General features: G+C 39.6%; 3 protein-coding genes across 5 annotated transcripts in view; 2 read left to right on the top strand and 1 right to left on the bottom strand.

The window, feature by feature from the left end:
• The window catches only part of COMMD7 (COMM domain containing 7), a 25737-nt gene extending 25156 nt beyond the window's left edge, over positions 1-581 (bottom strand). Inside the window, exon 1 of the mRNA XM_027867778.1 lies at positions 435-581. Coding sequence (XP_027723579.1) covers positions 435-518 — 84 coding nt within the window. The 5' untranslated portion in view covers positions 519-581. The remainder of the gene's footprint in view (positions 1-434) is intronic.
• A 37069-nt stretch (positions 582-37650) lies between these two features.
• On the top strand, positions 37651-106156 carry DNMT3B (DNA methyltransferase 3 beta). The gene is made up of 22 exons (XM_027867889.1): positions 37651-37900; positions 69522-69657; positions 71087-71151; positions 72666-72752; positions 73920-74066; positions 75322-75519; positions 76509-76667; positions 79114-79221; positions 83366-83525; positions 84324-84452; positions 84720-84764; positions 88735-88814; positions 89122-89234; positions 91506-91689; positions 93700-93784; positions 95518-95663; positions 96884-96974; positions 98871-99019; positions 99835-99920; positions 102983-103052; positions 103662-103780; positions 105679-106156. The coding sequence occupies exons 2-22, from the start codon at positions 69528-69530 to the stop codon at positions 105818-105820; spliced, it is 2493 nt and encodes an 830-aa protein (XP_027723690.1). The 5' UTR covers positions 37651-37900; positions 69522-69527; the 3' UTR covers positions 105821-106156.
• A 13759-nt stretch (positions 106157-119915) lies between these two features.
• Positions 119916-131287, top strand: part of MAPRE1 (microtubule associated protein RP/EB family member 1) — a 29903-nt gene continuing 18531 nt past the window's right edge. The window contains exons 1-2 of one of the 3 annotated variants that reach the window (XM_027868100.1): positions 119916-119985; positions 125887-126010. In XM_027868100.1, coding sequence (XP_027723901.1) covers positions 125890-126010 — 121 coding nt within the window. In that variant the 5' untranslated portion in view covers positions 119916-119985; positions 125887-125889. The other 2 variants (XM_027868099.1, XM_027868101.1) reach the window with 2 other exon arrangements.

The raw sequence follows: 131287 nt of genomic DNA, 5'->3' as shown, positions 1-131287 counted from the left end.
GGTCTAACCTCTGGCTGCACTTCCCTGTCTCAGCAGTTCCCCCCCCCAGCCCCCACAACATCAACACGGGGGCCACCCCTTAGCCTGATCCTCTTCTCCCCACCCCTAAAATCTCCTTGGCTTTGGTTCTACGGGTTTTTTCTGGGGTTCACAGGATCAAAGATTCGGGGACGTAAGGACGCTAATTCACCCCATCTCATTTTAAGGATGAGGTCCCGAAGGCCCAGAGAGGGCAACGACTTGTCTAAGTCCACACACAGTGACGCACGGATGGGGACCCCCCAACCTCGGATGCCCGACCCCGGGCTCTTTACAAAACCAACGGAAGCACGCAGAAAAACGTAGCGCGCACCGAGAGCCAGGCCAGGCCCCGCCCCCCGGAGCCTCTAGGGACGCCCCTGCCCCTCCCCCACCCCACGCCGCGCCGCGCGCACCTCCGCGCCGAGCTGGTTCAAGTGCAGCATATCGCTCCCTGCGGACTCGGGGATGGGGTCCCGCGTGAAGTGAAAGCGCCCCATGGCCACACGCAAGCACGCACGCGCACCACCGTCCCGCCCTAGGTAGGTGCAGCCTCGCCCCGACCGCCGCCGCCGTCGCCAGCCTCGGTTTCGTCGCCGCCGCTGAACGTTGCGTGCGCACACCCGCGCGTGACCCGCCCCCTCCCCTACTCAGCTGGAGGAGCCTGACAACCTAGTGCCTGGGCGCATGCGCCACTCCACCCGGCCCCGCCCCACCCCACCCCACCCCACCCCAGCTGTGCACGAGCTTTACATTCTCTCAGTGGTTCCCAGTCATTGGCATGCGTTACGCGCCCTGCGTTTCCCCCAACTTGGAGCAGTCCAGGGTAGCAGGGAAGCAAACCAAAGCCGAAAGGGTGAGAAGTCCAGTCCAGTCAGCAAGCATTTATGTTTAAGTTCTTATTTTGTGCCAGGCACGGGGAATAGGAATACCAGGAGAAAGACGATCCCCGTCCTCAAGGAGCTTACATGTCTGACGATTTAAATGGGGAAGACAGCAAAAAGAAAAAGAAGCTGAATAGCAAGGGGGAAGGGGGAAAGGGGAAGGGGGCGGCAGGCATAGTAAATAAAGTCCAGAGAGTCACGTTTGCAGCCTAGAGAGAAATGAAGGCATGGCTCACCTGGGAAGAGTTTCTTCTGGCTTACTCCTCCCTGCTTTACGGGTTTCTGAAAATAATAGTAACAGCTTACATTCTACTTTTTTCTTGCTGTCTTCCCAGTAGTCTTTGTGTAGTGTAACAAATTATCATCCCCATTTTACAGATCAAAAAAAAAGTAAGGCTCTTAAAAAGGAAATGACTCTAAAATCAGACATTTAAGATATGTATTTGTGTGGATTCCTTTGTACTGGAACCCATGTATCCACACAAAAAGTCCAGTGTGCTTTCTGATTCACCAAAAGCCCTCAAAATAAGATCTGAGTTTCCATTCTTGGCTCAGCTATAGGAGCGTGGACCCTGAACAAATCATTTCCCTTCTTTAAATTTCTCAGTTTCCTTATCTGTAAAACAGGTATAGTAATTCTTGTACTCTTTTTCTCACAGGTTTGTTGTGCGAAAAATTTTCTGTATAAGGAAGGGAAGCTGCTGTCAATATTTCCAGGATAATTAACTATTTTCCAATTCAATTAAATTAATATTTATTAAGTACCTGTTATATACTAGGTGCTGGTGAGAGAGAGAGAGAAGGAAAAAAAGAAAGAAAGAAAGAATTCGTATCCTAAAGGAGATACTACATGTATACACACAAGTATTTAGGAGTAATAATAGTAATTACAAGTAGTATGTGTATAGCTCTAGGGCAGGGGTGGGGAACCTATGGCCTCTAGGCCACATGTGGCCCTCTGGGTCCTCAAGACCTTTTGACTAAATCTAAACTACAGGGCCACATGTGGCCTGGAGGCTGAAGGTTACCCACTCCTGCTCTAGGGTGTGCAAAATGTGTTGTGTGTTATGCCGTTTGATCAGAAATTGTACTAGACTTTAGGGGTTTTTAACCTGAAGTCCTTCAACATTTTTTTGAGGCAATTGAAGTTAAGTGACTTGTCCAGGGTCACACAGCTAGTAAGTGTCTGAAGTCAGATGTGAACTTAGGTCCTCCTGACTCCAGAGCCAGTCCTCTATCCATTGGGCCACCTAAATGCCCCTCCTTCAACTTTTAAAATAAATATTCTAACAACTGTATTTCAATATAATTGGTTTCCATTGTCATCTTACTTATTTTGTATGTTTAAAAACACTATTTTGAGAAAGAATACATAGGCTTTACCAGACTGCCAAAGAAACCCATTGACACAAAAAAAAATGTTAAAAACACCTCTTCTAGAAGAAATTACTTGTAAGATCTATGGATAGAGGAAGAATTTATAGCCAAACAGGAGATAAAAAGGTTAACAGGAGGAAAAATCAATAATTTTGATTATATAAAATTAGAAAGGTTTTGCACAAATAAAACCAATGCAGCTAAAATGAGAAGAAAAGCAGGAAACTGGGGGGGGGGGCAGGTTGCAGCAAGTTTTTCTGACAAAGGTCTTGTTTCTCAAATATATAGGGAACTGAGCCAAATTTATGAGAATAAGAGCCATTTCTTGATTGATGAATGGTCAAGGTTTATAAACAAGCTGTTTTCAGAGGAAGAAATCAAAGCTGTCAATAATCATATAAAAAATGCTCTAAATCACTATTGATTAAAGAGATGCAAATTAAAACAACTCTGAGATACTACCTTATAACTATCAGATTGGCTAAGATGACAAAAAAAGGAAAATGACAAATGCTAGAGGGGATGCAGAAAAATAGGTACACTAATGCTCTGTTGGTAGAGCTGTGAACTAGTCCAACCAGTTTGGGAAGCAATTTGAAACTATGCCCCAAAAGCTATAAAACTGTACATACCCTTTGACCCAGCAATACCGCTACTAGGTCTATACACCAAAGAGATCAAAGAAAAAGGAAAAGGACCCATCTGTATAAAAATATTTATATCACCTTTTCTTGTGATCACAAAGAATTGGAAACTGAGGGAATGCCCATCAGTTGTGGAATGGCTGAACTTGTAGTATATGGATGTGATAGAACATTTTTGTGCTGCCCAGAAATGATGAAGGGAGGGGCAGTTGAGTGGCAGAGTGGTTAGAGCACCTGCCATGGAGTCAGGAGGATCTGAGTTCAAATCTGGCCTCAGACACTTACTGTAAGCTGTGTGACCCTGAGCAAGTCACTTAAATCTGATTGCCTCCCCAAAAAAAGAAAGAAAGAAATGATGAAAGAGATGGTTTCAGAAAAACCTGGGAAGACTTACACGAACTACAAAGTAAAGTGAGCAGAACCAGGAGAACAATGTACATGCTCACAATGTGAAAGATTTAGTAACTGATCAACACAAAGGACTCATGATAAAACAACTATCCACTTTCAAATAGAGAAGCAATGGACTTTGCAGATTAAAGCATATTTTTTTCTCTTTCTTTTTTGTTTTTTGTTGTTTCAGAACATGGCTAATCTAGAAATGTGTTTTTCATGACTTCATATGTATAATAAATTTTGTAATTCTTGCCTTCTTAATGGGTGGGGGAGGGAGAGAATTTGGAACTGAAAATTGAATTAAAAATTTAAGAAATAAAAAAAGAACTTTCCTAGATCTTGATCCCCTATTGATGATGTCCTCTTGACATATGGACAATGATGATAATTGTTGATTGATGATTCCTTGCACCTGGGCCTGTATAGCTGAACGGCTCTTCTAGGGTGCAGATGTCAAACATAATGCCACGGGGCACTCCAGAACGCAGCCAGAACCAGATTAAAATGTAATTGGGAAACATCTAACAAAATAAATATATAATTAGACATAGATAATGTTAATATGTAATTTTCTAAGTTCATATGTGCCAGCAAGGATCCTTATGTACCTTTAAGTGGCCCTCTTTCTATTTGTTTGACACCACTGCTCTAGGGAACTATGTATAGAGGAATTGGTGTTAGATAAAAAGGACCAAGCTGAGAAATTCCTGGACCAGGAAGGAAATGAAAATGACAAGCATCCCTGTCTTGGGTATCTGTGGTCATTTTGACATCATTCAGAGCTAGGTCATACACTTGAGACATATACACACATACATATATATACACACATTTACATATATGTAATCAATTGATAAACATTTTTCATTTTTTCTTTATTAATTTATTTTGAATTATCAACAATCACTTCCATAAGCTTTTGAGTTTTAAATTTTTCTACCCCTCCCTCCCTCCTCAAGATGGTGCACAATCTGATATAGGCTATACATATACATTCTTATTAAACATATTTTCACATTAGGGATGTTGTAAGTAAAAATTAGAACTAAAAGGAGGGACCACTAGAAAGAGGAAACAAAACACAACAGAAGAAAAAAAAATAGCAAATAGTATGCTTCGATCTGCATTCAAACTCCATAGTTCTTTCCCTGGATGTGGATAGCATTTTCCATCATGACGCCTTTGGAGATGTCTTAGATCCTTGCATTGCTGAGAAGGGTTAAATCTATCAGTATTAGTCATCGAACAACGTGACTGTTACTATGTACAACATTATCCTGGTTCTGCTCATTTCACTCAGCATCAGTTCATGTAAGTCTTTCCAGGTTTTTCTGAAATCTACCTGCTCATCATTTCTTATGGAACAACAGTATTCCATTACATTCATATACCATAACTTGTTCAGCCATTCCCCAATTAATGGGCATCCTCTCAATTTTCAATTCTTTGCCACCACAAAAAGAATTGCTATAAATATTTTTGTACATGCGGGTCCTTTTCCCTTTTTATGATCTGGCATACAGACCTAGTAGTGCTATTGCTGGATCAAAGGGTATGCACAGTTTTATAGCCCTTTGGGTATAGTTCCAAATTGCTCTCCAGAGTGGTTGGATCAGTTCACGACTCCACTAGCAATGCATTAGTGTTTCAATTTTCCCATATCTTCTCCAATATTTATCTTTTTCCTGTTTTGTCATGTTAGCCAATCTGATAGGTGTGATGTGGTACCTCAGAGTTGTTTTGATTTGCATTTCTCTAATCAATAGCGATTTAGAGCATTTTTTGTATGACTATAGATGGCTTTAATTTCTTCATCTGAGAACTGCCTGTTCATATCCTTTGACCATTTATCAATTGGGGAATGACTTGTATTCTTATAAATTTGACTTAATTCTCTATATATTTTAGAAATAAGGCACTTATCAGAGACACTGGTTGTAAAAATTCTTTCCCAATTTTCTACTTTCCTTCTAATCTTGGTTGCATTGGCTTTGTGTGTGCAAAAATTTTTCAATTTAATGTAATCAAAGTTATCCATTCTGAATTTTGTAATGTTCTCTATTTTCTGTTTAGTCATGAATTCTTCAGTTCTCCATAAATCTGACAGGTAAACTATTCCTTGCTCTCCCAGTTTGCTTACAGTATCAGCCTTTGTATCTAAATCATGAACCTATTATGACTTTATTTTGGTATATGGTGTGAGATTTTGGTCTCTGCCTAGTTTCTGCCATACTCTTTTCCAGTTTTCCTAGCAGTTTTTGTCAAATAGGGAGTTCTTATTCCAGAAGCTGGGATCTTTGGGTTTATCAAATAATAGATTATTATAGTCATTGACTACTGTGTCTTGCATACTTAACCTATTCCACTGATCCACCACTCTGTTTCTTAGCCAGTACCAAGCAGTTTTGATGATTGCTGCTTTATAATACAATTTAAGATCTGGAATGGCTAGGCCACCTTCCCCTGCATTTCTCTTCATTAATTCCCTTGATATTCTGGATCTTTTATTATTCCAAATGAATCTTGTTATTATTTTTTCTAACTCTATAAAATAATTTTTGGTAGTTTGATTGGTATGGCACTGCATAAGGAAATTAGCTTAGGTAGAATTGTCATTTTTATTATATTAGCTCGGCCTACCCATGAGCAAAAGAAGAAAACCAGATTACCAGTATCTAAAATGTAAAGGGTGAATCCACCACCAAGGAAGAGAAAATTAAAACAATAATTCGGAACTATTTTGCCCAACTATATGCCAATAAATTTGACAATCTTAGTGAAATGGATAAATATGTACAAAACTATAAATTGCCCAGATTAACAGGAGAGGAAGTAAAATACTTAAATAACCCCATCTCAGAAAAAGAAATTGAACATGCCATTGATGAACTCTCTAGAAAAAAATCTCCAGGGCCAGATGTATTTACAAGCAAATTCTATCAAACATTTAAAAAACAATTAATTCCAATACTATATAGACTATTTGGGAAAATAGATGAAGAAGGAGTCTTACCAAATTCTTTTTATGATACAAATATGGTGCTGATACCTAAACTGGGAAGAGTCAAAACAGAGAAAGAAAATTATAGACCAATTTTCCTAATGAAAATTTTATGAATTTATGAATGAAAATTTTAAATAAAATATTAGCAAATAGATTACAGCAACTTATCAGAAGAATAATACACTATGACCAGGTAGGATTTATACCAGGAATGCAGGGCTGGTTCAATATTAGGAAAACTATCAGCATAATTGATCATATCAACAACAAAACTTACAGAAACCACATGATTATCTCAATAGATGCATAAAAAGCTTTTGACAAAACACAACACCCATTTCTATTAAAAACACTAGAGAGCATAGGGATAAATGGAATCTTTCTTAAAATAATAAATAGCATCTACCTAAAACCTTCAGCAAGCGTCATATGTAATGGGGACAAGCTACAAGCATTTCCAGTAAGACAGTGGGTGAAACAAGGATGCCATTATCACCACTGCTGTTCAATATCATACTAGAAATGTTAGCTTTAGCAGTAAGAGAGGAAAAAGAAATTGAAGGTATTGGAATAGACAAAGAAGAAGCAAAGCTATCACTCTTTGCAGATGATATGATGATATACTTAGAGTATCCTAGAGAATCAAGTAAAAAACTACTTGAAATAATAAACAACTTTAGCAAAGTTGCAAGCTATAAAATAAACCCGCATAAATCATCAGCATTTCTGTATATTGCCAACAAGGCCCAACATCAAGAGATAGAAAGAGAAATTCCATTTAAAGTTACTGTAGACATTATAAAATATTTAGGAGTCTACCTACTGAAACAAACCCATGAACTATGTGAACACAATTACAAAACACTTTTCACACAGTCAGATCTAAATAATTGGGAAAACATCAGTTGCTCATGGATAAACATTTATTAAATGCCTACTATGTACCAGGTACTGTGCTAAGTGCTGTTGATACAAAAAGAAACAAAAGACAGTCCCTGCCCCTAATGGGGGAGAGGAAACAGCATGCAAAAAGAATATGTATGAAAAGCAGCCTATATGCAGGATTAATAGGAAACAATTTACAGAGGGAAGGCCCTAGAATTGAGAGGGGATCGGGGAAGACTTCCTGTATAAGGTGGGATTTTAGTTGTAATTTAAAGGAAACCAGGGAGACCAATAGTCAGAGAAAACTCAGGGGAGTGTTCCAGGCATAAAGGCCAGCCAAAGAGAAGGCATGGAGCTAAGAAATAAAGTGTTTTATTCATGGAACATATGTCTGTGTGTATGTACACACCCACATCCACATAGATATATATACACATGTATATATTTGTGTGTATGCCCATATACCCTTGGCCTTGGTCTTTTTAAAAATATTGAATTCAGTCTGGAAATGGAGATGGAGAAAACAAGAGGTTGGACACTCATGGACTCAGTTCTCTGAAGGGAAGCTTGTGCTGCCCGTGAGGAGCCATGAGGCCCCAAGGAAAGTACCAGACAGAAGAAATGGGGGAGCAACAAGGAATTCCTGGGCCAAACCAGCAGCTGCAGCTGTACTCTTACCTTGGCAGGGGTGAAGGCATCCTTGATGATGATGTATTGGTGATTCATAAATAGTTCTTGCACCTGGTTTATCCTCTTGGGGTTAGGCTTACAAGTGTGGGAGAGAATACAGAAGGTCTGCCCTGGGACATGCAGAGGACTTGTACCAAGCCCATAAATAATCTCCCTTCCCCAGGAGCCTATATTCCTTGAAGGGGTTATCATCTAGGTCAGAACAAAGGGTCACATCTGTGGAGTAGAGGAGACCTAAGATGATTCCTGGGAATACCAACTCCCATTCCATTCAAGGAGGGAGGGAATGCATCTTGAGGTGGAGGAGGACAGTGAAAGCTTCAAAGAGGCAACACCTGAACAAAAGCTTCAAAGAAGATAAGGTTTTTTAAGAGGGAGAGATGATTGTATTTCAGGCATAGGGGATAGATGCCCCTGTGTGAAAGCATGGAGGGTACAGATAGAATGTTTTGTTTGGTAGTTTGATTTGGCAGGAACATGATGTTCATAAAGGAGAGCGATATGGAAACCTCAGTTTCCTTCTCTGTAAATAAAAGATAATAATAGCACATAGTTTACAGGGTTGAGGTGAGGATTAAAGGAAATAATATTTGAAAACCACTTCGCTACATAAATTGTAAACTTAGAGTGCTACATAAATTATAAATGCTAGCTATTATTAGAATTGGAAGGCCCCTTAGAAATTCAACCCCTTCACTTTACAGAGGAGAAAACTGAGGTCCAGAAAGGTGGAGTGACTAACTCAAACTCATCTATTCACTTGTCAGTATCAACCCATAAACTTTTTTTAACCCATAAGATTTTATTATTATTGTGCCATGACGAAAAGACAAAAATAGAACAGGCTCAGCCCTCAAGGAGCCTGCACTCTGTCTGAGGGAGACAATACTTACACTTATAGGTATATACATTTTTTCCTGGATGTCTGACCTCATTGGTATAGGGAACTCTTTCTAAGGAAAATTTCTCTACCCATGCATATTCCATACCTGCAATTTTTAGTGTTAAAAGAGAGTTGCCTAGGGCACTGAGAAATTAAGTAATCTAGGGTCACACAGCCATTGTGTAGGAGATGGGACTTGAACTCAGGTCTTCTTGATTCTGAGGTCATCCTTTTATCTCCTAAATCAGACTCCCTCCCTGGGTCTCCTTAAGGGGTTGAACTTGATGCTTTGACAGTCTATGATAGATCCTGAGTAAGACCTACCATAACCACAAGATGAATACTAAATAACTAGATTTCTTTGACTAAGAGAGACCTCAATCAATCAAACAACCCACAGGTATTTGTGGAATACACACATTGTACCAAGAGCTTCTTTTTCTCTTCTCCTCTTCTCATTTCATATCACTCAGGTCCTCCTCCATCCCTATTTCATACGAAAAAAATGACCCTTTTCTTTGCCAAAGCTAACTAACCCTTCTACATACACAAATGATCCCATTCCATCCTATCTTCTCCAGCAGAATGCCCCTCACGTCATCCCCACTCTCTAATATTTAATCTTTTTACATCTGTTGGCTGCTTTCCTGTGGCCTACAAGTTCACATCTCCCCTATTTTTAAAAACAAAACAAAACAAAACAAAAAACAAAGAAACCAATCCTCAATTGATCTGACAATGCCCACTAGCTATTGTCCTATATCTCTTCTCCCTCTCCTGGCTATATTAGAGAAAGTCATTGCTCTTCTCTCACTCTTCTAAATCCTCTATAGTTTGTCTTTCCATCTCATTCAACTGACAGTGCTGTCTCCAAAATTATCCATGATCTTTTTAAAAAATTTAATATTTTATTTTTTCAGCAATTACATATAAAAGCAATTTTAACATTCTTTTTTTTTCCAAAATTTTGAGTTCCAAATTCTCCTCCTCCCTCCCTCCCTTTTTCCCTCATTGAGAAGGCAAACAATTTGATATAGGTTACACATGTGCAGTCATGTAAAACATGTTTCCTCACAATCTTTTAATTGTCAAATCCAATGGTCTCTTTTCAGTCTTCACCTTCTTAATATCTTTTTAATATCTTAATATCTCCTCTAAGGCTCTGTCCTTTGGCCTTCCCATCTTTTCCTTCTGTATTATCTTATGTCATTATCTAATCAGCTATCATGGATTCAATTATCATCTCTATAAAGATGATTCTCAGATCTATTTGTCCAGCCCTAGCCTCTCTCAAGACCTCTAATCTCAAATCAGTCAGTCAACAATCATTTATTAAGAGCTTGCTATATACCAGGCAGTGTGCTAAGTACTGGAGATACAAAGAAAGGCAAAAAAAAAATTCCTATTCCAAGGACCTAGGTCCTTGGGTGCAGTGCGACTGAGTCCAAGTTTTACAGAACAAATCCTTTTATTAAAGAGATTTGTTCTATGAAGTTTAAATTCAGTCACATGACTGCACTTGAGGACCTAGAGAGTCACATGTGGGTCACATGTGGCCTCAAGGCCACAGGTTTCCCACCCCAGAGCTAGATGTTCCATAGAAGTTTCAAACTCAACATATTCAAAACAGAACTCATTATTTTTCCCTCCAAACCTCTCCTCTTCCAAACTTCCTTATTACTATTGAGGGTACTACTATTCTTCCAGTCATCTAGCTATCATCTTCATCTCCTCACTTACACACTCCACATATCTAGTCTGTTGCCAAGCCCTATTGTTTCTGTCTTTGAAATATTTCTCATGCATGCCCCCCTTCCTTTTCTGACTCAGCCCTCACAATCTGCAATCAGTTCATGAAAGTGTTCTCAGGTTTCTCTCAGTCTACACCCTTGGCCATTTCTTATGGCACCATAACATTCCATTACATCCATTGTGCCATATTTGTTCAACCATTTTTCAATCGATGGGTACCCACTTTGTAACCAGCTTTCAAACACCACAAATTACTGCCATAATTTTTTTTCTACATATGGATCCTTTCCCTCTGACTTTGATCTCCTTGTGGTACATGCCCAGCAATAGTATTGCTAGGTTAAAGTCACAGTTCAGTGACTCTTGGGGCATTGCTCCAAATAACTCTCCAGAAGGGTCAGACCAATTCACAGCTCCACAAACAGTACACTAGCATGCCTAGCTTACAACACAGTTTCTCCAGCAATTATGATTTTTATTATTTGTCATCTTTACCAATCTGGTAGAGAAAGGTAACACATTCAGTGGATCTGTAATCTTATCAATGTGGATACTCTCTCCAACCTCTTTTCAAGCTTTATTTCAGTCATGTCCATCTCTTTGTGAATCCATTTGAGGTTTTCTTAGGCAAAGATACTGGAATGGTTTGCCATTTCCTTCTCCAGCTCATTTTACAGATGAAGAAACTGAGGCAAACAGGTTTAAGTGATTTGCCTAGGCTCACACATCCAGTAAGTGTCTGAGGTCAGATTTGAACTTAGGAAAAGAAGTCTTCTTGACTCCAGACTTGGCATTCTGTCTGCCCATTTCATGCTATTACTCTTGTCTATATCCGTTTGCAAATAATCCATGGAGCCCACTCAACACTCTGAGGACTTTACTTAAGGTCTCTTCATATTATATAGGCTGTCTATCTGTTAGATCTCACCTTTGCTGTGTATTTGGTCCACTCCCTTTTTTGGTTATATATTTCTTTGGTGACATATTTCTTTGGTGACATTATTCTTGTACAACAGATAAAAATGTTGCAGTCCATTGAAGTCCACTGTGTGTCTCTCCATTGCCTTTTTTTTTTTTAATTTTTAGGCAGTTGGGGTTAAGTGACTTGCCCAGGGTCACACAGCTAGTAAGTGTCAAATGTTTGGTCTGAGGCCGCATTTGAACTCAGGTTCTTCTGACTCCAGGGCCAGTGCGCTATCCACTGTGCCACCTAGCTGCCCCTCTCCATTGCCTTTTGTGTAACCACAATTTTGAATTCTTGGAAGCTGTGGTATGTTATGATTCATATCCATATAACATCAGTGGGAGAATATTGGTGTTTAATGTATTGGTTTTTCTTTCAGGGAAAGTTTGAGGATGCTGAAGTGTTGAACAATTTCCAAATACAATGCAGCCCACTCTCTTCTTCCTATTCAATTCTAGGTCTAGCTCATTGTTCTATGCAGTTTCCATCCAAAGATAGATGTATTGGTGAGCAGATGGTTTTTATAGTGTAATTTATTAGGTCACACTCATTAAAAATGTTTTATTGCTACATTTTGTCTTTACATCTCAGTCATTTCTGACAGAGGGAAAACCATCTCCCAACCCCTAGATTGAACTCTCCTTTGTGACAGAGTAATGATTAAGTAAAAATATCCAATACAATGACTATATCTAACAATGTATATATAGCATTGTGTCTAAATCTTTCTTCAAATCCCAGCTGAAATCGCACCTTCAATAGGAACTCCCAACTCCTCTTAACACTAGTGTCTTCCCTCTGCTGATTATCTCTAATTTATCATATATGTGAGATATATATATCAGGGTGTGTGTGTGTGTGTAAGCTAAGTGAGCTAAATGGCTCAGTAGATAGAGGGCTGGGTCTGGAGTCAGAATGACCTGAGTTCAAATCCAACCTCAGATACTTACTTAGCTGTGTGACCCTGGGCAAGTCACTTAATCCTATCTGCCTCAGTTCCCCATCTGTAAAATGAGCTGGAGAAGGAAATGGCAAGCCACTGTACTATCTTTGCCAAGAAAACCTCAAATGAGTTCACAAGGAGTCAGACACAACTGAAATGACTGAATAATAAGAACTCTCTCTCTCTCTCTCTCTCTCTCTCTCTCTCTCTCTCTCTCTCTCCCCCTATAGCTTGTTCATATGTAGTTGTCTTCCCCATTCCCCCATTAGACTGTGAGCTCTCTGAGGCCAGGGACTATCTTTTGCCCTTCTTTGTGTCCCCAGAACCTACCTCAGTGTCTAGCACATAGCAGGTGCTATATAAATACTTGTTATCTTTCCTTTCCCTTCCAGTGCCTGGCACATTGTAGGCACTTAATAAATAAATGCTACTAACTATCTGACTGTCTAGGAGTCCCTCATCTCTCTGCCATGAGGAGGAAGATATATTTCATTATCTATTCTCTGGGACCTTTACTGGTTTCTCATTAACTTTTCTATTACTGTTGATTGCACTACATCTTCCTAGTTACTCAGGCCCACCACCACAGAGTTATACTTAACTTAGTGATCTTTTATTTATCTTGTCTTCTTCATTAAGTATATTGTCATTTTGATTTGCTTATTTCACTGAGCACCAATTCATGAAAATCTTGCTATGTTTCCCTGAATTCCTCATATTTGTCATTCCTTATTGTACAATAACATTTCCTTACATACATTTAGCATAGCTTTTTCAATTATTCCCCAAATGATGTGTACTCACTTTGTTTCTAGTTCTTTGTTAACACAAAAAAGAATCACTATGAATATTTTTCTACATACTAGACTATTGTTCTTGTCTTTGACTTCTTAGAGTGAATCTTTGGGTCAAAGAACACAGACAGTTTAGTCACTTTTCTCGCATAATTCCAAATTGATATCTAAAAAGTTAGGCTAATTTGTAGCTCTTACCACCAGTTCTTATTGTCTCTGTCTTGTCCCATATAGGCCACATCTGGACTTTTGCAATAGCCTTTCAGCTGGTCTCCCTGCCTCTCATCTCTTTTCCCACCTGCCCCCAAATCCAGTCCATTCTCTGCTCTAATAGATTTTTTTAAAAAAGCATAGGTCTGACCATGTCACATCTCTATCCAACAGACTCTAATGGTTCTCTATTACTTCCAGGATAAAATTTAAATTCCTCTGTTTAGTTTTCAAAGCCCTTTGCAAGCTGAGCCCTTCCAGTCTTCTTACAGTTTACTCTCTTCCACAGACCCTATAATCCAATGACACTGACCTCCTTGCTGCTCCTCATGTAAGACGTTCCATTTTTCTGCTTTGTACATTTTCACTGCACAAAGTGCACAGAATGCTCTCCTTCTTTATCTCTGCCTTCTGGCTTTTCTGCCTTCCATCAAGTCTCAGCTAAGAGAAAGAAGCCTTTCCCAGTCTCTCAATTTTAGTGTCTTCCCTCTGTTGATTATCTCCAGCTTATCCTATATAGAGTTTGTTTGTACGTAGCTATTCACATAGTTTCCCCCATTGCATTGTGAACTTCTTGAAAGCAGGGTCTATCTTTTGCCTTTCTTTGTATCCCCTAGCACAGTGACAGCACGGGCGCCTAGTAGGTGCTTAATAAATGCTTGTTGACTTGGATTTGACTTGACACCCTTTAAAGGATTCTCCACCTCATTTGGAAGGTCTACAGTAGTTCAGGGTTTGAGGCAATTAGTATGATCCCAAATAAGAAAGTCTAGAAGACCTCACCATCTAGTGAGAATCTCTCCAATTTGGATCAAAAGTACAAGGTATGAGTCAGCAGTTTGTTAGGGAAGATAGCAAGGTAATCTTATCCATTTTCCTGCCCCTATATAAGACTATGCCAAAGTCAATTCTAAAGATTATTGGAGAAATGTATCTAATTATGTATTTGAGGCTTTTCCCATCCAATTATATAATAGAAATTAATTTTTTTCTTCTTGCCATATTCTCGAACTTCATTTCTTCAGTTGAGTGAACCCCTTTTGGAGGATTTTCAGGAGGACATCTACCAGAATCACATTGGATGAGGGCATAGATGTGTTATGATTTGCATCTTTGAAGGATTGTCCACAACATGGACACCCCAGATCCATTGGAGTGCCCAAATTCCTAAGATACAGCAGCCTAGCCGATACTACTGGCTTTTACTTCACTGTGGGGAACTAAAGATGGGGTCGCGTGATCCTTGTACTCTAATCACTTACCTCAAGGACCTTAATTACTCTTGAATAGATATAATAAACTCTTTAGATGGTGGGAATTGTAGCAGGTCAACATCATTTTCTGGATCACATAAAACAAAGAGTGGTTTTTCTCCCTGGAAATCTAGTTTTGTTCTTTCCAAGAATTATAATGAGTCATGTGGGGACATGGAAAGCTGCTTTGTTTTTGTTTAGGTTTTGTACTTTTTTAGTTACACTAGGAATACTCCTTTCTTGTCTCTGCTTCCTAACTTCCCTGGCTTCCTTCAAATTCCAGCGAAAATCCCATCTTCTAAAAGAAGCCTTTCTTGATTCCTCTTAATTCTGGTCCCTTTCCTCTATTGATTATCTCCCAGTTATCCAGAATTTTTCTTGTTTGTATATATTTGTTTTCAGGTGGTCTCCCTCACTAGATAGTGAGCTTATTGAGGGCAGGGACTCTCTTTTGCTTTTCTTTGTATCTTTAGCACTTCACCCAGTGTCTGGCACACAGCAGGTGCTTAATAAATGCTTATTGCCTGACTACTGAGAATAATATAATTATAGTGTGTGAGAAAGAACCTTAGAGCAGAGAACATCAGACCTGAGAGCATTAACAAAATGTTAGAATATAGATCATTGGAACATAAGATGTCAACTTTAAAGGGACCTTAGAACACAGAATGTCATAACTTGAAGGGCTATTAATAATTGCCTGGCTCAATGCCCTCATTTTATAAAATGTAAATAGATTATATTTCTTTTTACAGGAAGGGATGTTTCATTTTTGTATTTGTGTCCCCAGTTCTCAGCACTGTGCCTGGAATAAGTAGGTACTTAATAAATGTTTATTAATTGATTGATAGACAAGAAAACAGAGTTTCAGATAAATTATAAGTTGTATAATATAACTTGTCATTCCATCTCTATCAAGAAGAAAACTACAATTTTGCCACAGGTAATGACTAAGGATGACTCAAGGAAATAAGTTATGATTCATTTCCTAGAGAAAGATTAAAAGAAACTGTCACAGGTATGTAATTTTTACTATTTTTCTTATTCATACACCAAATCCTAATACTACCAGTCCTTCAAAGCTCACTTTGAATTCCACCCTTTTTTGCAAAGATTTTTCAGACCATTCTGATCCTCAATGATCTTTCTCTCTTCTGATTTCTGAGTCCTACCAATTTATGCATTTAATCCCTTTCTTTCCTCCATTTCTATCTGGTTGTTTGATAGAGGAAGAAAGGTATAGAAGAAAGAAGACTGAATATGAAGGTCAGTGAACTGTTTAGCTGCATTACCTTTTTTTTTTAAATTATACTTTATTTTTAACATTCTTTTTTTTTCTCATTTTTAGTTCCAAATTCTCTCCCTGCCCCTTCCAGCCCCTCCTTCACCTCTTAAGAAGGCAAGCAATATGATATTAATTACACAAGTGAAGTCATGCAAAACATATTTCCATATTGGCCATGTTGCAAAAAAAAAACAAAAGCAAAAACAAAAAACAGAAAAACCAAGTGAAAAAAGTATGCTTCAATCTGCACTCAGAATTCAATCAGTTTTCTCTTTGGAGGTAGATAACAGTTTTCATCATGAGGCCTTTGGCATTGTCTTGGATCATTGTATTGATTAGAGTCTAGTGGCACTACTTTGAGGAAGTTGCTTCCCCTCTCTGGCCCTCAGTTTCCTCAACTGTGAAATGGGGCTAATAATACCCATCCAGTCTCCTTCACTGGGCTTTTGTGAGGTGATAGAATGAATAAGAAAGCAGGGCTTTGTACTTGATAAATGTGACTGAGTGCACACAAATAGAAGTTTTTTTTATCATTATTCATGCCTCCCAAATAAGATTGTAATTTCTCCCTAGTCTTCTGGCTTGGTGCTGAGTAAGAATTATAGATCATTTACCTGTGGTACTTGATAGTTAACAAAACCCTTTTTTTCCTCTATGCACAGGTGAGACAGGTAATAGTGGTATTATTATTCCTGTTTCAAAGATGAAGAGGTAAATGACTTCCCCAAGGTCACACAACTATAGGCAGCATACCCAGCACTCCTACCCAGGTCTTCCTTCTTGCATTTTTTCCCCTAGTCCTCCATTCCCCTCATCAAAAGTGCTTTTTACATTTTTACTGAATTAAAATGTTAGAATAGGGTAAAGTGAAAGAGACAGAAAACTGCAAAGCTAAGAAGATCCTTGTCATAAATCTATGACACTGGACAAGCCATTTCCCTTCTGTAAACCTCAGTTTTCTACATGTATAAAAAGAAAGAAAGAGTAGATTAGAGGGTCTCAGGAAAGCTTGAATTCAAATCCTGGCTCAGACATTTATACCAGCTGTATCACCCAGGGCAAGTTACTTAACCTCCATTTACCTTAGTTTCCTCATCGTAAAATGGGGATAATAATAACACCTATTTCCCAAGGTTGTTGTGACGATCAAATGAAGTAGCATAGGTAAAGAGCTTTACAAACTTTAAATGAGCTAATTACTATTATCTAAGATCCTTCTGGCTCTGACATTCTATAATTTCTTATTCTCTGCTGATATCAATTGATAGAAACTGATAAAAGAAGATGAGATTTTTACCTTTAGATTAGAAGCTAAAAGTTGATCATTTCTAGGACTTCAATGTTTCTACATTGGGTAGTGGCTAAGATAATTTTAGCTAATTAACACAGATTTCAATGTGGAAAAACCTTAACAATTGGTGCTATCAGGAAGGAAAAAAAGAGTTTCCTCCTTAGGTCATGAGTTCCCTATCTCTAGAGGTCTTCAAGAGGTAGAATTTGGAAGAAGCTGGAGAGGAGTTTAATGCTTCAGGATGGACTAGGTGATTTCTGAGGTCCATTTCAATTCAGAGAATCTATGAGTCTATAACAAGGGATCTCTAAGGTTGTATAAGAAGAGTGGGAGATTAGAGAATAGTGTGGAATTGTGTGATGGACTGGGGTAAAATTGAGGAACAAAGAGTGAAGTAACAAGCATTTATTAAGTGCCTACCAAGTGCCAGGCATTGTGCTAAGCCTTTACAAATATTATCTCAAAGTAGATACAACAGCAGCAAGGAATAGGGAGAGATAGAAAGATAAGATTATGATCATGTAAAGGCAATTTAACATAATATTAACCTCATTTGATAAATAAGGAAATTGAAGCAATGGAGGCAATGTGGTGCAGTAGAAAGAGCTTTGGAATCAGAGAAGACAGAGGACCTGGGTTTGAATCCTTCCTCTGCTATTTACTATCTCTGTGACCTCAGGCAGTCAGCTAACAATCATGTATTGAACACATTGTTGTTGTTGTTGTTGCTATTGTTGAGTCCTTTCAGTGATGTCTGACTCTTTGTGACCCCATTTGGGGTTTTCTTAACAGAGACACTAGAGTGGTTTGCCATTTCCTTCTCCAGCTCATTTTACTGATGAGGAAACTGAGGCAGACAGGGTTAAGGGACTTGCCCAAGGTCACACAGCTAGGAAGTGTCTGAGGCCATATTTGAACTGAAGATGAATCTTTATGACTCCAAGTCTGGCACTCTGTCTACTGTGCCACCTAGCTGCCCCTATCAAGCATTTACCAGTGACTATTTTGTATCCTTGGATTTGAATTCCTAGCTCTTAGCACAGTGGCTGACACATAGATTGGGTAGACACAAAGAAAGGCAAAAACATCATCCCTGCTCCAGAGGAACTTGCACGCTAATGGTTGAGACAATGTGCAAATACTTATGTGTATACTAAATGTGTGTAGTGTAAATGAACTATAATTTCAGAGGGAAGAGACTTGGGGTGGAGCCGGTGAGTGGAGGAACCTGGAAAGACCTTCTGCAGAAACTGGGATTTGAACTGGGTCTTGGAGAAAGCCAGGAGACTTCATCTTTTGGGGCCTCAGTATCTGAGATCATCTGTAAAATAAGAGACTTGGAATAGATAACCTCTAAAGTCCCTCCTATCTCTCAATCTATGATCCTATGACACCCAGAGAGATTGCCAAGCATCATGGCTTAGAGCAGGATTTGAACCTAAGTCTTCATGGCTCCCAACCTAGCAACCTATTTTTAATCTTATACTTCCTCTCCCACTACAGTATACCAGTCACCACATATCAATTGGGCACCTGGAAGTCAAGAATCTGTGAAAAAGAGCTTAAAAGGAATGGAGCTGAGTCCCTGAAACACTTACCTAGTTAGTTAGATGGCAGAGTATGGAGGCAGAATGTTGCATACTCTTGTCCAATACAGTTAGATATTGTCACTGATAGTTTTCCATAGCTATTTTTCTTTGTTACAAGTCCTACGATGGGGAAGAGTGTGTATGGGAAGCAACTGGTATAAAGAAAACAAAAGGTATCAGTAAAAAAAAAAAAGTTTTAATTTTTAATTTTTTAAAAAAGAGCATTGGGCTAGAATTCAAAGACAGATTTATATTTCAGCTCAATTGATTCGCTACATGACTATGGAGGAATCATATCACCTCTCTGAGCTTCAGTTTTCTCATCTGTCAAATGGAGGTAATAATGCCTATGTTACCTATATTACAATGCTGCCTGTGATTATCTTTCTAATCCACTGCTATGATTACTATGATTATGGCAATGTCACTCTTCTACTCAAAAATTTCTGGTGACTTTCTACTCACAGCCTATGTAATAAGGCATAATCTCAAGACTCTGGCATTCAACCTATCTCTAAGCTAACTGTCCAGCCTTATCTTGTAGTACTCTCCTTCACATGGCCTATGATCTATCAAATTGGGCTGTTTCCTAATCCCAATTCTCCTTATGTCTTCTCTCCTCTCCATAGAAACTAAATCTCCATCTGTTCAATTCCATAAGTATTGCTTAAGCCCTTACTATAAGCCAAGTACTCTGCTAGGTGGTGGGGACACAAAGATAAAAACAAAATGGTACCTGCCCTCTGAGCTTAATGTCTCCTGGAGGGATAGGAGGAGGAAAGGTCTTATGTTGGCTGTGGCTTGAGCTAAGCCTTGAAGGAAAATCTCTTCCTTTAAAGCCCAACTCTGGGGCCTATCAATCAGTAAACATAATGCCTTTTGTATGCCAGGCTCAGTACTAGGAGTTTGGGTCTAAAGACAAAAAAAGGAAATAATCCTTGTGCTAAGGGAGCTGACATTCATGCCATGAGGTAAATTTAGAGTCACAGAGTATCAGGATTCAAATCCTGGCCCTGCCACTTATTACTTACATGACATTGAACAAGTCCCTTCTCTCTGGGCCTCCATTTCCTTTTCTGTAAAATGAAGGCTTTAAGAAACGGCAACAAGCATTTATTAAGCATTTACTGTGTGCCAGGCACTGGGCTAAGGTCTGAGGATACAAAGAAAGGCCAAAACAAGGTCCTTTCATTTTAACATTTATAATCCTAAGAAGTCTTTCTTGACCATTAGAGACTATAAAATGCCAACTTTTGTTATTTTTGTATCTTCCAAGTTTCATATTCTATGTTTCTAGGACTAGATAGATGTTTTTTGAGGTCAGGATACCATAAGCTATTCGAAAAAGAATAAGTGCAAAAAAAGAAAAGAAGAAAGAAAGAAAAAAGAAGGGTCTTTAGTTCCCAAACCATAAATGTTCTTTGCTGGAGGTATGCCTTCCTCAATTTGGGGCATGAGTTTGTTTCTTTCAAATTCTGGCCTCCTATTCCATTACCTTGAATATCTGCTTAACTGAATCCTTTCAGATGCACATGGTCCCCACTTCCTTCATTAAGGTGATTATAACTTGAATAGGTAGAAAAATGAATGATTATAATGTCTGTAATGCAAATTGATGGATGTTTGAAAAGCCTAGTCTTCAGCCAGGGTTTACCCACATCCTGCTTTGGTTGATATGATCAACAGATTTTGAAATTACCCCAAACAAGACCTGTCCTACATTGCTGGTGGCCATGCAATTTGGTACAAGCTTTCTGGAAGCAATTTGCCTATACTATCTACACCCAAAATGGGTCAAGATTTGGACCATTCACTCTGTTCTCAAATATCTTATCACTAAAAAACTGTGTGTACAAGGAAGATTCCATCTGTCTTCTATGTAGTCTGTATTATAGTTAGTTGTGTATGTGTAAAGGACCTATGGGATAGTGAAAAGAGTGTCAGGACCTGTGGTACAATGGTAAAAGTGTGGGATTTAGAGTTAGAGGATTTGTATTTAAATCCTGACTGCAACTTCCAAGCTCTGTGATCTGAAACAACTCATTTTAATTTTTCTGGGCTTTGATTTTCTCCTCTGTATAATGGGGAGGGGGTGGTGATGGAGTAAATGACCTCGAAGATTCCTTCTAATTTCAAGTCTATAATATCTATGAATCTCTCTGTTCAAAAATTTACTACCAAAAAAAAAAAAGAGAGAGAAGAAAAGAAAGAAAGATAAAATTGACTACCTTATGTTACTTGGATGGTCACTTTCTGTTTCTGAGCCCTGACTTGCTCATTGCAAAAATGGTGTAATATCTGTATGCCTACTTTAGAGGCCTATGGTGAATGCCAAATGAGAGAACTTTCGAAAAGCCACGTATAAACCTTGAAGTTCTATTATAAGTGAATGTGAGCAAAATTATTATAATGATTAAATATGCCATCTGGATTGTAAACAGCTTGGAGGGAAGGGATAGTATTTTACTTAATCACATCCTTAGTATTTGACCCGATTATTTACATAGAGTAGACATTTTAAGAAATATTTGTTGAATTAATTTCAAAGGAGTGGAATGTGAAAGAGAAGAAACCACTTGGTAAAGTAGAAATAACCTTGTACTTGGAGTCAAAAGGAACATCTCTGTGACTTTAGGCAGTTCATATCACTAAAGCTTAGTTTTTTCATCCATTTATAGAGGATTATACTATTTTTCACAGGCATATAGTGAGTAACAAATAAGACAACGTACATGAAAATGCTTTCAGATGGTAAATTGTCCAAAAAAAATTGTCAAAAGAAAGAAAAAGAACCAAAAGCAAGAAAATTGAATGTTGATGAGGTTGTAGAGAATCCTGTAATCTTTGCAAATTTGTAGAATCTTTTTGGAAAGCTGTCTGACACTATTCAGTCAGTTACAAATAGAATCATCCCCTTTGATCTAATAATCCCACTGTTTGAAATATACCCTGGAAGTTCTAGTCAAAACAACAAAAAAAAGAGTTATCTATTCAAAGGTTTGCAAGGCAGCGTTAATTGTAACTGAAAACACAATTGGATGCAAACTAAATGTCCAAGAATAAGACAAAATGAAGTGTGGCACATTAACCTAATGGAATATTGCAATGCAATTAAAATGAATAAATGTGAGGTTAAAGAAACCTGAAAGGAACTTTATGCAATAATGCAAAGTAGAGAGAGCACAAGGAACAGACCAGAGAACACAGTAACAAGATCAAGTAGAGGAAAAGTTATTGAGACTGATTGGACAAAGAATACTGATGAAGACAGAAAAGTTATACTATCTGAAAAGTCATAATATACCTGAAAAGTTATAATATTTCATGCATCAGAAAGAATTGATCGAAATGAAAATCGTTATCAAGCAAGCTTAGTTAAGTATATTGCTGTTTAACATTCAGTTTATAATAAATTGTCTAATCATAAAACTTTAAAATTAGTCCCAAACCAGAATAAAATGTCAAGCGCATGTGTTGGAGGTTTTTACTTATTATTCAAAACCAAATCAATCTTCAATAGAGCTGGATCTGCCTCCCTTAATGACTGCCATTCAAAAGAATATTCTGCAGGTTCTTAATGTTATGCTCAAAATGTCTTCCTCTGTACTTTAAGTCATCATCTTCCTTCCAGCTTTGACACTCTGCTATAAAGTCCCTTCCAGCCTTGATTTGTATGGTCTCAGAGCCCACTCTAGCCTTAACATTCCAAAGTGACTTCGGTGTTCTAATCAAGGTTCCTTCTAGAGATAACGTTCTATTGTTCTAAGGTCCTTTCCGGATCCAAATCGCAGGATCTCAGAATTGAAGGAATCTCAGAGGCCAGTTAGCCCCAACTGCCCTTGATTAAGAATCTCCTCTAATGGAAAATGCTATCCACATCCAGAGAAAGAACTGGTGGAGTCTGAATGTAGATCTAAGCATACTATTTTCACTTTCTTTCCTTTTTTTTGTGTTTTTTTTTCCTTTTGTTCTGTTTCTTCTTTCACAATATGCAAATATGTTTTGCATGATTGTACATATAAAACCTATATCAAATTGCTTACCATTTTAGGAAGCAGGGAGGGAAGAGAGGGAAAGAAAAATTTTGAAATCAAAATTTAAAAAAATGAATGTTTAAAATTGTGTTTACATGTAATTGGAAAAAACAAAATACTATTAAAAAAAAAAATAATCCCCTCTAAGACAAGCCTGATAAGTGGCTATCCATCCTGTATAGGAAGACCTAAATGAGGAAAAACCCACTACCTCCCAACTATAGGCCATTCTTCTTTTAAATTCCTCAGATTGTGTAGAAATTTTTAGTTATACCAAGCCTAAATCTGCCTTTTTATAACTTCTACCCATAGCTCCTAGTTTTGCCCTTTAGGGTCAGTCAGGACAAGTCTAATTCATATTCTACAGATAGCCCTTCAAATACTTGAAGATAGCTAACTATCCCAAATCTTGTTTTCTTTTCTCCAGATCAAATATTCCCAGTTCCTTCACTAGGCCTCATAGAAAAATTTTGTTTCCCTTTGCCATCCAACTTTTAACCTTTCCTGAATTTTTAATCTGCTTGAAATGTGGTCCCTTTCTTCGTTCTAAAGAATCTTCCAGTTCTAATGTTCTATGTTCTGAAAGGTCTATCCCAGATCTAAAATCCTGTATTCTAAGATTTCTCCTGGCTCTAACATTCCATGTTTCTTATTTAAGAGTCCAAATTTGTTATGAGAAGTGGTAGCCTAATTGTAACTGATTACACCATCATACCTCCACCCCCAACAGAAAAGTTCTGAAGAGGACTACAATTATTTGGATGGGTAAGTTTCGATCGATTAGCTAAAAATGGAATCACATCAATTCATAGTCAATTGCCATACCTGCCAAACAGATCAGATATTGTCAAATAGGCTGGACTCAGGTTAAATAGTATAGGAGATATACTGACAAATCCTTCCTCCTAAGATCTGCCTTTTTTTCTTTTTTAAACTTCTGCCAAGGTCATTACTATGTCTTCCCCTTAATTTCAAATAGACTTTCTAATCACAAAATTTCAGATTATATTCACTGATTACTTTAAATGCAGATGACTGGTTCTAGACTCTATCTGGAAGACATTTTAATCCCATCTGCTACCTATCTCTTAGATCTCTAGGTAGGTTGGTTTACTACTAGAAAGGGAGGCTTCCTAGTTTATCTCATCCATATTGAAGTATAGGAATTCTTTCTTCTGCACTTTCATTGACTGATATCCTCTCTTTCCTGATCTCACCTCTAAATCAGGAGTTCTCACTTAATCTGGGGTGATTGAGCTTTAAATATGTATATATATATATATATATATATATATATATATAAAACTTATTTCAGTATAATTGCTTTTTTTCTTTTTATTCTATGCATTTTATTTTATGCATTTAAAAACATTATTCTGAGAAAGGGACCTTAGGTTTCATTCAACATTCTGCCCAAGAGGTCCATTCCACTCAAAAAAAAGTAGGAAACTTGACCTAGATAGAAAAATAGAGCTACGCAGCTAGGCAAGATCTCGCTGAGTATGGCAGAGCTAGAGGGAGATTTAGAGCATAGGGTACAAATTGGGAGAATTCTTAGATCACCATCCTTAGATTCTTAGAATGCCAGAGCTCACTGGGAATGGTCTTATAATGAAGAATACAGAATGATAGAACTAGTATCACCTCTTCATTTAATAAAGGAGGATGAAGGCACAGACAAGGGAAGATGATGTGCCCCAGGGAATTCATGTGGCAAGTTGCAGATTTAGTATTCAAATGCAGGTCTCCCCATCTCCAATCCAATACTCTTTCTATTGGAACCGGAACTAGGGCTCAGGTAACTGAAAATTTTCCCCAGGGCGCCAAAATTTATTGAGTACAAAAATTAGCAACTGGATTTAGCACCTAATTAGTATGAATAAAAACAAGAAGTTACCAGATTCAGGGCATCTGAAAGCTACTGGAGTAACTAGTTGCCCCTCTAGCTCAGCTAAATTAAATATGTCTTAATTATTTATTGCAATTTTTAAAAACATCATTCATGACAAAGGTTGATTTGAGGCAACATTTCATGCTGCTTTCCCTAGGGCCTAAGTCTGCAAATCATGACTATGCTTTATACTTTAGGTTGACTGCCCCTGAGGGAGTTTGTCATATTTGGAACTTGTAGATCTCACCTTTTCCTTTATCACATTCATTTATAGTATCATAGAGCTGGAGCTGGAAAGGAGCTTAGAGAACATCTAGCCCGACCCCCTTATTTCAACTAAGGCATAGAAAGGTGAGGTGACCTGCTGAAGGTCACATAGCAAGCTCAGAACCAAGATTAATTAGAACTGAATGGGAATTAAATAAAGAACTCCTCTTCTTCCTCTAAAAACAAAAAGAGGGAGGTCTTACTAAATAATTTCTAAAGTCTCTTCCAACTTGGGTGGGGTGGTATGACTGTTACTTCAAAACCCATTCAGAATTGTCTCAGGAATAATTCCTTAGCCATGACCAAAACTATCCAAATTAAGAGTCCTAGACTCCTATATGAAAGAGTGTTCCAAATCATGAATAATATGAGAAATGCAAATCAAAACAGCCCTGAGGTTTTACCTCATACCCAGTAGATTGGCAAAGCTGGCAAAAGATGGTAATGATCAATGTTGGAGGGACTATGGAAAGATAGGCACACTAATACATTGCTGGTGGAGCTGTGAATTAGTATAGTCATTCTGGAAAACAATTTGTAATTATATAAATAAAGTAGCTAAAATATCCATGTACTTTGACAGGAGAGATTTCACCACTAGGCATTATAATTCCAAGGATGTCACTGGTAAAAAAAGAAAGTTTACATACACATCAAAATATTTATAGCAGTGCTTTTATTTTGTTTGTTTGTTTTTGTACTAAGGAACTGGGGGTAAAAAGTAGATAACCTTTTACTGGATAATTGTTAAACAAATTGTGATTGATGAACATAATGGAATATTCCTGTGCTACTAAAAGAAAGGAAGAACATTATAAATACAGATGAATAAAAAGATGGACATGAACTGATGAAAAGTGAAGTAAGCAGAGCCAAGAAAACAATATGTATATATATATATAATGACTACAACAAAGTAAATAGAAAGAACAACGTCCACAAAAGAATCAAGATTAAATGTTGTAAAATTACCAAAACAAGCTTGACCACAAAGAAGAGATATGAGAAGATACCTCTCCCCATTCCTTTGCAGGGGTGGTGTGGTTCTGTGGGTGTGGAAGATTGCATATATCAGATTTTTTAGATGTGTTGATCAATTTTGCTGAATTTTTTCTTTTTTTCCCTCCTTTTCTTTTACTTTTAAAAAAATTTCCTCTATTATACAGGATGGCTCTCTGAGAGGGGGTAGGAAAAAGATGCAGGATCTAGGTGATGTAAAAACTAAAGACATCAATAAAAATATGTTTTAAAAAAGATCTGTTGATCTCAAAACTTCAACCCCTTCTTTTAACCTTTTTTTTTTACAGGTGAAAAAGGGAGAGAGAATGCTATCCATTGTTAAGTTTAAATTTCCCCTAAAGCAGGGCTTCTTAAACTTTTTCCACTCAAGACCCCTTAAGTGCTTCTTCTTTTTCTTCTTGTTTTTGGTTGTTTTTTTTTTTTTAATAATTAATTAATTAATTTTTAGTTTTCAACATTCACTTCCATGAGATTTTGAGTTTTAAATTTTCTCTCTCTCCCACTTATCCCCTCCAATATGGTGTACAATCTGATATAGGCTCTACATATATATTTATGTTGAGCATATTTTCCCATTAGTCATGATGTAAAGAACAATTAAAACTAATGGGAGGAACCATGAGAATGAAGCAATAAAACAAAACAACAAAGGAAAAGAGGAGCAAATAGTATGCTTCCATCTGCATTCAGACTTCATATTTCTTTCTCTGGCTGTGGATAGCAATTTCCATTGTGAGTCTTTTGGAGTTGTCTTAGATTTTTACATTGTTGTGAAGAGCCAAGTCTATCAAAGTCAGTCATCCCATAATGTGGCTGTTACTATGTACAATGTTCTCCTGGTTTTGCTCATTTACTCTGTATCAGTTCATGTAAGTCTTTCCAGTTTTTTTTTTTTGATGTCTACATGCTCATCATTTCTTATAGCACAATAGTATTCCATTACATTCATATACCACAACTTGTTCAGTCATTCCCTAATTGATAGGCACCCCCCCAATTTCCAATTCTTTGCCACCACAAAAAGAACTGCTATAAATATTTTTGTACATGTGGGCCCTTTTCCCATTTTTATGATCTCTTTGGGATACAGCCCTAGCAGTGGTATTGCTAGGTCAAAGGGTCTTGAAGTAAGTTCAATCCTCTCTTTTATAGGTGGGCAGGTAGAACCTTAGAGAAGGAATATTACTTGCTGAAGTTCAGTTAGCAAGCAAGTGGCAGAGCTGGGATTTGAACTCAAATCTTTTGACTCCAGGTCTAGGAATTTCTGAAAGAATCCCTTTGCTCTTTTTGCTATAAATTTAAAAGATCTGGAGACTATCTCAAGTCTACTTCCCTTTGAGTACTCCAGCCTTCAATGATGTCCCTTTCCTGAAATCCTGTAACTCAGCTTGTACCACATAATTTAATGCTTCATAATTATATTTTCCCTTATATTATTAAGTGGTTTCATAATTATATACTGACATATTATTCTTCAATTATTTCCTGTGTGTTTATCCTTGCCCTTTTGCCCCAATTAGCAGAAGATCACAGAACATAAAATATCAGAGAAGGAAGGTGTCTTCCAGATAATTTAGGCAACACTCCCTCCCTTTTTTTTTTTTTCAGAAGAGGAAACTAAAGCTCAGAAATGTGAAATTGCTCCATCAACATCATATAGTTAGTAAGAGGTAGACTTGGGATGTAACCCCAGGTCTTTTGACTCCAGATCTACTCTAATAAGCTGCCTCTCAAGCTAGACTTCTAAGTAAGCTCTTTGAAGTCATGGAATCTATTCTACATGTTGCTAGTGCTTTCTACATCTTCAAAGTGACTTTGTGTGTGATGTATATATACCCACACACACTTTGTATTGACTTATTTCACAAAGCTTTTTCTGGTCTTCTCCCTCCATTTTCCCCCAACTCCCAGCTGTTTGTTCATTCCCCTCCAAGGTTGCTTGGAATCCTTAGTACTCTGATGACACTTAGTAGGAGCTTACTAAATGGTTGATTGAATTGTATACATATTGTATCTCCCCTCCCCCATACCCCCCTGCAGGGATTGTTTTGTTTTTGCCTTTCCAATCTCCAGTATTTAGGCAGTGCCTCATGCTTGATGGATGCTAGTTTAATGTTTATATATTCCTGAGCACACAGTGCATACTTAGAGAGTGTTGAGCTGAGTAGTTATTGTTCCATCAGCTGAAAGCATTTTAAGGACACATTTGAAGTAAAGTATAGTATAGGGCAGGGGTGGGGAACCTGCAGCTTCAAGGCCAATCTTCTAAGTCCTTGGGTGCAGCCTTTTGACTGAGTTTTAAAGATCTTTTTATTAAAGAGATTTGTTCTGTGAAGTTTGGATTCAGTCAAAGGGCCACACTTGAGGACCTATAGGGCTATATGTGACCTTGAGGGAGCAGGTTCACCACCCCTGGTATAGGGTTCCTACCCTAAGTTCTGGTGCTACAGAAAGCTTTGTGGATGCTATGGATACATTCTGGTTTCCATCATGTGTGGGCTCCTGCCTGTGACATGCCAGTCAGGTGACCCTAGGACCTGTGGATTAAATGGAAATGTCTTCAAGACAGGCCAGCCACAGGTCTGCTGCCTCCCAGTCTCTCTAGTGATCTCCATGTAATCCAAAATTGCATTGCCAGGGGTAGGTGGGTGGGGGGATGTCTGGAGGTGTTTGTTTTGCTCCCAAACAAAAAGGTCTGTGTGTGTACGAGAGAATTTCAAGGCCTAGATATGAGCCTTGGGCTCTGGTGTTTATGTTGAAGTTAAGTGCCTTCAACCATCCTTTACAGGACCGTAGAATTAAGAAGTAGGAGAGACCTTAGGGAACATCTAGTCTGAGCCTCTTATGTTACAGAGGAGGAAGAAGCTTGCCCAAAGTCATAGTACAAGAAAGTGGAAGCTGGGATTTAAACCCAAGTCTCCTTGCTACTTGAATTTAGTGGTATAAAAGACTTGAAGAGGAAAAAAAAAAAGGACCTGAAGATCATTTGACAGAGAAAGGAACCTGAGGCAGAGTAAAAGGAAAGGGAATGGCCCAAGATTACCACTATAGGTTAGCAATAGAACCATGAGGAGCCCAGCATGGGGCCAAAATTGTCTAGTCTACAATAAAAGAAACTGAGGTAGAGCCAAGAGCCAATAGCACTTCATTAAGGGGTCCATAACCTCTAATGAAGTAGACCTCATGTTCCCAGGGCTCTTCTTTTATAGGGCTTGATGCCCAGACACACAGAAGATACAGAATCTCATTGGTTGATAGACCTGATGCCTACCCTCCAGGAGGGCCAGAGATGATACATCAGCATGGGTGGTTACAGGATGGACAAGGCAGAGGTCATCTCTGATGACTAAGTAGTCGTAAGATGGGCCCCTCTTCATGTTGGGCAAGAAAGGTGGTTAGGAGGTGCAAAAATAAATTGGGGGACTTTTCCATATCACATCAAGACATCTCACCCTCCCTGGGCATGGTCATGGCATTAAGCAAAAGAGGGTGGAGGTCCCCTAGTCAGCATTCTTGTGGTTAGGCAAGTGAACCCCGGAACTTTTATAACAGGTTATTGAACAGTGAACTTATAGCTTGTTATTTACAGTTTGAGACCTTTTATAAGAAAGACTCTATCCTATCTAATTATCCCTAAGTATATGTAAAATATATATTAATATATGTAATTCTTATATATTAATATTATTTGACTAGAGTGACTAATATGTTAATAGATAAGCCTATCACTAATAATCATTCTCCCATGGAATCACACTAAACTAAATAATACTGATTGGAATAAAATAGGAGTACAATAAATCATTCCTCTAAGCTAAGAAGAGTGAGTTAGTCAATAAATATTTCTTAAGTACCTGCTATGTACCAGGTGCTTGTGCTAAGTGCTGAGGACACAAAGGAAGGTAAAAGAGAATTGTTTCCCATTTCCTGACTCCCTAGTTCAGTACTCTTTCTAGAACACTACAATGCTCTCCCAGTTTCTTTGGTCTTTCTCTACAAAGTAGCAGGATGGGTATTTAACTCCAACTCTTCTTCCTATCCAGCCACGAGAAGGTTGCAGGCTTCTGAAAGGCCTTTAGATCTAAGGTTCCTTCCAGCTAGGGAATTCTATGATTAGATGTTAGGAGGGAAGAGAGCCTGGGATCTTTGGAATTTTATCCACCCAATTCTCATTTTCAGTCTTGGTTGTAAATCAGAATAACTCAGTAACTTCTCCCATTTGGACCCTGACAATCCTTCCATTATAGTTATCAACTTCTCAGTACTCTGGGGTTTACAAAACCCTGAGAGAAAGGTTCCTGCCTCAGGGAAGATAAGGCCCTGATCCCAAGGCCAACACCCTATGCCCCAGACTAATAGCTACTAGTAGGGATGGCCCTAACCCTAAACAAAATCATAAATTAGAAACAAAGAATATTCTGGCTGGAATAGAGTTAGAATACAGAAAAATCAGAACAAGTAGGAAACTTAGAACATAGAATTTCAGAGCAGGAAGAAACCTTAGACTACAGAATGGTGGGAATGGAAGGGACACTAGAGATCTTTGAGTCCAGCTGCCTGATTTTACAGAGGAGGCAGCTGAGGCCCTAAGAGAAAGAAGGGCAGGGCAGGAATGACTCTGGACCCAGTGCTGTTTCTACATACCTCACTGCCTCAGGTTTCTGGCATGGATACAAATAAATAATAATTATAATGAGCATAGCAACTCATTTCTATAGTGCCTTAAGGTTTCCAAAGCAGTATTTTTTTTTCCAAAATAGCCTTAAGAGGTGGGGAATGCAAGTATTATTATATCCCCAGAAGAAGCTGAGGCTCTGAGCCCATTCAGGTTTACATAGCTAGTAAGTGTTGAAGATTTGAACCCTGGTCTCTAGAAATCCTGGGGCTCTCTTCTCTTCACCACTAAAAAAATGATGAGATTGAATGAGGAGATGAAGATTATGAGTCAGGTATCCATTTTATGAGACAGTTGGGGGTGCAGTAGATAGTGTGGGTCAGGACTGGAGTCAGGAAGACCTGAGTTCCAATCTGGCCTCAGACACTTAATCATTGTGTGACTCTGGGCAAATCACTTAACTCTGTTTGCCTCAGTTTCCTCATCTGTAAAATGAGCTAGAGAAGGAAATGGCATCATGAAGAATCAGACAGGACTGAACAACAACAATCCCCTTTTTATATCCAGGGTGTGGAGGAAAGGGGCATGAAAGAGAATGGTTCTCTTCCCATGCCAACTATGCAACTCTGGTCAAGACAGATGGTGAAATGGAGAGGATAGGTAGGGATAGGGAGGTGCTTTGGCTCCACTCAGTCTTGGGTTCTGCTACAAATGTCTGTAAGTTAGATGTTTGATTAGTGAAAAAGACCTTCTAACTCCTCAAAGAGATTCCTCTTTGGAATCTCTGTCATACCTGGGGAAACCTGGACCAAACACCTGCTCCTTGGAGATTGGCTCCAAAAGGGAGGTGGGTCTTATGGGGGGTGGGGGTGGGAAATGAGATGAGTTCTCGGGTAAGATAGGATTTTATGATTTTATGATTTTAGAGTCATAAGGGATCCTGCAGGCCATCTGATCCATCTTCCTCAATTTATGGATGAAGAGATTAAAGCCTTGTGGTATAAAAACAGGAGCCCTGGCTCAGGAGTCAGTCATTTATTTCTAGACTTAGTTCTGTCTTTAACTTGTTGTCAAGTCAACAAGTATATAATACAATATGATATGATGTAACAATACAATAACTAACATTTAGCTAGCACCCACTGTGTACCAGGCACTATGCTAGGCACTGTATCCAGATATTGTTGTTCAGTTGTTGCAATCATCTCTGAATCTTTGATTCTTCATGACCACATTTGGGGTATTCTTGGCAACAATGCTGGAATGGTTTGCCATTTCCTTCTCCAGCTCATTTTACCAATGAGGAAAGTGAGGCAAACAGGGTTTGAATTCAGGTCTTCCTGACTCCGGGCCCAGCACTCTATATACTGTGCTTCATCTACTAGCTGCCCCCAAAAGGGTAAAAATAGTCCCTGCCCTCAAGAAGGTCACAATCTTTGCCTATAAAATAAAGGAATTTGGACAAGATTATCTTAAGTTTCTTTTCAGCTCTTATATGATTATTGAGGTTAGTGACTCAGATTTTATTCCCAGGCATTTGGGGTTTGCCTTTGGGGAAGTTCTCTACCTGTGTTTTGTTTCAGTTTTTTCAGCTAAAGGACCCTAGACTTGGAAGTCAGAAGATGGGCCCAGCTCCAACACTTGTTAGCTGTGTGACTATAGGTAATGTACTTTATTTCTCTGAAATTAGTTTCCGCAGTTGTAAAATAAGAACAATCCATTCTGCTACCTACTTCCCTGCATAATTATGAGAAATTATGATAATAGTTGATATTTATGTAGCACATTCAAGTTGACAAGGTATTTTATATACACTACTTCATTTGAACCCTACAATTACCCTGTGAGGTAGGTACTTCAGATTCTGCTATCCCCATTTTATAGATGAGAAAACTGAGGTTTAGAGAAGTGAAATGAAATGTTTAGATTAGGTATCTGAAGTGGAATTTGAACAACGATATTCCTGACTATCTTAGCTGATATCTACTTTGTGCTAGACATAGCAGGTTGCCTCTCTGTGAAGAGGGAAACCTCTCATTGTTGGGTTGTCATGATGAAGCACACAGGGGCATTATACCAGGCTGAGGTAGTACACTTCTTCCTCCTCTGGGAAAGTAGTAAGAGGTAGCCTTCTTTTATTTAATCTGAGTGAGTGCCTCCTTCTCTTTCTGGGGCAGGGGTGGGCCTGAGATCTGAGGATACATTTCAAGAAAGTTCTGCAGAAGCTGGATGCTAAAAAGTCATTTGGTCTCCCTGCTTTGTGAAGAGGGATGCACTAGGATGATCATGGCCAACTTGATTGGATTCTTCAGCTGATTTGGTGACTAGATCCTGTTATGAATTGATTTTGTACCCTCTTTCCTTGTTAAGCTTTTTTTCTCTGAGTGGAAAACAAAAATCTTCTTAGTGGGGAAAGATGGATTGTGGTATGTGTGTGAATGCAGCCCTTGTCAAAGTAGGCAGGCCTGAAACATGACCTACCTTTCCCACCATTTCTTCCGATTGCTTGCAAAGTCTTTCTATGTCATTTTTAGTACAAAGCAAATGTTTCATATAGTCTCTGTTCCATTTTTGAAAGAGGAAGGAAGAGAAGAGAAGAGGAGGGAGAAAAAGAGAGAGGAGGGGTGGGGGCAGAAAGCAAAGGGACAAGGTCGAGCAATGAAATTCTGTTATTTAACGCATAAGAGGGAATTGGAGGGCATGCATCTTTGTGAATATATGTGCATAGTGGTACCCTACTATGTAGGGTCTTGAAATTCTATGTAGGTCTTGAAAAAAATGTACGTTATGTCAGTAAATGCAAGGTTCTCCTTGGGTAAGTTGCTTCCCCTCTGGGTCTTAGTTTCTTCTCCTGTAAAATGAGCTAAGGTCTTGTCTAGTTCTAACATTCTGTGGCTCTATGAATTACAAATGATTTCATAGTGTGGCTGAGAAATCCCTCGCTTCCTGACTCTTCTGGAGGTTCACTTTTCTTTTTAGGACCTATACCCTCTAAAAGTTTGTGTCCTGTTTCTTGGGACCATGAGCCTTAATAGGCAGATTTCATCCTTTTTTTTTTTTTTTTTTTTTTTAGATTTATAGATCTTGGGTTTAGAGTTTGGGAGATACTACTCTGTGTCTCTATGGGAGCAAAGGACTACCTTAGCAAGAGGCCAAGGACAGTGATAACTAAGGCTAACTGATAGTCCTCAGTAAGCATGGAAGGAAATCAGTTATTTTTGTATTCTGAGCTGCTAGCAGTTGCAGATTTGGAACAGAGGGTAAGGGGTTGGTGGATCTGCCTTTTTGAGGACAGATTAATAGTTCATTTACTGGACCTTTGGGAAGATGGAACCAACTGAAAAAGTAGCCAAGTTTATTGTTGCATTTGTCCTATAAAGAGTTATTGATCATCTTCTCTGTGTATAAAATTTAAATAGGCCACTGGGGATACCAAATAAACTAGACTAGACTTCATTTTCCACCCCCTATCTCTACTCTTACTCTTTCCCTACATCCTAGTTCCTATTGCCTTTCCAGGCCTTATCTCCTTTTTCTCTTCCTCCCTTATCCCCACTTCCTCATCTTTCCATTCACAAGAAAGTGGGAATAAGTTAATGAATCCAGGTCTCTAAAGCTATTATAATAATAATTCAGTTTCTGATTTGAACAGGTGGTTTTAGAAGATGAAGTGACTTTCTAAGTAGTAACTCATAAGTGTTTCCAGCATCCCTGAGCCCCCAGGTAGGAGCAAGGAAGATCTCTTCTCTGTTGCAAAACAATTTACAAAGAACTCCTTTTCTCTATCTCCCTCACTCCCCACCCCTCCTGCCTCCAACACTATGGGAGCCAGGTTAGCTGTGGATAGTTTTTCTTTTTTGTTTGAGATTTTTAAAAAATTAAGCAAATATTATTTTCAGTTTTTAAAACTCTCTTCCTCCTCTTCTCCTTGCCTTCATTAAGAAGGCAAGAAAAACAAAATCCTTTACAAATATGTACAGTATAGTCATTGAAAACAAAATTTCCATATTAACCATGTTTCTCCCCCCCCCAAAAAAAATAAAAGAAAAAAGAGGAAAATATGCTTCAGTCTGCACTCTTGCTCCATTAGCTCTCTGTCTAGATAGCATGGTGGATAGCATGTTTCATTGGGAGTCCTTTGGAATTATCCTTGGTGATTGTGTTGATTAGAGTTACTAGTCTTTCAAAGTTGATCATCTTTACAATATTGCTATTATTGTATAAATTGTTCTCCTGATTCTACTCACTTCACTTAGCATCAGTTCTTCTAAATCTTCCCAGGTTTTTCTGAAATCTTCCCCTTCATCATTTCTTTCAGCACAATAGTATTCTGTCATATTCATAAACTATAACTTGCTCAACCATTCACTAATTGATGGGCATCACCTCAGTTGCCAATTCTTTGCAACCAAAAAGAGCTGCTATAAATATTTTTGTACACATAGACCCTTTTCCTCTTTCTTTGATCTCTTTGGGATGTACTCCAGTAGCAGTATCACAAGTCAAAGAGTATATGCAGTTTAATAGCTTTTTAGGCATGGTTCCAAATTGCTTTCTAGAATGTCTGGACCATTTCACAGCTTGGGGAGAGTTTTCATCTTATGTATATATGATCCTGGGCAACCCACTTCCCCTCTCTGTTTCAATTTTTCCACCTACAAAATGATGTTGGACTAGATAACTTTTAATATCCACTCTGGCTGTTTGAGACATGACCTTTGTCTACTACCACATAGACCACGGAGACAAAGACTTATAAGGGTCATCATTCTGGGAGACCAGGTTTCCTGTGCCAAGGGACCAGCCTAATCACCCAACCCCTCCACCCCCACCCTCTTTGTGGTCTGTTCCACAAAGATAACTTCGTAAACCAATCTGAAAGAGACTTGTTAGAAAGCAACTGGGTAGGAAGTCAGGTCTGGGAGTTAGTTTCATCATGAACAAAACTGACAAGTTTGGTAGAAGAGGTTTTTCTCCCCTTTCCTCTTCTTCCCATTAGGTCATACCTCATACAGTCCTTTATTAGCCCCTAGCTCTGCTGTAGCCTGAGCAGGAGAGGGTGCTGACTGCTGATTTAACAAGTTTATGTTACCACTTTTACTTTTTGAGGTAATCCAGGGCTGTGATACAATTTAACAAATGGGAGAATTCTTGTTTCACAACTTACTGTCTCAGTTGGGGTGAAGAAGTTGGGCCTTTTAGGTAGGAGTTTTAAGACGGGGAGATTTAACCACTGGGTCAGCTCTAGGGAGGAGACCAAGATGTTTACTTCTCCAAGAAAGAGTAGGAAGAGTTGATCATATGCTATGGCATCCTGTGGGTAAGTGAGTTACATTTGTAAAGCACTTCTCTATCTTCCCATTTGCCATTTCTCCTGAGCTCCCCTCTCTCTCTTTTCTGAAGCAGATTTATATAATTACTCTTTTAGGGATTAGCACTTTTTCATGGACCCTTCATAGACGTGGATCTCAAGAAATAGAAGAGATCTTAGACCACAGAAGGGCCATAGCAAGATGGGCCTTTAGCATGTGAAAAACATAAAGAAATGAAAGGGACAGTAGAGACGGGATACTCCAGGGCCTTCTTTCTACAGAGGAAGAAACCAAGGCCCATAGAGGTGTGGCTTACTCAGGGTCACAAGGCAAAACAGTGAGAGAACTGGGACTAGAACCCAGGTCTTCTGATGACCATGCCAGGACTTTTACAACAACACCATGCTTCATCTTAAGCCCTGAGACCCATGCTTTGTCCTTAGAGCTTTGTGGTTGAAACCACAGAGGTGGGGTTTCTCTTCCATGTGACCCTTTGAATAAGAATCCTGTCAGGGGCCTTTTATGCTCTGCTGCATCATTTCTAGGTACTGTACTAGGTTTAACAATTATAGCGTACTCCCTCTTTAGAATATCATATTTTGTCATCAAGCTTTTCAAAGCATTTCATGTTTATTTTGTTCTAGGAAAAACTTTACAAGGGAGTAAAACAGGCAGTAGGCTATTGAAAAGGACCCGGGCTCTGGTTTTGTCTGTTCTGCAGCTAACTTGCTGTATGACCATAGGCAAGCCACTTCCCTTTTTTAAGCTCTCAGCTTCCCCATCTGTAAAATTAAGGGGTTGGATCTCATTTTTATAGGTGATTTAAGTTCCCTTTTCCACTCTGACAATTTACTTCCATAGGTGTTAAAATAATAATCTCCATTTAATAACTGAGTCCCAGAAGGCTTGCCTTGTCCAAGTACTAGTTAACTAGTTAACTGGGACTTGGGAATGCAGGCATCCTCCTTTTAAGATCCATGACAAAAACAGGAGGGCCTCGGGCAAGAGAATTTGGCAGGTAAGACTGTGGAAGTGTTGGGAGAGATGGTCATTCAGAGTCCAGGTGGTGACTATTTCTACCTGTCCAGGTGTGTGTGTTAGGGAATAATTTCTAAGTAGCAAGGAAAAGAGCTGAGCATTTAAGCTTTTTTGTTGGGGTTCTTTGCCCTGGCCTGCGGTGTGACTTTCCTGGAAACCGTTACCCTCTCTGTGCCTCAGGCTAATGATTTCATATTGCTCCTACTCTAGGATTTGGACGGTCGAGCCAACAAAGTTTCCTAGGCCAGGAGAAAGAGGTTTTGTGAACTCTGAAGAGTTCTAAAGAGTAGCTCTAAACACTCTAGAAAGTCCTCTATCCCTCTGTTCCAGGACTGGAAGATTTTTTCCGCAGGAATTTTCCTTGCTGGGGGGTGGGGAAAGTTTCAATGAACTATTTCAAATTTCCCTCTCTCCTTCCCCTCCAGCCTCCGCCCCATCAATTCTTGGGATGCTGAGTGGTTGGCATCTGGGGCTCCCCCCTCCCTCGGCTAGGGGCGGGGCTAGGCGGGGAAGGGCTTGTAAGGGCCTGGGACTCCGCCCCCTCCCCACCTACTTCAGCTGCCCCCTGCTCGCGGCTTCGGTCTCTGCGCACCGCCCACTGTGCTCCGAACTTCTTTACCGGAGCCCTCCTGTTGGAAGGGAAGGGAGGACTCCAGCACCTGGAGAGTTAACCTGCTGCCAAGTAAATATAGCTTCGAGGTCGTTGCTTTGAGATTCGAGACCCGGGAAAAGTCAAGCCTGAGGATCTTGCAAACACCACGCGCAGCTCAGTGCTCCGCAGTCCAGCCGGCCCAGCGGGCAGCACTGAACCGCACCGAACCTTGCACCACATTCCCATTCTCACTCCGACCAGTGGAGCAGGTGAGCACGCCCCCAACTTCCCTGGATCCCAGCATGGTGGGAGGGTGGGTGGGGCGGGCTGGTGGCATGTGGACTAACTTTTTCCTTGGGACCCAAATATTGAGGGGCAGTCTAATTGCCCTTCAGGGTGGGAGGGAGGTGAAGGGTACCTTCCCATGGGAAATAAAGGACATCCGCCTGCCCCCAACCCCCACCCCACTCAGAGGTGCCGGGGTTTCCGCCTAGAGGGTAGAGGGAGGGGGATATTGGTCTCTCCAGTAAGTGGTAATGAGAGAGAGTAAGGAGAAGCATCCATCCTGGTGAGAGAGGAGCTGAGGAAGAAGAGGGGGAAAGTGAGGTGGGTATGTCTACTTCCTTGCCACCTCCACCTCCAAGAGAAAAAGGGGGAAAAGTGGGGTGTTAGCTTTACCAACCCTGAGGGATAAAGACGGAAGAAGAAGGGTGCTTTCCCTGCCTCCCTCCCCCCACCCCTCCCTGGGAAAGATGAGCCATATCCATCCGGGGCGAGAAGGTAGAATAGAGAAAAGGGGATATCTGCCTGCTTTTTCTGCCACAGACAGAATGAAAATTCTTATTCGAAAAAAGGGCTTTTGCCCTAAGGGGCAAAGGGTACCTGTTGCAGAGGGGTGTCCATTCCCACACAAATAATGTCCTTTAGAGTGGGGGAAGGGAAATGAGAAAATGAAAAAAACTATATTTCATTGAGGGAGGTGGTGAGGGGACACCTCAATGTTGAGAGAAGAGGCCCATATTAACTTGGAAGAGAAAGGGGGCAATAGGGTATTGAGAGGGGAGAAGAGAGTCAGCCTTCTTTTGGTGTAGGAGCTCAGTTAATCAGGAAAAGGAAAGATGTTTGGGGGAAAGTTGCTCCAGGGAGCATCGTGGGAGGGAAGAAAAAAGGGTCTTTCTTTAGGCTCAAGACGGCAAGGGGCTTGGATAATAGACAGAAGCTGGATTCAGTAGATTGAAGATTCAAGATTGAATTCAAGATTCAATAGAGGACTATTTCCAGTCTCAGTCTTTCCTATTGGCTAATCCATTTCACTTCTCCTTTAGGCCCACCTGGGGCCTCCGATGGGGAGGGGAGGAGGTGGGGCTCCTGGGGCTTAAACATTCAGACCCTCTAAGAGTCCCAACTTGTGAATTCTGTAGCTCGAAAGACATTCCCAAACTAAGTCACTTATACTTCCTTGGGTTCTTAATGTAGTCCTGCCTATGTGCTCTGGGGTAGGGGAACAGATAGAACTCTTAAAACAGATTGGAAAAGGAAGGCAGAGATGTGAGGAGTGGAAGTGGCTGACAATAATAGAAATAATCATTTATAAGGAGCTTGAGGGTTTACAGGTCATTTTCACATGTGTCCATGAATTTGATCTTATAACTGCATGGGAGTACAAGCATTGTCCCCATTTTGCAGATGATCAAGGGCTGGGCAATTAGAACTTTTATTTCTATAGCACTTTTTAAAATTTATAGAATGGATTCCTCACAGTCCTTTGAGCTAGGCAATAATACTAGGATCATTTGTCCCCATTTGGAGATGAGGAAAATGAGACATAGAGGTGGAATGAGTTGCTGGACCCCACCTCAGGTGTTTGGCACCAGGGCCACTTTCCACTGTAGTGCTTCCCTTAGGCAGTCGGGGAAGACAGGATCACTCCTTGTTTGTGCTTGTTGCTTGGGGAAAGTTTTTGAGGAGAGGCTGGAAGAAGTTTGAGCAGTGCCCTTTTGGATGGGGAATGGAGGCAATTTGGGGGGCTAGTGGGTATCCAATCTTAACTTAGAGTTGAAGCAGCAGGTGTGTTGTGGGGAGAGGTTCCGGTTCCCAAGGAGCCTGTTTGGAGTGGAATCCTGACTTGGTCAACTGGAAACTGCCAGAGTTAGGTAGATAATGTAGTGAAAGGAACTGCTTTTTGAGCCAGGAGGGCCTGGGTTTCAATACTAGCTCTGCTCCTTACTAGGGTGACCATGGTAAGTCAGTCACTTAAGCTCTGGGCCTCAATTCTCTTTTGAGAATGAAGGACTTGGCCAGAAGATGGCTGTCTCCTTCCACTTCTAGCTCCCAAGATCTTAAATTTGTTACCTTTTTAATTTGGGAAGGCAAGTGGAATAGGAATTATTCCTGGAGGGAGAGAACATCCATTAAGAAAAAAATTTTGACTCATAAAGTTGTCACCACCCAGCCTGCTCCAGCATACTGCTAGGTGAGGGAAGAGAATCAAGAACTACAGGAGTGGTGGGTTGGGGGAAAATAAAAAGGGTAGAGGAAGAGACATCAAGTCTGGCAGGCTCAGTTCTTCCAGGGCTGGGGGAATTGAGGGGGTGGAGAGTAGGGACTGGATTGCCCTCTACCCCATGACCCACTGAGACCCCTGTCTTTCCCAATTAGCACAGCCTGGCCTTGTGCTGGGGAAGGCCAGGAGGGGGTCTAGTTAATATTCCCTTTGCCTCTAACAATAGAAAATATCCAGGGAATGGCTTCTAAGCAGACCTCTTTCTCTTCTAACTCCTCCTCTCTTGAAGTTTGAAAATTTCTCCCTCCTTGTCTCACCTTGGGATTCTTTTGTATCTCACCTCCTCCCCCTTTGCTCCGGGCTCACCTTTATTTTTGTCTGAGTTGGCTCTTGTTAATCTCAACCCCTCCCCCCAGGGTCTGGGCTGTGGGCTGCAGGCCAGGGCTGGTATAGAAGCTGCAGTGACAGGGCCCAGGACCCCTGGAGAGGCTTAGACCTTCCCCCCACCCCCACCTTTGTACTATAGCCTTAGGACTTGGAACTAGAAGGTACTTGAGAATGTGAAATTTTAAAGGCTGGGCTAAAAGGATCCAAATGACCATAGAGTTTTCCTCACACCTGGTCCACAAAGTAGGTAGTCCTAAGGATGGTCATTCCCATTTTACAGATTAGGAAATTTGTAGCAATGGAAGTGACTTGGTTGAGTCATGCTGTTAGTGCTGGTTCCTGTCACTCTCTCCCTCGAAGGCTGGGGAGGCCCCTGCATCTTAGGGAAAGAAGAATAAAAGCAGAGCTGAGCTGCTCCCTGACAAAAGCACCATTTTTTTAATAATGAATTTTTATTGGTATCTTTTTTACGTCACTTACATTTCCTTTCTACTGCATCTTTCTTGATTCCCACTTTCAAAGAGCCATGCCTTGTAACAAAACAGTTCAGGAAAAAAAAGTTAATAAGGAACTTCAAAAGGAAAAGCTGTAGGGAGAAGGGCCAACAGGATAGAGAGAAGGGAAGGGAAGGAGAAGGGAAGCATGATCTGAAGAGGACGAATTGTTACATAGAATCTGAGTGAGTCGTTCCTTGCTAGGTGGCCAGAGCAGAATAACAATATTAATTCCAGTCACCTTTTTCTTGTAGCCCTGGAATTCTAGACAAGGAGGGTGGTGATCTTAGTCCCATTTTACAATTAAGGAAACTGAAGCCCACCCAGACAAGTGAGTGAAATGCCTAGGTCCAAGGCCAAAAAAATAGAAAAAAAAAGAAAAAGGAAAAGTTGGACCCCCAGCCTGTATTGTGGGGCTTAGCAGCCAAGAAAATGATGTCTATAATGGTTAGGTGCTAGACGGGAAGCCCAATTCCTAGGTATGATTCTTAGGTTCCTATCCTTATTCCCAGTCTCACTAGATCTGGTAATGGGGAATGTGCTACAATACACCCAGCTTAGGCACTTTCATCTTTGTATCTCTAACACCTAGGGTACCCATAAATCGCTGCACTTGAGTGCTTATTAATAAAGTGTTTGAAGATGACAGAAGTTCTTTCACTCTTCTGGAGAAAGAATGAATGGAGGGTCTTGACTGGGAGCCAGTCACTTTCCTTTTTGTGGGTCTGTTTCCTCTACCCACAGAATGAAGTCAGACTTCTTGTTGTTGTTTAGTCATTTTCAGTCATGTGTGACTCTTCAGGATCCCCTTTGGAGTTTTCCTGGCAAAGATACTAGAGTGGTTTGCCATTTCCTTCTCTGGCTCATTTTACAATTGAGGAAACTGAGGCAAACAGGGTTAAGTGACCTGCCCAGGGTTACGCAGCTACTAAGTGTTTGAGGCCAGATTTAAACTCAGTAAGATGAATCTTCCTTACTTCAGACCCAGCACACTGTGCCTTCTAGCTGCCCCTAAGTCAGACTAAGTTGTTTACAAATGTTTTGGGCTTACCTTTAATTCCTAGTGACTGACTGTCCACATAATATCAGGGTCACTGATGCTAAAGGGGTAAGTGAGGAACCCAGGAGAAAGCTGTCTAGAGGATCCTGGATTGAAAGTAGGAAGAGGTGATAGACTTAAAAAATTGATGTTTTTCCCTTTACCCCATCCTTCTTCTGAAGAGTCATCCTTTATAAAGAAAAAAAAAAGTTCTACAGCAAATTGAAAATAGGAGGAGATTGCATCATCTCATATCTCTTCTTTGTAGCTAACGTTGGTCATTATAACTTGGAGTATTCAGATTTGATTATTTTGTTCTATTTGGGTACATTATAGTCAGAGACTCATCATTTTTAAGTCTCATTTTTATAGTGCTTTAAAGTTTATAAAAACAGCCCTATAAAGTAGGCGGTATACATAGCCATTAATATGCAGTTAATAAGAGAGCATCTGTGGATATGGAATTAGCAAACTGAAGCTCCAATCCCAGTTTTGTCTGGCATGTCATAACTACTCAGAGCCTCAGGTTTTCTCAGTCATGAAATGAGGATGGGAGCATGGTACAGTGTGGATAGGGGCTGGTTGTGGAATCAGCTCTACTAATTTTTTTAATCTGCCGCTTTGGACAAATCACTGACTCTCTAGGCCTCGGTATCCTCATCTCTAAATTCAGTTTGACTGGATGGCTCATCCTCCTGCAAACTACCTTACCAAGGTAAGAAAGTGATTTGTAAATTTTCAAGGCCTAGAGAAATAAGTGAATGTAATGGTTCTGATTTTATTGCATTGATTTCCCAGAGTAGCTGACTCTCTTTTTAATTTTCCAACTTTGGGCAGGAATATGGAGGTGAAGGACAGCTTGGGCAGAAATCTAGAACCAGAAAGGTTTGTAGCTCACCAAAAGAACCAACTTGATAGCTCCCCAGTGTCAAGTAATATTTTTCACTTCTAGGCCCTGGGGAGGTCATGTGCTACCAACCAGGAAATTTTTCTTGGTTTTAGCCATGTCCCCTGTCTGTCTGGGCAGGTTTGATCCTCTCTGTGTCCATTCTCTCCTCCATCCCCTCAATTCACACGTAGTTGCTGATGGCTTAACATTTGGCCTTTCAAGTATTGTACCCTTTTAAACAACTTTCAGTTGGTCTTTTTTTTTTTTCTAGCCTTTGAAGACCTTTGAAGCTGTCTTGCAATAACTGACATGTGGAAAAGGGATTAAGCTCTGAGTTTGCCCTACATGAGAGAACTGGGAAGGGGTGTGATGGTATTAGACAGAGAGGCAGGAACATTTCAGTTTTTGGGGAGAACTTAATGAAATAGACTGTCTTAAGGTAGCGAGTGACCTGGGTGAAATGGAGTGGAGATGGTTACCTTTTTGGAACTCTGAGAATATGATTTCTGCACTGGTTGTATGATCAAAATAGATAATATTTAGGGATTTTTTAAAACTCATCAGAATGGACCAGTAGAGAACTGGCGCTCTTGCTGCCATTCCCTTTCCTAAGGGAGAGGGGTGGTTAGCACACTCCATTTAAAAAAATGATTCAGAGGTGTTAAACACACCTGTACTCTAACCAGCACTTGAATCAGATTAAAATGTAATTGGGAAAAAATTAACAAAATAAAAATACATTAAAACATAGATAACATTATTTTTTCTTCCTTGATTTACAAGAGACCTGCTTCCCAACTTCCCCATCTACTCCTGTCTTTATTAAGCCCTGGTTTCTTCTGTATGGTGAGGGACATTAGTGTTCATAGGTTCTGATTGTAGAGATAGAAAGCATTTTAAAAATTAAACTGTCCCTTCCTCCAATTTTATATTTATAGGCAGAGAAATTGAGGTCAAGAAAGATTAAGCCCAAGGCCATAGTGACTGAGTTAGGGTGTGTAAACCCAGTTCCTCTGAATGTAGTACCTGCCACCTAACTCTTTGTGCTTTCAAAAATAATAGAGGCAGAAGGCCTGGATTTCAAATCTTGACTTTAATAACTCTTATCCTTACTGGCTGAGTGACTTTGGGATGATAAAAGTGGTTTGTCCTCTCCAAACCTCAGGTGTCCTCATCTGTAAAGTGGCAGGGATAATGCTTGTACCATATGCATCCCCCAAGGCTTGTGAGGAATGTTCTTGGCTAAATACAGTTGAAAGAACACTGGCTTTGAAGTCACAGGGCCATGGTTCAGAATTCAGCCTATGTGTGCAAGTCAGCCCATCTCCTTGGGTTGGGACTTCATCTGTAAAACAAAGGGCAGTGCTGGGGGGGGGGGAAGGGGCAGTTTGCAGTAGATAACACTAAATCTAACTCAAGTTCTGTGGTGTAAAGTGCCATAAAAATGTGGACTGGCTTGGATCTTTTTTTTTTTCTCCTGGTAATGTTACTGGGAAAGATCATCACAGGCCTCAGAGAAGAAATTTTGGAGATAATGGCATGTAAGGCCACTTGCATTTCTTGGCCATTTTCCAGATGAAGAGAGAATATCTATGGAAAGCTTCTGGACCTAGTGAAAATAGGGTGTAGGCTCACAAGTGGCAGGGGCAGGCCTCTTATCATGTTAAAGGTATTGGTAGAATTACTTTTAGGGTAGAGGTATTTGATCATAAATCTAAGCCTGGAAGGGACTTTTTTGTTCAGCTGTTTCAGTCATGTCTGAGTCTGCATGAGCCTAACTTCGATCTTCTTGGCACTGAAAGATGAGTCTTCTTGGCTGGCCGTATCCACCATATCCACATCGCCATCTAGCTGCTCAGGAAGGGACTTTAGAAGTCATCTAATCCAACTTCCTTTTTCAGTGCTTGGCACATAGTAGGCATTTAATAAATGTTCATAGACTGACAAGGAAATGGACTTGGACAAGAGAAAGGGACTTACTTGCCCAAGGTCATACCAGTGGTAAATGGAAAACCCTGGTTTTGATCCCAAGTCCTTTGCCTCTCCAGATGGAGAGCCATTTTAACTGTACCAATCATTTAAAAACCAGTTCTAAGGGGCAGCTAAGTGGCGCAGTGGATAGAATGCCGGCCCTGGATTCAGGAGAACCTGAGTTCAAATCCAGCCTCGGACACATAACACTTAACTAGCTGTGTGACTGGGCAAGTCACTTAACCCCATTGCCTAGCAAAAAAAAAAAAAAAAAAAAAAAGCCAGTTTTACTGACATCCAAATTAGTGCTCTCTTTTCCTGACTTTGATGCTAAGTCAATTTAACCTTGGACAGCTAAGTCAATTTAACCTTGGACAAATCTCCCTCTTTGACTATCTGAGCCTATTTCCTCTCTAAAATGCAACGTAAGGAATTACATGAACTCAAATGAATCCTCCCACCTTTGTTGACATGTGTTTCCATGTCCTTTACATAGGAAGACCATTTCTCCTTCCCTCTTTGAACCTAGCTCCTTGAGGGTAAGGATTCTTCTTTTTTTTGGTCTTTTTTCTTTTTTTTAAGGTAATTGGAGTAAAATGACTTGCGAAGGGTCACATAGCTAGGAAATATCTGAGGCCAGATTTGAATTCAGGTTCTCAACTGGTGCTCTATCCACTGTGCCACCTTTTTTAATATTTGCATTCTAGTAGTTCAGTTTGGTACCTGGAGTAAGCTCTTTAAATTTTTTCATTCATTCATGTATCTATCCAGCTTCACATTCTACTCCAATTTCTCTTTCATCTTCCCTGCTGCACTACAGTTATCCCTTCCACATTGCTACTTTCCCCATCAAGGTTTCAGTATGTTGAGGGTCAGCATAAGAAATTAAATGGGAATTTTTTGGAAACCACAGATGATAATTGAAGGCCAGCAGAAAAAGTTTAGAAACTTAGAAATGCATAAAAAATATGTATAGTATTATATAAACATTTTATCTTTTAATACCATACATATACACAATTTCTTTTTTCTTCACAATTTCTTTTTTAAAGTTAAGTAACAAGTTAAATTTTCGAAAAGAGCACGAAAGCCAGCATTGGTTTGGGGATTGTTTATAGCAATCTCACATGATATCAAGGTGATCTCAAAGTGACCTTTGCATCTTAACTCGTTTCTTGTGTCATTTAAACTCTGTAAATGCTACTAAAATCATGGGTCACAAGTGTATATTCCTAGTGGTTTGGAAAGTGCTCTCAGGAAACGGAGGAAAGTGATGAACCTGAAGGAAAAAGTAGAATTGTTAGATATGCTTCATTCAGGCAAAACAGCTGCTGAGGTTGGCCGCCATTATGACGTTAATGAGTCAACCATAAGGCATATTCAAGAAAAAAGAGAAGGAAATCCTTGAAGCAGTTTCTCCAGCTACACCGACAATTGCAAAGCATTTGCAGAAACCTAGAGAGCCACGTCTCTCTCTCATAGAAGGTGCAGCATTCTTTTGGGTGCAGAATTGTTTTAAAAAGGGCATTCTGGTAGAGACTGTGGCATCATATAAGAAAAGGCTAAGTTCTTATATGATGTTCTAAAGGAAAATGAAGGTGAATGGTCTATCCCTATGGATTTTCAGGCCAGCAAAGGCTGGTTTGAAAATTTTAAAAAAAAGGTTTAGCCTATGCAATGTGAAAGTAACAAGAGAGGTAGTGTCTTTGGATCAAGATGCAGTTAGGGAGTCTCCTGAAATCCTGAAGAAACTTATTGAAGAGAAAGATTACAAACCAGAACAGATATTCAATGCTGGCAAAACTCCCCTATGTTGAGGAGAAAAAAAAATGCCTCAGAGAAGATATATCAACCAAGAAGAGAACCGAGCCCCAAGTTTTAAAGCCGCAAGGGACAGGGTAGCCAATAAGGAACTGTAAAAACTCCATGAAAGAAAAAAGAAAAAATTCAGACTAATTCTCTGGTGCAAGGAGAGGAGTAACATTTTATGGGGATTTTACAGATTGAGAGGTGTTGTACCCGTAACCCCCATTGATGTAGAAGGAATAACTGTATTACGAGCACTACCCACTAACTTGTGCTCTGCCTGTAAGCAGACTAGACCCCCTCATTTTTTCTTTGCCTTTTCTCCATTAAGAGCTTCCTTTCACCATCCCCCACCCAGACTTTGAAAACCAACCCCCCCCCAGTCATCAGTCCCTTCTTGAATTGTTTTCCCCATTTGAATGTAAGCCCCTTGAGGGCAAGTACTTTTTGTTTTTTCATCCTCCACATTCCCATTGCTTTTTCATTCATTCTTCTGGGAGCTCAAATGTCCTGGGGCTTGTCTTTCCACCTAGCTAGCCCCCTCCTCCTTTATAGATACTGTAGTGAATTTGAAGTCCTTTTCATCTTGAATTGTGCTTTTTCTCCAAAACAACTACTACAACAACAAAAACAAACAACCCAACAAAGAATACCATACATTAGAGACAAGAGGTTTTGTTAGTATTTCCTTCTACGTATTGGTTAGTGGATCTCAAAGAGTTATTCAAGGTATTGGGGAGGTATGAAAGGGAGAAACTAGCCTCAAGGATGAGAAGGGTTAGAAGTCAGTGAGACTAGTAGAAAAGAGAATGGAAAGGATTAAGGCCTGTCTTTCCACTGGAAGGAAAGTTCCACCAGGTCTAGAGTTGCAGGTGGGGGTGGGCTTAGTCCCCTTTACCTTATACTAATAAGCTGACCCTAACTGGGCTGGCATATGGATTTGCAAATTAATCAACCTTAAGGTTGGAGGATTGATTGAAATAAGGGAGGGAGTAGGTTTATTGTTAATTATTGTTTTGGGGTTCATCTGTAGTGCACAAATATACTAGATCCACAGTGTGTAATAGCTCTGCTCTATACTTACTGTTCAGGTTAAGAGGTGTGCAGTGCCATCCTTTGAGTTTTCTAGTTGAATGTGTCGACTGTGCTGAACCCTAACACTTAGGGTACAGAAAGCTGCTGAAAATTTGAGGAAGGGTATAAGTGATCAGAATTGGGAAAAGGACCTTGAATCATCCTAGTTCATCCCAGTTTTGCAAATAATACTGAGTTGCAGAAAAGGGAAGTGCTCAAAGTCATCAATGTGACAGTGCTTGAAACAGCTAAATTAACAACTGGCTACTGACCTTTAATCATCTTTTTATTTTACCGGCAGGATTTAACCATTTCCCAGGTCAAAGGGCAGAAGGGAAAGTCTGTGTGTCAGGTAATGGTGCCCTCTGCCTTTATGATATGTGTGTAGGCTTTGGTTCAGGTATCATTGTGGGCTTTGTAAATATTTAAAGAAGGGTTTAGATGTGACCCATCCATTATCTGGAGGGAGTAAGTGGGATAATTTAGTAGGAAAACCCTGTATGACTTGGAATCTGGGGATTTAAGATCTTAAGCTTACTTAGCCATGGTATGGTAGATTAATTCAGTTCACTGTTTTTTTGTGTTTGCTTCTTTGTGACCCCATTTGGTGTTTTCTTGGCAGAGATACGGGAGTGGTTTGTCATTTCCTTCTCCAGGTCATTTTTACAGATAAAGAAACTGAGGCAAACAGGGTTAAGTAACTTGCCTGGGGTCACACAGCCAGTCAGTGAGGACAGATTTGAACTCGGGAATATGAGTCTTCCTGACTTCAGGCCTGGCTAGCCTAACTGCTCACTATGCTGGCAGGCACAATGTGAAGTGCTGAAGATAGAAATACAAGCTGGAGGGGGATGGAAGATGATACCTGTGTTGGGCCATGATGGAAGAATGGCTGATTTGAGTCCTTTCCCAAAATGAAGGTTCTGGGAAAAATTGACCATTTGGAGAGAAGGTCACAGGGGCAGAGGGAGAAGGCAACTGAAGCATGGTTCAAAGTGATATGGGTGTGGGAGAGGAAGCAAACTTTTATGAAGTGCCTACTATATGCCAGTCACCGTTTTTTAAGTTTTACAAGTCTTTACTCCAGTGTATCAGGAAGGCCTGCATTCAGAAGTGTCTCTGATAACCTGTCTTGTGATGGTGGACTCTTTTGTATTCCAGCCAATTTTTCATATCATCTTAGATGAGAAGCTGAGGGACCTTAGAGCCCATTGAATATAATCCCCTGACTTTGTAGATGAGAAAATTAAAGCACTGGATTAAAGTGACCTGTGGGTTAAGGAAATTCTAACCAATGTCTTCTAACTTCAAAGTGCAATACTTGATCTACTAGATCATACAGAAGCCCAGGTTCCAGTTCTAGCCTACGTGTTTCGGGCAAATTACTTCCCTTCTATGTGCCTCAGGTTCCTCATTTGTAAAAATGGAGTTAGATAAGATGTTCTCTTTTCCCTCTGAATTATGTTCTAAGCACCTGTCTAGCTCTTAAAAATGTGAAAAGAAATAAATTTTATATTTACATTAAGTTTTGGGGCTTCCTTAATCCACTTTCTATCCCATGACCATTCAGCCTTGCCAATTCTATAAATTTTTTGGTGTACTTAATTCTCACAAGGTCTTGTTCAGTGCTGTGGGGGTATGCATGATCAAGGAGTCATAGAATTCATCCAAGGTAGAAGAGTTGTAGAGGTTTGGAGGAGAGAGATCTTCACTGTGGACTCCATATGGTCAAGGAAGGTTTTGACTCAGTATTGAGAGATGAACTGAGCCCTGGACCATCAAGGATGGGTGTGATTCAGAGGGAGTGTATGTGTAAGTGTAAGCAAAGGGGCTAAATAATTATAAGAAGGCAACTAAATAGAAGTGGAAGAACTGGGGGAAGCCAATCTGGCTGGAACTGGTTCAGCAGTTAGATGTGACTTGAAGGAGTGAGTCTCTAAAAGCCAGAAAATGGAAGCCTGGAGAAAGGAAAAAAGTTGGCCATAGTTTCACTTACTTTGTACCAGTTCATATAAAATTCCCATGCATTTGGGTTTCCTGTTCAACGTCAGCAATATTTTTTAATCTTAAATTTTAACTTATTAATGCAATAAATGTGGTAAAAATACTTCTAGCTAACAGTATTTGTAAGGTACAGTAATCTCCCATTCCATACATGTATCAATAAATTTGGTACATTTGATTTGATTTACCTTTCCCCATTTAGTGGATATCTAGTTTGTTTCCAGCTCTTAAGGATTGCAAAATGTGCTGCTATTATGTAGATGAGGCCTTAAAAAAAAAGTCACTGATCTCCTTAGACTATCATTATTAGGATTTCTGAGCCAGAGCATATGGAGACTTTGTTAGCATTATTCCTAATTGCTTTCTTGCATGATTGGACCAATTCACTAGCACTACCAACAACATGGAGGTCTTTCTATGATCTCTACAATGTTTTCTTTTACCTTGCCATAGAGAAAGTTAAGGTAGCATTTGAACTAATGGTGATGGGAGGTGAGTTGAGGAAGAAAGTGCATTCTGGGCAGTAGAGACAGCCTGTGGGAAGGCACCTATGTAAGGTAGAACACTTAGAAGATTAATTAGTTTGCTTAAATGAGTGTACACTGGATACAGGGTCATAACACAAAATGAGTCTAGAAAGGTAGCCTGAAACCCGGACTATGCTGTATCTGAGAGCTTTAAATGTTTCATTTTGTGCTGGAGGCAGTGGGGAGCCACTGAAGAGCTTTCAGCAGAGTAGGGCATGGTTAGTCTCCCTGCCATGTCCTCCCCTCCCCCCAATTATTTTCTAATTTTAATATTTTATTTTTTCAAATTACATAGAAAAACAATTTTTTAAACATTTGTTTTTTTTTTTAATTTTGAGTTCCAAGTTATTTCCGTCACTCCCTTCCCTCTCCCCCCATTGAGAAGGTAAGCAATTTGATAAAGGTTATTATGTGTACAGTCATGCAAAACATATTTCTATATTAGTCATATTGTGAAAGAAAGCACAGACCACAAAAAAAAACCCATGAAAAAAGTAAGAGTAAAATAATAGTATGCTTCAATCTGCATTCAGACTCTATCGGTTCTTCTTCTGGAGGTAGATAACGTTTTCCATCATAAGTCCTGCAGAATTGTCTTGGATCATTGTGTTGCTGAGAATAGCCAAAAAGTCCAATCTGTAAGAAAAAACACCGAGGCAAAACTCTGAGCCAATAACCATTTATTAAAGGGACCTGGTCCTGTTTAATGAATAGGACCTCAGACCTTCCTCATGACCTGAGATGCCCCTGTACTCCAGGCCCTTATTTTTATAGTGCTTGCTACCTGGACAATACAGGTAGAACAGGCCAAAAATACAGGATCTGATTGGTGGATAAACCTCGCCCATGACCCTCCAGGAGGGTCTATACAAAATACAGAATCCCATTTGTTAACAGATGGATTTGCCAGAAAACCTTAACAGACCTATCTTGACTTTCCAGAAGATCCTGCCAAAATTGAGGAACAGGTTCATGGGGTTAGGTAGATGAATGGATGTCAAAACATCTGGGGCTAGTAGAAAGCAGGCCACAGCCTAGCAACCAGGGTCACTCATTGGCCAATTGCTCATAACTATCTCCTCATGTTGGGCAACAAGGAGATAATGAAGGGTGAAGGGGCATTGGAATGGCTAGGGGACTTTCCATGTAATTGAGTCCCATCTGTCACTCTGGGCTTGGTGCTCTGCTCAGCTGAAGGAAAGGGTGATGGTCCTCTATTTGGTTTCCTATGATCAGGCAACTGAACTTCTTAGTAAGTGACCTTTTGATGATGTGATATACAGTTTAGGGCCTTTCATAAAAGGTTTGAGGCTTTTTGTAAGAGTCTGGGGTCCTTTTATAAGGGAGAATCTATCCTATTTGTTTATTCCTGATTAGTTGATTATATGTTGATAAATTTAATATGTTAATTAGCTACATGTATATTGATAACAGACAATATATTAATTGATTAAAAGTAAATGTATATTGATTGGTTGGCTAATTTGATTGACTGAATGTATACTGATTATAGGTATGATATATTGATAGTTACTACCAATCAACACCTCTATAAAATCACTAACTGATTAATTTTTATTGGGGTAAAATAGGGGTCCAATCATCTATTTCATAAGTCATTCACAGTTGATTATTGTACAGCAGTGTGCACAATGTTCTGGTTCTTCTCACTTTACTTTGTATCAGTTCATGTAAGTCTTTCCAGGTTTTTCTGAAAGCATCCTGGTCCCCATTTCTCATAACACAATAGTATTCCATCACAACCATATACCACAACTTGTTCAGTCATTCCCCAGTTGATGGGCATCCCCTCAATTTCTAATTCTTTGCCACCACAAAAGAGCTGCTATAAATATTTTTGTACATATAAGTCCTTCCCCTGCCTTTTATAAAAAAAAAAAATCTTTGGAATACAGATGTAGTAGTGATATGGCTAGGTCAAAGGTTATACACAATTTTATAGCCCTTTGAGCATGGTTCCAAATGGGCATGGTTAGTCTTGTGTTAAGATGATTTTGAGAGTTCTGTGAAAGATAGATAGGAGATGGATGAGACTACCAAAGCAGGAAAAACCAATTAGGCAGTTGTAATAATGGTCCATAGAAGAGGGACGATGACATAGCAGGCTTGGCAACTGATTGGATGAGGATGAAGGAGACTAATAAGTCTTTAAAACTGGAACTCTAGATGGTGATGAGGCTGTAACAGAAGAGAAAGAATGCATCTTTAGGTCTAATGAGTTAGAGATACTGATGACACTCAGGAGGTATCGCAACACATAGTTGTAGAGACCTTCAGTCCAAGAATTTATAGGCTGAGGTACTCAATGGCTGAGTCAGGGAATGTAGTTGAATGACAGTTTTGTATTACTCTCCTCCCTAATTATCTTGTATTTTGTTTGTTTTGTATTATGAATATATGGAGGTTGCTAGGCAGCACAGTGAATAGAGAGCTGGACTTGGAGTGAGGAAGAACTGAAGACCTGAGTGTGACCCTGGACAATTAATTTAACCTCTGCCTCAATTTACATCTGTAAAATGGGATGATAATAGCACCTATCTCCCAGGGCTATTGTGAGGATCAAATAATTAATATTTATAAAGTGCTTTGTAAGCCTTAAAGTGCTATATAAATGCTAGTTATTAGTCATCATTATGTACAAGTTCTCTCTGTAGAAAATAAGTAGAATTGAACAAAAATTGCTTCCTTTTTTGACATCCCTCTTTTCTGCTAAGGGGACCCTTACATAGTAGGTGCTGAAAATGCTTATTATTGATTGAAAATAGAAAGACCACTGGATTTGGGGTTAGGAATCCTAGATTTTAATCTCAGTTCTGACACAACATGGGCTAATCTGAGTCTTAAATGATTGTGAGAATTCTTCAAATACTCCGGATATTTCAGTTCCATGATTTAATTGCGTATGTGTGTGTGCTTCTTAAACCAATGTAGACTGTAGTTCAATCTTGCCTTTTCATCTTGCTTAATTACTTAGGATGTTCTGCAAATCCTCCCTGAGATAGCACCATTGCACTGGAGACTTTATTTTAGTACCATCTGACACCCTCCCTATGCCACCATCCTTATCCTTGCTATATACATTCTCTCTCCCTACATATGATACCAAGATCATCTTTCCCCCAGTTCCCATTTAACTGGAGAACTGTAACTGTAAGGAATCATTGGCTTGAAATCATTTTACTGTAGAGAGCTGAAATAACTTGCTCACCCCTGCACATGCAAGCTGGTAATAGAATGGAATGAATGAAAAAAAGATTTCATTGGGCACTTCCTATGTTCTAGAGATAATGCTAAGCCCTTGAGGATACAAATACTAAAGCAAATAAACTCTCTGCACTGGAGGTTTCCTTCTAATAGGTGGTAGGTAATCAGAAAGACATAGTTTATTCTCAGAAATCACAAGCATGGTAAGTGGAGTTACTTGATTGGCACGCCCATTTCTTTGGGAATGATTTGATCTGTGGCTTCAAAGGTGGAAAATGGAGAGGTGGCTAAGGTCTTGTGATCTAGAGGGTAGAGCAGGAAGCAGGGTCAAGAAGATTGCTGGCAGGGGCAGCTAGGTGGTACAGTGGATAGAGTACTGGCCCTAGATTCAGGAGCACCTGAGTTCAAATGTGGCCTCAGACACACAACACTTACTAGCTGTGTGACCTTGGGGAAGTCACTTCCCCCCCCCCAAAAAAGAAGAAGAAGATTGCTGGCCATGTGACTTACCAGTCAGGACCCCAAGGTGGCATTTGTGGAGCTGGACGGATCAAGTCCCCCAGGAGGAATGGTGGAGGTCTAGTGTCATTCTTCCTCCAGCTGATGACTTATTTTACTTCTCTTACCCAGGTGATTTCTGATAATATGCTTTGGGGTCACTTTTGGATCTAGTTTCCATAGCTTTTTGGGTCAGTTAGAATTGTGATTTAATAAGAATATGAATAATCCTATTTTTTAAATTAGTTAATTTTAGGTTTCAACATTTACTTTTATAAGATTTTAAATTCCAAATTCTCTTTTCCCTCCCTTCTTTCCTTCCCTCCTCCTCAAGTCGGCAGGCAATCTGATGTAGGTTACGCATGTAAAATCATATTAAACATAAAATAATCCTATTTTTATAGTTCTTTAAGGTTTACAGAACATTTCCCAACAGCTGAGGTAGGGAGGTTACTCTTTTTTTGTCCTTTTATTGAGCCTTCAAATCTTTACATACAAGTTTCTTTTTTAATCCTGTGGGCTTGAGCCATTATTTTCCAGAAGGCATTGGTATCTTGGAAGGTAGATTGGGTTTGGTTTCCCTACTAGGAGTGGGTGGGGAGCTATTTACTTTAGATCTGGAGGGGGACAACTGTGGTGAAAGCAGCAAAATTAATCAATTTGAGCATGGTCTTTTAAAAAAATTTATTTTTGGGGCAGCTAGGTGGCGCAGTGGATAGAGCTTCAGCTTTGGAGTTGGGTGGACCTAAGTTCAAATGCCACCTCAGACACTTGACACTAGCTGTGTGACCCTGGGCAAGTCACTTAATCCCAATTTTCTCACCAAAAAGCAAAAAAAAAATACATATATATATATAATATATATATATATATATATGTATGTATTTTTTTGTTAAAAGACTGCTCAAAAGTTTTAATTTCTGTTGAATGCAAAGTAAACTAAGTTGTACTGAGGCTGCTGGAAAGCACATAGGTGAGTTGGATAGTGGGGGAGGTGGGAAATGTGGTTTCTTTCTTGTGTTCCTTTAGACAACACAACTACTTCTATACTTAACTTCTAAGTAGTAAGTTTCTAAGGGTCTTAGTAGGAAGGGGAAGGGAGGACAGGGGATAGAAGGGGTGGGAAGATGGGCTCGGATGTGCAGCTCACTTCAGAAGCAAGGAGCAGCAGGGGAGGGTGCTGGGGCTCCTCATGCAGAGGGCCCAGCATGCATTCCTGAGCTGGATCACAGGTGATGCCATGAGTAACCTGGAAAGTTCCTGAGTGCTGGGGATGGCAATATAGTTGTTATGGATGCATGACTCAACTTCCTAAAGAAGAAGTTTGTTTATCAGTGGCCTGGGTCTGATTTTGGAAGACCAAGGGATAACTTGCACAGGCATTGTTGGTTGAAAGGGAACCCAGGCACCTTTTATAGTGGACATAGTTTGCTACAAGTGAACCCCTGGACAGAGCTGCTGCCATATTGCTCGTTCCTTCTTCTTGTGAAGATTTTAAACCTTGGTGGTTGCTCCCAAGCAGCCTCTGTTAGTGGGTAAGCTGAATCAGATGATCACAGATGTCTTGGCTCTGAATGAGGGGGCTCTAAGCCACAGAAACACAGAGATCAACTGAAACATCCTCCATGGCCGTGAGTTGTTTGGATTTTCCTGAGTTTAGTTTTTTCCTCCATCTCCAATTGTTCTCTTTTGGCTAACTTTTTTGGGGATATAAAACTGGTTGAGTAGAATCACAGCAATGTCCTGGGAAGGGCTTTCTTTTAAAAAACACAACCATAATTGATTGGTCCCTGGTTTCCTCCAGGCCAAGATGCTGGGGGCCTGGGTTCTGTATGGGGAGAGTGTGCAAGAATTTTGGCCCTTCTCAGCACATAGGCAGTGTTATTCCTATGGCTCCATAGAATCTTCAGGGACTAAGGCAGCCTCTGGTAGCTGCCAGCCTCTTCAGACATGTCCTTTGGACCTCCTGCAGTGCTGTTCTTGCTGTGCTTTGGGGGATGGTGTATATGTGTGTGTGTGTGTGTGTGTGTGTGTGTGTGTGTGTTATATCTTATTGACTGGCCACTTTTCAGGCATTGTTCCTTAGCCTGGGAATGGATTGCTGCTGTCCCTCAGGATCTGTGAGGTTATTAGAAGCTGCTTGAGGAAGAGGGGTTGGTTTTTTTTTTTTCAGTTAAGGACTTATTTTCTTTTTGTATCTTTTATTTTAATATTTGTCAAGTTCTAAGGGTGTCAAGGGAAAGAGCAACAAATTTGTATTCGGAGGCTCTGTGTTCAAATCCTAAATCTAATTATTAGTTCTGGGAAGTTAGATGAGTGCTATCTCTTAGACCTCCGTTTCCATACCCATTAAAAAATCATCTTAAAGTAAACCAAATCATCCTATTGGCTGGGCATCTGGTAGAAAGAATGTCTTCTATCTGGTTAAGCCCAGTAACCCCATTTTGGGGGAAGAACTAGTTGTTTTTTAGAGAAAATCTCTGTCCTAAGAGAGGGGAACCACATTTCTGGATGGGAAATTCTCACATAGGAGTTATTCTTTCTGGACAATTTCTGTGGCACAGAGTTAATTTATCCTCTTCTTTTTGAACAAAACTCAACAACTGTCCATTCTCTGAATCACAAGGTTCTAATAATAACCATTTATGTTGCATTTTTAGAAGCTGACTTTCTATATACATGATTTCATGAGTTTGCTTTTACAAAGCCTAGAAACCTCAAATGATTTAGCCATGGTCACCTAGCTCTTAAGGGTCTGTCTTCCTGTCTTGGCTCATGATTTTATGAGAACCCAATTTATTATGGTGGAAATCACTACTGGATTTGGAATTGCAACCCAGGTCTAAATCCCATGACTTTAGTCTTCACTTCTGTCTTTCAAGGCTTTGGTTTTCTTATCTCCGCATGAGGGAGAGAGATTTATTCTACTTAAGCTAAAGACCCAACAATGAGAAGATGCATGCATCCCTTATGTAAGTACTTTTCATTCCAAAGTTCCATCCAGACCTATTTGAAGTCATTAACTTCTTCCTAAATATATATCCTTTGGCACATTGTCATTATGTGGGCCTTTTCCAACCTTTCAAACCTAGATCCTTAACTCTGCCAAGAAGCCTTCCTTGAAGAAAGCAGCCCTCCTGTTAGCTCCTTCTACCAAAATCAGCTTGTACTACTAAGGGCCTAACATGATATACTTCTTAATGCATCTGTTAACTTATTTGCATTTCACTTTATGGTCACAATATTTTCAATTAACACTTCAAATTACTTCTTAGAACTGGAAGGACTTTAAGACCATTTATCAATCTGGTTACATCCAGCTTGCCTTGAAGACACCTCTCTCCCCCTTACTGTGAGAAGAGAGCCAGCTGTCTCTTGAAATAACCCATTCCCCCATTTAAATAAGGAAGTTATTTTACTTTATGGAAATTTGTCATGATACTTTACCATTTTTTCTATTTTCCCTTCTTGAGCCAAGCAGAAGTGACATAGTTTCTGTTCTTTGGGTTAATCTACTTGTTATCAATGGCTACTATATGTTATCTTTTCTCAATGGTGCCCTCACTGACGAGGGACTAGATTTGTTCCACTTAGACCCAGGGAAGGCAGAACTAATGGGTGGAAGTTACAAAAGGAAAAGCTTAGGGTTATTCTGACAATATTCTTAATTATTAAATGACAATTTTCCTAATTATTCAAATTATCCCAAAGTGGAAAGAATAGGCTACCTTGCTAAGTATTAGGATTTCTCCCTCACTGAAGGTCCTCATTGAAACATTGACTTTCTCCTATATCCCTTGGCACATTGGATTGAATTATAGCATAATCTCATGGTCCTTCACTTTCCTTTCTGTACACCCTATATGTGTCCTTCCTCAAATGCTGTGTCAGCAACTGAACAGAGTAGTGCAATCAGGTCGTGGTATAGCAGGGCTATAACTTCAATACTTTTGGACACTAAGCCTCAATAGGCATCCTCTTTCTATAACTAGGAAAACTTGGACCAGAAGAGGGTAGTAAGTAGCAAAGCCAGCCCTAGAACCAAGATCTCCTAAGTCTGAATTTTAAGCATCTTTTTGATAACAACCTTATAGTCCAAGACATCTAGCTCTGATTATTCTTTGTACTCTAAAGTCCTGAGTGACCTTTGGTCCGCACATTTCAGTTTCATTATCATTCTGCACTGTCTTTAGGTTGCTCAATTAGCACATCAGGACCCCAGTCACTTGGATCTTGTTAACCAATCTCCACCCCTGCCTCTGTGGGGCTGATTTGGTGTCAGACCCTGGCCCATGCCTAACCCTCTTGGAGCAGGAAGTAATTGTCCTGATTCCATTTTAACCTCTCTAAAAAAGTCTTTCTCCCCCTTACCCCCAAGGAGAGAAACCCCCCATTTCTGTTGAGGATTGGGTGTGGGTTGGGTGGGCTTGCCATTGACCTTGCAGTTTCATTCCATTCCTTTCCCTCTCCCTTGTCATGCAAAGCTAGTAGGGGTGGGGGACAGGTCCTTTGTGGTCTCACCATGGAGTTCTGTGGTCTTGATGCGTTGTGATAGTTTGGTTTACTACGGATTCATTTGGTTACCATACTTTCCCCTACCTTGGGATGTATTCATTTAACCAGTACAAGCAGAGTGGTGTACCTTTAATGGATTTACAAACGTATTGTGTTGGAGTAGACATCATAGTATAGGGGGAAAGAGCATTGACCTTATCTTCAAGACATCCTGGAGTCCTGGCTCTTGTTTGCTGTACTGTGTCCTCTGGGTCAGTTACTTAACCTGAGGCCCGTATAATATTTACCCTACCTACTGGTATTTTTGGGAGGGGGAGGGGAGAAGGGAACAGTTTAAGCTAACTTGCTTTGGAAGTGGGAATTATTCTCAATGTTGTCTTCTAGATGCAGCACTTTATAGTGGAAAGGATGCTATACTTACTAGCTGTGGCCTTGGATAAGGTCTCTGAACCTGCTTGCTTATCTGTCAAAAGGGCATAATAATATTTGTACTGTCTATTTCATAGGGTCATTAACAAAATAGTTCATATAAACCTTAAATATTCCAAGAGGAGCTGGTATATTGTTGGAGCTCATGTTCCTTGGTGTCTTCTGCAATCCCTGATACAACAAGACTCCTTCCTTCTAGATGTCCATTTCACATTCTTCACACTCCCATCTTCTGGCCCTCTTTGGAAGTCTGTCCCTAGAAGATACTGCCTTGGGCCTGCAGGAAGAGTCAGCATACTCATGGTTCTTTGCTACTATTTCCTGAAGTTTCCTTCTTTGCAAAATGGGGACATTGACTTTGAGTACTTGACTTGATAGGGTTATTGTAATCATGAAACTATAAAATGCTATAAACCTTACATAGCTGAGACAGTGCTTTAACATACCACTGCTTGGTAGAACTAGGTACTTCCCTCCCTGCCCTGGATTCCTAGCAGGGACATCCTTAATAACCCCTCAAGAATTCTGGAAGCCTCATTCTCTGGGAGCAAAGAACAAAGCCTTTCTTTCCCTTTCCTCTTGGCTGCTTCCTTCTGAAGAGATAAAGTGGGCTGTCTCTGGGCAGCAGGTTGAGAAAGAGCTATGGATTGTTGGTTAGGAGACTTAGATGCTATTCCAGGTCACAGTCTTCCCCAGCTAAATTTGGACCTTGGAAGACTCACAGAGTAACAGAATCTTCCCTCTGAGTTGGGATCTTGGGCCATATAGAAGGCCATGGTATATTTTTATTGTACCAAGAATCACCTTTACCAGACAACCAGACAAGCTGTCATCCAGATTCTGTTTCAATGAGTACTTTCAATGAAGGAGAAATCCTATACTTAGCAAGGTAGCCTATTCTTTCTGCTTTGGGATAATTTTAATAAGTAGGAATGTTGTCATTAGAGTAAACCTAAGATTTTCCTTTTATCACTTCTACCCATTAGTTCTGTCTTCCCTGGGTCTAAATGGAACAAATCCAGTCCCTTATTTGTTTGGACCCAATTGAGAAAACATAACACGTAGTGGTCATAGTCTGCATTATTTGCTACCTAGAAAGCTCAGAATGTAGGAACTGAGAAAACAGGTGATATAGGCACCCAGAATTGAGGATTAGGAGGACATGAGAAACGAGGCAAGTGGGGTTAAAGGATCCAGAAGAGTTGAGGATAGCCTATTGTTAACTTAGGGTCAAGATTGCTAAGAGAAGTTAGGTAAGAGCAGGAGTAATTGGAAGAAAAGCAGTGTACTTGGAGAAGCATGCTCTGTAAATGTCTGCTATAGAAGGTTTATAGAGTGCTTTATGTTATTTCATCTTTTTCTCTATTTCTAATTTTTTATCTTTTCAGCTAACTAACATTTTCTCTCTTCATATCAGTTCCTCACCCCACCCCTTATGGGAAAAAACAAACCCTTCTATTTTTTTTTTTTTTTTTGGTGAGGCAATTGGGGTTAAGTGACTTGCCCAGAGTCACATAGCTAGTAAGTGTTATGTGTCTGAGCCTGGATTTGAACTCGGGTCGTCCTGACTTCAGGGCCAGTGCTCTATCCACTGTGCCATCTAGCTGCCCTACTTTTTTTTTTTTTGTGAGTCAATTGGGGTTAAGTGACTTGCCCAGAGTCACACAGCTAGTGAGTGTTATGTGTCTAAGGCCAGATTTAAACTCAGGTCCTCCTGATTCCAGGGTCAGTGCTCTATCCACTGCGCCACCTAGCTACCCCATTATTGTTATTTTTTTTAGGCAGTTGGGGTTAAGTGACATGCCCATGGTCTCACAGCTAGTAAGTGTAAAGTGTTTGGTCTGAGGCCAGATTTGAACTCAGGTCCTCCTGACTTCAGGGCTGGTGCTCTATCCACTGCACCACCTAGCTGCCCCTTTTTTTGCTCTTTTTGCTTTTGCTTTTTTGCTTTTTGGTGAGGCAATTGAGGGTGAACTGACTTGCCCAGGGTCACACAGCTAGTAAGTGTTAAGTGTCTGAGAAAACAAACCCTTCTAAAAGATGCATTGTTGAGCAAAACAAATCTCTCACATTGTTTATTTCCAAAAATATGACTTATTCTATGTTTAAGTGCATCACCTCTCTTTTAGGAGGTGGGTAGAAAGCATGCCTCATTTTCAGTTCTTTGGAATTTGTGGTTGGACAATACATTAATCAGAGTTCTTAAGGATTTCCAGATTGCCTGCACAATTATTGTTCATCATTCCATCATTAAAACAGTCCTGTGGATCTGAGTACAAGATTATTTGTTCCCATTTTATAAATGAGGAAACAGCATTGGAGGTTAAATAACTATCTTTCCCAGGAAGTAATATTTATATAAAACAATCTGATCTGCCCTGGATTTTAAATCTATATTGTGCTTGGGACAAGCAAGGCTGCGTTGTGTGATGAGGACCCAGTGGGGGTATAGATTGAATCAGGACTGTGGGTTCAGAGAAGATCACTCATTTCTTAAGCACTGAAGCTATCCCTTAAAAGATGGATATGATTTAGCTGTAGGAGTATCCTGGATGATGGCAGGTCAAGACTTTCCCTGAAAAGAGAATTGATGTTTAGTATGAAGACCAATCCAACTGCTGGGTTTTTTTGTTTTTTTTTTGGTGAGGCAGTCAGGGTTAAGTGAGTTGCCCAGGGTCACACAGCTAGTAAATGTCAAGTGTCTGAGGCCGGATTTGAACTCAGGTCTTTGTGACTCCAAGACCAGGGTTCTATCCATTGTGTCACCTAACTGCCCCTGCTGGATTTTTTAGAGGGGCAGTATCAGGAAAAGCTGGAAACCTGATTTTTTTTCTTTTTTTTTTATTGGGGATGGGGGAGGCTTTGAGTATTGGTTTAAGGAGTTTAGATCTGATCTTGTAAACTTTAGGGAGCCTTTGAAGGTCCTTATGCAAGGTGGCCAGCTTTAATAAAAGCTTCTTCTCACAGTGGTAGGTAATGCAATTAATAGTCCCTTCATATTAAACATGAAGAAACAATCTCAAGGCCTAGCCAGTTCTTGAACTGTTTCAGGGGCCTTTTGAGTTGATGGTGATCAGGGAACCTTGCTTAAGCGGTGTTGCCTTTTATACATTTTTATAAAAGAGAAACTGAGACTCAGAGATTGGCTGACTCACTCATGATCACGTGCCTGGAGTTAGAGTCTGCATTTGAACATATGTCACTTTGGCTCCAAATTCAGCATAAACTCAAACTGACTTTCAAGGAGGCTTCTTGGACTGGTCCTGGAAATGACCACAAATATGCCCTTAGATTGGAGCCACCTATAAAAACTTGAGAATTGAATGGACCTAATTCACTAGATCTGCTTCAGACTTTGAGGCCTAATTATTATAATTCACATTCATTTACTAGAATTTACATAATAGTTGGGTTGACTAGGATCTTCATCCCTGTGCATAGGAAGGTTAAGGATGGGTTTAGCACTAGCCTATTGAGATATTTCAGACATGGGAATAGATCTGGGTTTCTGTGTCTCAGGTCTTAGCCATTGAAGTCAGAGGCCTCGGGTGTCTTCTCTCTTGATTTCATTGGTTATCAATTGGTTAGACTTGGGAGTGTGGGGGGCGGGGAGGTCCTCCAGGACTTTGAGAGGTGTTTGTATTTGCAGAGGCAACCTTATTCTTACATCATACATCACTACCACTATCCCCTAACCTGCATAACTTGGCATTAGGTAGGGACCAAAATTAAAATAGGCTAAACTTCTTCGGGCAGCATATGGGTTAGACTACAGACAGACTGACAATAGTTGGTTGTCGTGGGTCACGTGACAAACAGGAGCGAGTAGTGGCAACTCTATATTTTTCACAGGCCACTTGAAATCCATTGGGCCAGTGGGCCATATCTTGTGCTGGCCTGTCCTAACCCATCTCTCCCCTGCAAATTCCTCAACCAAAATGTTGGCCTAGGTTTCCCTGCACCATTCCATTACCATTCCTGGTGTGCATCATCTTGTAGGGATGGGGTGGGGAAGCATAACTAAAGAGTGAGGAGACATTCAAAGTCCTTTTCCAAGCATAGGCCTTACATATTACAATAATAGTAGTAATAATAATAATAGCTAGCATTAATATAATGCCTATTATGTGCCAGGCACTCTGATAAGTGTTTTACAAATATTATCTCATTTTATCCTCAACAACCCTGCAAGGTAGGTACTATTATTATTCCCATTTTACAGTTGAGGAAACTGAGGAAACGGGTTAAGTGCCTTTAAGATTGCATAACTAGTGTCTGAGGCCAGATTTGAACTTAGGTCTTCTTTATTCGAGGCCTGGCCAGCTAGGTGCCACCTGGCTTCCTATTATTACTATTCTAGACCACAGTAGAAGAAGAGAATCTCATGGTTGGAAAGGGATCTCAGGCCATCTAGTCTAACCTGTATCTGAACCAGGATTCTTTCTTTCTATAGTGACAGCTTGCTATCTACAAAGACCAACTCATTTTAGTGGTTTGAGTCCTCTCTTGAAGTCACTTTCCAACTTAAATTATAAAGTATCATACTGTAGCTTAATGGGAAGAATTGGGCTTAGGAGATCTGCTGGCCACTTGAGTGACCTTGGCTAAGTCTCTACCCCTTTTTTATTTGCTGAGATGATTTAATCAAGGCCCATTTCACAGATAAGGAAACCAAGAGACCTTAGTGCTTTTATGTAGTAATTAATAAATTTCTTTGCATTTTTGTTTTTATTTTTGTAAAAGGTCTGTGAAAAGTATAGTTTTCTTATGTTATAATTTGAGAAGGTTGTAAGGAAAGTAAGGCAGGTGATACCCCATTATGAACTAAGTTTACCTAGGTCAACTAGCCAGTTAGATCTCCTGATTCCTAGTGCTGAAAACAGTTTGACCAATTACTGGAAGGCTTTCAGAAATCCCTTAACTTTTCAAAGGAGTTATTTGACAAGTGCTTAGCACTGTGCCTTGCACATAGTAGGCAGTAAATAAATGCTTGTTCTCCTCCCTTCCCCTTTCTGTTGTTGGAAACATATAGACATCAAGCTTGTGAGGGCCAGATTGTTGGGGGTATAGTCTCTATTCTGTGTCTGCTCAGAGGCAGGCAGGTGGGAAGAAAAGAGCAATAGATTTTGGAGTCAGGAGACCTGGATTCCAGTCTTGCTTCTGCTTGGTGTTACCTGTGTGACCAGACTTTTTGGGTAAGGAAATGTAGGTGAAGCTTTGAGGCCTGAGGTTAGCTGCAGAGGAATGTGAGATGTTATTTATTGCAGGTTGGTGGTTAATCATTGTCGGGTTTCAGGAGGAGCTGGGACAACCTGGGCCCCTGGTGTCAGGAATTAGAAAATGGAGGCTCTAATTCTGATTGCTTTGTGGTGGAGGGGTATGTGTGTGGTTTGATGGGGACCCAGTTTCAGTCGCCTTTAAAAGGTACATCAAGGATCAGGACTTCTGATACGTAACCCAAAGAAAGACACATGCCCCAGAGAAGATAACCAGAGCTTGGGGGTAATCAGAGCTCCTGTTTCTTCCTGAGTGTATGGCAAGAGGATGAGGCCTGCTTGGGGTGGGCTGAGGAGGAGGGGGATTTGGAGCTTCAGTGCCTATATTAAGCTGGGGCCAGCTACTACTATTCACTTTCCCTCCCTTCCCTCCCTCCTCTCCTTCCCCCGCCCCTCACAGGAGGAAAAGGCAAAGTGGCCATGCTTCCTTCCTGTTGTGGACAGAGAATTAAAGCTGAGAATGAAAGCCGCAGCCCTGGATCCAGGAGTTGCTGCTGCCCAGGGCTTGGGATGAACTGGGTTAGCTGGTTAGATAGCACAGGGACCAGGCAGGAGGGAACCTGGCATGAAATAAATGACTACTTCCAGCCCAGAAGGTAAGGCAGCTCTGAAATAGCCAAGGAGCTGAGGCATGTTGGTGAGCACAGGAGCTGGGTTGGAATCCTACTTCCAGCACTCTCTATTTTGGTGTGGTGACCTTAGGCAAGTTATATTTCTTCAGGCTTCTATTTCCTCCGTCTATAAAGGTGATGTCCTTCTGGCTGTAAATTCTACATGTCTCTGACTAGTCTTTTCTGTCTCTTAATTCAGGACCACCTTGGAGAGGCTGTTGGTCTGCTGGGTTTCCCTGTGTAAATGGCTTGTTTGGATGTATATGCAGGGAAGAGGGAGTCTCTCTAGGTAGGGGAGAGAAGTTGACAGTTTAGCAAATGCTTGGCTTGGGAGTAGGGTGGGGTGCTAGTAGTGAAATAAAGGTAAACCTCCTGTCCATGCAGTCCTGATCAGATGTATACCAGCTGTGTAATCTTAGCCAATGAAGTGGAGAAGCATGGTGATAGAAGCAATAAAGAATACTTAGGTCTTGACGTGAAGAGCCAGGTTCAAATTCTGCACATCTGATCCTTGTCAGCTCCAGGAAAGCTGACATTTATTAATTCACCCACATGTTTGGCTTGATCTAGGGGTGAGTGGCTTCATTTGTCTTGGTGGAAATGATATCTATGTAAATGTGCTTATCACCTATATGGACTTACTTGTAAAGAATTGCATCCCCTCAAATAAAAATTACAAAAATTATGCAAAGCATTCACTGTACTATGTGAGCAGTGAGAATCTGAGAAGCATCTCTAAGTTGGTTTCCCTGTGTCTGTAGACAGTAAGTGATGCTGCACCTCTCCTTGTGTTCAATAGTGATCTTTTTATTTTCACTCGTGGCTTTTCCACCATTTTTCATCATTTCACCATTTTCACCATGGTGGCAAACATGATCCTCAGGGGAAAAGTGAATCATCTTGTAAGCATAAGCCAATAGACTTGGAAATGAAAATGAAAATAATTAGAAAATAGGAAGGAGGACAAAAATTGTCATCACTAGCACGTGAACTTCATGAAGGATGCTGCCCTGATAAAGCAAAAGGCAGTATTTGAATGAAGTTGACTTATCTATTGAAACAAAGAGAAGATGCTATTCTAGAAATGGAGCTACTATTAATTATGTGGACAGAAGAACAGAGTCAAAAGAATATTTCTTTAAGCTTTTTGACAATTCAAGGCTTTTGAAGCCTCTTTGAAGATTTAAAGGTAAAGTACGCTGAAGGAACACAGGTATTTACAGCAAAGCAGTGATTGGTTTGCTCAGTTTCAAAATCATGCAGGATTTCATAATGTGCAAGTGTCAGGAGAGGCTGCTGGTGCAGATAATGAAGTAGCAAAGAAGTTGCCAGAGTTGCTGCAAAAAATAGTAGAAGTCCCTACTTGTGGGAGCAAATCTTCAATGTAGCTGAAACTGGTCTATTTTATCAAAAAATGCCATCTTGAACCTACAGTCTCCTTGGAGGAAAAAGCTATGCCAAGGCATAAAACTTTGAAAAATAGAGTTACTCTTCTGCTTGGAGGCCATGCATCTACATAGTAGACTTGCAAATTAAAACCTGTTCTTGTGCACCACTCACAAAACCCAGAGCATTGAAAGGAATCAGTAAGGTAATAATACTTGTGCATTATTTCCCTAATCCTAAAATATTATTTGTGTATGGCTTTGTTATATAGGCTAAGTGAAGTGGATGGGTAGGGGCAAATTTGCATTATGTAAAAATCTCTTTACTATAGAGGTCTGCTTATATAAAGCAAGAACTGTGTGAACTGTCTGTATTCTTGAATCCTAGGTGGGAATCAAAAAGGGGAGTAGGGTGGAGTGAAAGAGGACAGAAGCATCCACCTTGTGAATTTCCTACAGGTGGCGCTCTGGTACTCCTACTGCTGTGCTACACAGCGCCCCCTTGTGAACTTGACCGCTAATGCAACCTGATCATTTCCCTTCTCCCCACCCCCATCCCTTCTACCTTCTACCCTTAAGGCAGGGAGGGAAGGCGGCTCCCTAACTAAAGCTGGACTTTCTGTTGCTGGGGGGGTAGAACACCCTGGAAAGGTGGGTTGGATTAGGCTGACTCAGAGCCTCATTTTCATCCCTTTTCTCACTTTATCCTTTCCCCCAGGCTAGGAGGACAGATCTTTGGTGAACCGAAGGACCCTTAGACCCGTGGCTGGGGGCCAAGCCCAGGGAAGGGTGTGGCAGCCCCTTAACTCATGAATGTGATACCAACCCCTTAGGAAGGATTTCTACGACCTAGAAGGGGGACCCCAGATTAGGGACCCCAGATCGGATCTTACCGTCTCACTTTACAAATGAGGAAACTGAGGCCCAGAGAGGTGAAGTAATTGGGAATGCTTGTGTTAACTAACTGAACACAATTACCAAATTGAATTGAAGCTAATCTTTAGTGTAAAATGCAAGGAAATGGGGACTTTGAATATTACTAGTCTAACTTCCAGGGATTTTAAAGTTGGGAGTGTGGGGGGCAGGCACAGGCTGAGAGATAGATTAAAAAGAGTTTCCCTTTAGGTAAGCCTGGACAGGCAACAAAGAAACAAGTGATTTCTGTAAGAAAGAAGTACCCAAGGAGTGGTAAATGAATTAGATAAAGAAGTAGGCCAGGTAGAAAGAGCACCCTGCCCTGGGAGTCTGGACATCTGGGCATTGGGCAAAACCTACCTTTAGTTTTTTCAAATGGGGATAAGAATATTTTTAAGTTTGAAGTCTGTGCAGTACGGTCCTTTTGGGTAAAATTCAGGGTAAAACATAAGAGGTGAAGTATTACAGGGAAGTCAGGAGCAGAGAGAGAATGCAGATGATTATATCCTGGTATTGAAGAAAAGGTTTTCTGGGGTGTGACCTTTTCTTGGAAAGGGTGAATGGATGGTGATGTGGTTCAAGCTTCACTCAAGGAGAACTGCCTCTTAACTGCTCTCTATTTATTATATTTATACATTCATTAAACTCCTATATAATGGTCCCTGTGCTGCTAATATGGATATGAGAGAACCTTTTCTCATATACCATACCCTAATTTCTGGGAAAGGGAAGACATTAGTCATGGAACCTGTGGAATAGAGCATGAGATAAAGACAAAGGAGGGGAGCAGGCAAAGACATTTGAGGAGAGATTGCATTAAGATGTCTTTGTCACCTTAATTTCTGAGTATATTCTTCTTGTAACCATGTCTCACAGTGTGTGCAGTATGCCATATCTCGTGGTTCCTCCAACTCTGAAAGAAGGGAGGGAAGTACTTTTTTTTTTTTTAAACTTGAGTAGCCATCACTTTCTTCTTTGAATTGAGGAATGTCAGTAAAGGCTTCCTGAAGTACTGTACATAGTATTTGAATCATAGCCCTAAGAAAGAGGAAGTATTTAAAACAGAAAAAAAATAGTTGTGGGTGGGCTTATGCTCACAATTCATCCAGGCAGAGGAGATATGGAAAAAAAAGCAAAGCAAAGGAAAAACAGGAAGGAGAAAGGATTGGGCAGGTGGCAGAAACAAGATTGTGAAGGGCTTTGAATGCCATAAGAAGTTGTTTTTTTTTTTCTCTTTGATTTCTGGGAGCCACTGAAGTATTGAATAGTACCCTGGAGACTAGAAGATAGTTAAAGAGGCTATTATAGTAGTGGCTAGAGCTGTGAAGGCTCATGTTAATGTGACTGGGCCTGGAAAAGAGGGAACTAGTACTGTTGTCTATTCTGTTGGGGTCTTTGGGGGCAGGGGAAAGTAGAAGTCCTTCAGAGTTACTGAAGGGATGGTTGATAGTCTTAAGGGCTCTCCTTACCTCTCCTTCCCACTTTAAATTCGTCTTCCCCTGGCCACTTGCCTGTTGGTAACTCCCTCTTCCTTCTTGGAATCTGAATTCTTAGAGCCTCAGCTGGTGAAGACTGGTGAGGAAGGAGAGGGAAAATGATAGACAAAAATCTTAGCCAATTGGGTCCAGAATATTGGTGTAAGGCAGGGCTTCTTCCATGGAAAGGAGAGAAAGTGGTTCTTTGGGAGAAGAGAAGGGAGAGAAGAGGACCTGGAAAATGAAGGGAAGAAGAGAGAAGAAACAAAGGGTCAGGAAGAAATATTAATTCACTGAAGTTGAAAGGAAGGGAGTTTGAAACTAACAGAAAAAAATGGCTTTGGTGCTTTAAATTCAATGAGACAGAGCTTGGGGCCAGGACTGTGATTAGAGGAGGAGAGGAAATTTGTGGAATAGGATTGAATCTTTCTCAGGGTTGAGGGGGGGAGGTCAGAAGCTGGACCATATTCATGGAGGAGGAGCGCTATAGCATTAGCTGCTGGAATCGGGTCCCACCACTTTCCTTCTCTTCCTCTTCCTTACCCCCATAAGACACTGATTCCTGATTTTCTTACATAGTCTCAATGTTTCCTGGCCATTCTTGGTGGTGGAGATTTTGCTGTCCAATGGAGCTGGGTCTGGGGTCTCTTCAGTTGGATGGTGAAGACACTTTATGGATCAAGTACCAATGATGCATGGAGGGCAGGGTTTTCTTTCTGACTACTGAATGATCCTCATCTCTCCATCACATGCTTTTAGGAGTAGAGTTGTGAGTCATTGTCTTGTTGAGTTGTTTTATCCTAGCCTTAAAGCCTTGTCTACTCTGTGTTCCTCCTCTCCACCCCATCCCCCTGCCATTCCCTATAGGGCACAATGAAGGGAGAAACTCGAAGATATAATGGTGAGGAGACCAACAAAGAAGAATTTATTTTGGTCAATGGCAGCGATGATGACACTCTCTCTCCTCCAGTCCTGGAAGCAGTGGAGAGCCTGGATATCAAAGGTAATTTCCTTTTTTGTTCTCATGATATTTGAGAGAATCGGAAGGGGCATGGTCTAAATGCATCCTTGGGGTTTTGTTAGTGAGGAGTCTTCAGGTGACTTCTTATTCAAGCCAACCATGTTGAATTTGTAGAAAAGAAAGGATCCTCGGAGGGCCATGTTAGGATTGGAGAATTCACAGAATGCCGTATTTCATGATGCTTATATAGGCAGTACTATTATTAGACATCTGCCAAGTCTTTAAAATGTTGAGCACTGTCTGTGAAAAATTCAGGATATGTTAATAGGCCATCAAAAAAAGTAATTGAGATCTCAGACTGTGAAGAGAAATTTTGAATGAGGGAGGAATCTTTTCCTCTGTTCTATTTGGACTCCCTCTGGAGTACCGTTTCCTGTCATAGGCATCATCCTGAAAGGATAGACGGTGAAAACTCAGCTATGCATCAAACGAAGTAGGGAATCTTAGCAAGTCAGTCTCTAGTGATGAGGCTTCCATAGTATGGGGGTTGGGAGGGGGGAGGAAAACATTGTGTACACCTCCCCTAGGGACTTGATCTTCTGTGTGGACTAGGCTAAGGGTTTTGGCCACTTATTGGGGACTGGAGATCATCATCATGTAGAATCCTTTAGGATAGGAATTCAGTTGATTTGTCAATTGAAATACCTTGCCAGATGGTATTATGAAGAATAGAACAGACTACAAAAGTATTAATAGAAGAAAGCACAGCATTTGGATTCAGAGGATGTGGATTCAAATCTACAACTTAACTGGCCCTTTGATATTGGGCAAGTCCCTTATGCTGACCTCCCATTGCCTCACCTTCCAGATGTATAATATGAGGGGGCTGGATCTTTTTTTAAAGCTAAGCCCCACGAATATAGTCAAGTAAAATTTAATTTAGCAAAAATTTAAAAAAACATAAAACTGGAATTACAGAGAAGGCAGGTAAGGGCTTACAGGAGTGAAGAGCTTTCTTGAAGTCATATATACACACATACAGAGTTAGTGAATGGCAGATCTGAAATAGGCTCTTGATTTGTCATATTAAAGACAAGTATTATTTCTACTATACCATACTGCCTTCATGCTCATGTTACAGCTTTCTTACAAACCCTTTGGAGGGGGACCATTTATTTCATTGTGGACAGCTCTAATTGTTAATTTTTGTTTGTTTATAGAGCCAATATCTGCCTCCCCACCAGCTTTATTATTCCCATTTTTGCAAATGAGGCAACAGAGGAGGTGAAGTGAGGGGCAGAATAAATCATACTGACCTTTTCTTTTATTGCAGGATATAACTTTGGGGAACAGGGCCTGAGGGTGGAATGGGGGCCTTTTGGGGAAAAAACAAGGGAAATCTTAGTCTGCCAAAGGAAATTCATATGCCATAGCCATCCTTGCCAAGGTGACCATCTTATTACTTCCACAGGTCGTAGGGTAAGCCGACGGGGACTGTCGAAAAGGGAACTCTCTCATATGATCTCCTTCGATGAGGTACCCATCTAATGAGTCCTTTACCCCATTATCCCTTTGCCCTTCTCCTGAGGGGCTTAGGGACCTGGATCAGTACACAGGTACTTTCTTGATAATGAGGTAGGAGACCTTGTTGGCTTTTACAATTTCAAGGGGAAGCTTCTCTCCCCATTCATTGAATTTCCACCTATACTCCTGGAGCCAGGAAGGTTGTAAGAGATAACTGGGATTCTTCTTCTCCTCTGCCCTTTCTGCCCTTTCCTCACATCCTTCCAGAATGGCAACATCATTATTCTCTGGACCCTCAAGAACCAGGGTAATGGAATGGTTTTTTAAGCAAAGGTCCTCACTGCCCAAGGATTCCTCATTGCCTTCCTAGCCCCATCACCAAAATTCAGCCCTTCCTCCAATCCCTTTCCCTGTGTGGTCTATATCATCCCCACTCCCTTTAGAGGAATGTCTAGGTTGGTAAGGATGTTGGAAATCATGCCTTTAGATGTTGGAAAAGGCTTATCCAGTAGAGGAGAGATTAGACTTCTTTTGCTTGGCCTCAGAAGTGAGAGAGCCAGGAGCAATGGAGAGGCAGATTGAGGCTTCCTAACAGTGAGAGCTGTCCAAGTAGGTAGGGCTATTGTAGGAGATACTGATGTTATTCCCATCACTGGAGGTTTGTAACGCCAGACTCCTTAACACTTGACAAGGATGATGTAGGGGGTTTTCCGGTTCCAGGCATGAGTCAAATGAGGTGGCTCTGAGAGCTCTTTCCAGCTCTCATGATTCTGACCCTGAGGCCCTTGCAGAAGAAGAGAGTAGATAGAGCATTGGGTTTCAGTGGTGCAGGATGACCTGGGTTCATTCATTTCTTTGCTCTGACACTAAGGATAGGATGGTTGTATGAGTACTAGAATACACATTGATTTTTTTGGGGGTGGGGCCTGTATCCTCCAAATCTTCATAGAAAAGGGTTTGTTATATTGGAAGTCTTGTTTACAAATTGGCCTAACGGTTGGTTGAGTCAGTGTTCAATATTTAACAATTAACATTTTTTAATGGTGCTTTAGTAACTTTAAAGCACTTGACTTAGAGTTATTTTCTCATTTGAACCTCCTCACAAATAATGTGATGAGGTAGGTATTACTATTCCTATTTTATAAATAAGGAAACTGAGACTTAGAAGTTATGTGACTTGCCTGTGATTACACAATTAGTAAGTACCCAGTGGCAGCATTTGACCCCCAGATCTTGCTGACTGCCAAGTCCAACACACTTTTCATTGGGTTTATCTTCCCTAGTGTCATACTGGGGTCTGCTTAGATTTGCTGATGTTTCCTACCTGCCTCCCTATCCAGATTATAATGTGTATTCTCATAGCATCTAGATTTGGCTATAGACTACTAAGGAAATACTAGTTTAGTTCTTAATGTTATGTCACTTTAAACCAAACTTCATTGGGAGTGTTAGTGGGGAAAGAAGGGCTTTTTTTGGGTCCCATTCCTTTAAAAAATGAAAATTTGCAAATTTGCTCTCTGTAAAAGGACCTGACTGATGACTCAGAGATATCAGAAATCCCAGTGATGCCAAAGCTATACAGAGAAACCAAGATTCAACCCGAAAGTTCAAACGTAAGTTACCCTTGAACCTGAACAGAGAGAGCTGTGTGATGCAAAAAATCTTGAGTTGATCAATAAATAACTGGAACATTTTCTGTGGACGTGTCACACCATGTACCTAGACTCCATGGGCACTTAAACCAGCATATCTGAGCTGAAAAATGAGAGTCAAGAAAGATTTAGGTACCCAGGCCAAAATTTCAAAGTTTGAAATCTGAGTTCTTGGCATTAATTTTTATTGTACTAAGTAATAACACAACTTTATAGTGCTTTTACAAAAAAGGGTAAAGTAGAAAGAGCAAATCATATTGTACATTGATACACATCTGTACCTTGTACAGATGAGAATTTGAAGGCTTGATGAAGGGATTAGCTCTGAATCTGATCCCTATGTATGAACCCAATTTTCTTGATTCCCAAGACCAGTTCCTACCCGAGTGTTTTATTTGGTACTTAGCTTTAATTGCAAACAATTTAGGTTCATTTTGCCTATCATTTGAAAAAAGAATGAAATTATACCAGACTCTTCTTTTTAAAAGTGTTGTTTTTTTTTTTTAATGTGACCTCAGGTTCTTGGAAGCCTTGGTTTTTTTTTTTTTTCTTTAGAAAAGGGTTCACTTCTTGACTCTTCTTGTAGAGAATACATAATAAGACTACTGATATTCCTAAGATTGTGAGTCCAACCAGCTTGCAAACTTATTGTTGCCTCTTGTGACTACTCTCACAGATGGACTTCCCCCAAACCCCACAAAGAATTCTTAAGCTGTGGGTATTGAGTGAATAATCAGCTGGTTTGGTCATTGATCATATCTCTTGATAACCCACCACTGAGTTAGTCTTGGCCATTTAAAATTAAGGAATCCAACCTTTTCTGGAAAATAGGACATTTTGTGTGTGGGGGAGGGTAGTTGTTGGAGAAGAGGGAGTATTCTATGGAAGGGTCCAGTTATGCTTGTCAGAGACTAAAGGAATCTTTCCAAAAACCTGCTTAGAGAACATCTGTTTACATCCCTTTGTGGTACTTAATCTCCCAATAAGAAAAGTGATAAGACCCCCAACATCTTGGGCTCTTGCGTTGATTAAAGATTTAGTGATAGAATTCTGTTGTCCCTGCTTCTTTCCCCTTAGTCCAGCCAGGTCCTTTATTGAGACCCTGTACATGTCATCTCTTGGTTCTAGGTCCAGTCCCGAAGTGAGGAGAGTACCACTGAGTGGGGAAGACGTAGACCTCCCCCACGCCTGGCCTCACGGGCTGAGCAGAACAAGGCCAGCAGAAAAGAAACTGAAGATATCAGTTCTGACTTCAAAGAGACTCCTGTGACCAGGGTTGGTTCTGCCAAAGGCACAGTCCCCTGGCCTCACCCCCCACTTCCCCTTCCATTTGATTTCTAAGCTGGAGAGTGGGAAAGGAGATCTAGGCCTATCTTCCTTCATTTGAAGATTCCTCTCTTCCTGTTGCTATTTGGTACCTTTCTTGGTCTCCTGGTGGCCATGTGGGTTCAATGCTGGAAATGAGCGAGTACTCATATCTCTTCTGGTTCTTTTGGACTACAGGGCATTCTGTTTGGTCAGTGACTCCCTCCTCTCCCCCAGGGCTATTGGAGAGTGGTCACTTTCTCTTCTTTCTTTTCCTTTGATATTTCTTCTATCTTCTACCTCTTCATGACAGTGGATGTATTTCACCTGATTTATGGGTAGAATACTGTGGGTGGTCAGTTAATCCTGTTACCTCTGGTGGTCTGCGGAAGCTACTCGGTTCTAGGCTGGAAAGATTTTAAGGTTTGATACTATAGAAAATAACCTTGAAAAGTAGCCAGACCTATTTGTCTATCTGAATAGTATTTCCCACAAACATTTCTGTTGCCCTTTGGGACTAGAGTCTGTGTGTGTGTGTGTGTGTGTGTGTGAGAGAGAGAATTGGGGTTAAGTGACTTTCCCAGAGTCACACAGCTAGTGAGTATTATGTGTCTGAGGCCGGATTTGAACTCATGTCCTCCTGACTCCAGGGCTGGTGCTTTATCCGCTACACTGCCTAGCTGCCCCGGGACTGGAGTCTTCTCTCCCCTCTACACACTTAAGGAGCTTTTCATTGGTCTTACTCAAGGTTCAAGGCTTTTACATATACCCCACTTACTTCATTCTTTTCCCCAATTTCTCATCTAACCTTCAGTCAGTTCAAGGGTTTTTCCTCACCTCTTTCCCTCACCTCTACTCGTGGTTTATTTGTTAGAAAAATGGCCTCAAAGCCAAGAAGATTTGGTTTCAGTTAGGACTGAATGGAGTTTCTCCATGTGGGAGTCCCCTTTATTGATGAGTTTATAAGTCTGGTCCTTATCCTTCTAACTAGAATTGGCCTAAATACTAGTAAGTTGTTATGAGTTTATTTGTGTGTCTGTGTGTTTTTACTAATCTGTTCTTTGGAATCTTTCCCCACTGCCTTAATTGCCCACTGTTTTTGGATCCACCATCTTCACCCTGGCTTTGATCTTGACAGTGTTGAACCCTTTGATCACTTTTTGATGACAGTGTTTTTATTAGGCTGGATCCTTTTATTCTACCATTTTAATTTATGTCATTCTAGAGCAATAGGCGTCGTCAGTCCACTGGTACCCTGCCCACTGGTATCCAGTCTTCCCTGAACTCTTCTTGCCTCACCATTGATCTCACCGATGACCTTGGGAGCAACACGACCACCAGGCGTAGCGCTCGAGAAAGACGTCGTCATTCTCTGGGTTCGCAAAGTATGCTTTTAGAGAACCCTGATCAGATGGAATACCAGGTATGATGTGGAATGGCCATCTCAGTATCACATCCTGTTAGAGGTGAAGTAGGCCATCGTCACGAAGTGTAACCCTTTCATTTAACCTCTAGTGAAACATTAAGCATTTATTAAACACGCTATCATATGCTAGGTACTGTCTTGGCCCCTGCAAATACAAAGACAAAAATCAAAGTGCATTGAACTCAAGGAAATGTCCTTCTATGTGGGAGGCAATATGTATATAGTTCTGTGTGATATAGATACAAAGTGGATACAAGGTAACCTTGGAAGGAAGACAGCCACAGCCAGGGAAAGCCCCATGGAGGAGGTGTTACTCCAGCTGAGTGATGAGCCAAGCTAAGGTTTTGGAAGAGGGAAAAAGGAGGGAATGAATTCTAGGCGTGTGATGTTAGCAGAGGAAAAACAGACATGAGAGGGAGTAATTGAGACACTGTACATAGGATGAGGATGGGGCCGGGCTGTGGTGAGGAAAATGAGGATCCAGGAGGGATTATCCATAGAGTTGCTACTTAAAAACCTAGGTCTCCTAATCATTTTTAAAGTCCTAGGTTGCTTTTCTTCTGGAAAGAATCTGTCTCTTCTTCCTCAGTGTAAGACTGCAGGGTATAATAGAAACAAATGAGTCTCAAAACCAGGATTCTTCTCCCAACTCAGTTCATGCTTTGTGACCTGGGGCAAATCTCTTAACCTTACAACCTCTAAAAAATGAGAGAGTGAGCTAGGGCAGGAGTGTTAAAAACCACATATTAATATATTATAATGTGTTTTTCTTTATTTTGCTAAACATTGCCTCATTAATTTTAATCTGGTTCCTGCTGCACTCAGAGTGTTGACCACATGAACTAGAAGCAATGACCTTGAGCATCTTGCAGGCTGGTGGGAGCAGGAGGAAGTGATATGGGGATAATCAAGTAGATAGATGCCACTGGTTGACTTTGACTTCCTTTGTTTTGCTATCCCTCTGATTTTGTGTAATTGATTTTCAGGATGGAAGAGAGTTTCACGTTGGTGAACTTGTCTGGGGGAAGATTAAAGGTTTTTCCTGGTGGCCTGCTATTGTGGTTTCCTGGAAATCTAACACAAAGCGCCAGGCCGTCCCTGGCATGAGATGGGTACAGTGGTTTGGTGATGGCAAATACTCTGAGGTATGTTCCTGATCTTGGCAGTGTAGTGACTTGATGCCTGAGAAGACCCCTTGGAAGGGGACGAGTGTTTGGCTCTTGGTTCAGTTACTTTGGGCATTCCATTTTCTCTCCAGGCCTCTTGCAAACATCAGACCCAGTGGGTTGTAAGGTCCAAAATGAAATGATGTAAATTACTTTGAAAATTTTAAAAACATCACGTGTGCATTCCTGTATGGTGACGTGGACAAAGATATTGTGACAAGGTTTTTAAAGTTATGAGGATAAATCTTGGCCTTTCCTCCTTTTTCCCCCTCTTTTGGCCTTTTCCATGGTGGAATAGCAAAAGCATTTATTAAGTCCTAATTACTTGCGCATGCCAACTGCTGGGCATAAAAATTCAAGAGACGATAGTTCCTGCCCTCAAGGAGCTTTCATTCAGAGACAAGGTATAAAGGAGAGTAATGGCCTGACAGGTTCTTGGTCTGGTAAGTCAGAAGGGATAATTATGGAAGCCACAGGCTACATAACTGACAAAGCCTTTTCCTGAGTCATGGATACTATGATTACTGTTTTCCCATGGAGATGGTAATCAGGGGGCAGTACTTCTGTGGCATAGTAAGAGGTCATAGTACTTCAGTCACTGAAGTGTGTAGTCTTCAAGCTATGTGAGTTTGCATGCGCTAGTCAGCCTGGTCTCTGGGTAGGAATTCCAAATGTAAGTGGGTGTGTTCTTAGGTTCATGGCCTGTAGGGCTCCATGCCATAGGGTGTGAGGACAGCTGTAGCAAAAGAAGTGGGGCTGGATCAGAGGTGTGTCAGAAGTGGAGGGAGGCTTGAAAGATAGAAAAAATATCAACATTTTAAGAGAATTGTGTGCTAAAAGAAAGAATCCCCATCGACTTTCTTGAAAATATTTCTAATCAAAATGCCAGGAGCAATAAAGTAGAAATTAATCATGGTTGTAGTTACATGAGCCACCAGAGGGAGCTTTGGGCCAAAGAATTGGGACCAAGCCTAGATTCCAGAACTTTTCTCCTAATTCAAAGTGAAATAGCTTATTTTTCCTTGCTAAAGAGCAAGATTGAATTTCAATATGTATTTGAGAAGTATGGGAGTACAGAGGTATCAGGAAGTAAGGGATCTAGATTTCTTAATTTGTATCTATACTTGTAAAATGTAAAAAGAGGTATCCAAGATATCCTCTAGCTCTAAATCTAAATAAATACATACTTATACACATGTAGCCATATGGCTTTATATGGACATGTTGGAGAAAGAAACACTGAGTTTTAGGCACAAGTCTTCCAGAAACAGTTTTATTAAGCTAACATTAAGAACATCTAAATCAGAGCATCAGAGAGATATCCCCTCATACTTTTGATAATATCTCGAACACAAGACAATTTGAGCTTAAAATTACAGGAATCTGGAACGAGGAAAAGGGCATGGTATTTTAAAATATGGTTTTAGGTTGACATTTTACTCTTATCTAATAAAGTAGTCATTTAATCATCTTAGCCTCTTCCCCTCCAGGATTAATGCCTCCTTGTTATCAATCCATTTCCTTAGAATATTTTCCGACGAATTAAAAAGGAAGTTTTTAATAAACCACGCTGGCCTGGATCCATAGAAAGCAATATGTATTGCCCCATAAAAGATGTAGTTTAAGAATAATTTAGAACAGGAGCAGCTAGGTGGTGCAGTGGATAGGGCTCTGGCCTTGGAGTCAGGAGGACCTGAGTTGAAATCCCGCCTCAGACACTTGACACTTACTAGCTGTGTGACCCTGGGCAAGTCACTTAATCCCAATTGCCTCACCAAAAAGCAAAAAAAAAAAAAAGAATAATTTAGAACAAACTAGATGTAAGCGGAGATTCTGGAGGTGTCGATTGCCCAATTAAGGTACTTGGTTAAGGTTAAAGAAGGCTCAGGTTTTTGGTCACTCAGTTTCCTTCATTACCCTACTGTCATTCCACTGTTGAGATCATCCAAATGGAGCAGATCCTGGAGGTGATTGAGATTTCTTCATTTCAGGTGGTAACTACTATATAACTAATGCTTGAGTCTCTGGAACCAGCCAGCATTAGTGTTAGCATCCTGTTCCTTTCTCTTAACTCTCTGCTCACATGTTTATGGTGCTGCTAACTCCTCCTCCTCCCTGCTTAAGGTGAGAACAGGGGTTGAAGTTATTGGAGAGTTGCTGGAGGTGATGCCCAGTGTATGAGGCATAACCTTCATTCACTGAATAGCCATGCAATGCCCTCTGAATCTCTAAATGATCTTAAGTAGATTCAGATTCAGGAGGACCTGAAGTCTTAATTCAAAATCACAGATGAAGGAAGAGGACCTGAGGTTATCTCCTTGTCTATAGATAACCTTTTCTTTTATGGAGGCAAAGTCCAGGGTTTTGAGTGGATCTGCATGCCATTTGTGTGTGTATAATGTAACATTTTTTTTTCTCTTTTTAGGTCCCCTCAGACAAGTTAGTGAGCCTTGCGTTATTTAGCCAACACTTTAATTTACCTACATTTAACAAGCTGGTATCTTACAGAAAGGCTTTATTCCAAGCCCTGGAGGTAATTGTGGGAGAGTGTCATGGGATGGTTGAATACATAGAGACATTTGGTTGAACCACTTAGGGAGATCTAATTCACCTCCTCAGAGATTGTTAGTGAGTTTGTTAACTGGGCAAGTTTTGGGGTAGGTAGAAGGTAGTGAGTTTTCCTTGATATTGAGTAAGAGGAACAGAGAAGACATTTAGGGAAGATTAGCTTAGAGCAGGCCTATACAACCTGTGGCCCACCAAAGGATTTCAAGTGGCCTGCAAAAAATGGAGAGGAAAATATCCTCTAAATTTTTCGTGGGCTGCCTAAAATCCTTTGGCATGCCCGCAGGCTGCAGGTTGTGCGATCTGGCTTAGAGAAATCATACAATTATTGGCAATCATCGCAGGATTTAGAAATGGGAGATTATTAAGTCTACTTTCCCTTTCAGTAGGGGGAAACTTAAGTCTCAGCAGGGAGACTGACTTGTAAAAAGGTAGTAAGTAGCAAAATTATTCCAAAGTTGTTATTTGTTTTTTTTAAAATTAGTTTATTTATTTTTAGTCTTTAAGAATCACTTCCATAAGGTTTAGTTTTCAATTTTCTCCCCCTACTCCAAGATGGTGCACAATCTGATATAGGCTCTACTGTTTGTTCTTTTCCTTGGACATAGATAGCATCAGGCTGAGGAATCTCAAGATTTTCCCTTTATCCTGGCTGCTTCTGACTTCTTTATGCTGTTACAGAAACTTAACTTCTAACATCAAGGGAACCCAAGAAATTGCTGCCTTGACTGCTTGCCTATTAGGGTACATTCATGGAATGCTAGAACTGGGAGGGATGTTAGACACAGATGGAAAGGGCCTTAGGAAAGAGCTTGTCTCATAGTAACCCTAGGCTTTGGGTATTGTTTATCCCCATTTATGGATTGGTAAACTAATCATCACTAATATTAAGGGACTTAAAGATATTTACAAATAAGTTTTTTGAACAGGTAAACTTGGGTCTCTCAATCAACCTATGCTTTTTTCTAAATCCACTGTGCCAATACTCTTCTTCCACCCCCAAGGACCTTAAAACACAAAAGGCTGTAGCTGGAAGAAAATGTGATCCAGTCTCCCTCTATAGCTGGTGATGTAATTTGCCCAAGGTCAATTTCTGTTGTATCTAACTTTATTCAGGATGATGTTAGGGCTGCCTTTTTTTTTTTTTTTTTTTAAAGCTTCTTCTCAGGCCTGGAGGGCCTTGACCCAACCCCAAATTCCTCATTTCTGACTGGTGCATATAGGGAAAGACCTTAGTGTGAGACTTCTCTTCTGTCACTAACCACTCTTCCCCAACTGATTTTCAGCTGGTTGGCAAAGCTAACCAGCCACACCTCCTTATGGAATCCTCAGCCTTACATGTTTCTTTTCCCACTTTGCTCAACAACCCCCCTCACCTCCCACATACCACCCTAGCAGCTGTCCTTGCAAGACACTCCTATGAATGAAGTCAGTGTTCACATGAGATTGTGGGGTAACAACTTGATTCCAAGTCGAAGTATACCAACAAGTGCTGTGACTCTCAAGACAGCATCCATTGTGGGAAGTAGCATGAGTGTGGTGCAGGAAAGATCCACAGAACATCTGCTTGAAGACCTTCTAGTGACTGAGAACTTAATTCAACTTTGAGATAGGTCTGTTAGGAAGGTTTCCCTTACACTGAACCAATATTTGTTTGTCTGCAACTCCTACCCTTCTGTTCTGGGGCCAAGAAGAACAAGTTTAAGCCTTCTAAATTTTAGATTGTGATTAGTCATGTCTCCTATTTCTTTCCTTCTTCACCAACCCCCACTCTCTGCTAATCTTATTCAGATAAAACTTGCCCTATTCTTTTAGTACATACTTAAAATATAGTCTCTCCAAGCTGTATTCTTGGGCACATTCTACATCTTGTCAACTTCCCTTCTAAAGTATGGTGCCTTTGGACAGCTAGGTGGTGCAGTGGATAGAGCACCGGTCCTGGAGTCAGGAGAATCTGAGTTCAAACGCAGCCCCAGACATTTGACACTTACTAGCTGTGAGACCCTGGCAAGGCACTTAACCTCATTGCCTAGCCAAAAAAAAAAAAAAATGTGGGGCCTGCAACTCCAATATATGGATGGTCTAACCAGGTTAGGGAATAACAGGAGCATCTCCTTATTCATTCTGGATGTAAAACCTCTCCGTAAGCCTTGAGATTACCATTGTATCCTATTGTTCTAGGGTTGACTCATTGAATTCATGTCAGAGTTCCCTTTGATCTTCCCCCTAATCCAAAATTTTCCCTGTATGTAGTCATTTAGTAAATTTTTTATGGTATCTTATATTTTGATAAGTAGAGGTAGAGACCCCTAACCTTTGAGAGAGCTGTCTTCTTTTAATAAAGAATGCTTTTTAAGGAAAAAAAGAAAAATTAATATATCAAAAAACTTTGAAATTATATTCAATGTTTCACATCCATAGCTCTGACACCTCTGAAAAGGAGTTGGGGCCTTTTCATTTCTTTTTTTGGGACCCATTCTTGTTCTTTGATTATTTTGCAAATTCACTTTTAAAAAAAATTTCCCCACAAATTACATAGAAAAACATTTTTTAATTCTTCTTTACAACATGACTAATGTGAAAATAGATTCAGTATGAATGTATATATAGAGTCTGTATCAAATTGCACACTGTCTTGGATGGGGGAGAGAGATGAGAAAATTTGGAATTCAAAATCTTATGGAAGTGAATGTTGAAAACTAAAAATAATTAAATTAAAAAAAGAAAAAGGAAAAAAAAACAATTTTTTAACATTTGAAATTTTTGAGTTCCAAATTCCTTCCTCTCTCCCCTTCCCCCCTATTAAGAAGGCAAGCAAATAGGTTATACATGTATAGTCATGCAAAACATTTCCACGTTATTCATGTTGTGAAAGAAAGAATACACAAAGAAAAAACCCAAGAAAAATGAAGAAATTAAAGAAAAAGTATGCTTCAATCTGCATTCAGACTCCATCAGTTCTTTCTCTGAAAATGGATAGCATTTTTCTTCATAAGTCTTTCAGAACTGTCTTGGATCATTGTATTGCTGAGAATAGCCAAGTCATTAACAGCAACATTCACTTTTGATTGATTGAGATGGTTGTTCATGAAGCAGCTAACTGAGTCATCCTTTTTGGCCCCTAGTGTTAATTTCTAAAAATTTTGCTTTGTACAATTTTCAGATGAAGAAATTAAAGCTATCTATGGGCATATGAAAAAAAAATGCTCTAAGTGACTATCAATTAGAGAAATGCAAATCATGACATCTATCATATTGGCTAACATGACAAAACAGGAAAATGATAAATGTTGGAGAAGATTTGGGAAAATTAGAACACTAATGCATTGTTAGTGGAGTTGTGAACTGATCCAGCCATTTTGGAGAGCAATTTAGAACTATGCCCAAAGAGCTATAAAACTGTGCATACCCTTTGACCCAGCAATAGCACTTCTAGGGCTGTATCCCAAAGAAATCATAAAAATGGGAAAAGGACCCGCATGTGCAAAAATATTTATAGCAGCTGTTAGCCAAGAATTGGAAATTGAGGGGGATGCCCATCAATTGGGAAATGGTTGAACAAGAATGTAATGGAATACTATCATGCTATAAAAAATGATGAGCAAGTGGACTTCAGAAAAACCTGGAAAGACTTATATGAACTGATGTTGAGTGAGGTGAGCAGAACCAGAAGAACATTGTACACAATAACAGCCCCACTGTGTGATGACTAACTTTCATAGACTTGGCTCTTTACAGTGGTGCAAGTATCTAAGACAACTCCAAAAGACTCATGATGGAAAATGTTGTCCACATCCAGAGAAAGACCTGTGGAGTCTGAATGCAGATTGAAGCATACTAACTGATCTCTTTTTTTCTTTTGTTATTTTGTTATGTTTCTTCTTTCTTGTGGTTCCTCCCATTGGTTCTAATACTTCTTTATAACATGACTAATGTAAAAATGTTTAATATGGATGTATATGTAGAGCCTATATCAGATTGCATACCATCTTGTGGAGAGAGGGGAGGGGAGGGGAGAAAATTGTAAAATTCAAAAGCTTATGGAAGTGAATGTAGAAAACTAAAAGTAAGTAAATTAATTAAAAATTAAAAATTTTTTTTTTGCCTTGCAGATGGCCAAGAGCAGGGCTGGCAAGACTTTGCCAGCCATTCCTGGTGTCTCATGGGATGAAAAACTCAAGCCCTTGTTAGAGTGGGCTCATGGAGGCTTTCAGCCAATGGGAGAAGAGGGACTCAAACCAAAAAAGAAATCAGATGGACGTATCATTCCAGGTTGGAACGATGGTTTAGGCCATGATCATCTCTGGTATTTGCAATGGGATCTAATGATTGGATAGGATTTCTTAAGAGTTGAGGAGTAGAAGCCAAGGAGTTGTGTTTCATTTGGATTTGTGTGGTTTCCATCATCAGACTTATGAAATAAACACCTCCTGTGTATAGAACACTTTCCAAATTGGGGAAACGCTTTCTTTGACTTAGCCAACTCTACTATGATGCGTAGCAAATGTAGAGGGACTTTTCTTCCCTTCCTCTCCTCCAAGCTTTTCATCTAGTAACCCAAATATGTGTTAAAGAGGTATGAAGAAAGAGCTGTGGACTTCTGAGAAGGATAGTCTGGCAAGAGGGTTATTAGGAAGGCTCATGGAAGCAGATAGTATTATCACAATTTGCAAGTTATTGGTAGCCACAGTTTATCAGTCTTTCCTGTTTCCTCATGGGAGTAATCCTTGGGTCTCCATCACAACTGAAGGAGAAGATGATGGTTTTGCTAAAACCCCAATGGAAAATTTAGGTGCTTAATCCTAGGTTTAGAGAAGAGTTAATATAAGACTCCCACTCTTGCAGGAAAATATGTCAATGTGGTCCATGTTTTGGTTTCATAATGTTTTGTTTTTTCCTGAGCATTTACTTTACACATAGGTAGGTTCGCAGATGTGTTTGATGCCAGGCTACATTTTACTTGAGGATGAGTTAGCATGGGTATGATTGTCTTTGGGAATATTGGGGACTAACTAAGTCTGGTCTAGCTTCCAGTCCAGACTCCCAGGTTAAATGAGTAATCTTTTGTAGACCCCAAACAGAGAAGAAGGACTCTAGAGGAAGCCACTGTCCAAGATAGCGTTCTTCTTCCTCCTAAACGTCTGAGAACCAGCTGCGTGAATAACAACAAAGAGCGGGTAGAGGAAGAGCAAGGCCGAGGTGATTGTTGACATTCAGCTTCTGGGTTGAGTTCATTTTAGGGTAATGGGGTGAGGGAAATCTGGCTTTTCTCTCAATGGATATCTGTTTTCTCTGTGGCGAGGATAGCAACCTCAGGGCAAAAAAAAAAATATTGCTATTACTACTTTTTATATAAACTGAGTTCCTTGTCAAAAATAGGATCATAAGTTGAGTGTCACAAAAGCTTGTAAGATGTTAACCAAACCATTTCTTATTTTCCCCCACCCAAATTTCTTGTTTATTCAGAAAAAATGGTTTCTGACATCGTGAACAACAAAAGCAACCCTGATGGTAAGATGTCTTTTTTTTATATATGCATGCAATGCTACCCTCCTCCTTCGTCTTATCCAGGTTTGATTCCTTGCAGAATTTCTGTGTGTGTGTGTGTGTGTGTGTGTGTGTGTGTGTGTGTGTATGTGTAACAAGCATTTTTTACTGTTATGTGCTAATCACTGTGCTAAGCTTTTATATTATCTTATTTGATTCTCACAACAACCCTGGGGAGTAGATGATGTAGTTATTGCCATTTTGCAGATGAGGAAATTGAGGCAAGCAGAAGTTAAGTGCCTTACCCAGGGTTACACAACTAGGAAATGTTAACTATACCACCTGACTGCTTCCCGGGCATGTGGTATTAGGTGGCTAAAGCATTGAATGAGACACCTGCTCTGGAAAAAAATTGTGTCTCAGAACCTCTGAATTCAGTTGAACAAGGATTCTATTTCTAGTTTGTGTTATAGTATATGTGTTAGCTGCTGGGGTTATAAAGACCCCAATAGGTTTCTGCCCTCAAAGAGGTTACATTCTCTGAAGTGCAAGTTATAGGAAATTACGGTAGCTCACTCTCTATGTTCAGGCAGTATATATGTATAGTGTGATGAGGGTGAGCAGGAGGATTGGCAGTGGGACTCAGCTATGGGACATTGAACAAATCACTTCCTGTCTGAGCCTCAGTTTGCTCTTTGTAAAGTTGATATGACCCTGCCATCACTTGGTTGTGATGGCAACCTTTGTAAGTCTTTTTTTTTTTTTTTTGGTGAGGCAATTGGAGTTAAGTGACTTGCCCAGAGTCGCACAGCTAGTGAGTATTATGTGTCTGAGGCTGGATTTGAACTCAGGTCCTTCTGACTCCAGGGCTGATACGCTATCCACTGTGCCACCTCATTGTGCCAAAAGGATTCTTAGAAAGTCAAATTATTGACAGCTCATATTTTTTTGGGGGGAGGCTTTTTGGTGAGGCAATCGGGGTTAAATGACTTGCTCAGGGTCACACATCTAGTAAGTGTCAAGAGGTCAGATTTGAACTGGGGTCCTCCTGACTTCGAGGCCAGAGCTCTATCCACTGCGCCACTTAGCTGCCCCAACTTTTGCAAGTCTTAGCAATGCCATGGAAATGTGAGTTGTTGGGTGTTGCTATAAGTAATAATAGCAGCCAGATAACTCCTGTTTGAAAGGGAGGTCCTACCTTTTTGATAAAAATGTTTGATAGAGTGAATTGAGGTCTGGACAATTGTGTATACTTACTCTGAATAAGCATTTACTTGCTGTTTTGTAGTGTTGAATATTCAAGTGGAAGCAGGTGTGAGGACAGGAAGGAGGCATTTTGGTGCAGTGTAAAGAATATTAGCAGGGACAGCAAAATGACACAGTGGATGGAACATTGACGCTAGAGTCAGGAGGACCTGAGTTCAAAACTGGCCTGAGACACTTACTAGCTTTGTGACCCTGGACAAATCACTTAACCCTGATTGCCTCAAAAACAAACAACCAAACCAAGCCAAAACGAGTATTGGCTCTGAAGACCAGAAGGAAGAGGACCTAGGATCAAATTCCACCTCAAATACTTAAATGATTATAGGGGAGACACTTAATTTTCCTGGCCTCATTTTCCCAGTGAGCATGCTCTATTGTAATTCTGATTTTATGTCCCATGTTTCAGCTAATGGTCCCTGGAATATAGTTGGTGTTGGTTGTCATCAGACTAATACAAGTTTAGAGCTACAAGGGGCAAAAACAGACTGTTAGAACAGAGTGTTTGCAGGTTATCTAGTTCAACCCCCTTATTTTACAGAGGATGGCACAGAAAAGAAGAGACTGTAAGGATAGGAGAAAAAGTTAATTCCACATCTAGGATTAGAATTCAGACCTCATCCCCTGATCCGTAAAAAGATCTTTTCTTGGAGACTGTCATAAGCTGTTCTCTCTGCCTTAAGTTAACAGCAAATTTCTGTCAAATATTTGACAGCATATTTTTAAAATCTAAGTATGGGCTGGGGTAAACATTTATGTGTTTGGTCCTACTCTGCCTTGGAGAGAGGAGTAGGTGCCCCTGGTTAGGGCAGGTGTGTGGTAAGTGAAGAAAATTTTAGCCACTATTGAGAAATGAGCTCATCATTATTTATTTTTTGGTCAGGTATTGACTAAGCAGAACAGGAGTAGTGAGCCGGGAAATTAATGGAATGAATAGGTTGTCAGTAATGATGGAACAGAGAAACTGTATACGGAGAGAAATAATGAGTTTAGCCATAAGGAGTGTCATAAATCACAGGTGACTAGGTCCAGACCAAGAATTGCTGACTAGACCCAAGCTGGTTGTATAGATTGAAAAACATGAATCTTTTAAGTTTGAGGATTTGGTATTGGGAGACAATCTAGAAGGTTGGGGGTGTTACAGTGGACGGAGCACCTGGTTCCAATGCCTGGCTCTTTAAATTAATATTAAGAGCCTTTGAGAATCAGAAAGGTTACAGGTTGACTAGACCAGATTTCTTAAAGGGAAGAAGTAGTCGTGGTACACACACAACTGAATATTTCTAAGAAGTAGAGAGTACAAGTGTTATCCTCATTTGACTTGGGAACCACCTCATGTGTCAAAAGGGGTTTAGGTTGTTGTTTAAAGATGTCTTTGATTCCACATCTTTAGTGTTTTTTTTTTCTCCACCCTAATTTAGTGTTCAGGACGTAAGTTTTAGAGCCTCAAAAGACTAAACCTTTTTAGCATCCATTTCTAAGTTACTATTACAAGGGACTAGATCTGTATCTTAAAGGAAGGCATTTCTGAAATCCTACTATTCCCCTTCGTCTAACCAGTCCTTTTTCATTTAAATGGGGAAGTTAATGGGGGCAAAAAGCTGCTTAGAGATTTGGAAGCAAAGAAATGATTGCCGACAGAGGTTTGTTTTGTGTGAGTGCCACATTGTATCTCAAGGCACAGATGATTAGTGTCATTCTGTAATTGGAAGTACTAGTTTGATTCTTCTCCCACTCCCTACTTCTTCCCCTGCCCCTCATATAGCTATTGAATTAGGCACATAGGTATAAATTTAAAAAAAATCATTGAAGTCATCTGTTTTTACAGCACCTAGATATTCCATTGTATGTATCCCTTCCTGCCCATAGACTCATCCCTTATGACATTGTATACAGTGTTCTATAGCCATGCCCCTTCCCACCCCACCCTCACTAGCCTTTGAAGGGCAGAGATGGGAGGGGAAGAGATGGCTTTCCTTATCCTTTGGTCATTTTAATTTCCTAGCATTTATTTGGATTTACATTGTCATTGTCTCTGCTTCCTTCATTTGGCATCAGTTCATATAATTGTCTTTAAATTCCTTTTTTGTGTGTCTGAATGGTTTTATTTTTTATGATTACTTGGAATATTATATTCTGAACTAAAAATTTCCATTTGTGGATCACCTATTTTTGGTAAGTAGTGCCTGGAATTAATATTTACCAAGCACTATGAAGACAAATAAAAGCCTTCAAGGAACTTAGCATCCTAATAAGGAGAGATAGCACACATTAGGGAGTGGTGTAGGAGACTGTTGTAGTGGGAATGGCGTTTGGGATATGGTGAATCACACAGATGGGATGTTGATCCGTGGAGCAGTCAGTTGACAGGCCCTATTTTCAGAACAAAAAGTGGAACAAGGGGTAAGATAAGCATGTGGCATGGCCAGCTGATTAATAGTGAAGCCTGGACTGGGGCCCACTACATAGAGTAAACTAGGTGAATTTGCACTCTATCACTAGACATCTAAGATCCAGGGCATGAGTTCCAAAGCAGAGTGGATTGATTTCTCCTCTTTTCCCCTTCCCCCAAATCAGGGCATTGTTTCTGCTGATCTCTGAGTTTGGAGTACCACATATCTAAATTCTTTTATTGGGGAGTTTATGAGTACGTTTAAGGTAGAATGGTTATCATTCCTGTTGATGTATCAACCTCATTTCATCTCCCCTTCCCTTCTTGTGTGTATTATAGATAACTGCATAGCTTGTGGAAGAAAAAACCCACTCTCCTTTCATCCTCTCTTTGAGGGGGGCCTCTGCAATACATGTAAAGTAAGTCTTGGAAAATACGTGAGTTTGCCTTCTTATAGGCCACCATTCCCTTCTGTGTAGATTCCCATGTTACTCATTCCTGAATTACTCTATTCCTTAGAACAGGGCCAAGGTCCTGGGTTTCTGTTCACCCTCTCCCTCCCCCCACCCTGCCAACCCTCTCACTAAAGGATTAATGGATTCCATGGATATAGACCAGCCTCTTAACCCTATCTAGGTATTCAGTGGGTGAGTGGGAGTCAGTATTCTGGGACCTAAAGGCAACTCTTTCCAGACGTGTTTCTATTTTCCCATTTTCTCTAACCAGGATAGATTTCTAGAGCTGTTCTATATGTACGATGATGATGGATATCAATCATACTGTACTGTGTGCTGTGAGGGACGGGAGCTCTTGCTATGTAGCAATTCAAGCTGTTGCCGGTAAGTCCTTTTCTTTTGTGTCTCTCTTTATGTTCTGAAGAGCAGTCTGTTATGTCCTTGAGTTTGGCTAGAGGGCAATGGAGGTATTACTTTAACCTGAAAATGCCGCTACTCTGAATGAAATCACTATTGCATTATCTTTTTTTCAGATGACACAAAAGTGAATAAATTTTGAAAAGCATTAAGTGTTTACTATTTATAAAACTTCATGCTAAGCACTGAGTATACAAACAGAAAAGTAAAATGGCTCCTCCCATTAGAGCTTACATCTCAGGATGAAATAACACGTACAGGGGAGCATGGTGGTAGGGTGATGTAGAAGTCCTGGGAGGTTCAAAGGGTACCCTGGCAAGGCAAGATGACAAGTGACCTTCTAATAGCATATGTACAATGTTTACTCTTTGCTCTTGGACTGAGAGCGGGGATGTGGCATCATAGGTATATTTATGTGCAGAGATCAAGGTTAACTATTACAATTACAGCATTTTAAATTGTTACTTTATTGCTGTTCTGTGAATTTACATTATTCATTCTGTATATTTTCTTGTTTCTTCATGCTTCACTCTGAATCAGTTTATGCCAAGTATTCTGAAGTTTCTCTAAATTCCTCATTCTTGATGTATTAATGTTTCATTACATTAATATGCTGTAATTTGTTTAGTTATTTTCCATGTGGATATCTCAGAAGTTTGTTTCCAATTTGTTGCTCATTTGAATATTTTGATGTGCCTGGAGCCTTTGGTTAATATAGTCTGTAAATGGGTGGCTAGGTGGAAAAGTGCCAGGCCTGTAGTCAGGAAGACCTAAGTTTAAATCTGGATTCAGACACTTATTAGCTGTGTGATTCTAGGCAAGTCACTTAACCCTGTTTGCCTTAGTTTTCTTATTTGAAAAATGAGCTGGAGAGGGAAATGGCAAGCTACTCCTTTATCTTTGTCAAGAAAACCCAAACATGACTGAAACGCCTGAATAACAGTAACAACAAAAGTCCCAATAATCATCTACTATGTGCCAGGCAGGCATTGTGCTCAGAACTGGGGATACAAATATGAAAAAGGGAACAGTCTTTGTTTTCAATCCAAAAAGGTGAAAAATTAGAGGGGGGGAGGGGAGGAGGAGAGGGGCACAGATGCCTAGAGGAGTGCAGCCAGGTGAGAAATGGGATTTTCTGAGCTGAGCTGCCTCCTTGGAGGTCATGACTCTACCTTTCAATTGGAGGGGCAGAAGGTTAGTGATGAGGAAGAATACCAAGGCTGATAGGATCTTGTAGGATGTTGAGGTTTTCCCAATAATGGCCTTCCTGGGGCATGGTGGGAAAGCCAGAGATGTCAAAGAGGGGTATAGCCAGTTAAGAAATGTCTTGGTCAAAGGATTTTGATGGTGAATCATTTCCCTCACATTCGTTCCAAATTGTTTCTCAGAAAAGTTTAACCAATTTTTATGTGTTAATATGAATAGTTAGGTTAGGATATCTACAGAGAGTTTTTTCATTTTAGGTAATAGTATTCAGAGCTAGAAATAGTCCTTCTGGTCAAAAATCCTCTTTGCAAATATGAGATGAGAATAATGATTGCAGAGACCATAAGGAATAGTTTTCAAACTAGGGGGCTTCTGAGACCCAGGTCAGTGTGTTTTCCCAAATCCAACAGTTAAAATGTGAATTTCCTTCTAAAAATTACTGGAGACCATTGGAAACTACTTTCCAGAGTAGATGATCTCCTTTCAGCTCTCCTAGATTTATTTATGACTTTTCCTTTTAGTCCTAGTTAAAACACAGCTCATTGTTTAAATAGAATGCTTTTTAATATATGTGCCTAACTTTTTAATTAGTTGGTAAAAAGGAAAATGATTTCCTAACTTCCCAATCATTGGAGGTCTTCAAGTGAGCACCTGACATCGGGAATGTTGTAGGGGTTTCTATTTTAGGATTTTGAGGTGGAAGTTTAGAGTAGATTTAGAGGTAAAGTGCAAATCTCCCTTCATTGGACAGATAAAGAAGTGACATCATGGAAGGGGTCCCTGATTTGACTAATACCTGACAATCAACTGTCTAGTTCTGTGATTCTAGTGGTAAAAATGGTGAAGACCTGGAGCAGGGTGTGTGTGTAGAGGGGGGGGGGTTGGGGGGGAGGGAAGTTGGTTAAATGGATATGGTAGCCTGGCTCACCCTCCTTGTGTCCACTGGGCTTTGAGGATGCTCAAGAGCCAATGTAGCTGTAATACACAGAAGCACTTTGGCTAACCCTTCTCTCTCCTCACTCCTGGGCACAGGTGTTTTTGTGTTGAATGCCTGGATGTGCTGGTTGGGGCAGGGACATCAGCCAGTGCCAAAGCACAAGAGCCCTGGAGTTGTTACATGTGCCAACCTCAACGGTGCTATGGGGTCTTACAACGACGAAAGGACTGGAACATTCGCCTTCAGGAATTTTTCACCAATGACAAAGCTCAGGAATATGTAAGGCATTTGTGGGGTTTCTCATCCATGGTGTGTAAATACACACACACACACACACACACACACACGAGGTGATTGTCACAACATGTTTGGCTGGGCATAGTTTATGAATCCTCAAGTCTCAGCTTTGACACTGAAGATTCATGAACTTTTAAAGGAAGGCTAGGAATTCATATAGCTATTTAAAGAATGGGTGTGTATGGGAGAAAGTAATCCAATCAACTGAATGTAACTCAATTCCCTTAACAATTTTTTTCTGGGGACATAGTTTCAAAGGATAAAGTGTATTTTAGTTTTTAGAAAGGGAATGCCCACTAACTTTTTGTCATGGATAAGGTATAGGATTTTAGAGCTTGAGTGTTAAAAGAAACCTTAAGATATTACAATCTCTCCATTTATAGAAGAGGCCTAGGGTTAAGTGACTTGCCCAAGGTCATCTAATAAATAGTACTGCTTTCTCTAACAAGGTTAGAAATTTTATCACTTTTGCTTCTGTTCTGTGGTACCTCAGTTTCATTCTCTGTAAAAAAAAAAAAAAGTTGAATGTCATGAAAAAACTGAAAATATTCCATATGAATAGTTTGGTGTCTTAGAGAAATGACAGTGACAGACACTGCATTCCTCTAGCAAAATGAATCTGCCTGAGGGTGAATTCTTGTGAGAAGGAATCTTATTTGTATAAGATTACAAAACCATGAGGCAATCTGGGACACCGAAAAAGACTGACTTCCTGCAGCTGATTGCACTTTGTCCTTTTATTGAGCTCTTTGTCCAATACCACGGATCTACTGTCACTTATAGTTCTGAGTTCAGGATTTTAGACTTCAGGATACAACCAGGGCTCTCTGGAGAGATTTCAATTTGGCAGAATTTGGAGAACAATAAAAATTTATTTAAAAAAAATTCCCGACAAGATTCCCTTCTCAACAATTTTGCCACAACAGCTTTAAGCAGTAGCCTTCATAATGAATCCCAAACCGTTGGCTGATTCTTATCATATAGGCCTTCCCAGGCAGGTTTCACATTTGAAAGATATTTGCATGAACTTCCACCAACAAGCAAATTGAACGGTCCCCATCGATCAATCTGTGAGAAACAGACAAGTTGTGTACAGTAGCTGTATCAGAATGCACCCCACAGACTGGGAAAAGGCCATAACCATAAACTCTGGAAAGCAATAGGCATACTGAGTTTGCCTGCCACATCCAGTTTCAGGAAGAAGCTTATGTAATGTTCTTTCCTTTAAGATGATGACCAATACTATCAATCAATCAATCAATCAATCAATGTTAATTTTGTGCCTACTGTATGCCAGGCACTCTCCTAAGCACCAGGAATATAAAAAGGAGGCAAAAGACAGTGCTTGTCCTCAAAATCTTCATAGACAAGCAAAACAAATTTACTCATTGCCTTTGCCTAAAACATATGTCTCGATTTGTGCCCTGATCCATCTCCTCTTTGTCAGAAGTGGGTAGTATTTTGTCATGAATGTTCTGGGATCAAGGCAAAAGGGTATGTATAGCTAAGTAACTTTTTGGGCATAATTACAGATAAATAGTTCCTTAAATGTCTGGACCAATTCATAGCTCCACCAACAACGTTTAGTCATTAAGTCTCTGGCCCCTTGAGGAAAAGAGGGAAAAAACATAGCGTAGGTCAGTTATAGTAGTTTATTCACAGATATTTGTTTCGTAGAGCGGGTCTGTGATACCCTGTGAACAGGTTTTTTTTATGGTGATCAATTGTTATTGATCCCCATGGTGAATTGTCTTGTTCCAAAACTTTTGAGTTGAACAATTAATTATCAGTAGTGCTACATGAGGGTCTATTTCTTTGTTTGTGTGGCAGTAGTTGAATAAAAGACAAGGAATCTGGCTGAGAATATGATTAAAAAACTAGGATCTTGTCATATAGAATATAGCTTGTTTCAGTCAGAAAAATAAATCCCAACAGTTGCTCAGTACCTGGTACCTACTTCTTAATTATTTTGTTATTATCTTGTTGGAACAGGCAGTTCCAAAACTGTATCCAGCAGTCCCTGCTTCGAGGAGACGACCAATCAGGGTCCTGTCCCTTTTTGATGGTATAGCTACAGGTGAGTCTTCTGAAAATGCTCCTGACCTACTTCCTTCTAAGTCTGGGATGATAGTGAGGATGGTGGCCTATCTATCTCCATTTCTGTGGCAGTGAAGTTCCTCTCTGGTCCTTTCCCACAATTGCAGTCTACAATTAATGGGTATGAGGGAAATGAGAAAAGTTTTTAAACTTCCTTTGTCCACAAAATGGGGGAAATATCTGAGGTTATTTATGGTTTTATGCTGCAAATCAGGGAAGTGTAATAAAAATGGCCATCCCTATTCTCAAGAAATTTACATTAGAGAGTCCTTAATAGGTGGGATCTGTTTTAGCTTGCCTGTCAGAGGAGGCTTGATGGGAGAAGTCGGCATCTAGCTAGCCTTGAAGGCAGAATAAGAATTTTAGCTGCATTTATTTAAGAGAATTTAAAAAATTATTAAGCATGTAGCATATTGTGTCCGAGGTCTGTGTGTTGTAGGTAAAGAATATCTGCTTATATTTTACTGGTTGGAAGGTACCTTTTATACTAATAAATAAATGGAAAAGATCTGAGATTTAAACAGTTATTGGTTATGGTTTAAAGCACTTCAAACTGGAGGGAATGAGATTAAAATGGAATCTGGTAGGTGCTGTACATAAGCTGAGTCTTCAAAGAGTTGGAGAGTTTCCAAGCATGAGGGAAGACATCCCATGCAAAGCATAGTAGGAGTTGGAATGCTTGGGGATTGGTGAATAGGCAGGGAACATGCTTCCAGGTTATAAGTAATGACAGCCTGACCTAGGCCTTTTCAGTTAAGAGGAGATAGAAATAGAGCTCTTATGTAATTATAGAACACTTGACCAAGGCAAGAATTCTACTGGAAATATGTGGGCATATTTAATACTCCATTTGTTCCCCTTTTACCTTAACCCCACACCAAACAAGGTTACTTTTGATTTGACCTTGATCTGAACTCTCATGGTCCCCTCCATGGGGGTGATCCTTAGCTCCCTCTATGCTAATGGAACATTTGTTCTGCCAGACCCTCCCAAGCTGCACGCTTAGCATTCCTGGTCCCTGGTAGACTAAATACTCTTATCGTTCAAGAAGAAGCCTAGATAAATGAAGAAAAGCATCACCACAAAAGAGTCACTGAGCCCATTATAACCTATTTGACCTTTAAGAGACCACAGTTCAAGCTTTCCTTTTGGGGAAGCCACAAGTTTCCCTGCTCTTTGGGAATGAGATAGCATGGACCACATACACATCTATGAGCCCTTCCAGCTCCCCCTATTAGTTAGTTTATAGCCAAACCATGAATGAAAAAGTTCACATCTCTTGCACCCTGACGCTTCATTTACTTTGTTTTTAAGTGTTATTTCTTCTACTTATCCCACCCCCCCGCCATGTCCTAGTAGATAATTTCCTAAGTTGTAGACGTGGACCAATCATCTAATGACCCTCTTTAGTATTTGTTACAGATGTGCCTCAGGTTGCCACTTGGTGGCTTGGCTCATGGTTAAAGACTTTACATTCAGAGCTTATGCTTTTCTTGGATCTCCTTTTCTCATAATTTTTTGACAAGTGAGTACCTTGTCACTTTTGCTTCCAGATGAGGCATCCATGTGTATATAAATTAACCAGCCCTACCATTATATTATCCCACATAACTCTATTTGGTTATATTGGCCTTATGAGGCTATAGATACCCGTGCCTAGAGGGGCAAGAATAGAAAGTGAGTCCTCATTGCTTTCCTCTCTGCTTTTGACAGGCTACTTAGTGCTAAAAGATTTGGGTATCAAGGTAGACAAGTACATTGCTTCAGAGATCTGTGAAGATTCCATTGCTGTTGGGACAGTCAAGCATGGAGGGATCATCAAATATGTTCATGATGTCAGGAACATCACAAAACGCCAGGTGAGTGAATGTTTCTTCTCTCCCTCAACATACTCTTAGGCTCAGGTTAACTTAGTAGCTACAGGTCAGGTTGGAGGATTTTTTGACTTGACCCTTAGTCCATATATGTTTGGATGTAGAAACTGACTATAGTTTTCTTTCTTGACTTTCTGAAAGGATGTTTTGGTATCCCGTCCTCCTTGGTATATGTGTGGTATATATGTGTATACCCTACCTCATGGTGGAAAGACCACCTTTGTAGTTGGATTGGGGAAACAAAAGGCTTAGTTTTGAATATATAGAGGCATCTCTTAATTAAAATCTATGTGCATCAGTGGAGTGGGATTCTAGTAGGAAGATACTATCTCTTGTACATGACATCTCTTGTGTAAGCCCCCTTTTGTTTTCTGACATAGCCACCACTCTAGTGCATACTCATATCACCTTATGCCTCGATTACTACAATAGCCTGCTGGAGGGTTCTGCCCGCCTCAAGTTTTTCCCCACTCCATTCTCTTTTCGGCTGCTAGAATGATTTTCCTAAAGCACAGGGCAGATCATGTCACTGCTTCCCTCTCTTCCCCCCCTCCCCCAACTCTTGTGGCTTCCTATTGCTTCCAGGATCAAATACAAAGTGCTATTTGGTATTCAAAGCTCTTTGTAATCTAGTACCCCCTCTCACCTCCCCATTTAGTCTTCTTATACCTTACCCCCTAAAATGTATTCTTTAATCCAGTGACATTGGCCTACTGGTTGTTTCACAAATAAGACACTCCATCTCTCATCTCTGGGCATTTTCTCTGGATATCCCCTGTGCCTGGAATGCTTTCCCTCCTCCTCATTGACTACTGGCCTTTAAGTCTCAACTAAAATTCCACCTTCTGTAGGAAACCTTCTCCAACCCCTCTTAATTCCAATGCCTTCTCTCTTTTGATTATTTCCTATTATAGTGTATATAGCTTGCTTTGTATATATTTGTTTTGTTTGTTTTCTCCCCCATTAGATTGTAAGTTTCTTGAGAGCAGGACTGCCTTTGTCCCAGTATATTCATGTTTATTGATTGATCAATAGTATTGTTTGTTATTTTAGAGGAAAGAACATTATTTGTCTCTTCCTGAAATGGAATGTGGCAGGAAAACCCAGTATGCTTATTGTTTTCCTGACTTTATGGTTATTATCTTCTCCCAGTCTGCTGAGTGCATTCTGATATTGCTGCAGTACATGACTTGTTTGTTTCTCAGATTGATGAATGGGGACCATTCGATTTGCTTATTGGTGGAAGTCCATGCAATGATCTTTCAAATGTGAATCCTGCCAGGAAGGGCCTGTATGGTGAGAACCATTATTTCTGGGTTTTCTGAGGGGTTTGAGTGGTTTCCCAAGGGAGTGTGTTTTCATGCAGAGAAAATCCAATGGTTTGGGGTTCATTACAAAGGCTGCCCTCTTTAATCTGTCTTGGTGAAGATACTGAAACTCCAATCTTGTGAGGATCTTTTTTTTTTTTTTAATTTTTATTGTCCTTAACAGATTTTGGTATGCTTAGGTCAGGCTTGCACATTTGTCCCTGCTTATGGTTTACATACTGCTTTCGGTCCCGAGAAAGGATTTCAGGCAGCTCACAAAAGTAGAGGATGTAAAACAGGCATGTACAACTTACTGCCCATGGGCCACTTTGGCAGGCCACCAGCAGCTTGTGGGTCATATATTGTGCAGGTCTGCCTTAGGTCAAACTTTAAAAAAAAAAAGAAAAATTCATTTTTGTTGATATCTTTGGTTTTTATATTGCTTAAATTTTCCCCATACCCATCCTTCTCTTCCCTCTGCAAGCCATTCCATATAACAATGACTATTTTTAGAAAAATGATCATTTTTTGCATCACCAAAATTTCCCCCAGTGTTCCCCACTCACCAGATAGCCACTCCATGTAATGGAATATCTTTATAGAAAAAAATCAGCATAATTAATGTATCAAAAAATTCTGAAAATATGTGCAATATATAACACCCAGGGACCTCTGCAAAGAATTGGAGTGGTAGATGCATCTTCTGTCTCATTTGAAACCATGCTTGTTCTCTGTAGTTTTGCTTTTGATTGATTTGTGGTTCTTTCAGGTTTTATTTTTATGGTAGTCATAGTGTATATTTTGCTTTCTTTGCTGTGCTTACTTCATTTATATGCATCATTTTTGTGATAGTAAAGAATTGGAGGGCAGCTCGGTGGCACAATGGATAGAGCACCGACCCTGAAGTCAGGAGGACCTGAGTTCAAATGCGGCCTCAGACCAAACACTTGACACTTACTAGCTGTGTGACCCTGGGCAAGTTACTGAACTCCAATTGCCTAAAAAAAAAAAAAAAAAAAAAGAATTGGAAAGTAGAGGCCCATTGATTGGGGAATGATTAAATAAAATATGGCATTTGAGTTAAAGGACCAATACATTAAAAAAAATATGAAAATTTATGCAATATCCCATACCTGTGGACCATAAACTAAATATGCTGTAAGTGTTATAGTATCTTAAATTCCTAAAGAAAAAAAATACCATATTGCAAGAGGATAGACACTTATAACAGTTTTAATGTTTCTTTCTCAGATTTGGACTAATCTTACAAAAAGGGAAACAACAGAATTGAGCAAATTCTTGTGGGGTATTGCAGAATGATAGACTCTTATACTTCAAGTAGCCATTAGTTACTTCTTTGTAGAATATTGAAAATGGAGGAAACATGTATTTCATCTTGTCATTTTGTTGGTGAAGAAGCCTAGTCCCTAGGAGATTGACTAAAACTCACTTAGCAAATCAGTGGCAAGCCTGGGCAAAGGTTATTCTCCTTTTTTGGCTTTATTTGCTGTCTTTCTGGTCAGAACCTGATTTATATTTGTCTTGACCAGAGCAGTAGGATAAGTCCTAGATATGAAAAAGATTGAGGAGTAAAGGGCCTTTTCTTAGCCAAAGGAGGTGGGAGAAGTTTTACAATCCCTTCTGGTTCTAAATTTTATGGTTTTCTATTAGAATATTTCCAATTAACCTTTATACAGCAAAGGGAAAGAGACAACATAAAAAGGTTTGCTACATTGGTATATAGTTACAGGTTTTTAAGAATGGAGGGCACATCACTGAGTCTACTATATACAAAAGATGGTGGGATCTGAAATTGAAAGGACTGGCATCTAGGGACTTCCTCTATTCTGATTTCCCTATTTTCTCTCTCATCTATCCATAACAGAGGGCACAGGAAGGCTCTTCTTTGAATTCTACCATCTACTCAATTACACCCGCCCCAAAGAGGGAGATGAACGCCCTTTTTTCTGGATGTTTGAGAATGTTGTGGCCATGAGAGTCAATGACAAAAGGGACATCTCAAGGTTTTTGGAGGTGAGTGATCTCCTTACTTAGGTGAAAGGATGGTGGGATAGGATTATGAACTACCCTCAGATGTTTGGGATCAGGGCAGTGGTATAAGTGATTGCATATCAATATTTAAAGTACCACTAGTAGATTACTTCCCATAAAGGATGTTGGATCTGTCCTAAGGGGCTGTGTTGATTTTTAATTACTATCCTAAAGTTGTCCCACGGTTGGTTGTTTCCAGAATGCCAGAATCTACTTTCTTACCTCAAAAAGGTGATTTTCATCTTGGAGAATGTAAACTTTAAATCCTTCTAAGTATGACCTTATTTATCCTCTTCCCCACCGTACACCCATAATTTTTCAGACGAGGTGTGTGTGTTTTGGGGGGGGGGGGAATAAGCTGTTACTTTAAGCTCTCTTCTGAGATCCCTCCAACCCCATCCCCCTCCAGGACAAAAAATCTAGATGGTTGCACCACCCCTCCTCCCCCACCCCGGCCATGTCCTTTTATACTTAAAGCTATAAATCTTTAGAATTCATTGTGACAATACTGCCCAAACCTTTGTCCTGTGTAGTGCTATGATTAATAATCACTATTAATGATTCCAGGTTGGGAGGGTAGTTGTGTGTGGACGTAGCAGTCAAGGCCTCAGTCCTCACCCCTAAGACTTTTATTCTCTAGAGACAATCCATTTAACCTCTAGGTCTTGGTTTTCCCTGAAAATATGTTTTGGATTAGCTGACATCCCTTCCATGTCAGATCCCTAGTTACCCAGTTTATGTTAGTTCTATGTTGATATTTGGTTACTTTTTTTTTTTTAATTTCCATTGATCTACAGTGTAACCCAGTAATGATTGATGCCATCAAAGTCTCAGCTGCTCACCGGGCCCGCTATTACTGGGGCAACCTGCCTGGGATGAACAGGTAACTAACTACCTCCTGGCTTCTCAGGTTTTGTATATCTACTGCTTGGGGCCCTGATAATGGACTTTTTACTGGGGTCTCTGACTGGAAATCATTCTGAAGGACACTAATACACAAATGTGCTTCTCTTAGGCCCCCCCCCTTCCATTTTAGGTGACGTGGAGAGTATTTCATTTCTCCAATAGGATGGGTCAGGCAGGAGTGACATGGGAGAGACCACGTCACATCCTTGGTGTGGGTCCTGAGTTTTATAGAGGTGGGAAGGGTGGTTGTTCCCCAGCCCATTTGAGTAAACTGATAGTTTCCTCTTGGTGGCAGGCCACATTGCATCCGTTATCCATTTAATTTACCTATTTATTATAAGACTGTGTTGGCTCTTAATGATACAACAATAGAAGTCTTCTCATTAGAAAGTTTCCTGTAGGACTGTGTTTCTGAGATGCATAGGTTACCAAGTGCTTCTTAGGGCATTCCGTGGATGGGAGTTTTACATTTTTTTGGTGGCTTCATTTTACCCTGATTCTAACATCCTGGTTTTCCCTGTTTTTGAAAAGTAAGAATCCTATTCCTAATTTTATAAGTGATTTTAACTGGCTAGACTTGGGAGCATGGGGAAAAGCTTTACTTGGTGACTTTTTAAGCCATGGCAGTAAATCTTTCAGTGAACTGGCAAGGTAGGGCCTTTAGGATTTTCATTAGTCTAATAAGATTTATTCCAGTAGGAGATTATGAGTTTGACCCTCTATGAAGGTCAATAGTTCTCTTCTTGGCTCAATGAGATGCAGTTGCAGGGTTGTTTCTGAAGTTTGAGAGACTTTCTCACTTTCATAGGTAATTCTATGTGGGCAGCATAGAGAGACTAGTGAGGTGAGCTTACATATATGACTTAACCTATTCAAATCTGTCTTATCTCCTTCAGGCATTTAAATTTTTGGGGGGAATGGGGAGAGAATTCCTGTCCGATTTATCAGATAAGTATATTTTACCCTAAACTATCACAGTCCAAGATGTATAGATTCAGAAGTGAGTCAGTCTTTCTTGGCAGTCCACAGAACTTTGTCATGTTTATCATCAGTGAATATATAAGTTATAATTCTTGGTCTGATTGGATTATATGAAAAGAAGGGAGACTCAAATATCACAGTAAGTTGAAGTTAACTAGTGATTCAGTTTCAAGTGATTACAAGTCCTGGGCTTATAATACCTGTCCTGTCTCTGACTTTCAAGTGCAGTGTGTTCACCTGGCAATGCGATGTTGCTGAATATGAAGCATGGTAGTAATGAAGATCACGTTGATCATGTTGGAGAGAAAAAAATGTACATCTACCAAACATTATCACAGTTTGTTATCTTTGGATATTTATAGCTGAAGGCCTATTATTTATTGAGATTCAACAAAGCAAGTTCCTATTGTGTGCCAAATACTTGGCCACAAGGTAAAATGAGCCCTTCCTTCAACCAGCTTACCTTTCAGTGGTATATTAGATTTATTCCTTCCAGCTCTAGAAGGTTATATTAGACTTAGCAGATATAACACAGAAAGATTCAGATTTTTGACTCCACTGTATAAAGGAATTTCGGACTCCAATGGTCAGTAGTCAGTGTATGGAAGTGATTCTAGAAGTGAGAATTTGGAAGATTAGATAATGTTGAAGGTCGCTTTCCGGTCCTTTGTTGTTTGGGAATTTCTGAGGAAGGACATTCAGAGCATGAAGGTTCATATTCTCAACTCCCACAAAAGAGGAGGATGTTAAGTGAGCTTTATTTTTGTTTTTGGAGCTATGTAGCCATTGAGAACTAGGTGTAGAGTCCTTTTGTTAGCCTTATAGAGAAAGGGGCCTGGCTTGACAGATGTCTAATGCTTTAATCCCTGAATTGGTAGAATAACCCTTTGTTAGACTTATATCTGTGGTTTCTTGCTGTTAAATTTTGCTTGTAGTAGCAGTCCAGTAGGAATCTTTTCAGTTACAATTTTGAATAAATAATATGTGGTCATAGAAACTCTGTGTGTGTGTGTGTGTGTGTGTGTGTGTGTGTGTGTGTAATGCCTAATTTTGGGGATTGACTTCCTAATAATACTCAACCCAGGGTTGAAAATTTTCTGGCAATTAGTCATTGCAATATAGTTTAGTTGGGATCATGTAACTGGGCTTCTGTATTTCCTGGACATACATAGATATTTGAGGTCATTTTCTATTATCCTGTCAGCATTTAGGTGAAGTAACTGAGGCCTTGAGTAAGGAGAGTGATTTATTCATCATGATTCAGTGCAAGAATCAGGGTCTTATAAATTGTCCTTCCTTTTATGTCAAATTACTTCTTATGACATTGGGTTTTATTAAGAATTCTGGACATTTCCTTTCCTATCTATGCATGTCAGTAGTACCCTTTCCTGCACTGTGGTGTGGACAAAGTTGCTTCCCTTCTCTGTACCATGAGTCACTTGCTTCATGAACTAGGTAATGTGATTGCTTTTTATTCTAAATCCTGGATTCCTTTCACTGCACTGTATTTCCTCTTAAGTCTCTTTTAGCTACAGAGTTTTAGAACTGTAGCCAGGAAGTTTTTCTCTACTTTAATATGCTCTCCCTAACAAGTGATCATGAGATCTCCTCTTGATGATCTTGAAATAGGAGAGTTTGGATGAGACTGAGGGAGCCTCGTCTAGATCTATACAGCTCTAATTTTCATTATTTGCCTCTTCTATTTAGCCTTTCCAATTTTTGAATGAAACCATCAATTGTGTGGTGCCCCACTCCTTCCCCTCTCCCAAAGTCCATTTTCCAGTCCTAATGACTCCAGTCACTCTCCTTGTCCCTTTTTTCCACCCACGCCTCTTATAAAAATTGCGACTAAGGCCAATCCTTGGTATGTTCTCCTCTTCTTTTAGAGCCTCTATTTGTATTCATGCAGCTTTTGGGCTGCCTTATCAAATTGTTTCATTGCTTGCTACTCTTAACACTATTTGAGTCTATAAAGGGATCACTGGCTTAGAAGGCAATTGGAAGCAGAGTAGATTCATTTGTGGATTGTAGAACATAATGAGTTTTGGCTGTTCCCAGGCCGGTGATAGCATCAAAGACCGATAAACTCGAGCTTCAGGACTGCCTGGAGTACAATAGGATAGCGAAGGTAAGCTTGTTCTGAAACAATATCCTCTTCATTTTGAATTCCCGTGTGCCCTTGTACAAGGGTCTAAGGATTTGATGTCTAAGGGTCCTTTCCCTTAGGAAAGGAACATCCCTTTGGACTCCTTAATTTGAGGTCCTTGTCTTTTTCCAGTGCCCTCCCTGTTTTTTCTGTGCCCACTAGAAGTCTGGCTAGACTTATGAGGCATATTTCATGTGAACTCCCCTTTTTTTGGCCTCCAGATGAACGATTTCTAGAGACTAACAACTTCTGCTTTTGAATTGTCACATGGAACCTTCCTGAAGACCAGAAACCCTGAGCTGCTTTTTCTTTCTCTTCTATTTGAGAAGATAAAGGAAATGGCTTAACATAGCCTAGGGGGTTGGCTGCTCCAGTAAATTGAGTCAGTTTAGAGTTCTGTTGATTGTGACTGACTTGCCTGGCTTTCATCCTCTTTTCTCCCTGACCTTGAGTTATTTAGATAATGCTTTTGCCCTCTCCTGACCATTACCCGAATCAAAGCTTTGTCTTTCACTTGGATCAGACCTTCTTTCCTTCATGTACTGACCCTGTAGCCTTCTTTGTTCATTACCTAATGTTTTTGTTCCCCAGTTAAAGAAAGTACAGACAATAACAACTAAGTCGAACTCGATCAAACAGGGGAAAAATCAGCAATTCCCTGTTATCATGAATGGCAAAGAAGATATATTATGGTGCACAGAGCTAGAAAGGTGAGCAGATTTGGGGTAGAAGGTCCAGAGAGAAACAGAGAAAGGAGGGTTGGAGTGGGGTCAAGTACAGATGAAATGATAGAATTGGTGATTTCCAAACCCACTCATTTGTGACTGACAAATTGTGTTGCTTAACACAGTGGTTTTAAGAAAAGTAAGAAAATTCAGCTATTTGACCCATTTCTTGTATATCTGTTCCTGGGCTTCCCTTTGATCTTTTCTCCACTCCCTATTTCATTCAACATATTTTTTTTCCTGTGACCATGCTTGACTCTGGAGGTATAATGGGATCTGTAGTCTTGGGGAGCTTGTCCTATCTGGGAAGACAAAGCATCCATGCATATCACTACAGTACATATTGGGATGTATGTTTAATTATATCACTATTTCCTAGGAGCTAGGGTGACTGGGAAAGGCCTTGTGCAAGACAGGTAGACTTTGAAGGCTTTAAAGGATGAGGTGGGAATGTTGTAATAATCAAGATATAGTAATATCTAATTTTTGTTTGAAGTATATAAAGGGAGAATATCAAGTGATGTTGAGCCCTGTTCTCCATTTGATCTCATAGAAGATGTGATCAGTGTGTTAAATGGTTTGCTAACTTCCCATTTGGAAGGGACCAACCACAGATTTCTTAGATACCAGCAATTTTGTGTCTTTGCTGATTTCTCAGTGACCATTCACTATATGTTTCTCAGAGGGAAGATGGGTTTAGGTACTAGGAAAGGTGCATATTTTCACTATTCATTATTACATTAAAGCTAGGCAGCTTTCTAGGCTTTTAGATCATATAATGTCAGTCTTAGATCTGGCTTAGAGGAGTAGGTGCTCTCTCCTTCCCATGTCTGGTGGTAGTGATCTTACAGAAGTGTTTATTCCAACCACATTATTTTATAGTTAAGGAGGCTTATGCCCTCAAAGGGTAAATGACTTGCCTACTGTCAGGCATTAAAAAAATTTTTTTTTCATCTACAAATTCTCTTCCCACCATTCTCCCATTGAGAAAACTAGAAAAACAAAAACCATTACAAATATGTGTAGTCAAGCAAAACATTCCTGCATTAACCACAATCTAAAAAAAAATGCCTCAATCTGCACTCAATCAACTTCTCTATCTGGAGGTGGGTGGTGTGTTTCATCATGCAATGTACATTTCACAATTGGAGCCCAGATATCCTGATTCCATGTACCACTCTCTTATCTTTAGTGTTGTTAAAGAAACACAATCACAAGTTGACCTTAGGTATTCCTAGCCATGTAACTTAATGGATGCTGTGGTGTGCTACTGGTGAGGTGGCTGGGGTGACACAGTACATAGAACCCTGACCTGGAGTCAGAAGACCTGAGTTGAAATCTAACCTCAGATAATTACTAATTGTGTGACCCTGGGCAAGTCACTTAATCTCTGTTTGTCTCAGCTTCCTCATCTGTAAAATGGGGATAATATAGTACCTACCTCCTAGGGTTGTTATGAGGATCAAATGAAGTAATAACTAAAGCCCTCAGCACAATGCCTGGCACATAGTAAATGCTATATAAATGTTAGTTATCATCATTATCTGGAAAGTGCTTTGCAAAACTTAAAAGGGCCCATGCTAGTTATTAGCTATTATTGTTATAGGATAATGACAACTATGGGTGTGATGGGGAGTTAGTTGCAGGTCCAAACTGAATTGTCAGTAAAATTGAGTTGGCTTCCAGTTGCCATTTTAAACTTGTGTTTTATGTGTCAAGATTGGGCCAGATCAATTTTGGGAATTTTAGTATAGATATATATTAAAGGGCCCCTATCTTTGCCTTAACTATGGTCTTATCCCAAGAAAATTTGGCTCCAGCCTTAAGGGAATAAATTTTGCTGCCTCTCATGTCCCCATATTTTGCCTTGTTCCTGCTCCCAGAATTTTTGGCTTTCCTGTCCATTACACCGACGTGTCAAACATGGGTCGAGGTGCTCGCCAGAAGTTGCTGGGCAGATCCTGGAGCGTCCCTGTTATCCGGCATCTTTTTGCCCCACTGAAGGACTACTTTGCTTGTGAATAACACATGGGCTGGAGCTGACAGGTGGAAGGGGATTTTGGCCATTGGAGGAGGGTAACATTGGGGAAGAACCATGACCAGGGATGGCAGAACTTGTGGGTTCTTCTCCCCTCTCAACTTCCCCTCCCAAGTTCTAGTCTCTGCTATTCTTCGATTTTGTTGCTGTGATGAATAAGGTCAGAATAAGACCTAAACCATCAGTCATTACATGTACCTCAGACTTTTCCCCATTTCCTCAGTGGGACTCTTGTTTTTGAGGCACACTCCTTCAGAAGACCTGTGCAAACTATTTCTCTGAAGCCTACAGACAAGTCCTACCACTTGATTGTGGCCACTGGGAGGGGCAAGATTGGTGCTTCTTCGTCTTTTTTTTTTTAAACTACACTTGAAATAGAGATTTTTAGTGTTTGTTTTTTTTTCCTCCCCTCACAAAATGATGGTGAGAGTTTGTAGAAACAAGGTGTCAAGCTTTGTTAGGTCATATTCTGAAGTAATAAGACAACACAAGTGTCAAGATTGTCATAAAACAATTTTTTTTTTGGTTTGTTGCTCCTTGTTCAGTGAAATACAATCCTGATGGGAAAGATACAAATGTAGCTGAATAAAACTACTGACAGACTTACTTATATACAGATGTAACTGAAAGAAACTGAGAAGCATGTGATGGTTTTTCTAGACATTAGTAACAATAATTTGCATGTTCTCCTTTAGTCCAATATTTTCTACTTCATTAAAATAAAAAAGGAAAAAGAATAAAAACTCCCTCACCCTAAAAATTAAAATAAAAATCAAGAACAAATGATTTTGGAAAGCTTGGGTATGCAAGTCAATGCCCGTGTAACACCTCCAGGCATTTTGGAAGGTGATGAATCCAGCAGGGCTGGTTTCAACACATTTCCAGTGCATTTAAAGAAAATCGTTGACACAAACTAAACCCAAATTATTTATTGTCCTGCTACTACTTGCAAGATAGCCGTAAAGGGGAATATGGGGAAGATAGAGGGGCTGGAATAGTAAATAGATGCATTCGTTCTTTGTCAGGATTTTGGGTACCTTGTCTCCCCTGTGATATTGCAGTCAAAGGCCCAAGACTGAACAGGCAGCTAAATGAATATGTACCTTGAAGTGTATGTTATGGCTGTCTAGGCTACTAATCTCCCCATCACTTCAGCTCTCACCACTCCCTCTCCCAAAATGTGGTGGAGGAAGAAAAAGTCCTTATCTTCTCCTTACTCAGGTGGCACTTTGCTTAGTAACTGCTAGGTGCATTGTTTGTGGTTTCAGAGGTTGATTGCATGATAATCCCACAGTTTTGTATTGCATCACCTTCCTCTGGACAGTGGTCATGTTTAGGATTCAAATGCACATTTTTTGTTTTTGTTTTTCATCTAAAAGATGGAAAGTCTGTAATAACCCTGAGGCTTCCTCCAGAAAATTTTTATCTGCTATGACACCTGTCTTTTAATTCCATGTAGGAACCTTTTTAAGGGGAGGAAGCAATTGGGGAAGCAGCATTTCAGAAATGCTATTGTAATGGTTTTAAGGCCTTTTACTGGTGCTATTTTGTAGAATAAGGACATTACTGTTGACAGTTTTTCTATCCTTTTTTTATGTTTGTGTTTCATAATTTTTTTTTGTAACAGTGGCCAAATAACAAATGAAAAACTGCCTTGTTTAAAGTTTTCCCAGTTTTTAGAATGCAAATTGATGAATGCCTAGAGTTTACCTTATTATAATGGTTTAATTAAAAATCAGTATTTCTCTATGGCCTCCTTTTGTTCTTTTTATTAAATGTCATATAAGGGGAAGATCTGTGAGAGGGTTACTTGCTCTTCAGACAAGATGAAAGGGAAAGAGTGGTTATGGCACTAAACTGCTGGGGAACCAAGACACATTTCCATGAGGTGTCTGTCGCTCATGGGGAAATGCTTCTGACTTCTATTTCTCTGTGTCTTCCATCTCCCCTCCTTAGAACCAAACAATTAAAAACCACAGGCACATACATTTATCACAGATGAGTGAATGGAGGAAAATGCAATATTGCCTGTTTTATGAAAAGAAGTGATGAGTGGGGGATCCCTGTCTCAGCCTCACTGAAGGTCTTCAAGAGGATACAGCGGCCACCATCATCCATCTTTTAGGTGCTGTGTAGGAGGGATCTGCTGAGGGATGCCTTTAGAGGCCTCAGAACTAGTAGGCATCTACTGATCCCATCAGTCTAACCCCCTCATTTTGAACTCTAGGGAGAAGATAGTTGCTCAAGGGGGTAACTAGTAGAGCCAAGTCCTCCAGAGTCTGATTCTGCCTGTGGAAAAATGCCTTCCAACGCCAGGATTCCTTTAGGAATTAGAAACTCTGAGAGCTTGAGGTTGCTAAGAGAGATGGTGAGCAAGTACCTCCTTTCTAATGAGCTAAATGAGCTCTTTAGCTCAATTAAAGAGGTTTCTCCTCTGTGCCTCAAACCTGGCTCATCAGAAATGTTTACTGCCCTTAGACACAGAGCGCAGGCAACAGGCTGTACTCTTTTCAAGGCCAGGATAAAATGAAACAGACCAAACAAGCCCGCTCTCGAAAACCCAAGAAAGAACATGGACAGACTTTGGAGGTGAGAGGTTAGGGTCCAGTGGGTATGCTACAATGACACAGGGATGAAGATAAGATCATTGGTTGGCAACTAAATTGCATCTAATTGTTGATTCAGAAAGTTAGCATTCTCATTGTAATGTCTTTGGGGAAAAAAAGGTATCATATTTATAATGTACTCTGCCTCCAGGAAAAGATTTTCATCTTTAAAAAATTCTGTCAGAAATATTCTTGTTCCTGGCCTAAATTGTTCCCAGCCTAATTCTTAATGCTTGAATGCATATCCCTCATAAAAGAGGGTACAATTCTGGTGGTCTGATTGCCCCAGGGACATTGGATGTGGTTTTCACAGTGCCTCTAAGAATGTTTTATTTTGCTTCCCATTGGATTTTGAATGACTCTTGGAGCCCCTTTCTGTTAATACCTAGTAATCATTGACTGTGTTACCTCAGGGCTGATGCCTTGATGAGAGCTCTGCATCTGGGACTTGCTGTCTTTTTACTACCTTCTTGACTGGTCATGTGTAATTCTAGGCAAGTGAGGTAGCCACACTGCTATAGGCAAACTTAATATTCAGTTTCAGAGAAGATGCTGACCTGTACTGGTAGAGAAATTCTTTTTTTTTTTAATTTTTAAAAATTTAATTTAATTTTCAGATTCGCATACTCTCTCCATCTCACTCTCCACGCATTGACAAAGAAAGAAACAAAACCTCTTAGAAACGTATAGTTCAGCAAAGAAAATTCTACATTGAACATGTCTAAAAAATGCATTGATCTGCACCCTTGAGTTCATCACTTGGTAGAGGAATTTTACCTGTTGCTCTCTACACCATTGAAATACGAAGTTCTTTTCATATACTATGACTTTGGCCCTTGGTTTTCTCAGCTGTAAAATGTATCGACTGCAATCTGTTCCCATGAATACTGGCTTTGCTCTATTGGTTTCAGTTTCTTTAAAACAAGAGGGTTAATAGAGGAACTCTGTCTTTTTCCATAACAGATTTTGTAATCCAGTCCTATTTATGCTATTTATAACAATTTATACTTTTGTAGTGCTGAGTTTTGTAGCACTGTGTAATACTCCTGTTATGTAAAGTTCAAGCATTATTCCCCTTTCATAGGAAATTGACTTTCAAAGGCCTAGTGACTTATCCAATGACACTTAACTTGAGTCATTTAGACAATTATTGAATCCAGATTGAGCATTTTGCTCCAGCATTCTCTTGACATATTGCTACCTTCAGTCTATTTGAAATACTATTTATTTCTAGCTTTTTAAACCACCTACCTTGCTCTGTTTTGCCAAGGTGACCTTTCGTTAGCCTGTGGTTCCCACCATCATTTGTAAATAAGGATACCTCAGCTTCGCAATTCCCTTTGAATTCAGGAATTTGGTTACCTCTGGATCCTTCTGGCATTACCAGGCTAGGCCAGTTGTTTTGATGGAGGTGTCATTAGATGCTTCTGTGAAAAGGAGTCCCAGTCTCTCAGTGCATTAACAATCTATGCCACACTTAAAAAAAAAATTAACACTTTTCTCTCCATCTCCTTTTTTTCCACCCTTTTCCACCCACTATTTAGCAAAAACAAAAATCCAAAACCACAAGGCAATTCTGCATGGTTCAACAATACAAGTTCACACATTGCTTATGTCTAAAGATATACAATTTTATGGCTTGAGCCCAGCACCTCAGTCAAGAGTTGGATAGCATGTTTCATAATCAGGACTCTGGAATCAAATTGGTCATTGCATTCATCAGAATTCTTGTCTTTCATTTTTAGCTTTTCAAATGTATTTATTATTGTATTTATTGTGCTTGATTTTGCTCACTACACTCTGCATCAGTTCATACAAGATTTTCTGAAATCATCCCTTTCACATTTCTTTCAGCACAGTAGTATTCCATTATATTCATATGCAGTAATACAGCTTTTCCCCACTTGTTCTTAGTCATTGAAGAAAAGCTGCTATATTTTTGTATGCATCATTTATCTTTGATTTCTTGGGTCACTACACATATTCAGTTACCAAGTTGTTGTTGTTGATTTTACCTCCATGTCTCTAAAGGAAAAAGACAACAACTGATCAGTATGGAACAGATTATGCAGAAGCAAACAAACTTATCAGCCTATTCCTAGAGTATAATAAAGCCAGACAATTAAGGATTCACTATTTGATGAAAACTTGGAAAAACTGGGAAGCCTTTTGACAGAGTTTATATTTAGATCAACTCATTCTATATCCTATGATTAGCTCTAAATAGATGCGTGACTTAGATATTAATAATCATATCATAAAGGAGCAAATTAGAAATTACCTTTTGCATCTATAGCTAGAGGAAGAGTTCATGACCAAAGAAGGAATAAAGAAGATCACAGGATGTAAAACAGAAAATTTTTATTATGAAATAGAATTGACCCAGCTAAAATTAGAAGGAAACATTTAAATGGGAAAAATCTCAGAGGCATGTTTCTCTGTTGAAGGTTTTAAAATTCTTATTTAATCCTCTCCATTCCTCCAATTGGATAACAGAAACAAAGAGAAAACCAAGCTAATAAATAAGAATAGGTAAGCAAAGCAAATTCCTGAATTGATCAGGTCCAAATAGGTATACTTCATTTGGCTTTTTGATTTCAGTAACTTCTTTGTCAGGCCATGGTAGCATGTGATTTTTTTTTTTTTTTGTCCTCTGGAATCTTGGTTTGTTACTGCATTGATTACAATCCTTCCATTTCCAACATAGATAAAAGAGCTGATTCAAATGCATAAGAACAAGAGCCATTTCCCAGTTGATGTATGTTTAAAGAATATAAATAGGCAGTTGAAAATCAAAAGGCAGAAATCCAAGGTAGCAGCTCTATGAAGAAAAAGGTCCCAGGTAACTTTTAGAGATTCAAGTTAAAGCAGCTGTGAGGTTCTACCCTGTCCCCCCCACTCATCATGCTGACAAGTGTTGGAGGGGTGCTTTGTCAGAAATGGTCACGCTAACACTGTTAGTGGATTTGTAAGTTGGTCCATCCATTTTCTAAAGCAATTTGGAACTATACCACAAAGGTCACTATACTATATATCCTTTGGTACCTGAGTACCACTACTAAACCTATTCCCTTAAAAGATAAAGAAAAAAAGCAATCATCCCTTCTATTGCAACACATAGATGTCTGCCATTAGGGATAGCTCAATCCTTAGATGATGGACTCATTGGAAGGTAATGATGGAAATGATTTTAAATGAAGGAATGAGTGGATTCCAATGATAAAGCCCTTGCCCTCAAGGAGTCCTTCACATAGAGAGGCAATACTCATATAGTACAAAAATAATATGTGGGCAATTACCCAATGTGTGGTGTGGACAGTGCAAGAAGTGTTAAGAGGAGACAAAATGATTATTGGGTTAAGACAGTGCCCTAAAACAAAGTGTTTTGATCAGTTTAGTTCCCAGGAGGCAGAATTAGTAGCCATGGGCAGAATTTGACAAGATACTAAGATAAAAAAAATATGGTGCCCCTAAGAGTAATGAACTATCTCAATAGCTAGTGAGTTTCTGCAAGCAAGAGGTTTTTTAGCAGAGATTTGATGGCTTCTTGCAGGGATATTGAAGACACTATTCCTGTTCATCTACAGGACTACATTTACTCTAAGGTCCCTTGTGATTTTATGGAATGTGAATTGGATCTTAAAGGATTGGAAATACTTTGATGAGAGAGGACAGAAGGACACTTTTAGTTTGTTTTACTTTATTTTTCAATTAAGTATTTTTTTCTGCCTCTAATCCAATTTAAAAGGGAAAAAAAGGCCCCTATATGGATAGTCAACCAAAACAATTTCCCACATTGTCCAAAAATGTATATTCATTGTGCATCTTGAGTCTACCAGCTGGGTCATAAGTAATGGGTAATGTTCATCATCAGTTTTCCTGAATTGAGGTTGATCTCTGCATTGATCAGAGTTCAAGATTTTTAATGTTTGTCCTTATATTTTTGTTGTTATATAAACTATTCTATTGCTACTCATTTCACTCTGTATCAGTTCAAACAAGTCTTCACAGGTTTCTCTGAACCTATTCCCTTTGCCATTGATTATAGCACCATAGCATTCCTTTACATGCCTTTACCACAATTTGTTTAGCCATTCTTCAATTGATGATCACCTCCCTTAATTTTCAGTTCTTAATACCATAAAACAGTTGCTATAAATATATTATCAAATATGTGTTCTTTATTCAATCTCTTTGAAGTATAGACATAGTAGCAGTAACGCCACATCATTTTTAGGTAAACTTTATTAACTTTGGGAGCATAATTCCAGGGTGAATCCAAACAGAAGAAAATTTTCAGAGATCTATATCTCTAATAAAGACTGACAGAATTTTCAAATAAAATATTAGCAAAGAGGCTACAGCAATGTATCAAAAATATTACCTACAATGACAAGTTAAATTTCTACCAGGAATGCAGAGTTTGTTCAATATTAGTAAAACTATAAACATAATAGACCATTAGATAAAGAAAAACAAAAATCACGATCATATCAATAGATTCTGAAAAAGCTTTTTGACAAATTACAACACTGTTTAAAGAGGAATAAATGGACCTTTCCTTAATATGGTAAGTATTTTCTATCTAAAACCAACAGCTAACATTAAATGTAAGAGGGATATAATAGTGGCCTTTCTAATAAGAACAGAGGCAAAGTAAGGATGTCCATTTTCACCACTACCATTTGCTATAGTGCCAGAAATACTATCAATACAAAGGGAAAAAAAAGGAGAAGAAATCAAGGGAATAAGTATGGCGGGGGGGGAGAAGAAACAAAATTATTGCTTTTTGCAGATGGTATGATGGTTTACTTAGAAAACCCTAGACAATGATTTTACTCTAACAGTCATTCAGCAAAACTTTATGATAAATATCATATGATAGGTATTGTATGTTAGGCACTGGGAATAAATAAATGAAACCATCCCCATGTTCAAAGAGCTTGCATTTTATTAAGAAATAACTTGTTAGAGCTAAGTCAGCAATGAAATATATGCAAAGTTAATAGAAAGCATTTGAAATGGGAAGAATACTAGTAAGTGGAATGGTAAACAAGGGTAGCACTTGAACCTAGAAGGAAGCTGCAAATTCAAATAGGTGGATGTGATGGAGGAATGCATTCCAAACATGGGGATCAGCTTGTGCAAAAACACAGAGCTGGGAGATGGGATGCATTGGAAATGGAGAGTAGGCCAATTGGTTGGATTATATACTGTGGGAAAGGGAGTAAAATACTGAGCCTGTCAGGATAGTTCAGAGCTAGATTATGCTTCGTTTTAAATACTACACAATAGGGCTTGTATTTTATCCCAGAGACAATATGCAACAACTTCCATTCCTGAAACAGAAGAATGTTTTGGAAATATCAGTTTGACAGCTGTGTGGAGGTTGTATTGTAGAGGGGAAAACCTGGATCCAGGGACAACAATTAGACTTTTATAATAGTCCTAGTGAAAGATAGTGAGGCTCTAAGCTAGTAGGGTGATTATTCTGTCAGTGGAGAGAAGGGGATGGATGGTAGAGATATTTGGCAGGTAGCATTGAGGAGAATCTATAAAGGAGGGATGGAGGAGAATGAATAAGGATGATGTTTGTTGATTTGGAATAATGGTGGTACCCTTGAGAGAAGGAAGGGAGATGGTTTTGGAGGAAAGATTTTGTTTTTGACATGCTGATTTTTGGAATGCCTAAGGCCATTTGGTATACTAGTTAAAAAAAATAGGTTCAGAATTATTTACATTAAACATCTGTTCAATAAACACAAGAACATAAATATTGATTATATTTTGTATTCTGTCTATGTTAAGATATGTATATATAGAAAGTAAGTTCTTAGAGAGAACTTGTTTAATTTTTTGTCTTTTTGTCTCCAGCATTCCAACACAATGCCTGAGCACTGTAGTAGATACTCAAGGCTTGAAAAATGTTTGCTGATTGATTCATCCCTTGATAAATTACTTGATGAGTAAGCCCCTTCCCCCCCTTTTTTTTTCAGTCATGACTCAGGTAATTTTTTAGCTCACAAAGAGAGGGAAGTTGGGGAAGAAAGAAAACCCAAAAATAACTTGTCAAGTTGATAGAGAATGAGAAAGGAAGGACTGAGTTTAGATCATTTATGAAAAATTCTAGGATCGAATAATTTTGCTAGTGGAAGGGGCTTAGGGATAATTTCATTCTGACTATTTGAATGAATGAAAAAGCATATATTGAGTGCTTGCTGTGTGCAAACTACTGGGCTAAATGCTTAGGATACAAATGTAAAAGCAATAACAGTTTCTACCTTAAACAACCTTTATTCCAATAGGGGGAGATAACCCTTATAGCACAGTGATGGGCCAATGAAACACAGGCCATTGTGAGTGCAACCACAGGGAAGAAGATTTTGAAGCCCCTTCCAGTAACTGATGATATTGATTTTATTTGGTTTGAGAACTGGAAAACTGGTAGAAGAAGATAAATGAGAATAGTGTGTGGCCTAGTGAGAAGAGGGGCATTTTTATAAATGGGTAAAGAGACATTGAGAGGGCAAGTGACTCACTAACTTACACATTTAGTAAATTACAGAGATGAACTGAAGCCAGGTTTCTGGAATCCAGTCTAATGCTCTTTCTGTCCTTTATTTCTGGTGGCAAGCAGTTTCATTTGCCAGATGAGTGTTAGAAAGTATTAGAAAATTTAAATGACTCATTCATGGTGGCACATGTAGCAAGAGGCAGAGTTGCAACTGTATCCAAGTTTTTATTAATGTTTTAAAATTTTATTCATTTGTTCATTTATGTTTAAAAGTTTTTATTAATGCCTTTTGTTTTTATATTAGTCATTTTTGGATTTCCCCTTCTCCTTATATTTCCCCTCCAACACACTCTTACCATGCCCCTACTCAGTGAGCTTTCTCTTATTAGACAGAAAAAATGGTTAAGTAAAAACTGACATAGTGACCACAGCTGAAAACATGCACACCATTTCATACTCAAAGTCCCCCACCTCACCAATTAAAGGTGTGTGATGTATCTCTTTATCTCTTTTCCTGGGCCCAAGATTGATCACTACAATTGCTTAGCTTCTGTTTTAATGTCCTTTTTATTTTCATTATAATCATTGTGTATAATGTAATCATTGTTTTCCTGTTCCTGTATACATCACTCAGCTTCAGGTCATTTTACTCCTCACCTAATTCTGTGAATTCCTTCTAATCATCATTTTTATAGCCCAATGACATTTCATTATGTTAATATGTGACAATTTGTTCAATCATTCTTCAATTTTATAACTAGATCTTCTGATTCCAAATCTAGTGCTCTTTCCACTGTGGAATTCAATGAGTTACGAGCCCATGGAAGGAGGATTTCCTTTTCAGGAAATGTCTCTTCTGTCTCAATCATTTTTTTTTTTCATCCTTTCTAAGGAGAAAGGGCTTTAAGGTCAGCCATTTCACAATCTTGGCAGAGCTGAGTTGCTGTCCTGAGAAGCAAAGGACTAAGGCAGTTTTAGGGCATTTGGGTAGAGGTAGCATGCTCAGTACTGTTTGCATGCACTGCACATTTCTACAATGGTTATTCATAACAAGGAAGGTTCTAGTTTTCACATGATTCTATTCAGGTTTTTGAGCCAATGCTCAGTATGGTACTCCATTAGTTTCCATTTACACAAGTGCTTTTAAGGTATTACAATGCGCTTCCTGTGGTTTAGGTAGTGCAGGTATGATTATTATTATTTGTTTTATTATTTTATTATTATTACTTCTGTTTAAAACATGCTTCTCAGTGTGAAGGAGCTTCACAGCATTGTGTAATGGAAAGAGTGATGGGCTTGGAAACAGAGGAAGGAGGGAGTTTGCTTAGAATCTTGGCTGCTTTACTCTCTGTGTGATCTTAAGCTCAAGGCACTTCCCCTGGATCCAAGCCTCACTCAGGTTATTCATCTGTAAAATGAACGGGGTTAGACTGGATGATCTCTACGATATCTTTCTAGCTCTAAATATTGTGATTTGCCCATTGTCACTTAGCTAGTTTTGTTTCACCATCAGGGCTTGAACTGAAGTTCACTGAGTTCAAGTCTAACACTTCTCCACTGTGTTACATTCATTAAGTAGATAAGACCTATTCCTTGGTTTCATGGAATTTACATTCAATGACTAGGTCTGGGTACTTCATGTTAAATGAAGGAAATATGAACTAAGCAATAAAATGTATACTTGTCGATCCCAGCATTTATAGACCATTTATAGCCTTGGGCTTATATTGCACTTTAAGGTGTAATGAGAATTTTAAATTTTTTTATTTCCTTTTATTACTTCTGCAACTTTTGGTTAATATTAACCTTATCTGATCAAAACCTGTCCCATGAGATGTGAAAATTTACTTAAAGCCTTAAACATTCCTTAGATAAGAAGCCAGAGGAAAACTCTCAACTCTCTTTGACTCGTTGGGGACATATAAATCTTCTCCCTCAATCGACCTATCTGTGAACCCTCTAAATGTAGTTTAATCTGTAACCTGACTTAGTTTACCTATAGAGTCTGTTTGACTAGATAAGTTTATCTATCAGATCATGACTCTGTTTAACTAAATCTGTTCAACTTTCATGACACTGAAGGAAGTATTGGGATTATGGCTTTACCTTTTCTTTAACTTTCATGGCCTAGGAGGAAAGTACAAGATTGCAATGCATAAAAGAATTATTTCTGTTTCATTCAGATGTAATTTTGCCTATAAGAGGCCCTGTTAAAATACTAATGATTGTTCAGGTTTTCCCTGAACCTATGCTTTAAGAGAACAGAGGCTTTTACCTCTATATTTTCTGCACTAATTTGGCAGTGGTTACCTACCACATGAATTCAAAGGATATCTTTCTCCTATAACTGAGGATATGGGTAGACTCCCTTAAAAGCAAATCAAGGAAACAAATGTAAGGTCATAGAATCAGAACTGGAAGGGGCTTGGGAGAATAATTAGTTCAAAACTCCTCTTCTATGGGGCAGTTAGGTGGTGCAGTTGATAGAGCACTGGCCCTGGAGTCAGGAGGACCTGAGTTCAAATATGACGTCAGATACTTACTAGCTAGCTGTGCGGATCCTGGGCAAGTCACTTAACCCCCATTGCCTCTAAAATAATAAATAAATAAAAACAAACAAACCTCCTCCTCTAGTCCCCCATTTTGCAGATGAGAATATTGAGGCCCAAATTGTTTAAGTGACATGTCTACAGTCATACAGGCAGAGCTGAGATTTGAACCTAGGTCCTATGACTCCAAATGTAGTGTTCTTTTACCTTTAATTGTGCCTTTAATGTCAAGATTATAAAGATTCTTCCATGGGACCTTCAGGACTGGTCTGGGAAAAACAGCATTATCAAATAGGTTTTTAATTCCAGGGAGATTCCCTGTGGGACCTCAAATGAAACACTTGGAAAATCTGAGAATCTGAATTAGAATTCACCCCTTATCTAGATGTAATTCTACCATCCATGTAAAGGGAAGGATATACAAGTCATGCTAGGAAGGTTTTTTGAAAAGGACACTCTTTTTAAAGTTGCTTTTTTTTGTTTGTTTATTTGTCCTAAGAGGAAAATATCTATTTCTTACTGTTCAGAGGGCAAGCAATCTGCAACCAGGTACAACCTTGGAATGGGAATCAAAACTACCTCCCTAAAAGGGTCTGTAAAGCAGCTTTGATTGTCATTCCTTAGTGGAAACAACTTGCCTTTGACACCTGTGACAATGCTGTGGTCATAAATATTGAAATCTGCTTTTTCCATTTTGCCTCCTTTTCTTTGAAAGATGGTTCACAAACAGTTTCTAATCCCAAACCATAGATGCACATGCTTTCTCAGGCTACTTTGCCTTTTGACCAAGAAAGGATCTCTTTCAATTGACTTCCAGTTCTAGGCACCTCCTACCTCCAGATATCCCTCTTCTTCTTCTTCTTTTTTTAAAAATATTTTTATTTATTTTGTTAAATATTTCCCGATTAGTTTTCCATGACTGCACATGTATAACCTATATCAAATTACCTGCCGTTTCAGGGAGGGGAAGGGAAGGAAGGAAAGGGAGAGAATTTGTAACTCAAAATTTTAAAAAAAAGTATGTTAAAAATTGTTTTTTCATGTAGTTGGAAAAAAATAAAATATTAAAACATCCCTGAAACCCACCCTTCCCTTAATTTCACGTTAAAAATATATTTCCCAATTACATGTAAAATTTTTTTTTAACATTCATTTTTAAAAATTTTGAGTTACAAATTCTCTTCCTCCCACAACTCTCCCCTCCTTGAGAAGGCAAGCAGTATGTGAGATATTCTTGACATCCACTTTAATGGCTGCCACAGCCTCACACACCCCAAAGAAAAGGTGCTCATCCTCCTCCTTGGTGCTGTTGTGGAGGTGGTAGGATTTAAAGAACTGCTGCCCTGGGCCCTCCTACTGATCTTTTGATTCCTGGCTGTGTGACCTTGGGCAAGTAACTTCTCCTGACTGGGCCTCACTTTCTTATATCATAAAAAGATGTGTTTGCACAAGATGATTTCTTGCTTTTCTTCACACAAGACACTCTATGCCTTGTCTCCTTGCCTTGTAGGCTGTCCTGTGTGCCCAGAACTCATTCTTTCCTCATCTCCCTTTTACCATCTCTAGTTTTCTTACAAGGCCAGCTTAATCTCCATTCTACTTGAGGCTTTTCTTTATTCTCCCATTTGCTAGTGCCTTCCTCTTCCAAAGTTAGCTTGTATTTATTTTGTATATATTTGGAGATGCTCTAGAGATTGTAAATTCCTTGAAGGCAGGGATTGTTTTATTTTTGGTTTTGTATTAGGACATCTAGCTGGGAGGACTTGTTGATTCTTTGATTACTAATCAAATCACAGTGGCTTTGTTTGTTTTACTATTTGATGTGATAAAACAGCAGAACTGGCTTAATAGAATTTGTTGATTCTTCACTTGGCTTTCTTTGTTTTACTATCTAATGTGCTAAAACAGCTGGTTTTACTGATGAAGAAACTGAGGCAAACAGGTTAGTGACTTGCCCAGAGTCATACAGCTAGCTAGTAAGTGTCTGGGATTACATTTGAACTCAGGTCTTCCTGACTTCCTGCCCAGAACTCCATCCAAGGAGCTATGTAGCTGCCCCAATATTACATCACATCAACATTCTATATATAATGATATGACATATAATATTAACATTTGTTGAATTTGACATTATTCAAGCGCCCTTCTAGCTCTGAACTGCTCCGTCTATGACTGTTTTAAGACAGATAATTCTTTAAGCCGCTTTTATTCAATCGTCAGAGCCACACCTTGTGCTCCAGGGTGAGAATTCTGGGCTGGTCCACGGCTGCACCGAGGTCGGGATCTCATTGGCTGCTGTGAGCCACGTGTCTTCCCCCCTCCCCAGCCTTGTTCCCGCCCCCTGCGCCCTTGCTTCGGCTCAGAGAGCCCTGAGGCTCCGCCCCCGTAGTGGCTCTTTTTCTCCCTCTCCTCCTTCTTCCCCTCCCAGAAGCCGGCCGGGCGGGGTGACGCACTATTACGTCTCGGCGTTGGGGAAAGGAGGGGTGCGTATAAGGTCATCGCGCGGGCGGGGTCGGGCGGTTTGAACAAGACCTAGACGGAACTGGGGGGCCGGCGAGATAGGATACGAGGCGCCTCGAGAAGCCGGTGAGGAGTGGATGACGGGGATGCGGGGCGGGGGCGCGGCCTGGGCCGGGCGGTAGAAGCCCAGGAAGGCGGGTGCCTGAGTTGCGGAGCGGGAACCGGAGAAGGCGGGAGCCGCGGCCTGTGGGGGCTCCAGTCGGCTCCGCGGGAGAAGCCTGTGAAGGGGGAAGTGGGGGAGGGGTCGGGCCGTGACCCTGCGAGTGCGCGTGCGCAGGGGTGTCTGTGCGGGGAGCGTGAATGGGGAGGGGATGAAGGGGAGGAAGGTGCCTTGGCCGGAAGTTGGGGTCGCACTGCGGCGTGCGAGGGGTGTAAGGAGGGGGTATTTTCGAAGGGAAGGAGAATTGGGAGGAAGACATGAATTCGGGGTTAGAGGACTGGGATGGGTTGTGTAGAAGTGGGGTGGTGCCAATAGCCGGAGCAGAATGGCTTTGAGAGATGGGGAAATGGCGGGGAAGGGGGTGGGGGAAAGATGGGAGGCGAATCAGGGAAGGGATTTTCCCTGTAGGAAATCTTTGTAGCATAGCTGTAGGAAGCATGTGCTGGTGAGCTATGCTATGTAGAATGGTAGGAAATACTCCTGGTAGGTCAAATGATTGGAAATAGAATCATAGAATATCGGCGTTGGAATAATCTCAGAGGCCATACCTGGTCAAGCATACCCTTCCATTACATATCTGATGAGTGGTCATCTACCTTTTTCTTGAAGACAGTAGGTGAGGGAGAAGCCATTACTATGAGAGACAGCCCATTCCATGTTTAGATTGTTTCAGTTATTGGGAAGTTTTTTCCTGTATGAATCCTGAATCTGCCTTAGCAACTTTTACCAATGATTGTATCTACTTCTGCCCGGTGGGATCAAACTTGCAGCCTTTCAAATGTTCGAACACGGTTTTTGGTTTTTTTTTCCAGGCAATTGGGGTTAAGTGACTTGCCCAGGGTCAAACATCGAACACAGTTATTGTGGCTTCCCCCAGTATTCTCTTCTCCAAGGCTAAATATCCACATTTCCTGCAGTTGAGTCTCTTTTGGCATGAACTCACGGTCCATTACCACCCCTTCTCAATATTCTCTTGCTTGTCAGTACTCTTATTAAAACGTGGTGCGTGGAACTGAACACAAAACTTCAGATGTACTCTTACCAGCGCATTGTACAGGGGGACTGTCACTACCACTACCTCAGTTCTGTACACCGAGCTTTTAATTAGCATTTTTGCTTGACTCCGTGTTGTTGCCTCATTGAGTTTGTAGTCCCAGTTACACATCGAAGAGATAGTAGGACGTTGCTCTGGTGAAAGGGAGTTTATTTGCTGGGGTATGGAGAGTCAATACTAGAGGTTAAGACAGGAACAGGAAGCATGAGACACGATCCTGTTTTGCTGTGCTAGACTTGGGTGGGTAGGGACTGCCCCAGGAGGCTAAATGATTGGAATTACTTGTGGGGGGAGGGGCTGTGGTGATGGGCACACATGATTTTAAAGTGGAAAGGATTTAACAGATGATCTAGTCTACAGATCTTAACCTAGGATCCTTGAAGTTGTTTGAAGAAGTGCTTGTGTATGTGTGTGTTATGTGGAGAGATACATACATAGATATATAGCTAGATATAGATAATGTTTCAATACAATTGGTTTCCATGGCAAAGGATTACTAAGAACTATTTTATATGTTTAAAAACATTCTTAGAAAGAGTCCATAATCTGGCTTCATCAGAATGCCAGAGGCAGAGTCCATGACACACAAAAAGTTAAGAATTCCTGGTAAACCAACCAACCACCTCATTTTACAGATGAGAAAAATGGGACCCAGGGAGTATAAGGAACTTGACACAGGTCACACTGCTGGTGAGAATCAGATATTATTTTCCCCAGGTGCCCTGACTCCGTATTGTCATTTTGCTTTTTCAGCTACATGGCAGCTTTGAGGCTTAGGATAAGGGTCAGGGGGTGGGTGAGGAAGTCACATGATAGGTTGGACTTGTGCTCTGTAGGGACTGAATAGGGACTATGCCAGGGAGGACAGATGATTGGAATTACATGTGGGGGAGTATCTGGATTTGACGACTAGCTCCTAATAACTATGCTACACTTTAGAGGTAAGGAAGCATTTTTGTAGCCATACCATTTGATCTTTATGTTTATCTTATGTATGTTTATCTTATGTAGTAGGTAATATAAGTAAACATGATAATAGTGGAAAAGATTACTGATCTTGGAGTCAAAAGATCTAGTTTCAAGTTTTGCTCACTCTTAAAACCTTTAACTGACATATGACCCTGGACAAATCACTTAAGGTCTCTAAGACTATGTTTCTCACTTTATAAAGCAGGGATAATATTTGTATTACTTACCTCAGAGGGTTCTTTATACGATTATAGATTTAGAGCTGAATGAACCTCAGGAGTAATTTAATCTTGACCTCTTTCATTTTACAGATGAGGTAACTTAGACCCAGAAAGGTAAAGTGACTTGCTCACAGTCTCAAAGGTGACAAAGCTGGACTTTAAACTTAGGTTCTCTGACTAAGCTACAGCACTCATTCTACTGTACTGCATTTTATAAACTGTTCTACTGCAAAATAAGGATATTAATACTTAAACTACCTATCCCTTTTTAGGAAAGTAATTTTGTTTTCCCCACTTTACAGATAAAGAAAGTGAATCTAATAGAAATGACAAAGTCCTGTAACTGGCAGAGGCAGGGCAGAAATCCAGGTCATCAATCATATTTAAGCCTTCTCACCAACATATTTAGGATATTGATAGAATACTTGAATATTTAATTTGTGTATACAGGAGATATACATTCAGTGGTTGTCTATTCTGTACTGTGGGTGGCTTAATTATTACTATACACTAATGAAAGGATTTGAAATCGTAAGAAGATGGAAGGCTATTTAAATATACTCAGTTGCATATTGGAATGCATATGATTAGGACTCCATCTGCTTAGATTTTAAGCTTGCGTGACACACATTATGAATCATACATGTTGCACACTTGAGCTATGCAAATAAGAATATATCCTTCTCCAGGCTAGAGACGGTGGCTTCACTTTCATTTGTATCTGCTCATAAACCTATGAAGTATGCTGCGTATTCTATGTACCTGACAGTTTTTGACTTTTGTTCAATCATACACAGAGATGTAGGTATAGGTTTTGATCAGGATTGGCTTTGTGAGCCAAGACATGGGATTTTCCTTTCTGAGTTCAACAGTAAATAGATAAACACTTGCCAACTTGCCTTTTATGAGCTTTGCACTGCATACTAGACCTTGAATGAGAAATAGAGATAAATAAGACCTAGTTCTTGCTTTTAAGGAACTTGCAGACTAATAAGGGTGGTCAGATGTGGACAAAGATAAGCCTAATGTGAATTGGCATATGGTAAATCTAAAAAAGTAGTAAGTGCTGTGAGAAAAATGTTTAGCTATTCACAAATTTTTCTTCACATTTCTATTCCTTATCTGAATTGTTTCTCTATTAATTAGTTTTGTCATGGAATGACAACCTGCATTATTGGGGAGGAAAATGACTATTTTTAATTATAATAGTAGTAACAGTAATAAAAATTCAAAATAATAAGTTAGTAACATTTCTAGTGTGTGTGAAGGTATAAAAAGCCTTCCCTCAAGGATACGCAGGAAGGTAGGTAGTATAAATATAATCACGTCTATTTTATAGATAAGGAAATTGAGGCTCTGGAGAGGTTAAGTGAATTAGTTGTCTGTGATCACACAGCTATTAAGTATCTAAGGCAAAATTAAATCCAGGCATTTTGACTGCAGATTCGATATTTATACTATGCTGAATTGCTTCTTAAATAATTTATTTTCAGAAATTGATGTTTTAGATTCTGTTCTGGTTTACAGTTGCCATCTCTATGGTGACTGTTGAGTGACTAGCTCCTAATTAACTTTCCAACACATCATGTTGTTTACATGTAGCTGATACTTAGAGTACAGTCACCACGCTAGTTTGAATATTCTAAATTAAACTTGCATACTGTGGGTTGCTTTGGCCAAAAAATACATCACTTGGTGGCCAGCCTACTGGTTGTCAGCCTTTCTGTACTTCTTTAGGTCCATATTCAGAAAGCACATGCAGTCTATTCTGAAAACTATACACAAGGCTTTTCCTGCATGGTTTAACCTGATAACTTAAGCTACGGTGATATAACCTACAAAAACCCAGGGTTCCTTCCTCGCCATCATAAATAAAACTTTGGTTGAGTGCTCAGTAAATGCTCATGTTGGTGATACTCTGTTTAGATAAAGTTGATATGGTCATAGTATTCTGGGTCTTCAGTTGTATAGTTGCCATTAGAGTTTTCATATGAAGTCTGGATTGACATTTTTTTTCTTTTTTTTTCTCCCAATTTTTAAACATTTCTATTTAAAGTTTTGAGTTCCATATTCTATCCCTCCCTTCCTTCTTTCCCTCCCTGAGATGGTAAGCCATTAGATATAGGTTATACGTGTGCAGTTATGTAAAACATTTCCATGTTAGTTGCTTTGCACAAGAAGACGGAATAAAAGGAAAAAAATGAAAGAAGGTGAAAAATAGCATGCCACTTGTCTGTATTCAATCATTATCAGTTCTTTCTCTGGAGGCTGATTGTATGCTTTGTCATTAGTCCTTTGGGTTTGTGTTGGATCATTGTGTTACTGAGAATAACTAAGTCATTCATGGTTCTTCACTGAACAGTATTGCTGTTACTGTGTGCAATGTTGTCCTGGTTCTGTTCACTTCACTATGTATCAGTTCATGTAAGTCTTTACAGGTTTTTCTGAAATCATCCTGCTTGTCATTTCTCATAGTACAATAATATTCCATTACAATTATATACCACAGCTTGTTTAGCCATTCCCCAAATGATAGGCATCCCTTCGATTTCCAATTCTTAACTACTGCAAAAAGAGCTGCTGTAAATATTTTTGTACAAATAGGTCCTTTTCTCTTTTTTTTGGATGACATTTTCTTTAGGTTTTTACTGTTTGAGTAGAAAACGTTAGATATTTTCGTATGTTCACCAATTTCAATTCATGAAACCTTTAATCATCCTTTTCTTCATTGTCTGCTGGAAGTTTAGAGTTATAAATCCACCACATCAAAATGTAATTCCCTTAAATTGATTGGCCCTGTGTGATTCATTTCAGGTTATAAAAAAGCAATTTGAAGCATAACAGTAGAGTGGAAATACAGCTGTTTTTGGTGTCAGAACACTTGGTTTCAAATTCCAGGTTTGCCACCCATTACTTGTGTGAACTTGAGCAAATTACTTTACTTTTCTGGGTCTCAGTTTCTTCATTTGTAAAAATAAGGAATTTTCATTATACATCAGATCTAAATTTGCGAGTCTATGATTCTTGTGCTGGATATTAGCTATTCATGGGTAGTAGGAATCTGATTAGACTCTTAAGAAGTAGTGCCAAGCCAATTGTTCATTGGGATCCAGTTATCAAGGTCTCAGTTGAATGGTTTAGTCCAGGGATGGGAACCCTGAAGCCTCCAGGCCACATGCTGCCCTGCAAGTCCTCAACTTCAGCCCTTTGACTGAATCCAAGCTTCACAGCACAAATCCCCTTAATAAAAGGATTTGTTCTGTAAAACTTGGACTCAGTTAAAAAGCCGCTCCCAAGGACCTAGAAGGCCACATATGGCCTGGAGGCTGCAGGTTCCCTACCCCTGGTTTAGTCAGTCCTTATTGTGAGCAAGCCACATTGTGGAACATTTTCCAGCAGATTTTCTGACAGGTGTGTTTACGATACTGTGAAACTTTCTTTTTTCTTCCCCATATTATAGAAGATGGCAGTTAACGTGTATTCAACTTCAGTAACTAGTGATAATTTGAGTCGACATGATATGCTGGCCTGGATCAATGAATCTCTGCAGTTGACCTTGACAAAGATTGAACACTTATGTTCAGGTAAGAAAGACATTAATAGAATAGTTTTGTAGATCGTGAACAAATCTTAAATTGACTAGTATGGAGCGAGTACCTCAGTTTGGTATTTGTCTCCAAAATTCTACACACAATAAGAATACTTTTTCTTGTAGCTCCATCAAGTGTTAACATCCTGTAATGAGTGCTTCCCAACTGTAAACCTGTGATTCTGTGATTTTTTTTCCCCACTTCTGTTAGTTTCTCTTCAGACGTAAACTCTGAAATTTGTTTTCCTGTGTAGACTCTCTTAGTCTTGGTGGTGATTGTACATTGCCCCAAAGAGTGTAGCAGTGATATTCTAAAATTATACTGTTTGACCTCCCAAATAAAATAAGTCATTAAAATTTTTTTGTATTTTATTTAAAGTTGACTAATTGTGCTACTGTTGTAGTTTTATATTAATTCAAACTCTGAAGTTTAGGTTTTCCTCTTTTTTTGGTTAAAAGAGCTTAAGGACAATGTTAGAATCCTATTTAAGCATTTGAATGGGTTTAATAACCATCTTTTTTTAGAAGTTTGAGTTTAGGCCTGTCAGTGATATAGAAAGTGTCAGTGTCATAATATTCAAGGCTCTAGTGCATATAGGATACAAGATAAGTTACAGGTATCTCTTTTTTTTTTCCGATTATATTACCTTCATGCTGTGGAGTGGAGGATCAAAACTCCTCAGTCTCTCTTTAATCCCTTTACCATCTCTTAGTTTGGTTTAAGTAGGCTAATGTCCTTAAGTTTGAAGATGATTTAGTTTACTTTACTACCTTATATAGGAAACCCTTGATAGATCCTTCAGCTTAGAGAGATATCTAGACTACATGCCTTCCAGAACCATAGGTTATATTTATTCAAGGCTATATAAAACATTGAATAAAATTTGATCTATCATATGCTTCATTTTGTTAGTGCTGTGAAATGATTGCCTAGTATACTGCAAACTCTGACACAACTTATCTTGCTTATCATGGAACAGTTGAGATACTAGCAGAGTTATGGTCATTCCATACCCCGTACACCTAGAAAATGTTCTGTTGAAAACATTAGTTCCTATTTCTTAAGTTCATTACAAATATTTACTAGGTTTGTTACTTCACGTCAGTAATACCGTAGGTGCTCTATTCCTATAGCCAAGTAATTCCTCTGGTTGGCTTTCAGAGAGGTGTCAGCAGTTTCATCTTTCAACTTTGGGTTTCTTCAAAGCTTCTTCTGCTGTGGATTCCCGAGAAGAGTTTTTCCCTGGCTTTATTCTTCTCAATACACTATAGTCATTTAATTTTTATCCATTTCTGTTATATTGATAGGGCCAAGTCATGAGCAGGGAATATCTTTTCAAATATGTATCTCCCTTTATTTATGTTTTTAAAATTGATGTCTTTTGTTTGTCTCTCACCTTAATTTTAGAACATGTCTCTCCCTCTTCCCTTACCCAGTGATCTATTTCTTGTAACGATGATTAAAAAAAAGGGGGAGGAGGGATGTTGACCATATTTGCTAATATATGTAGTATCTTGTTGCTATAGTGTCTTATCCTTTTAGCTCTTTTTCAGGGCCAAACTTGTATAATTATACAGCATTCAGTTAATTTTTTTGGTTCTATTTTGTTAACGTTGTTTTGGTTGTTGTTGATACTGTTTTCCTGGTTGTACTTACTCTACTTTGCCTTAGTAAGTCTTATTATATATAATTTTTTTTTTAATTTTGGAGATGGTCTGCCAGCCTTGTCCTGGAGGGGAGTACATTTTAGATCTGTGAAGTATGTAAAAATTGGTAATAATTCTAATACTTCTTTTAACCATGTTTAAAATGTAAATTTTCTCTAAATTCAGAGCATTAACATTTATGCTCTCAATTGAAGTTTCTAAACAGACTTTAATTTATAAGTAGTCATTTCACTTTATGAAGGCTGAGATGTGTTCTCCATTTTGGAATGCTTAGAAAGTTTTGCTGTGTTTTATGGTAATTTTTAGAAAATTAGATCCGTGTTACGGGTATGGCACCATATAATGATAAGACACAGGGTTTCCCCAAAAGAATCATTCTGCTAAAGGACTAAAGGCTAAAGTTTGCCTATAAATAGGCATAAGTGAAATATTAGGGAAAACTAGTGAATTGAATGATTTCTAGTGCCTAAGTGATATCACTGTGGAATCACAGCTATATATCTTTAAGATTTCAAAGATAAGTATAAATTCAAGGAAACTCAATTCTTCCCCCAAATAAAAGCTGTCAGTACTAGGTTCAGACTCCTCTGTTGAAAAGAAAAGCATATGAATGACAGGGGACCTTTTGTGGGTTTTGTTGGTGAGTTAAGCATTTGAGTGTTGACAGCATTCAAACCTAAACTTAACTCTGGTTGGTTCAGAGGGAGGCCTCTCTGAAAACACCAATGAACATAGATAACTTCCACTCATTTCTTCTCACCAGATAAGATATGAAGAGGGAAGGAGGAGAGGATAAGTTGCAGTAACATAGTTGGCAAGTTTAGTGTTCATATTACATTCCACAGTTTCCCAGTTGTCATATTTTAGAGAGTGTCATCAGAAAATCCTGTTAATGAAATGGATTTTTGTGAGGAATTTGAAGGGTAAAGGGTAGGTACTGGAAAATTGATTTCTGATACCACCTTTTACTTATTTACTTTATTCTAAACCTAGTTAACCATAAACAAAAATATATGTTTTATATACATGGGTGTTCTATCTATATGTGTGTATACACGTGTGTATGTGTATATGTGTGTGTATACACACATATTGGCATTTGTGTGTATATACAAAAGCAAGTTTGAAAAATGATTGTGTAGAAAATCGTAAATATCTACCTGGCACCAAATTTTAGATGCTGGATTCTCGTTGCTTTTTATAGATCTTGGTCTTCCACCTCCACTAAGCCTTTCTACTTTCTGCTCATCTTTATTTTGATGATTCTGGAAAATTTCTAGCTCTTTCCCAAATGATGAGGAACAAGATCTGGTTTACTTCATGACCATGTGTCATGGAGGAATGTTTGTTTTCTCTAGGCAGATCTGGGGCCTCTGATCTCACCTGCCAATTTCAGAAGAAGACTCGACTGTGATATCAAGCCTTAGGGAGTCAATTCTGTTTTTGTTCATGTATTAATTTCCTTCCTGTTAGAATTGCATTGTTGATAATTCAAAGGCTGTATGACTTTATGCATAGAGGGCTGATCTGGTAGTCAGGGTTCAAGTACTGCTTCTGATGCTAGCTATGTGACCAAGGGCAAGTGATTTAATCTCTCAGTCTGACAGATCTGCCTTGATAGAAAGAATTCTCATACTGGAAGTCCCCACAGAAACTAATGAAATCGTAGATCTGGATCTTTTTTTTTTTTTTTTTTTTTTTAAGGAGGGTGTTTCCAAGAGTATTTCCAACTTTTAATCTGGTCTCCTGCTTTGTGATTCCAATTCTGTGTGACTGTCCCCCCCCTTCAGTCATCATAAATTAAATATATCAAAATCCTAACAGCATCTTCTCCCCTAATTTGCTCCTCCTTCCTTTCCCTATTCTGTTTTCCAGGCTAGAAATCTTAGTTATTTTTTTCTTTCTTCTCTTTTATTTCCCATATTTAGTCTTGTCAATAATTCTTTTGAAATCTATCCTGTTGTTTTGTTTCCATTTTCATTGGTAGTACCTTAATTCAGTTACTCATTTTCCATGTCTGGATTACTAAAAAATCCTCTAAGTAGTTTCCATCTTTCTAGTCTTTTCCTCTTTATATTCTCATTTGATAGTGGTATTAAAAGTTTTCTTAAAATATCATTCTAAGTTTCAGTTCCTTTATGGAACTAGTTAACCATTTCCATCTTATAAGGGTTAAACAGTGTGGGTTAGTTGGGTGGTTTCCAACCTTTTGACTGTGGAGTTATCTCAAAGGGACTGTGCATTCATTTGTATAACCTTGCCATTTTGTAGATTGAATAAATGTCATGCATTTGTATGTATTAGTATTTTTGATATGTATAAATACTGTTATATAGTAAAATCCATGTACATTTAAACATATTGCCGAATCCATGGTATTATTTTTTGTCATGCGTTTTCTCAACCAACAGAAATAATTAATATGATTACAGTTACTGTCATTGGGGGAAATGGGTGAGAAATTCTTATAAAGTTAAATAGAAATCCTCATATTTGAACAGCTTGCGGACCCCTGGTATGGGAAAGCATATTGTACTAGCAGTCTGGAGACCTGAGTTTTGTAGTTCTGGCACTTAGGTCCTATGTAATTGAGGGTTTCAGTCAGGGAAGATTTCATAACATTTCAGGGCCTAAGTTTTTTTATTATTATGAATATTGGACTAGATAACTTCTAAGACTAACATTTTACCCCCTGTCTCCTTAAGCAGTTGTTTTCTGATAGCTTAAAATATGATTTGTTGGTTATTTTAGTTTTGTATGTTTTGTAGTTTTGTAGACTGTACTTGGACCATGAATTAATTTATACACACACATACATACATACATACATACATACATATGTATATAGTTATAAAAAATGAAATAACAGATGTATTTGAGAATATTATGCTGTCATTTATAAGTGCCTCTATACTTTAACTTTATTTCAGTTTGTGTTCTCTTTGACATTTGTATTGATACACCATAATTTTAGTAGTTCAAAAATGTGATTTGTCTTTCTTTTGATCTCTCCTTTTGTGTTCTTAGGCTTTTAACTACTTTGCATATGGTAGATGCTTGCCCAGTAAGTATTTTTGGAGGCGGCTAGGTAGAGCAGTGGATAAAGCACTGGGCCTGAAGTCAGGAATATCTGGTTCAAATTTGCTTTCAGACACTTACTGGCTGTGTGGCCCTGGGCAAGTCACTTAACCTCTGTTTGCTTTAGTTTCCTCAGCTGTAAAATGAGAATAATAATAATAATAGCACCTACCTCTCAGGGTTTGTTGTGAGGATCAAATGAGATAAATATTTATAAAGTGCTTAGCACAATGCCTGGCATATAGTAGGCACTATATAAATACTTATTCCTTTTCCTGCCTTCCCTCCTGGTTTGTTTCAGTAGTTCTCAACGTTTTTGTATAGAAAGAACATCACTGACCTCACTCTTCAGACAGTAGATTTAGAATTTCACATTTAGATAATGAGATGTTCATTTAGAGGAGAAGGCAGGTGGAACAGTAATTAAAACCCTGGGCCTGGAGGCAGAAAGACCAGAATTCACATTTGGCCTCAGGCACTTAACTAGCTGTGTGACCCTGGGCAAGTTATTTCACTTCAATTTCCT

Source organism: Vombatus ursinus, unplaced genomic scaffold (assembly GCF_900497805.2).
Source record: "Vombatus ursinus unplaced genomic scaffold, bare-nosed wombat genome assembly UNPS02014786.1, whole genome shotgun sequence".
Classification (NCBI taxonomy): Eukaryota; Metazoa; Chordata; class Mammalia; order Diprotodontia; family Vombatidae; genus Vombatus; species Vombatus ursinus.
The sequence above is the reverse complement of the archived record's forward strand: the minus strand, read 5'-3'. Positions and strand labels throughout refer to the sequence as shown.

Excerpts from the sequence above, each read along its gene's own strand:
- DNMT3B (XM_027867889.1), top strand. The coding sequence starts at position 69,528 with ATGAAGGGAGAAACTCGAAGATATAATGGTGAGGAGACCAACAAAGAA. Across the intron at positions 89,235-91,505 it reads AGCAATTCAAGCTGTTGCCG|GTGTTTTTGTGTTGAATGCC; the intron begins GTAAGTCCTTTT and ends TCCTGGGCACAG. Across the intron at positions 103,053-103,661 it reads AGTACAATAGGATAGCGAAG|TTAAAGAAAGTACAGACAAT; the intron begins GTAAGCTTGTTC and ends TTTGTTCCCCAG.